The 114,846-nt window shown below is 42.5% G+C and overlaps 7 protein-coding genes across 13 annotated transcripts; 3 read left to right on the top strand and 4 right to left on the bottom strand.

The window, feature by feature from the left end:
• Window positions 1–6,759: 6,759 nt before the first annotated feature.
• On the bottom strand, window positions 6,760–7,878 carry LOC115373710 (uncharacterized). Its single transcript, XM_030072213.1, has 3 exons — window positions 7,834–7,878; window positions 7,413–7,508; window positions 6,760–7,290 (listed from the first exon to the last, which is right to left on the bottom strand). The coding sequence occupies exons 1-3, from the start codon at window positions 7,876–7,878 to the stop codon at window positions 6,760–6,762; spliced, it is 672 nt and encodes a 223-aa protein (XP_029928073.1).
• A 3,877-nt stretch (window positions 7,879–11,755) lies between these two features.
• On the bottom strand, window positions 11,756–15,051 carry LOC115373709 (uncharacterized). The gene is made up of 3 exons (XM_030072212.1): window positions 14,947–15,051; window positions 12,690–12,785; window positions 11,756–12,295 (listed from the first exon to the last, which is right to left on the bottom strand). The coding sequence occupies exons 1-3, from the start codon at window positions 15,049–15,051 to the stop codon at window positions 11,756–11,758; spliced, it is 741 nt and encodes a 246-aa protein (XP_029928072.1).
• A 667-nt stretch (window positions 15,052–15,718) lies between these two features.
• On the bottom strand, window positions 15,719–22,866 carry pbx2 (pre-B-cell leukemia homeobox 2). The gene is made up of 8 exons (XM_030072387.1): window positions 22,592–22,866; window positions 21,797–21,870; window positions 20,670–20,914; window positions 19,591–19,781; window positions 19,146–19,281; window positions 17,891–18,032; window positions 17,014–17,108; window positions 15,719–16,582 (listed from the first exon to the last, which is right to left on the bottom strand). The coding sequence occupies exons 1-8, from the start codon at window positions 22,831–22,833 to the stop codon at window positions 16,502–16,504; spliced, it is 1,206 nt and encodes a 401-aa protein (XP_029928247.1). The 5' UTR covers window positions 22,834–22,866; the 3' UTR covers window positions 15,719–16,501.
• On the top strand, window positions 22,809–28,097 carry gpsm3 (G protein signaling modulator 3). Of its 5 annotated transcripts, none has more exons than XM_030072389.1 (5): window positions 22,809–22,945; window positions 24,265–24,902; window positions 25,211–25,376; window positions 25,654–25,883; window positions 26,986–28,097. In XM_030072389.1, the coding sequence occupies exons 2-5, from the start codon at window positions 24,363–24,365 to the stop codon at window positions 27,124–27,126; spliced, it is 1,077 nt and encodes a 358-aa protein (XP_029928249.1). In that variant the 5' UTR covers window positions 22,809–22,945; window positions 24,265–24,362; the 3' UTR covers window positions 27,127–28,097. The 5 variants fall into 5 exon arrangements, with proteins under 5 accessions (XP_029928249.1, XP_029928252.1, XP_029928250.1 ...); XM_030072392.1 differs by having other exon boundaries at window positions 22,867–22,945; window positions 24,345–24,902; XM_030072390.1 differs by lacking the exon at window positions 22,809–22,945 and adding an exon at window positions 23,009–23,023.
• A 2,112-nt stretch (window positions 28,098–30,209) lies between these two features.
• dnase2 (deoxyribonuclease II, lysosomal) lies at window positions 30,210–38,837 on the top strand. Of its 2 annotated transcripts, none has more exons than XM_030072436.1 (7): window positions 30,210–30,354; window positions 31,094–31,191; window positions 31,456–31,627; window positions 32,330–32,432; window positions 33,651–33,815; window positions 36,865–37,083; window positions 37,342–38,837. In XM_030072436.1, the coding sequence occupies exons 2-7, from the start codon at window positions 31,094–31,096 to the stop codon at window positions 37,767–37,769; spliced, it is 1,185 nt and encodes a 394-aa protein (XP_029928296.1). In that variant the 5' UTR covers window positions 30,210–30,354; the 3' UTR covers window positions 37,770–38,837. The 2 variants fall into 2 exon arrangements, with proteins under 2 accessions (XP_029928296.1, XP_029928297.1); XM_030072437.1 differs by having other exon boundaries at window positions 30,213–30,283.
• A 1,259-nt stretch (window positions 38,838–40,096) lies between these two features.
• Window positions 40,097–72,599, bottom strand: rgl2 (ral guanine nucleotide dissociation stimulator-like 2). Of its 2 annotated transcripts, XM_030072434.1 has the most exons (20): window positions 72,328–72,599; window positions 70,306–70,472; window positions 61,370–61,417; window positions 60,534–60,617; window positions 60,242–60,408; window positions 57,596–57,652; window positions 54,173–54,369; window positions 52,297–52,406; window positions 51,446–51,661; window positions 50,080–50,183; window positions 48,761–48,845; window positions 46,473–46,532; window positions 45,175–45,261; window positions 45,021–45,053; window positions 44,305–44,426; window positions 44,144–44,215; window positions 43,595–43,688; window positions 42,747–42,971; window positions 42,405–42,519; window positions 40,097–41,300 (listed from the first exon to the last, which is right to left on the bottom strand). In XM_030072434.1, the coding sequence occupies exons 2-20, from the start codon at window positions 70,462–70,464 to the stop codon at window positions 41,119–41,121; spliced, it is 2,217 nt and encodes a 738-aa protein (XP_029928294.1). In that variant the 5' UTR covers window positions 70,465–70,472; window positions 72,328–72,599; the 3' UTR covers window positions 40,097–41,118. The 2 variants fall into 2 exon arrangements, with proteins under 2 accessions (XP_029928294.1, XP_029928295.1); XM_030072435.1 differs by lacking the exons at window positions 70,306–70,472; window positions 72,328–72,599 and adding an exon at window positions 63,517–63,791.
• A 3,270-nt stretch (window positions 72,600–75,869) lies between these two features.
• Window positions 75,870–91,758, top strand: phf1 (PHD finger protein 1). Its single transcript, XM_030073278.1, has 16 exons — window positions 75,870–76,267; window positions 76,865–76,943; window positions 77,148–77,229; window positions 77,985–78,071; window positions 78,787–78,881; window positions 79,414–79,562; window positions 80,153–80,248; window positions 81,905–81,973; window positions 82,348–82,471; window positions 83,114–83,181; window positions 83,829–83,960; window positions 85,326–85,404; window positions 86,878–86,993; window positions 87,206–87,292; window positions 88,344–88,591; window positions 88,637–91,758. The coding sequence occupies exons 2-16, from the start codon at window positions 76,866–76,868 to the stop codon at window positions 88,807–88,809; spliced, it is 1,683 nt and encodes a 560-aa protein (XP_029929138.1). The 5' UTR covers window positions 75,870–76,267; window position 76,865; the 3' UTR covers window positions 88,810–91,758.
• The last annotated feature ends 23,088 nt before the right edge of the window (window positions 91,759–114,846 follow it).

Genomic DNA, 114,846 nt, shown 5'->3' with positions numbered 1-114,846 from the left:
AAAGAGACAATAAAGTTTTTTGTCTCGGAGCTTCACGCTCATGTGGCGGAGGTGTGCATTGTTTCCTTCACATGTAAATTAATGTCACACGTGGGAGGTGATGACACCTTTTGTGGCTCGTGCCACTCACTGGGCTCGACTAGGGTCCGACTGCACGTGCCTGCGAATTAGTGAAGAACTGTGCCGCGCGCCACTCAGTCTCCTTTTATCTTAAGATTGTTGAAATACTCGACATTAGTCTTAAAAATGTGTTGCTGTTTTCGGGGAGTCTTTTCTTCCAGCAGATTTGACCTGTTTTGAGACTTTTTTTTAAAACAAGTCACCAAAATTTACAGTATAAAGTATAGTTGATAGTGATCACCAATAAAAAGCTTCTTTGCTTTTCTTGACTCACTAATCTTTCACTGGCCTTTTACTTTATTTATTTATTTTACCATCAGCAATGTTATATTTTGTTACTGTATCATGCTTTTGAGGTCGTTACAGCACACAATACTGATGATCCAAAACAGATAATGCAGAAGAAGCAGGTCGGCCACGCACACACACACACACACACACACACACACACACACACAAAAGTAAAAAAAAAAAAAAAAAAAAAAAAAAAAAAAAATGAAAAATGCTTCAAACAAGTTGTTTTGCTTTGGAAAAGAGCGCTTGCTCTGCTGGAAAATTTCTTAATGTACTGCATTAAGAATTTTTCAGATGCAAGACTAGTGGATAATATTTTATAGTGACTGTTCTTGACTACTAAGCCAGTCACTTTACTTGTTTAGGACCTGTATATACAGCAGAAGAAATAAACTGAAATATTTTTCAACAATAAAACCTTAGGCCTGCTGCCAAAGTGAAATCAACCATTTTGGAAGTACCTCATACCAGCAAGTGTGGCAGGGAGGAGGAGCTTAAAGTCACAGCCCAGCCCACCTATGGCATAAAAGCCCTGCTGCCCAGACTGAGGTCACACTCACAGCCCTCTCTGGCAAGAGGACCAGCAGACACAGCCTGAACCACCCCTGGATGAATTATCTGATTGCAGTTCTTGGACTACAATGAAACTGCCTCAGGAATCAGAGGATGCAAAGATGAGGCGGAAGGTAATTCTATTATTTTTAATCTTTATAAGATTATTTCAGGGGCTCCCAAAGTTTTTTTATGCCATGGTCTTCCACATATACTCATACTATGACAGAAAAATGAAATATTTGGAATATAGATTTTGTTTTAAAGACCCTTATCTGAAAAGATTTGTGTAGATTTGGTTTAGTATAGCATTTTGTAACTGTTTACAATGTTGGTGTGGAGGGGAGAGTGGAATTGAACAATTCCTCATTTTTGTGGATCCACTGGAACCTCTTTGAGGACTCCTCTCCCACTTTGAGAAATATCTGGGTTGTTTAGGAGTTATTATATTAAAAATGTTTGCTTAAATGTGTTGCCTGGCTATGATCCTCTGCTAAAACAAAAGTCTGACCTCCTTCACCTCATAGTCAATTTATACTTTGGCTTGTCTCGTAGCTCCTCAAACCTCAGGTGGAGAGACGGAGGAGGGAGAGAATGAACCGAAGCCTGGAGAACCTGAAGGCCCTTTTGCTGCAGGAGCCACAACAACAGGTAAGAGCCATAGAACTCAGATGGCAAAACCTCCCACTGCACAAGATAACAAGTTCTTACTGAAGGAAGTCATTTGAAAGCTTTGAAAGACTGCCCAATAATTTATTATTTTGTTTTCTAGGAAATGACTCAGCGCAGAGTGGAGAAAGCTGAGATACTGGAGCACACGGTGCTCTTCCTGCAGAAAACAGCCATAGGAGACACAAAGACAGCTGCAGGAGGAGGCCAACAACACTCCTTCCAAGACGGCTTCTCGACCTGCCTACAGAGAGCTGCTCACTTCCTGGGACCTCAAGGAAAAGGACTGCGGCTGGCAGCGACGCTGGATGCAACTTTTGCTGCTCGCTTTCCCCTCTCTGACTCTGGAGGCGTCAAAGCTGCAGCTAAAGTCCACTCCTCCAGCTCTCTGCCTCACACAAACTTCTCCCAGCTCAGTCCTCAGACGATGAAGCAGAAGTCCAAGCTCAGACTGAATGTGCACGCCTTCAGTAGGAACACTTTAGTTTATTCTCAGCAGCTTCCGCTCCATCACTGGTATCCCAGAGTTCCCCAACACTCCCAGAGACCAAATCAGCTTGAGATCAGGGTGGAGAGACGGGCGAGCAAGCAGAGCCCAACCCGGAGCCCCCCAGTCAGCCAGTCTTTGTGGAGGCCCTGGCCCTGATCACAAGACAATCACATGTCAAGCTGAACTTTAATGACTGCAATTTGCTGATAAACATATGCTGTTACCATGTGCACTGTCCCTGAGACTTCCTGCAAGGAAGTTTCTCAGCACAGTGTTGTGAACACTGGCCTCTGATCATTTGTCATGATGCTTTTGGTTTTGAATGATACATTCAAAGTCTGTAAATAATGTAATCATCTTCACATCATTTGTACATGTGCTGTATGTATAACTGAGCTGCTTAGGGTGGTTGTATTTCCTTCTCTTGTCTAATTTAAAAGAATACTTCTGAATGAGTTCAGTCAGTGGAGCTGACAGGCACAGGCACTCAGACTGGGAGAGCTTTGGCCTGAGACGATCACCTCCAACACTGAAGCTGTGCCTGGATCACACGGCTGAGCTGAGCTGTCCGGCTGGGTTTGCCGTTGTGAAGAGTGGAGTGAGTTTAGAGGTAAGTATGAGGGAGCTGAAGAGGCTGCCTCCTCCTTCATGTACTGCCACACTCCTCTGTTACCACATGATTTAACATGACATGATTTAAAACTGTGGATTTGATATGGATAATGATTGAGTGTCCATCCATCACATTTTCAGGCACAGGACCTCGGGGTTCACGGCTGGGAGAAGCCAGACAGCCCCTCACTCTCACCTTTATGCTGCAGTACCTGCTAGATAAATGACATCTGAAGCTCTGTGTACAGTATAACTTGTATAATACTGGAATATTTATCCTGTCTATTTTGCACATTAATTTATTCTGGGTTTCTCCCTATGGGGAGCTGCTTTCTTTTTATACAAAATAAAAAGTACATTCCTTAAAATGCGTGGTGTCAAATGAATTCAGTAGTTCTTTTTGAAGCTAGTTTCAAATTAGCTGTGAGCTGCAGACCTTTTTTCTGCACTGACTTTGACAGCTCTTTTTAGTTTGAGTCATAGGTGTGAAGCCTAGCCTCCTGCAGAGCTACATCCTTCAGGTGTGAAGTCTGGCCAGGAGGTGAAGCACTTCAGTAGCAGTTTGCACCTCGAGGAGATCAAAGAGAGTAGAGCTTCATCCTCTCTGTTTTATAACTTTACTGGCTACAACTCCAGGAGGATGAGCCTTTATATAGCCTACATGACAGCTTTTTCAAAAGTTATCCTCAAAGACTGTTAAATAAGCAATATCAGCCAACAATTAAAGCATATTTCAGTATTGAGACATGATCCTTTTTGTTTCAGTGTACCATTCTTGTCTTTTTTTTTTATTTTAACCTGCAATGAGCTTGAAATCTTCAGTGAGTTCTCAAACAAAATGAGTTTGTGCAGTGTTGCTGTCAGTAAAGAGAGAAAATTAGTTTAAGATTGAGGTGGTAGGCTTCCGTTATATTATTGAGGTAATTTTATAGAGTACATATAGTGTACCTCCTCCTCCTCCTCCTCCTCATCATCATCATCATCAATATTCCTTTCTCTGAAATTTTTTCTTGTCATTTAAACAGTATTGTATATTGTACATGTCAAAGCAAAACCACCACATGATAACGACTACAATATCATGCAGCTACTAAATGTAATTACAGTATCTATAGTATCTAAAAATCCTATTGCAATACCACGGCACATAAGAAAAAACTATTCATTATGGCAAAATAAAATTAATTTCTATATGAGGTACCACAGGCCCGCAACAACCCCCTGCAGAATATTACACCACCGGATTATGTAAGAATACCATAAAATAGGCCTAGTGTATCATGCGGTCACTATAAATTATAATGACTTCAAAGTATAAACCCTAGGCACATTATAAGTCACTATAGCAGACCCCTCGTATCACAGCAATTTATCCACAGGCCTCAGCTGCTGACAGGTCATTATTTTGTGTCCAACTGGTGTCCAGTGTTGGTTCCCACGATGTAAAGCGTGTCTTGACACCTCCACTTTCCTTTGATGTTCAAACGGATCAGCATTTGTCTGGAGGGTGTCAGGCTCTCCAGCCCTGCACTACATTTGTCCCTCACATGTTGGAGTGTGCATGCTGTTTTATTCACTTTGTAAAATCAGTAGTTTACTCAGAAACAGAGAGGAGGTTTTGTTTTGTTCGTTTTAGCCACTGCAGGTCTATTTACTGTCTAAAAGTCACACATCAACAGACTAAAGGCTAAACCGGGAGAGAGTTTCTCATCTCTTTCTCGTGAGAAACTGGAGCGCGGATGCATTTGCACTTTATTACCTGTTAAGATTGGTACGTTTTGAGAGGAGTGTGTGGAGGTGAGAGCGTTCCCACTACTTCGCCTTTCACATAGCACCAGGCTGCGATATTTACAGAGAAAAGTTCATTTTGTTTTAATGTATAACACTGACTATTCATTTACCAAGTCTTCTGCTTCGCCAAGTTCACAGCTGTACGCGCAGATTTTACGCACAAAGACCCTTGTTGTACCTCAGGCCGCTTAAAATCGACCATGAAAAATTTAACATGGAATTTGGGCCCGTGTTGACTTGCCTCCCTGTCTTCCTTTTCTTCCTCCCACTTACATACCGCTGATACTGCCACTGATTTTCTGCTATTAGGCTACTAGCCTTACATTTAAGAATACGGTAGATCTTTTTTTTTTTTAAAGACCTCAAATTCCAGCCCAGCCCCCAAATGCATTGTTGCATGTCGTGCTGTGGTGTGAAATCGGGTGTTATGTGGTTATTTGTATGCAGACTCAGTGGCGCGTGTTTGAATCAGAGGTGTGAAACGGTCTGGTGAGTCTGCACGCGTCAGCTGAAGATCAAAGGCTGAGTTTTGCATCAAATACAGGAGACATGTTGGCGGAATCTGCTCTGAAATTGCTGTCCTGCGTTGGTTAACTGAATAGAGAAAATGGCACATGGCACGCTTCATTCATTGATATTTCAACTGGCTACTCAGATATCCTTGATAAGCATCTGTTCTACCCAACATGTCAAAATAAATAGAATTATTAAGGGGGTGTGCACTGTCCACTCTCATTTTTTAGCAAATGATGAGTAATTGTGTGATATTAACTCTGGTATTATTTCACTGGTAGCTTCATCTTGCTGGAATGTTTGTGTAATATGTTTGTACCTTACCTTAACAGTGTGTGTGTGACAGTGCGTAATAATTGTCTTGCCTGTCAGTACAACCTTCCACTTAAATTCTCAAAACACAAATGAATATTGTCCACTTATGTGTTCAACTATTTAAGTGCAGGTACAAGCCACAGATGCGCATTTATGAAAGAAGCAGATAGATAGCATTGAGGTTAGATGTATAGAAATCAGCGTGGGACAAGATGATGTATTCGCCCCTGCGCGTCCTCAATTTAGTCACTGTGGAGTATCTGGATAACAATAAAAAATAATTACACAAAAGACATCGTGGGCCTATGTTAACTTTAATTTTGACAAACGAAGAAGTGTCGCCACCATTAAATCACGTAGAGCGTTTTGCAGCTCGTTCTCATGGGAAAATCTAAAATGACACCGCATTTACACTTTAATGTTACAACTGATGCATCATTGCAGAGTGCTTGGGGAAGGGCCGGGTACCACATTCCGACGATTGAAATGCAAATTAGCTACAGGTTTTAAGAACCGCTCCATGGTTTGAATTTAGGTTACCAAAGGGGCAGATTCAGTAGCCTACCTGCGTAAAATCTCAGTTTTACGCACAGGCAATTTAACATTTTTCGTGAATTTGATTGGTGGAATTAATACTGATATTGCCCCAGCAACAGTGTGCATTTCATTAATCTACTTCAAGAAAGGCAAGTGTTCGTTTCTCTGTGTCGCTGGCGAGCAGGCCAGTGTGAGTGTGTGGAAATTACGCACCGAAATGGTAACTTTTACGCACAGAATAAAACACGGTTTGGTCTCACAACTTTGCTTTCAAACTGAAATACTACCTGTGCGGTCATGTTGTAAAGTGTAAAACACTGGTAATAATGAACGTTTTTATTACTGATGGTTATGCAAGTGAGTAAAGACATTTTTCCCCGAAAAGCCACTAAAATGAGGCACGTGTTACCTTGTTTTGTTTCAAAGAAAACTGAGGATGTGTGAAACGTCACTGGAGCGTTTCACCTTTTCTGTCCTGCAAGTGCGAACACGAGTCCACACTTAAGCCGTTTAGACACGTGCCAGCTGACAACTAAAGAATAAATACACAGTTTGACAATTTGATTTTATTTAATCTACAAAGGAAAATAAAATAAAATAAATTAAGATTCGAAGAGTCTTCATAAATATGACAAAAGCAACACAGGCATTTGGTCTGTAAAGGCCATGGCAGCATATGTGTTCCTATTATAATAACATTATACTATTTACAGATTTATCATTCAGAATGTATGGACATCAGGAGACCTGAGTTCAAATGGTACATTGAAAATGTCAGTGTTGGAAAAACACACATGATGTCCACGTATGTTTATCAGCAAATTGCAGTCAATAAAAGTTCACTTTCACATGTGATTGTTTTGTGATCAGGGCCAGGGCCTCCACAAAGACTGGCTGACTGGGGGCCTCCGGGACGGGCTCTGCTTGCTCGCCCGTCTCTCCACCCTGATCTCAAGCTGATTTGGTCTCTGGGGCTGTTGGGAAACTCTGGGATACCAGTGATGGAGCGGAAACTGCTGAGAATGAACTACAGTGTTCCTACTGAAGGCGTGCGCATTCAGTCTGAGCTTGGACTTCTGCTTCATCGTCTGAGGACTGAGCTGGGAAAAGTTTGTGTGAGGCAGAGAGCTGGAGGAGTGGACTTTAGCTGCAGCTTTGACGCCTCCAGAGTCAGAGAGGGGAAAGCGAGCAGCAAAAGTTGCATCCAGCGCCGCTGCCAGCCGCAGTCCTTTCTCTTGAGGTCCCAGGAAGTGAGCAGCTCTCTGCAGGCAGGTCGAGAAGCCGTCTTGGAAGGAGTGTTGTTGGCCTCCTCCTGCAGCTGTCTTTGTGTCTCCTTTGGCTGTTTTCTGCAGGAAGAGCACCGTGTGCTCCAGTATCTCAGCTTTCTCCACTCTGCGCTGAGTCATTTCCTAGAAAACAAAATAATAATTTAATGGGCGGTCTTTCAAAGCTTTCAAATGGCTTCCTTCAGTAAGAACTTGTTATCTTGTGCAGTGGGAGGTTTTGCTATGGCTCTTACCTGTTGTTTTGGCCCCTGCAGCAGAAGGGCCTTCAGGCTCTCCAGGCTTCGGTTCATTCTCTCCCTCCTCCGTCTCTCCACCTGAGGTTTGAGGAGCTACGAGAGACAAGCCAAAGTATAAATTGACTATGAGGTGAAGGAGGTCAGACTTTTGTCTAAGTAGAAAAACACAGATAGACGAAGCTGGCTTTGCCAAATGCGATCATAGACAGACAATCCTCTCAGGATTCCAACGACAGAGGTATTTGTTTAAAAAAAAAAAAAAAAAAAATGCGTGGTCTATATCTTATTATATATGCTGATATTATTTCAAACAATAATATATATAGCATTTAATATTTGCAGTATCATATGTAACATTTAATTACAGGAAAATAACGTATAACTTGCAGCCTAAAATATAATTAAATCATACAAGTACCTTCCAGTTGGTCTTTGCATCCTCTGATTCCTGAGGCAGTTTCATTGTAGTCCAAGAACTGCAATCAGATAATTCATCCAGGGGTGGATTCAGTTGTGTCAGCTCGTTCTCCTGCCAGAGGAGGTTGTGTAACCTCAGTCCGGGCAGTGAGGGCTTTTAAACGCCTAGGTGGGCTGTAACCTCAGGCTCCTCCCACCACCACCCGCCCATTCCCCATTCTGATCACAGGAGGTAAGAGTAGCCTACTTAAATAAATAATAATATATAAAAAAAAAAACAATAACAACATGTATTTTGGTCAGTAGACTAAGCTTCACCATGTTTATTATGTATGACAAATATTAAATGTGTATCTCATATTTTGGGTTTCTGTGGAAAGACCTGCACATTATTAGAAACTCGGGGCAGAGGAAAATAATCATCTGTCTAAATCATCAAATTCAGATCAGAGTTAGTTTAATATATTTTAGAATTTTATGTGTTTCTTTTTAATTTCTCAGTTTGTATTTCTTCCTAATCTCGTCTCTTGGAGCATTTACAACATCAAAGTAGACTGAGTGGCGCGCGGTGGGTCCCTTCACTAATCTGCGGGCACGTGTCTCGTCGGGTGTGGGTGGCACGCGCCCATAGAAGGTGCTATCTGCTCCCACTAGTGCCACTTATTTGCATGTGAAGGAAACAATGAACACATCCGCCACAGCGTGACGCTCTGCCATGCGTGACGGTGGGTGTTGTGGCACAAAGCTCCCATGTCATCATTATAACTGACGGCGTGTGCGTAGGCCGCTTTTTAGACCAAAACACAGTGTGGAGTAACGAGTGGAAATCATGAACTATTTCACTACGACCTTCTCAACGGCTCACTTTGACAGTAAATGATTTCAGCTTTATAAACTACAAAAGAACAACAGCGGCGGCGTGCGTAAAATCTCTCCTTTTACGCACGGTTCTGTAAAAATCTGGAAAATCTGTTGGGCAAATTCTTTATGTCGTTCATTTACGTCAATTACAGATAAGGACTCATTTCGGTATGAGGTGTAAAAGTGTGCGTGTGGGAACCTGAGAGCCACCTCCAGTCCTCAACACTCCATGTATCGATTCTCACAGGTAATAAAGTGTGATCAGAGCCTCCCGCTCAGTTTTCCCATGAGAAAGAGCTGGATAAGCCCTCTCTCACACTCAACCAACTTGGTCTGCATGTGTTACACGGCAATACGCTGCAACTAGACAATAAATAAAGGCAATAAATGTTGCCATGCAGTCTGAGAAATATACCACGACTTGCCACACGCCTTTGCCCCCTGGAAACTACCATACTGTGGAGAAAGTCATTTTCAGAAACCGGGTTATCCCCATATCCGACTGCCTGACATGCGTCCCGGAAGCCATGGTTCTACATGGATTTTATTTAAAAAAAAAAAAAAAAAAAAAAAAAATCGAGAGATATTTAATGAGAAAATATGTAGCCTTAATTTTTCTTTCAAAAGAAAAAGTACTATTAAAATTAGTTACATGAAACCCTTAAATAGATGCATTTCTGTTAGGACATTTTTGTTTGAAACTCGGCACAGTCTAAGGGGTGGTTTTACGCATGGGCTCTGCCCTCATTAACTTGGAAAAAACAGTGTGTAAGAAAGTAAAACAAAACGAGGCAACAGGCGTTTGAGAGAGCAACGTGTGTTTGTGGGAACCTGAGAGTCGCCAAACCTCCACACACTTTTCTAATGATGTATCAGTCCTAACAGGTAATAAAGTGCAAATGCGGCCTCGCTTTTCTTTTTTCCCACGAGAAAGAGCAGAGAACACCCCCCGCCCCACCCACCCCCCTTTGTCCACCTGATGTGTAAATTTTGGAGAGCGCACATATACACGCGCTGGAAACCCATATGAACAGAACTGTAGCATACATCACCTGTTCATCCAATAATGCAGTGGTAAACTTTGAACTTCACACCATAAGGCAAACATCAATTACCATAAACAAAACAAAAATAGCCTTTTATTTTCAGAAAATAAGCCTAATTAGTAGTCTACTTTATGGAGACATTTTTACTGAATTTATTAAACAATATGAATTTATGCCAATCATGGCAGCTCACAAACTCATCCGCGGATATGGTGAGGAAAAACAAAAATCAGCCAAGGTGGGTCTACCCTTAAGTGCATGCTTGAATGAACTCAGTGTTTAAAGACTTTGAAAAAATGGCAAAAATAAGGAAGGGATGAATCTCAGAGCCATAACAGGTGAAGGACAAATGCAGTGCAGCAAATGGAGCAGGACTCTCCAGACAGACGCTCAGAGGTTTGAGCATCAAAGAGCAGCGGAGGTGTGGAGACACGCTTTACTTCCTGTGAACCGACTGCGGACACGAGTGGAAAACAGATGGCCTGTCAGCAGCTGGACGCATGCTGGCTGTCAGAGGCTGAAACACCAGAGGAGCATTAACTATCATGAAAACAATGGTGCAAACAGTTAATAGGAACCTCAACATAATTCTTACATGTAGAGGAACTGACACTGACAGAAGCAAGCTCATGGGTCATTGTGATATTATTGTTGAAATGTAATTTAAACTGTAAAAAAGTGAAACTGCAAGCGCCAGACGTGAGAAATGTTGCTTTATAATGTTGCCAATAGACAATGCATGCATTCTCTACTGGCCACAGTTATACAAAAATATTCTGCCTTGTTAGACTTAATTTAACAAGAGAATAAGACTCATTCCATAGAAATAAGATAAGAATGGCGCATGCTGAAATAATGCAGGCTATGTTTGGATTGTTTTAGGATGGATGAAGTTGCTTTTTTTTTTTTTTTACAGTCTTTTAGGTAATTTTTTTCTGGAGATGTATCCACTGAGTTTACAAATGAGAGGGAAGGAGGCTCTGCTCTCTTTGATCTCCTCAAGGTGCAAACTGCTACTGAAGTCTTCACCTCCTGGCCAGACTTCACATCTGAGGGATGTAGCTCTGCAGGAGGCTAGGCTTCACACCTCTGACTCAAACTAAAAAGAGCTGTCAAAGTCAGAACAGACAAACTGCCCACAGTTTACAACTTATGACACTTCATTCATTTGACGCCACACATTTTATTTTATGATTATTTTTTTTTTATTATTATTTTGTATAAAAGAAAGCAGCTCCCCATAGGGAGAAACCCAGAATAAATTAATGTGCAAAATAGACAGGATAAATATTCCAGTATTATACAAGTTATACTGTACACAGAGCTTCAGATGTCATTTATCTAGCAGGTACTGCAGCATAAAGGTGAGAGTGAGGGGCTGTGTGGCTTCTCCCAGCCGTGAACCCCGAAGTCCTGTGCCTGAAAATGTGATGGATGGACACTCAATCATTATTCATGTCAAATCCACGGTTTTAAATCATGTCATGTTAAATCATGTGGTAACAGAGGAGTGTGGCAGTACATGAAGGAGGAGGCAGCCTCTTCAGCTCCCTCATACTTACCTCTAAACTCACTCCACTCTTCACAACGGCAAACCCAGCCGGACAGCTCAGCTCAGCTGTGTGATCCAGGCACAGCTTCAGTGTTGGAGGTGATTGTTTCAGGCCAAAGCTCTCCCAGTCTGAGTGCCTGTGCCTGTCAGCTCCACTGACTGAACTCATTCAGAAGTATTCTTTTAAATTAGACAAGAGAAGGAAATACAACCACCCTAAGCAGCTCAGTTATACATACAGCACATGTACAAATGATGTGAAGATGATTACATTATTTACAGACTTTGAATGTGTCATTCAAAACCAATAGCATGATGGCAAATGATCAGAGGCCAGTGTTCACAACACTGTGCTGGGAAACTTCCTTGCAGGAAGTCTCAGGGACAATGCACATGGTAACAACGTATGTTTATCAGCAAATTGCAGTCATTAAAGTTCAGCTTGACATGTGATTGTCTTGTGATCAGGGCCAGGGCCTCCACAAAGACTGGCTGACTGGGGGGCTCCGGGACGGACTCTGCTTGCTCGCCCGTCTCTCCACCCTGATCTCAAGCTGATTTGGTCTCTGGGGCTGTTGGGGAACTCTGGGATACCAGTGATGGAGCGGAAGCTGCTGAGAATGAACTACAGTGTTCCTACTGAAGGCGTGCACATTCAGTCTGAGCTTGGACTTCTGCTTCATCGTCTGGGGACTGAGCTGGGAAAAGTTTGTGTGAGGCAGAGAGCTGGAGGAGTGGACTTTAGCTGCAGCTTTGATGCCTCCAGAGTCAGAGAGGGGAAAGCGAGCAGCAAAAGTTGCATCCAGCGTTGCTGCCAGCCGCAGTCCTTTCCCTTGAGGTCCCAGGAAGCAAGCAGCTCTCTGCAGGCAGGTTGAGAAGCCGTCTTGGAAGGAGTGTTGTTGGCCTCCTCCTGCAGCTGTCTTTGTGTCTCCTATGGCTGTTTTCTGCAGGAAGAGCACCGTGTGCTCCAGTATCTCAGCTTTCTCCACTCTGTGGGTCACATCCTGCATGAAAGCAGCAGTGAGTTAATGGACAGTGTTTCACAGCTTTCACACTGTGCTGCCTGCAGCAACAAACTGTGTGGTACCTTGTGATCAGGATAATCAATCCCAAAATATTTCTAAGGAATTCCACAAAAATGACAAAAAAAGATAAGAATAATTTTGTCTTATAGTTTGACATCTGTTTGTTATAAGTGAAAGATATAATGTAAACATGTAACTATTTATTTATTTAGTTATTTATTCTTTGCATGTCTATTCTCTTTAGTTCTCACAGTTCATCTTTGAGCACCATTTAATTTCTAATGATTTGTACAGCTCTGTGTGATGAGAATCCTTTCATGCTCTGTGCCTAAGAAATTCGTCTCCCTCTCTCTGTGCAGTTAATGAGTTTTACCGGTTGCTGTGACTCCTGAAGCAACATGGACCTCAGACGCTCCAGACTGCAGTTCATTCTCTCCCGCCGGCGCTTCTCTACCTGGGACTTCAAGAACTGCAAGAGAAACAGGAAAGGTGATGGGCCGGGTGTGATCAGAGCGTTGAAGAAGTACAAAAAATACAGACTATAAAAGGAAGGGTGTATTTTTTGTAAAACTTAAAAATCAACTTTGTGAAACAGTTGATTTATTTTTACTGTATATTTTGAAAAGACAGACGCATCTTTTCTCAGGCATAACTGAAGAACTAACGGCCTAACCCGGGGTAACAGTTTGAAACAAAAAACGATTCCTATGCGCAATCATTTAAATGGCAGAATAATTGTCAGTACTCTATAGCACACATAAAACCATCTAATCATATGCAGTTTGATCTGTTTTACCTTTCTGTTTGTTGCATCATGTGTTTGCGGAGGCAGTTTCATCTTTGCTGTTCAGTTTTGCAGCTTTCCTTATCCAGTGTTGAGGTAAAAGACCAGAGAGAGGAAGTGTTCCCTTCACACCCTGTAAGTGATGAGGCTTTTCTCAAAATGAGGTTCTTGTCCCGGGATGCATCTTTTGCCTTCGTACTGTGGCGGCCTGAGACTCCTCCTCCCTCCCCACCAACTGTTACTCCTCCCCGCGGGCATCAGATACAGAACTGACCACATCTCAGCGGAGGAGTCCTAATATATTGTTGATATCTTTTACATAACTATAAAGGAGAGGGAATTTTAAGAAAGACACACTGAAGTCATAAATGAAAGTAACCACATTAGTGGAGTACCAGGACCAACATTCTGATTAAACTGTGCGAGTGTCTGATGATCCATATGTCTAATAGTTTAGCATGTGTTGACTTAATAATTATCATTATCAATCTTATCCCCAAACATGTACTGTGTTTAGAAAACATTCATTTTGGAGTCTGTCTTATGGTTAAGTGAATTGCCGCCTCTATGAATAATTCCTTTGGATTTCATGCTGTGCTATAGCAAACAGGCAGCTACAGGCCTGTAAAAATAATCTCAGCCCAATGTAATATGAGATCGGGAACCAGAATATGAGCTTTAAAGAAGAACGTGATGCGTAAAAACAAGAAAATCTATAGTGCGTAAAAAGAAACCGTCGTGCGTCAAATGTTAACCAACTTGATTGGAGAACCTGCACCAACTTTTCAACCAACAACTCAGACCGAACATCATCCAACACAAATGTCCAAGATATGAAATCCCAAATTTGACCTGAGAATATAGAAAGGGTGGTGATTGTGGAGAAAAAAAAAAAAAAAAACATTCACCGACCTCTATCCCCTCTCTTTTATTGTAGGGCGCCATATGAGAATTTGTGTTTTGGCGTGTGCAAGTGTCACATATTTTAACCCAAATACCCCAAATGTGGTATTACATCATAATATAACCTACGATTTACAATTTACGATTTATGTCAGTCTGATCAGTCCCATTCTTCTCAATTTGAATGCCAGTGAGACCTTAACGTAAAAATAAATAAATAAATAAATAAATAAAACCAGCGCTGTGCCAAACATACTGCTGCGTGAAGCGCAATTATAAACCATTTGTGCCGCCTACACCTTTTGAGGTGCGACTGACTGAGCTGGCACTTCTTCCCATTTGTGCAGGGACTCTGCACTTCACAATATGCTAATAAACCGTGTGCACCAAGACGTCATAAAACTGCTCACAACAGACGAAATTTCCAGGGGCAAAATATAATATTTAGTCATATTTTGGTCATATTGGTCGCATAGCCTTGATATGATTTTTATCTTTAAATTAGATTTCCAAATAGATTCCTCGCCTTTTCTGCGTGCTTTTCCTCTCCATTATACTGATATACTGATTAAAAAAACACAACAATTGTAGTCTCACGTCAGGCGAGTGCCCACACCTCGCCATTCACGGCTGGCGCCCTTGCATTTGTTAGTCAATACCTTGTGTGTGTGTGTGTGTGTGTGTGTGTGTGTGTGTGTGTGTGTGTGTGTGTGTGTTGGGGGGTGACATTTACATTAACACCTCAGTATATTCCAGCAGACCCACGCGTGCCATTTGGGCTCCGCCGTGCTGTGCAGGCGAGGCTCTTAGCACCACAGTTGTTGGACACATGCTTGTGAAAAACCTTTGATGCTCAGGCTGACAGGAGGCCGTGGGAAAGCTCTGCGACAGTCACGGAGACCAAAGTAAACCCTCCCCCCCACCCCCTATCGGTGGCTCTCACACTGGGGTCCCTGGGCCTGAAGGGGCCCCGGGTGGCGGGAGGTTGGTTTATAAGAGGGTCTCCGACAACATGCGGGTTGCTTTCTCTGTTGACGTTGACTTTCATGAGGCTGAAGACCCCTATTCAAAGAGATTTTGTCCTAGGAACCTGATATAATAAAATGATAGTAAGCCTTATTTATACAGTACCTTTCATCACCAGGTGATCAGAGAGAGATGAGGATATGAATTTTTTTTTTTGGAGTATTGTTTGAATACTCACAAACAGATCCAAAATTGTATGGTTAACACATTTTTTGTGTATTATGACTATTTCTACTGAACTCTATTCTAATGAAAAAAAAGTACTCCTCATTTTGCTGAGGGACCCTGAAGCTGCCCACATCCTGCTTTGAAAACCACCACCTTAAATGATTAATTTCCCTCTAACAACTATTTTTGTATTCTTTAAGTCTCTTATCGGCAGATCACCTTCTTAATGTCATTTTCAGAGGCATTATTTGCAGGCCCTTTAACTCAAAAACCTTTGGTGTCTCATGATGATAGAGCTCCACTGAAGAGTCACATTTCCACCTCGTAAACATCTCACTGCAGATGCCATCTTGGTTTCTGTCCCCGTTTCAGTATCAGTATCTGACTTCTGGAGGACTGGATGGCTCATACACATAAAAAAAAATGTTATAGAGTGGCTCTGGCTTGTAAACCAACATATTGGCTGACAGAAACATGACTTGATATTACGTCCCAGCTTTAAATGGAGTCCAGTCGCCTGCTGGTTGTGAATACAGAGTCTTTATTGTAAAAGAGGTAGAGAGAATACAGGTGTTTCACTGTACAGAAAAAAGACAGCACTGTTGATACTCATTCAAACCATTAATATGGAATCAGGCACACCTCATTCATTATATAGGGACACACAAGCTCAGTAGAAAATAAAACAAAATAATAATAATAAAAAAAAAAAAAAACAAGAGAAACAAACACACAAAGTCTTTGGATTTTTCTCTATTGCCCTCTCATTCACTAAATGCATTCTCTCTATCTGAGCTGTTAAATGAAAACCATAAAATAGTTGAAGCACTAATAATAAAATGGCAATAATAATAATAATATTAATAATATAGTGTGATAAAAACAATGATAACGCAGTTTTCCCGTCCCCCACCCCATGACCCCCCTTTCCCCATTCCCATCCCAGCCCCAAACACAAACACACACTGCAGTAACATGTCCGAAGTAGTGGAAAACAAACCCCACAACCCCAATAATAAAACCACACGCGCATGCACACAACCTCACTCACAAACACACACACACACACACACACACACACTTCACTCGACCATTCCCACACTCCCACATACACACATACTTATGACCAACGTTGAGCAGTAATAAAAGAAAACAAACAAACAAACAAACATTTAAAATAATCAAACCCAACGAACGACATACAAAAACAACTGCAGCCAAGTGGGAAGAGTGATATCATTCTTTCTGTCTTTTCCATCGTTAATCTTTCCGTCGCTGTCGTCCTATGCCAGTAGGTGGGGCCATCAGTCAGAGTTTTCCGAGTGGTCGCTCCGGGGTGAGGTGGCAGACGGGGGCGTGTTTCGACCATGCCAGTTCCCATTAGCCTGGTAAACAGAGAGGGGGTGGAGGGAGGTGTCAGAAAACAGCTCATGACTTTACTTTGTTTTTCGCGACGGCGTTGTGTTCAAGGTCTTCTTGCAAACAAAGTTTCAAATTCGAGACTTTGTAATCTGTTGAAAATGACCTTGAGTCCTTATCCATGATGATCCCACACTCATCGCTATGCTTAAGAATCACTTTTCCACAGCTGAAGTGCGTCTAGAGATGCAATATGACTGTCAGCTGCTCTCAGGGTCACACTGAACATGACACAAAACTGGTATATTTTTTTTACATAGTATATACATGGCCTGGCTGAGTGCATTAATATAGAGCTAGTAAAATAACAAATATTTACATTTCTATAGAATACTCTCACGATTCTCAAATATTCCCTTAATAGGAATGTAACCATTGCAGCAGTGATGGAAAATACCTGTGCTCCCATTTGATAGGCGGCCTGCTCGCCGTTCATTGGTGGAACACCGAGGAACAGGTCAGCTGATCCAGACAGAGAGAAGGACCCTGACCCTGGCAGGAGAAGAGAAGCAGAACATGAATGAATCAACTTTTTCCGGAGTGCAATGCGATGGCATGCTGTGCTGGCGAATCACGTAAGTTGGTGATCAGACCGAACGGGCAGACGGCAGACAGACGGAAGGGGCCATGTAGTGACACACCCAAAACACCACACAACTCTGTGGTAAGGTGCTGGATTACTGGACTCTGTCTGAATGCAGCCTCAGCCATATGTATTATTAGCAATATCACAGTTGTTCCCACAGATACTACGACCCAGGGCCTATAACAAGGACATTTTTTTCTAGTATGCAAGCTGTTGCATTTAGAGCTGATCCAGCTAGCATGGAGCTTTTTAGGCTTTTTTTTTTTCCAATGTCAGAGGCTATAACACTGCACCATGTAAGACACTTTAGCACCAACTGTGGAGAAAATTTAGTTCTATAAAATGGGAGCTAAGGCCAAGGCAGGTGGGGCTAGAAGCTGCAATGCAGGAAAGTTACAACAACAATGGCAGAATGCAATGCAAGCAGAAAGAAAAGAAAAGCTTGCTCAAAAACAAACACTGGCCTTGATTTTTAAATTGAATACTGACTGCATTCACAGGCATTTGCATTCCAGTTACTTCAGCCTCCGGCTAGATGTAATTTCTAGGCAGACAGCTTATCAAGATGAGTGACAAGTGGTGGGGCGGGAACTTGGCAAACACATACGGAGGAGGGTGGGATTAACACCACACTTCACTGCCTCAAGATGGAAAGCTGCATAATGCAGTGTTCAGAGTCTACAGGTACCTGTGGAGTTGGGAGTGTGCGGTGAGTCCTCGTTCTGCGTGGCCCCTAAGGCCGTCTTCATGGCGTAGAGGTTGGCCTCCTCCTGAAACTTGCCAATGTTTTTCTTGTAGCGGATTCTCTTGTTGCCAAACCAGTTGGACACCTGACAGTGGACAATACAAAGCTCAGTCTGCATTTTTCACAAGAGTTAAAAGGTCACATGAAGATTCTTAACCAAGAGAGTGAGATGTAATTAGGCGACGAAGGTTAATTTGCACAATAGTTTCAAACAAAGAGATGGCTGAGTCTGTGGCTCTGGGTGGCCACAGATACAGGCAAAGAGGTACAGTATTTTGAGCTCTGAAAAAACTTCTGCCTCCATTGTGAACCTGGTCGAGCAGTTTCAAATGCAAACTAATGTGTTTTTATCCTTTTGTGGGAACTATATTTTTAACCGATTCATCTCTGAGCATATGCTGAAGTGTAGGTAACCCCCTCTACTTATCTGTTAGGGGGACACAAACAAACTAGGGCTAGAGATTATTATTTTTAAATTGTGCTAATCATAATGTAGCCATTGACTGTTCATGATTAATCACATATTTAACAAGTATAAAATTACTTGTTTGCTTACCCTTCCACTGTTGTATAGTGTATTTTGGAAACAATTCTTGCTCTTCAAGGGTGTTTATATTATGAATTCCTTGATGTAATCTGATATTTTTCAGCTTGTTGTCTTCAGCAACGCTGTTAGGCTGACAGACCATGGAAATCCATTTAGCGCTTAGTTCTGCTGTGTTGACATATTTGTCCCTTACACAAATATGTTTTGACAGCACTGCTGCTAGTAATAACTTACTATGACTACTGGAAGCACTAAGTTAGCAAAAATTGTTTAGCTGATATTTTACACTCATTGTGCTCTGACAAAATGACATTTCACAGTTGCAGAGTGTCCATGTGACTTCATTTCTGTCCAGAGATCCAACAGGAAACTTCTTAAAAGAAAACCTGCCATCCAGCTGGCCGCCAGCTGTCTGGCACGTGTTAAATAGATTTTTTTTTTTTAGAGACGCATTAAGGTCCTCACATTAATCACCTGTGTCAAAACGTTCACTCTAACAGCCGTAAAACAATCCTAAAAGCACACAGCCTCAAAGATTTTCAGAGTTCTTTCAGGATGTGACCAGAGACACACATGAGGTTTTGTGCCCATCAAAACCCAGACCCTGCAACAACCAGAACATTTCCATTCCTTCATGTTTCTTCAGTTCACCTGAGAAACAGTGATTCCACACTGTTTGGCGAGTTCCTCTTTGGCCTCTTCGCTGGGATAGGGGTTGGACAGGTGGGAGTAGAAATACTCATTCAGGACCTCTGTGGCCTGCTTGCTGAAGTTACGCCTCTTGCGCCTGATAAGACACAAACAGGTGATGAATGCTGGAAAATATTGGTATTCTCATGACATAATTTTTTCTTCTCATTATCTCATCGTCATACGTGGGTTACACCAGTACTGCACCACACAGATGCCATTATAGCCCATTGTGGTGGAGCAAAAGGTCAAAGAAGTGGGCTTGTTATCTTTACATCACTGGTTCAATTCCATGGATTTGCTGGAAAAACAATAACTGCTGACATTCTCTTTTCACTGGGTGTTTCTTAATGTAACTGGTGTAACTGAATGAGTGGGAAAGAAAAAAACCCAGCCACACACCCACCTGGCATCGAGGAAGCGGGACCTCAAGATCATTACTGCTTCACAGGTGCTCTGCTTGAGCTGGGTCTGAATGGAGCTGAACTTGCGGTGAATGATGGCCACCATGCGCTCGATCTCACGTGGAGACACGGGACGGGTGCGCGACTGCTCCCTCAGCAGGTTCATCACATGGGTGGTGAACTCGCTACATGCCTGTGGGAGGAGGGGCACAAGAGGAAGAAGGTTGGACGTACTGAAATGTAGCTAAGTGTATTACGTCCTGTTGTTCAGCTAGAGTTGGTAAAGCATCTATTGATGTTCAAAGCATACTGTTTGTGTTTCTCTCTCTTCTTCTACAAAAGAAAATATTATTTCCCATCAGAATACACTGTGAAACTAATTATTTAAATGCTGCTTTGTCTGTAAACAAACATAATCTGAAATGCACCACGTACACCCTGTGCAAATTGTTATAAATGCCAAATTTACCAGCGGACTGTAACACTGTAGCTGTAACAAAGCTGCTTGTAACTTACTTACTCAATAGCACTGTCTGGCTGAGTGTGTGTATTGTAAATTTAACAGTGCACTGTGACAATTTGGAACAGGTCTCATTTCAAGTTGTAGGAGCTATGCACTCGTACTCTGTTGATGAGTCCAGCAGCAATACATTGCCAGAGTTTACAATGGAGTTTAAACGTGTTCTCTTCCATAGAAAGAGAGAAAAATGCACACCGGGTTACACTAAGGTTAGAATATCCAGTTTTGATGGCTTGGTTGCAGACTGATTGAGCTTATATCTAGTGTTTCTACACTGACTAATGTTGCATTATTGCATCTACTGCACATGGATAAAGGTGGCTTCCGAGGCTAGGACAAAAATCAGCCCTTTTTAAGTGGTCAGATAAATGTTACCTTGAATTTTACACAGCAATTACAAAACACAGCAACAGACTAGCGGCTGTTGCCATCTCCAAAATATCCAACAATTCAACAATAACCAAATGTGGCACACTTGGATTAAGCTTGCGGAGAGCAGCGTGAGTCTAGGCAAGCGTGCACAGGCAGAGTCAGTGCTCATCTCCTGTTGCGACACGGTACCTGTTCATATTTCTCCAGCTCAGTGTGGTAGATACTGCGAATCTGGCTCAACTTGCTTTTGTAGTCGGAGTGCTCCAGCGAGCTGTCAGGCGACATCCCTCCTGAGCTGGTGGCGGCTGACACTGCAGCGGCTGCTCCGCCCCCTTTCTCCGGCCCGGCCACGCCCTCCGCCAGCAGCATGTTGTCCAGCCGCACCAGCTGGGGGTCCTGAGGCTCCTCTTCCTGGGTGTTTCTCATTGACAGACCTGGCAGCAATACAAGTGTCAATCTCCACTGGCCTTTAAGGTGAAATGTCAACAGTGAGTCAGTGATTTCTACACAGATACTGTGCGTGGGTGGTAGCTCATCAACTGATATCATTTACATAAACTGACACATGGGGTTAAATCATGTTTGACTCATGCAGGACCTCAACACAGTCCCAAAATTGTTAATTTGAGAGCCCAAATCACAACGTCCCTAATGTGCCTGGTTGATCATATTGTTATCTAGATACAAACATGCATGATGTTATTATCTATACAATCTATACAATAATGTATATACTTCAGTTCCATCTGTATATTGTCATATTCATTCCATATGTATATTTTCACATCTCGTATCTCTTTTCCTTAGGTTAGCCCTTATTGTATATTTTTAGTTTTTAGTCTTCATAGTCTTTATTGTATATATTTAGCCTTATTCTTTTTTTAGTTAACTTTATTGTATGTTTCTACTGTTGCTGCTGGAACACCAGAATTTCCCTGGTTGGGATCAATAAAGTATATCTATCTATCTATTTTTCTATCTATATCTATTATCCCAAAGGGTAATAATATGGACAATATCAAATTTAGGGTTAGGGTTAGCCTAAGACAGTGACTGTTGTGATCAATAAAATCCTTTGTTAAGTAGCAGTACTTACTATATCCAGTTGGTATTATAATGCTGTTTTTTTTTTTTTTTTTTTTTTTTTTTTTAAGAAGAAGAACGTTTAATTTTCACTGTTAATACTCTCATAGTTTAAAATATGCGTGAACCCATAGTATCTCTATTGAGATATTTGGCATGAATATCGAAGTATGAAATTTTGTCCACATCGTGCAGCCCTAATGACAATGACAAAACTCTTAAAACAACTTTACCAGTTTTCTCCTTGATCTCGCATAACACGCTGAACAATGCAGGCTTCATTCGGTGACAGTTCAACGCATGTTTCCTGTGCAAGAAGAACACAACCTGAGTCCTCGCCAACACGGCCAGGCTAACTTTAGCCAGAACCGGAGTGACAAACTTGCAATAGGACCAAAACAAACAATGCGGTGACAGACCAGCTTCCATTATATTAGCACGGCTAATTTAGCAAACGTTAGCTGGTGGCTAGCCTGGAGCTAAGGAGAGCTTACTGTTAACTGGCTAGCTATTCGCTTCAGATAGCCAGTTAACGTTAATGGCATTGTCATTTGGTTACAATGTCGCAGTGTCTCTGGTTTCAATGTGTCCGTAAACAACAGTGGTATATTGTTTACTAAGCCACAAACTTGCTAACTTTATCGTTAACGCTACTTAACGTTGCTTTGCTGTTAAGTGGTAACGTTAACCGCTGCGTTAGCCGACAATTAGCCTAGCCAGCTAACAATAGCAACGTTTTTTTTTCTTCTTCCTCCACTGCTTTAAGAAATTCATGTTTGCGAGTGAGAACAACAAAACAAAAACACTGGCAAACCAAACCACATAACATAATCGATACAAACTGTAATAAGAGCAACTTTATTTTCTCCAACTCGTGTTAATTAGATAGCTAGTGGCTAAATGATCCAAACAATAGAGTGAAGTTCAGGAAACTTTGACTCTGGGGGACCGGAGTCAACGAAACGGCAAAACAAAAACATTGCAGCCTAAATGCAGTTCAATATTTAAAAAATCAAGTTGTCACTAACTTTGCTTGTGCCTCGTCCAAACTTTGGTCGGTGATGGTCATTATTTGTTGCAGTATATCGCCAATATCTCTGCGGGTTTCATGCCCGTTTTCTGTGCCTTCGAGGCCCGGCTCGCCTCCGTCCGACCGGTGCTGGGAGGGTTGATGAGCCGAGTTAAGGGCGTGCATCCCGGGGTGGCCGCTCATGCCAAGTCCCCGGCCATTGGAGGGCCCGTTGCCCGCAAGAGGCTGCTGCTGCAACATCTTCAGCGACGCACAGTGGCGACGACTGCTGCCCAACTGTGCTCACAGACACACAGCAACACACAGGAGGCATCGACCACTGCCAGGCTCCCCTAGCGACTGACAGAAAAAGGTACAAGCTGTGTGAATGCATTAATATTAAAATGTGTGGATGTTGTTCTGTGGCAGCGGAGGAGCGGCGAGCAGCCAGGTAAACGAAGGGAAAACATGGAGTTAAATGGGACATCAGGAGCCAAGCTGCTGCACTCAAACTTTACAGTTAAAAAGGAGAAGCTGTGTGTGTGTGTGTGTGTGTGTGTGTGTGTGTGTGTGTGTGTGTGTGTGTGTGTGTGTGTGTGTGTGTGTGTGTGTGTGTGTGTCAGAGACTCAGAAATGAGATGTAATCTACAAATACATTGAAGATAGGGTCTATAGTCAGCCTACTGTGCTTGTAAACATAATCTAAGTGTAAACCTTTAAGTTAATTATGTTTTATCAGGTCAAAAGTGATCATCTCTCAGTGACAGTTTCTCTGACTTGTCTGAGTCTACTTCTCCATTTAGCTTCACATCAACAGGATGTGTGCCAAAACCACAGCAGTGTCAGAAAAACAGGGCGCCTGTTTCAACATGTTGCAGTCTGGTCTGACATAATCAAAACTGTGCTGAAAGCTGTCGTTGGCTGTCCTCTGAAGACAGTTTTAAATTAATCTCAGATCATAAACCCTTGCTTTCTGAACTTACTGAGGCTATCCAAAGGAATGGGGCTCCTTTAGGTGTTTGACAGTAATACTTCATGATAGCATGACACTGACAGATGTGGGTTAAATAAATAGGGGTGGGATGGGGTAAGAGGAACAGGAAGAGAGAATGCGAGAGAGAAAAGGTAGCAAGGCAGACAGAAAGGGCGAGAGCTTGTCACGTCGGCATGTGAAACCGTGTTCAGAGTACTTTTTTTTTCTTTTCACAAAGATACTTAACAAGTGATAAGTCAAAAATGCTGTACTCCGTCTATGTTGCCTTCAAAATGACATTTTTCAGAGGCTAATTTACAAGAGATAAAGGTAAGAAAGACAAATACTCAACTTTATACATTTATTCTGTGATACACAAGTAATGTTCAGGAAACATGACAGGGCAGTCTCAGCCAACAGAAATTCAACTGATATCGAAGGCAAAATATATAAGTCATCTGAGTGACTAGAAGTTGACATTTCCTCAGACAGTGTTTTCATACAACATACCTTTGTAGTCTTAAGCCTTGTTTCATTTGATAGACAGGGAAATACTACTTAGAGTTCTATTTTCGACTTAAACATCTGTTGGCTACGTGCTAGAACCTGCCAGTCTGGTTTCCTTGGAAGGAATTAGCATAGCTGTTCATTCTACATGTCTTACCATGAGTGTGTGTGTGTGTGTGTGTGTGTGTGTTGAATATGTGCATTCTTCTCAGGAATAGCAACACTGGGACGGCCTGCGCTCAGCTCAAATCTTTGGCACACTGCTTCACTGTAACTGCGTGTCTTCCATCAGATTTTGACAGAAAACTTAATGGACTATACAGAAGCCAAAGTTGAAATGGCTGAAGAGGAGCAGCTGGAACCGCTTGTCATCACCGAGGAGGGAGATGAAACTGAAGGTGTTGCTGAAAGCAGGCCGCTAAGCAGTTTGACTGTCATCGTACAGAGCAACAGTGAAGCGTTAGCACCCGAAAAGGAAGGTGAACAGACTAGAGAGGACGAGACTACAGAGGATACAGCAAGCAAAATGTGTGTAGAAAAACAGAGCCTGGCAACACAAGAAACCACAGCAGAGGAAGGGCACAAAGAAGAGAATGATGGGGATGATGAAGGGGATAAAATTGGGCAAGCAGAGGATACTGAGAATTCAAATGGTGAACAAGACAGAGGTGATAAAGAGGGAAAAGAGGAGACACAGGAGGGGACAAGGATTAAGGAAATACCTGAGAAAACCTGTGACACAGTAGAAGCTGTAGTCACACCAACAGAGCCTCAAATGGACATAAATGGACTTACTTCCTCTGCCCAACCTGCTGAAGGGACACCGAGTCAAAAAGATGACCAAAAACAGGTTTGTGAATTTATACATTAACTTTGGTCTTGCCTTGTGCCCCAGCATCCCCTTTGTAGAAGCCCAGTTAGCAGACCGTGCAGTGTCTATTTTTAAAGTTTTTGACTTTCTAAATTAGCCACTGTGTAGATGAAAAACAATCTGCGGTGAAGGAACGGGGAGTTACGCTGTGTGACAGTTCATGTGGGTGTAGAATAAAGAATACCTCTGCTGTGCCAACAAACACAGGCAGTACCACTCACTGTGAGCCTGAAACCTCGCATCCCTCCCTCACTCTCTCTCTGCCAACCCACTCCTGTCTTTCTCAGGCTCACCGGTTAACCCCTGACTTCCCAGAGGCGCTGTACGAGCTGCTGTGCACCCTTCAGGAGGGAAGGCGGCTTAATGACCAGCGCTGTTCCTTCAGGCTGGAGAGCGGAGTCAGGAGGAGGAGGTGCCACTCAGAGCCCAATACCACCAAACCAGTGAACAGAGGTGAGATCAGCCGAGCAAAGCGCCGCTTTACAGTGGTTAAGTCACAACAACACTGATGCAGCTCCATGCATTTGCTTGCATGCTGTGATGCTGACTCATGTTGGTCAAGTTGAAACAACAAGAAGCAGCCTGTTTCCTGATGTCTTTTGAAACTTGAAACAATAGCGTGTTTCTGCGCTTCATTCACCACAATACGAGAATTATGGCCACTGCAAATCATTTGTCATCGGAATACTACATCTTTTGTCTTTTCTTTCTTCCTCTCCATTCCCCGCAGTCATCTTCTCCTCCATGACTTCGCTGCAGAGAGAGGAGTTCTTTGAGCTGGTAGCCACCGCTCAGGCCCGCCGCCTGGATGACCAGAGGGCATTGCTCGAGAGGTCTCCACCTCCGAAGTCAAAAGCCAGAAGCTTCAGAGGCAGCATAAAGCAACTCTCTATTGTGAAAAAGCCCGCTCCGCTTCCTGTGCCCAAAGAGGATCTGTACAACATGATTCTCACCACACAAGTAAGTAGGCTGAAGTGGCTAGCTCAAATATTTTGATCTGTGATCCGCAGCTGCATTTCTTGGAAAATCTCAGCAAATCAAAATGTAAAGTAATATCACAGAAGCCTAAATCAGAGGTGGAAAGTAAATAAGTACATTTACTCAAGGTACAATTTTGCGGTTTGCCGCCTTGCATGTGTATCTCCAATTTGCAAAACCATATACTGTCACTGCACTACATTTCAGATGGAAGTTTTGCACCTGACGGCTGCAGTTTCTAGCTACTTTGCAGAGTAAGCTTTCAGTTGCAAAACATAAAATCACATGCATTGTTAGAGTGTAAACAAGCCAACAGTGTGGAACAGTATATTTCTCACAGATCACAGTATCAGTAACTTAACTCTGAACGAAAAAATCTTTGCAATAAGTGCATTTGCTTTTCATGCTTCAGTACAGTTACTGTTTATACTTTTGTGCTTTTACTTAAGTAATATTTGAAATGGAGACTTCTGTTTGAGCATTTTTTTTTTTCATTTTGGTATTGCCATGTTTTTTCAGTCAAGAATTTTAGCATTTTTTCCTGGACATGGGTGATAACACCTCTTTTCAGTTTGATAGCAAGTAATACCAAGGGCTAGTATCCCAATATTGATAACTTTACCAATACTGCAATACAGCTGCACCACGAAAGTATTACATAAACTGTGAATATCTAACAGCATTTGTAAAACACCTGTTCAGTTCATCAGTGTACAACAAAATGTTACATGTAATTTTTTTTAGGATTTATTATTTACATTGAGTCAAGCATTATCCAATTGATACAATTTTCAGTGTCATATACACAGTTTTCATAAAAATTACATTTTTACATTATTAGTTAAATAAAAACATTTGGTATGGATATTTTTATGAAGATAGATTCTCAGAAGGAAACTTCAGGGTCATAAATATTGATAGTTAATTATCAATCAACTCATCCTTTCTTTTTCCACCACTGCACTGAAGTTGCAGTGACGTGTCAGTGTTAGTGAAGTGCTGTTTTACTGCAGGCACCATCAGGTATCATTTCATGCATTCGGACACTGGACAATAGTAACTCCAGTCCCCTCTCCCCCTCCAGGCCCAGGGCCGGCTGGAGGACCAGCGCAGTCGGGCTCCCGGCCCCATGGACGACGAGGACTTCTTCTCCCTGCTCCTGAGGGTGCAGGGCGGCCGCATGGAGGAGCAGAGGACGGAGCTGCCGCACATCCTGCAAACCTGAGACAGAAAGCAGCTGTGGAGCTGCCGTGGCTGCAGACAGAGCCGTCATATTAGTTTGGTTGCTTTTTGAAAGGAGATTTTGTTGTTCACCCTACTGATGCTTTCTTGTTGTTAACCCTTTTTATTAGCTTGTTCAGAGCGTATTAGCACATTCCCAGACCAGCTTTGCTTTCTGGTCTGTTGATAGTGTTGTATAGTGATATTGGAATTGTAGCAAAACGCTAATGATTGAGCAACACAGCTTTTAATGTGAACTGAGGGTCATGCCTGATGAGATTGTGTGTCTAAGTGTTAGCTGGGTCACGTCTTTCTGAATGACCAAGATGAGAAGAAATGCTTTTGCATCTTGGCTGGGGTGTGTGGTTCAGAGGCTTTGTGTGTCTTTGTGCTCTGGATGTGTGGGAGGCAGCCTATTGGTCTCTAGTATTACACCTTATTTGTACAGTAGTAGATATGAAAAGGACAGGAGGGGTGGTAGTGAGGAGAATCAGACCCAGCCAAGGCCACTCAGTGTTTAACTGCATTTGGAAAATACTCCTTTGGAGAATAAACAAAAAATATGGACTGTATCTGAGCCGTTTTAATACTTTTGCATTTACCTATTTATTCAACTTTTCCCAAACCTTGTCTTATAAAAAATTGATTGAACATATGCTCAATTATGATATCATTCGAATGATTCTGTCTCTCTTGTTTCTCTTTCTGTCTTTCTTTCCTTCTCTTTTTTAACTTACCATGCACAATTATATTTAACTACTGAGAATGACTGATATATATATATATCTTTAGCAGTTCTGTGGCACCAGAGATGTAGAGTAGACCATCCTTTATTTTCTTTATGACTCATCTCTTGTTTGCAAGGTGAGGTTTCTAGATGATGTGTCATGATATGTGATGGCTAATGTTTCCATTACAATATAGGCACAAATGACTCAAATGCAAAGGTGTTTTTTTTTTTCCTCTCCTTTCCTTTCCTTTCCTTTCCTTTCTTTCTTTCTTTCTTTCTTTTTTTTTTAACAAAATTAGCAGACTGATCCCAGGTGTTATCCATAAATTGCAAAGGTTTAGTTTGACTTACTCTTGACCCCCTTTTTTTGTTATTAAAGGTCACTTGGGAGAGAATAGACACTTGTGCTGTACTTATGGAGCTGTGAAAAAAGTCAGTTATGCAACTCAGGTGAAAATAAATGCTGTGGGTATTTTTTTTGTGGTTAAGAGGAAAAGGAGAGCTGCCATGAAGAAACAAAAGCAAAACAGCATCCGACAACATCAGCGTATCTCTCAGTTCCACTCCTTTAGTGGTCAACGTACAGGAGCTAAAGCTTTCCATGTGGCTCTCGTTAGTTTCTAATAAGCCTGTTGAGGGCCACATCCGGGGCCACTGAGGGGCCTGCTGAGGACCCATGAGCTCCTCGGGTGTCTGCTGTCCCTCCAGCTAAGAGCTTTAGGAGGAAGTTGTGCTGTGTGCGCTGGTGAGGTGAGAGGTGATGCTGTGTTACTTCCTCAAACGAAGCAGAATGATCTGCAGTAAATTCTGCTGGTCACTGTGTGAGCGGTGTGTGGTGGCAACACTCTGACAACAACACAAGGTTTTGAAATCTCCCCAAGGTTGTGAAATAGGACAGATTAATATGATGGATTGAACAAGGTAAACACAGTAGGTGGGATTAGCTGTTAGTCTTGACAAGCTGTTGACTGTAAAGAGAGGACTATAAAGCAATATGATTAGTTTGTACAATAAGGAGGTCAATGAAAAACTGTTGTCATTCTTTTTTTGTTGCTTGAAAGCCTGCTGTAAGGTTGTAGTAATAAGATAAAAACTAATTTGAATGTTTTTTGTATACATGGCAGCTAGTGTAACATCTGTCAAAATTCTAGATTAACTTCACACTTAATCGCTCACAGACCAACTTATTTTGGTTATTCATTTTTTTTTTTTTTTTAAATATAACTTACAGAGAAGAGGAACAGAGGAAAAAGTGAGTGTACAACCAAAAGAAAGAACGCATGCTCAGAAGGTATTAAAGAAGTCAAAAAACTGAATTTCGAAACAGTGAAACACCAGCAGCTGCAGGCCGACTAACCACATTTAAGTTCCACTTCTGAGCTTTTTATACACAAATTATTATATACACTAAGTTTACAATATTGGCCTTTTTCTCAAATATCATATTGGCTTGGTGAACACGTTTTTAATAGATTATTTATTTTATGTGACATTTAGAGAACAAACCTCATGAGTCTCGGTCTGTGTATAGCCAGTTTTATATGGGCCATGAACCCTGCCTGAACCACACACAGTGGAATAGTTTGAAATATAATATATCACATAATCTATTGCATAAACATGTGTTTTCCAAAATGGACTTATTCTTGAGCTATCTATAGGACATGTAACAAAGCATCTGTACCCCTGGGATAAAATAATCATATTCATATAAGTATTCAAGAATATAAAACATAAAGGGAACCATGAATAATCCAGCACGATCACACGAAACCAGTCGATAAAGATGTTTTTTTTTTTTTTAGCATCTTTGATCAAGGGTGCTTGTTAAAGGCTCGAGTCTGATTGGCTGATGAGGTGACATTATCTCGATGATCTGCTCGGTTATTTCCTAGTGACAGACCACTGGTTCACACTGCGGTTTCACACCTGTATCACTCCGCGGAGGAGGAGGAGGAGAAGAGGGAAAGAAGAAGAAGAAGAAGAAGAAGAAGAAGAAGAAGAAGAAGAAGAAGAAGAAGAAGAAGAAGAACAACAACAACAACAACAACAACAACAACAACAACAAATTAATCAAAATCAAGACACCACGTCCTAAAAACATGAATCACGTGCAGATGTACAGTGTTACAATCACAATGTTACTTTGTAACAAAATAAAAAAGTCACTTTTTTCAGAAAACTTGTGGTTCAACTTCACGTCTTTGATCAGCAGCCGTGTGAATGCTGCTTTCTCTTACTTTATATATTTTATTATTGTTTTATTTATTTATTTACTTAGTTTCGTTTACCTCCGACAGTAACCCCGCCCGCCGAGTGACGTCACGAAACCACTTGACCAAAACAAGGATGTGGCTCGTACTTGAGAGTTGGGGAAGAGATGAGTATCTCACATTGAGAAATTAATGAGGGAGACCCCGCTCTGTCCGCGGTGCGCATTCAGCCGGGTTCCTGGAAACTCTGCCTGGTGTAATTTATTCCTCTAATCAACATAATCTGAGGGTAAAGTAGTTAATCCACGCCGTGAGACTCTCAGCACGTAGCCTAGGAGCTACAACACAGCACCTTCTTGTCATTGATAACTCAGCTTTGCTTTCATTTTGATAAAATATGTTATAGTTATGCCAAAATCTGTGTCTGTGTAGGCCTGGTAATGTGTGTTTATGCAGAATGGACCTATTTATGGCATTGCATTGCATTTACTCTCATTTTCATTTTCACACTGGAGTTCTGTTTTGTTAAGTTGGTTTGATTTAGTTATTTTTGTCAGTGCCGGGCTTTGGCGGTTTAAGTTTGCTGTGTGTTATTCCAGAGAAAAAGTTAAGCTTGAAGTGCATATTTTGTTTCACTTCACGTTTTTATTGTAAAGCCTGTGGAAAATATGCTGAGGTGCTCTCTATGAGTCACGAGTTATAAAAGAAAGGCATGACTCGGCTTGTACATAGATTTTATTTATATTATTTTGACATCACATGGTAAGTTACAAGTGGCTTCTTTATTTTAGGATTTTATTTTTAGAATATTCTCCCCTGCCGTCCATTTTATTGAGCAAAAGATTTAAAGCACTGTTTTTTCCCCTTTAGTTATTTCTTTTCACTTTTCTTGAATCAATGATAATAGTTTTTAGTTTTTGTGTTTTTTCTCACATTTTATGTAACAACTTTCAAACACCTTGCAAATGTAGTAACTGTGAGTTGTAACTTGGTGTCTTGCTGTTTTTTGGCTTTTCCCATCCCATCAGATGTTTCCACTCCTTGCCCTGCTGATCCTCTACCAGCCAGTAGGGGGCACCACCTCACCAATTACCTGCTACAATGACCAAGGGGATGCTGTTGATTGGTAATTATTAACAGGCCTGGGCCCAACAAAGTGTGTGCAGATATATTTTGTGGTTTGCTTCCACTCAGTTCAGTGTCATTTGCTTTTGGCAACAGAGAGAGACGCTCATAGGGGAATATTTGAAAAGAAATTTATTACGCTCACTTGTGGTATTCCAAGCATATTATAACAGTTATAAAGAATTAAACAGAGTTGACAGCATAAACTACACAACCAGCTTTCTGTCTCTGCTGGACTGTCTTCGTGTCTCTTTCTCTGTCTTAGGTTTTATCTGTACAAACTGCCTAAACATCATGGCAGTGGAACGCCTTACAACGGTCAGAAGTATTTGCTGATGGAGAGAGGGAGCGAGGGCTGGACCGATGGGAAGGTGATGGTGAACGACAGCTCGGGAGCCCTGGGCAGGACGGTCAGCCAGCTGTACACGCAAGGAAAGGTCTGCTTCCATTTCCCCCCCAAGAGCTGCCTATATCAGAGGTGGAATGAGCGCTAAAATATTAAACTTAAGTAAAATCACCCTTTTGATTTTGTGAGTCTGCAGATGATCTACCTCTGTGTTACTTCCAAACGAGAGGCATTAAAATGGATGATGTTATTTACAGCCTATGCAGCAAAGTCCACAAGGACATAGTTTTGGTGTAAACACTCGATTTCACTGCACCTAACTACTCTCGTGTCTAAAAGTACAGTCAGCTCAAGTGAAAGCAGAAGTAAACGCTTTATAAATTTCCCAAGCTGAAATAGAAGCAAGTTATTCCAAAAATCACCTCAAGTAGAATAGCTAAAGCAGATGTAATTAGCTGCTGCTCACTTCTGCTTTCCTCTGCTCTGATAAGACTTCTCAGTATACAGACACAATTACCAGACTCGGCGTGATAAGAGCTGTGGCTTTCTTTTGAGAAGTGTTTCTATAATGATCGCTTGAAACTTGCTGATCAAAAATGAGAGACTGAGAATGAGAACCGAGAAAAAAAAAAAAAAAAGTCAGTTTACATGCAGTTTGCCTCGTTTCCCTCCCGACAGCTGTTGCAACTTGAATATAAAGAGGTTGTGTGGTTTTTTCTGTACGTGCGCATGTGTTCTCAGTGGTGTGGTGTTTTTTGACTGACGTCCACATTGAAATGCGTGTGTTCTTCAGAGCGGGGAGGTGGCGTACATCCTCTACAACGACCAGAGGCCACCCGTGTACCTTGGTGACAGATGGGTGGACGATAGTGGCAACAGAGGGGGGCACACGAAAGGTGAGGGGATGCACTTTCCTGCCACGGAGCTCACAACGCTGAGGTAGATGAGATGAACAAGTTATGATTCAACACACAAATACTTAGGCCAGCATACTTTGGCATTATGTTCCTTGCAACCTTAATTAGGAGAATAGTCAGAATTTGCATGAGAATCACATAAATCCAACGGTGCGTCCAGGGACATGGCACTGGCCCTCAGAGAAATTTGCTTGGCCCCCCACAAGTGGCCCCTCTCCAAATCCAGCAGTTGATCGGATATGAGATTGTGAAACACATTGTCTAACAGCCAGTGAAGTTTTGTAATAACCCAACATGTCTTCAAGCCAAATGCGGATTTTCAGCCTTTTTGTGTTTTTGTGTAAATCACGAGAGCTTGCCAGGCGAGTTTATCAAATTTTTACACTCTCAACCACAAAGGAGACTCAGACAGGCTCAGTGGTAAAACTAACAAAATTGTATGCAAGTGAGAGGACGAGTGGAAGCCACATTCAGCTTAAAACACCCAGCCCTTCATATAAATTAGTCTGAATATCTTGGATATCTCATGATTTTTAATGCTAGTTTTGTGGTGTCCACTCATTTTTTAATTTTTGCTATTAATAATCTTTTTCAGTTCAAAATCAACCTGCACAAAAAAATAAGTGAATAAATAAAAGCAGTACCTGTTGCATCGCCTATTGGAAGTTAAAGTTAGGTATTCATAGAGGCCCCGTTGTGTGATTTTGTGCCACATCGACCACATCTGATTGCATCAGGAAATGATAACGGGATACTGCGATGAAAAATATAATATAAATTACCGGGTGTATTACTCGCTCCACATGGAGGAACAATATGTACAGAAAAAGTGACAATGTGCAAAGGTGCGTTGACTGTTTTTTTTTATTTTTTTTATTTTCAGCCTTATTATCTGAACACACAGGGAGCATATGCACATGCTAAAACACACGGGGCGAGCACAGGAGTCCACTGGCTGGGCATCACATAGAACAGAGAGCCGACCATACATACATACATTCAACAGCTGTGTGCATTTGAGCAGCTGTGCATACACTACAGAGGGAAGGAGGAAAAAAAAAAACACCTGCTCTCTGGTTGTGCCATTTACAAATAAATGAGTGCAGTTGAGTTTATTTACTGTGTATTTCCTGGTGCTGTGGGTGATATGAATAGGATTTCTGTTCTCTCTGACGGTTTGGTGTTTCTCCTCCTCAGGTGTGGTGCTGCTGGATAAAAATCAGGGCTTCTGGTTGGTCCACAGCACCCCCCACTTCCCCCCCGTGAAGCGAGCAGGACAGTACTCGTACCCCAGCACCGGTGTGACGAACGGGCAAAACTTCATCTGCGTCACCTACCCGCTCGAGCGTTTCCAGACCATCGGTAAGGCTGGAGTCCGGCCATTTGGCCATTTAGCACAGGCCGAGTTGTAATAAAAGCGCAGTTCACACTTTATGAGAATGTTTGGATTGATGATGTTATTAAATTATAGTTATGAGAGCGGTGAGGAGATGGATCAGAACGTGTGGCGAGTAAAGATTCATACGCAGTCTGCTATTAAACTGTAATGACTGGTGTTGTAACCCCTGCTTTTAACATATGAGACATTAGAATCAAAATATTCTCTGCTGGCATTAATAAGTAACTGAACAGTTCATGCGGTCCATTGCTCACAGTTTCAAAAATTCAACTGATTATATCTCCTAAAATGTTGCTGTCGTGTAATCAAAGTTGTAATCAAATTGCTTGCAGATATCATCAGACTGATATAAAAATTAGGCGAAATATCAGGGCAATGTTGATCTGTGATGAAATACAGGATATTGTTGCATTTGTCTTCTGCACAGTTTCCTCCCGGACCAAAGCTACAGGAAAACACTTTAAAAAACTGCACTGAAATTGTATTTTCTTTGCACATTTTATTCATTTAAACCTGCAGTAAGCGATTTCAGAACCTGTTAACAATCTTAAAACTAATCTGTGATTTATAGAGACTTTTGTACCCCTAATTATATAAACCAATACCAAGCTGCAAGGCCCAGCCATTTTGCCGTTTTCCATCTCTTTTATCTCCATGTTTTCAAATTCAGCGGGAATGTAGCTGCACCCACTTCACCTTTTACAGTATAAAACCAGCGCCCTGCTCCACCCACTTCACCCCCTCGCCTCTTCAGCTTCATTCAAATCTTCTCTGAAACATTGCATTGTGCAGATAAACATATCCAAATTTCAGATCAGTAGAGCGAGTGGCTCTGTCGCCTTGTGAGCGTGAAATGTATCCCTCATTTCCATCCAAAAAACACATTTTTTTGCTCTAACTTTCAGCTTTTGAGAGGCGATCTGCCGTGAATCTAGAGGCAGGACTGACTGTCTTTTTGTAAATGGAGTTTGAGCTCTCGACGCCCTCTAGTGGCCAGAAAAATAGGCAGTAATGTAATCCAGAGTTGCCTTACCACAGAATAAGAATTTACAGGATTTTAATGAGTCTTGGTCTCAGTGGCCTTTTAGTGCCACATGATGGTCTAATTAAATGTGGTTTCAGAAGCCTCTGAGAGTAAAATTTTTATCAATCACCAAAATAAAGTATATCACTGTTTTGGCTATTGGTAAGAAATGACAGCTATCGGCAGCTTCAGTACAAAAATATCAGCTGCCAAAAAGACATATCAGCCAAACTCTAATTACCACTTTTAAAAGTATTTAATAGCAGGTTGTATTTTCATGACAGGAACCGTTTTGTCAGAGGAGGTGTTAAAATGTTGTCACATTGTGGCTGTCATTTTGGAAATAAGCCCTTCAAGTTGTCATCGTCTCGTTTTTGTCATGCAACACTTAATAATCCAGTCAGGTACTGACACAACAACAAGCCCGATCCAAGCCGATTAGCATAAACAGGTGTCATTACCATGTAACCGAACCTCCACTTCAATTCCCTGGCAGGCCCAGCAGTTGGCACGGTTGCCATGGCAGTGCCTGGGGTAATGTAATTAGATTGAAGTGTGTAACCATAGAGATGTTGGCCCTCACACTGCGGTGTTGCATTTGCTCCATCGGTTTCATGCCTCTCCAGACGGGATGTTGAGAGCGGAGTGATTGGGCTGAGGTGACACCCGCAGTGCAGAGTGTGAACTCCCTGTCAAACACCCCGAGGAGACCTGATTGGCTCTCGCCGCAGCTTCATTGCGGTTCTCTCGAGGCCACTTGCTCTTTTTATGTCGCGGCGCCGTGGCACATGGGATTCGGGACATCATGTCGCCGCGGTGGCGTCTGTCTGTCTGTGTGTGTGTGAGCATTCTTGTGAACAAAACGGCTCGAGAACAACACAGGCTCGAGATTTCCCACTCTCACCACAGCTTGCCCCTATTATCTGATTAGATTCAGGGCACCTTGCTGCCTAAATTTTCATATTAATGAGAAAAAGCTGATTTTCTTGGAACCAATATACGTGCTAAGAGTATGTTGACACAGAAATATTTGCAAATTAAATCCATTAACTTAATTAATGACTTCATTAGCATAACCGGTTGTTTAATATATCATTTGGGATTATGGCGGGACATTAGGCAGCTCAAGTGCCTGTTGTGAAGTTCCTCTGAGTTTTAGCCTAATCAGCGTGCCAGTTAAGATTGAAATTCAGGCCTCCACACAACAAAGGCTGCAGCTGGGTGATTGATTGGAACCATTTTTGTATAGAATAACTCACTAAATGAAAAAAAATAAATAAAATAAAATACACCCTACATGATCGAACACATTACAAAACATATTAGTTGCCTTACATTTCTGGGTCCATTTTGAAGTATGGTGCTGTATTTTATTTTTAATTCATGTGAACAGCAGCTGCAGTAATCTCGATAGACCATAATGCAGCGCAGCTACAGCCAGCATCATAGTAATGTTTGGAATACAGTGTCATCTTCGACGGCTTTTTTTTTTTTTTTTTTTTTTTTTTTTGTGATTTCAACAAGCGGATGCAACACGCCACAGCGATGTTCTCCCTCCACTCTCGCTTTGTCCTGCCTGGAAAACCGCACTTCACTCTTGCTGCCACTATTGTTCTCTCCTCCTACACATAATGAACACAGAGAAGCCGCTTCTCTCCGGGTTGTCAAAAGTAACTGGAAATTACTGTCTGTACTTTCACAGGTTGAGTGAAAGAGGTGCAGTTCCCCCCAAAAAAAGGAAGTCACTACATTTCATCAAACAGTAAATCCTGAAATGTATCGATCATCAGAAACTTATGATATCTAACAGCGGATCCCTCTGTCAGTAATGTAGCCTACAGTTTGTTTGATGGCCTGTGCTGCCTCCTTGCGCTCTATGTTAATCTCTATTATCACTGGATCATGTGTTGTGCATTGTGTTTCCATTCAGCTTTGGGCTCGCCGTTGACAGTGTGTGCGCCTCAAATCGAATCTATTTCATGCCGCAGGAGAGCAGCTGCAGATCAATCAGCCTAATGTGTACGACTGCGACGTCCCGCAGTCCTTGGCGTCCGTGGTGCCCGCGCTGGCTGCCGTCTGCACGAAGAGCCGCTCGACCAATGACATCTTCCCGCACTCCAAGCCCGTAGCCAATCGCAGCGTGACCCTGACCTCACAACATGGCACCGACTTCATCAGCTTTGCCAAAGGAGCCTCTTTTAATAACGGTGAGAAATTTTTAAAACGTCTTCTGCCAACAGTGAACCTTGTTTTTGGCTTCACCTCTGCAGCTGTACAATTTATTTGCATTCAACAGCGGTTTACATTTTATGTTATTTAAAATGAAACTACATGTAGACAGTTAACAGACGACAGAAGAATAAAAGGCCAGCCAGATAAAACAGTAAAAAGTGCAGGCATGCAGGAACAGATATTACTCAGATATTGCTTATTTTCTCCCATTTCCTCTCCCTGTGCCACATCAGACCTGTACCACTCCTGGGTGGCCCCGACCCTCCAGTCAGACCTCCTGGTCCAGTTCTGGGTTCGCTCCACAGGGGTCCTCCCCTCCGACTGCTCCCTGGGCTGGAAGGTCCTGGACATCACGCTCATCTCACCGGGGCAGACATTCACCTTCAAGACCAGCCAGGATCACTCCAAGTGGGCGGTCAGCGTCAAGCCGGCGAGGGACGGCGCCGGGGGTTGGGTGTGTGTGGGCGATATAAACCGCAACGAGGCGGAGGAGAAGCGGGGGGGCGGCACGGTGTGTCTGCGGGACCCGGTCGTGTGGAAGGCTTACCGGACGGCGGCGCTGGACTGTGAGATGTGCGGAGGAGGAACGGGCAAGTGTGATGTGAGCTGGAGCCAGATGAGTTCATCACAGGGTCAGCAGGACGTGGCTGATATGAGCTGATAAGAGTGAAGTAACAACAGGTCTGTGTGTGTGTGTGTGTGTAAGGGAAGTATTTGAACAAGTCTGACACATACACAATATCAATTTTGTTAAATTAATGGGGAAATCATATGTAAAGGTGCTACATACAGTATTTTAACACCAATAAATCACTACCAGAATGATTTAACTTTTTAATATTCTCAGATAAGTGATAGTTACCCGAATGAAGCAGCGCAAAACAGGAACTGCTTTATTTTGCAAGAAATGCACTAAGTTACCCGAGTTTCTCTGCCTTCACTGCACACCTCAAACTCCATGTTCGGTTACCTCGCTAAGAATGAACACTGGCTCTTTCAAGTCTGTCATCGGCTCTTATTGTCCTTCAAATCAATTGCACACGGAGCAGCAGCGGCCGGGTCAGGTAACAACACCCTCTCTGACATAGGAGGCAACAGGATATGGGTAATATGCTGTGAACTTTGAGAAACACAGAGAGCTGCAGTGCACGTGGCACTTTGAATGCAGCGTTGGTGCAGGGGTTACAACTACCGGGCGCTGGTAAGCACTTTGGGGAGACCGGCTGAGAGCTGCTTCACGAATTTAGAGTTGGACTCAGTCTTTGCAAAGTAAAATGAGCTGGTTTGAGGATGTATTTTTTTTATTGGAGAGCTTAAGTTTTGCTGTTGGCATTGTATGCAGAGGGATTTAATGGATGTTTTCAAATGTGTTGGAGAAGTGGGATTCGTTGCACCTCACATTCACCATGAGCTCCTACTGTAGTCGCTGACAACATCCAATTTTGAGAGATGCTCTAATACTCTGCGTTTCATGGAATGCTTGTGTTATATTATGAATTGACTGGCTTGGTGCGAGGGGGTAGGATATAAATCTCAGGTGTTTTTGTCTGAAAAATCCATAAATTTGACACCTTCTGATGTTTTTGATGTCTTAGTTTTTCTAGCCGTACTTTAATTTTTTTTTTTTAAATGCACTGATCCATTCAGACTTGTCAGCTTTCATGTCATGATTTTGCTTGAAGCTGAAGATGCTGGCTGTCTTGAGTCTGAATAAAGAGACTAAAGCAGAGTTTGGCAAGAGTTTGCAATTTGTGTTCGCCTTGATTTAACATTCTTAAGTCTGTGAGAAAAACAGAAATGTTGGTGCTAGACATGAGACATTTTTAATTCTTTTTATAGAATACTCAAATGCAGCATGGAAAATAGTCTGTATTGAGCAAGTGCAATATGTTTCGGCGTAACAGTAAAAAGCAGTGAGATTCATATAAAAGTAAATTTATTACCACAAAATAGGACATCCTGTATGTAGTGCATAAAATAGCTTTGATGTGAGACTCTACAGGGCTGCCGGTTACATTTCCTCCAATGCACACCCACATGAACTGTGCACATTCCAATGCAAACATGGGAAAAGGTGAGCACCCGATAGAAAAAGGCACTGAAACGATCAGTAGCATAGCACGTGCTAGCACACTTCATCAGTTGTTACCCAGGATCCTCTCCCTGGTCCTGCCGTGCCCGTGCCTCAGCCAATCAGGAGGCTTCACCGGCACCGGGCAGACAGTACGACAACCAGAGGTCACAAGAGTCGGGACTTACTCCTCCAACACAGTCCTCATTCATGTGTGCAAACTGCTCTTTGTTCTCAACTTACATTGCAATCAAGTTGACGCATGACGTTAATTCAGAACATGAAACTGGAAAACTGAGGCTTTGCACAGTGAAGATAGCCTGCACTGCAAAAAAAAAAAAAAAATCTTCATCTGAACTAGTCAAGTAGCCTCATATTTGGTCTTAAAAATGTGTTTTTCTTACAACAAATCCAAAAATATGTCGGTGGGATGAGATAATCCCACCTGTTTTGCAAGGGATTTTCACTTGTTTCACAATTTAAGTATAAATATACTCAAACAAGGCAGATCAGCCCACTTGTGTCAAGAAAATTACACTTGGTTGAAAAAAATTCTGGGGTTATCTCATGCCACCGGCAGAATTTCTCTCACTTATTTTAAGAAATACAGCATTTAAGACTGAAAAACACTAAATTAATTGTTGAGGTGGGGATTTTTTTTTTTTTATAGTGTGCTGAGTGTAGGACCATTCCTCATCAGATAATTCACAAAGGAATGGTTGGAAAATCCTCACAAAGTCAAGGTTATCTTAGACGTTGACAGGTTCAGCACTGGTAAACCCTCAGTGTAACGATGGTGGCACGATATCAACTCGTCGGCCACTCAAACTGTCCTTAGTGTTTTTATCTGAGTGCTTTCGGTGAATGGATTCACTGTGTTTTGCCAGATTGCAAAGTGCGACGTAAAGCTATGATTAAGTTAAGCAAAGCCACAAGCTCTGGAAAGTGCTCCGAGTGGTTTCTAAGTTCCTGCTGGAATGAATATCTGCAAACAGCTGAAATAATCATTCATCTCACTGTCGACATGTGCTGGCCTGTCTCAAATGGTAATTTTGCTGTAATTCAATGCATTCTTCTTCTATTTTTTTTTTCTTTCCAAAATGAATTAGTTACTTTGCAATCCACACATATGGACCTCGCGCTCCGTGCCAATGTAAACACATTTTTGACATCATACAGACATACAAAATATATATAAATATATACAAAACATTTATATTTTTCAATACAACCCATTAGACGAGCTCCAGTGTTTCTGCTACAATGACGTACAGCGCTGCATCTTTCATCTATCTCCATACGCGTCTCTCTCACGCCAGGCCCAGACAGCTTTGCATGCTTAGGATTTTTGCTTCACAGTCCAAAAATCTGAATTGTGTTTTTTTTTTTTTTTTTTTGTGTCATAATCCTGGTTTCCTTAGACAAACATCTCAGGTGATCACAGAGGCACATTTTGACCAATTAAATGGAAATGTCACTTCACTCACGACTGACAGATTTCTTGGTCGTTGTTAACTATGACTCTTTTTATGCATTGAGTTGGAATGGGAAATGATGCGAATGCATGTTCAGCACCAAATGCGCTCACTTAAAGGTTTCTATTGCACTTCCTCTGTGTGTTAATTTGTATACTGCTAGGGAGAGGAAAAAAAATTTGGGGTGTTCTTCAGCGGCGGATGGCTCTGGTGCACACGACTGAGCAGCGGGGTACTGAAATGCATCGGAAAGACCCTGCGATAGAGTTGTTCGTTAAAACACACTGAGGCATGTTAACAAGAGGTGTCTGTTTTGGTATAACAAGCTCAGTGGGAATTCTCCCTCGGGAGAAAGGCAAAGATTCGGGGGGGTTTTGCAGAGACAAGGCCACACTGACGCATTCTTGAGACCAGCGAGACCCGTGGAACGATGAGGAACGTCCGTCACTGTGCAGAGTTTGATATCAAAACAGAGTTCGGACCAGCCGCCTCCCCTTGGCCTTGATCCGAGGGAAAGTGGCGCTGGTCTCTGTGCTGATTGGCTGCAAGCCAAGGGGGGTGTTCCCGCCTTTCCTTCTTAACAGGAAGTCAACGCTGGATGATGTCATGGCATAGAAGACGTTTCCTGTGGCAGGGATCACCAGTTCTGCAGCGGAGAAACGAGAGATAAACAACACAGCAGAGTTCAACTGAGCGTCCCAAATCTGTGATAATGGTGCCATCAGTACTCTAAAGCTTAAAACACACTCAAGATAATTTTAGTATTAAACCAAAAAATCAGGTCCCCTCATGCTATTAGAGACACGCTGATGTGTTGTGCTTAATTTTTTTGGTGTACTCACATCTCCTCCACTTCCCTTATCTACTTCTATTTCAGTAGGTGAAGTACAGATAGGTGCAAACACTCTTTTTTTTTTTAGTTTGTGCAATAAATTCTCTTAAATTGTATTCTCTATAATCCCACATCAGCCCTTTAGTACATTTTTTTCACCTTTTAGAAATGGCCTGCTGTCTGTTTTACTTTGTTGACTGGTGTTTGTGTCTCATTCGCTCCGTGCAACAAGCCACATTTCCCATGTGGGACAATAAAATAACGGACCTGCATTTCCCTGTATGCATATGTGTGGAAAGAGTTTTTCCGGTCTTGAAGAGGTGAGATTAGATGGAGAGAGCAAGGTAGAGGTGTGATATCAGGTTGTTCAAATAACAACAACAAAAAAAAAAACTGCCAAAGAAAGCACTGTATGTCACATGCTATGAATCACAGCTGCACAGATATGCAAAATGTGCCAGCTACAAGCCAGTGTCTCTCTGCCTCTTCTATGCTGGATTTCTCCCTTTGGTGTAAAATTGGAAGTCAAACAAGAAGCCCGCGTTCAACTTCGATCTGAAGGACTGACACCAAAAATTCGACATTTACCGCTGTGATACAAAGCTTATGTTTTAGAAATATTCTGCTGTCAAACTCCATTGCAGCCGTGAAGTATTTGTATTTGGGCGTGACATCACATTGTTGGCGCTTTGCAATTTATCCACAGAAATGAGAAAAATACACCACCGAGCAACAAAATGGACCCATATACACAAGGCACCTCAACAAACAATAGCTGTTTTTTTTTTTTTTTTTTTTGTAATGGAGCTAAAATGTTTTATGGTGAATTTCTCCTTTAGGTTTTTTGGGGGAAAGTTACCTGAAAGTGACAAAGTAAAGAATGTTTTTGCCTCTGTTGTACTGGGAAAATGTCTTTACCTTTTCCCTCAGGCAGAAGTTGAATCAGCTCATATCTGGACGCCTCATTGGGGTCCTGATTGTGCTTTTCTAAGGCAGAGCTGATCACAGTGGGGGTCTTGTCATTGCTTGTCACCTGAGGGGAGAGAGGAGAATAACAATGGCAGCAGACAGCTTGACTTGCACTAATGATATCCTGGGTGCATTGTGTCCTGGGGATATGATTTTGATGACTATCATTATGGGATACTTGCAGATAAGAAGAAAAGCCTTAAGTGGTGCAGCATGTGCCGTATAATTTGAGATGGAACATTTTCCACATTCCCGCTGCCCCCCCTGTAAATTAAACTCAAACTGTTTTACCAGTATGCTGCGGTACAAGTTTCCGTCCTGCAGGTCCATCCGTATCCTGATGATTCGCATGTCCGGTCCCGAGCCCTGGGTGTTGTAGGAGGGGTTGTTGCCGCAGGAGACCGATCGGCGGTGTGATTTTGTGGGAGTGGACGGGGACAGCGAGGTGGAGGAGGAGTCGTTGGTTGGAGGGGAGGTGTCTACATCCAGACAGGACACTGAGGGCGATTTCATATGCTGCAATAAGAATAACAGGAGTGACGATGATGACGACAATCAAGGAGGCGATTTCCCTCCAGTGTGGAAGTGTGAAAACACAAAAATAATGCATAATAATCCAGTTCATCCAGTTCTTTAGTCTCATCCCCTGTCCTAAAATCTTGTTTTTCTTCAAACAAGGTGAAAAATCTGCCAGCTGGGTGAGATAATCCCACTTGTTTCCATTGCTAATCAATTTGTTTCCGGAATTTTCTTGAAGCAAGTGTCATTTTCTCGATCCGAGTGGGCTCATCTGCCTTGTTTCAGCATATTTATATTTATATATGTATACTACTTCTACTACTGAAACAATCAAAACTGCATTTGATACAAGTGGGATTATTTCATCTCACTGGCAGATTTTTTCACTTTTTTAAGAAAACCAAGATTTTGAGACTGAATATGAGGCCTAATTACGTGTTAATGTGCATATTTAATTTTTTTTTTTTTTTTTTTTTTTTTACAAAATCAAAAATAATTTTTAAAGATATCATTTTTAAAGATACAAAGCCTTTTGATAGCTACTCTTACATGTTCCTGTGCAACGAGCTAATAATACAAAGGTTGCAGGTTGCACAGCATCAGAAATAGCCTTAGATTACCTTTGCAAGTTTGGAGAGCAGGTTATTGACAGGGGAAGGGAAGTCAAAGAGGCTGTCGCTGTCACCAGCCAGGCTGGTCCGGGAGGTACTCAAACTGTCAACACATGGAGTCACACACACACACACACACACACTTCACTTATTAAGCCTAGCATGGACGTCAACAGTGTATGACCACCTATTCTGACAACTGAATATCCTGTCTCACATATTGTTGTTGTCATGTGAAAACCCAGGCATATTTTTGTCCCTCTGCGGACAGAGCGAATTCTCCAGCCGCTTCATGAAACCCTTTCAAAGTCCACTGAACAAACTCAAAATGGATTTTCATCTTGCTAGAAAAACAAGTCTGTTTTTCTTGGGGTCCTGAAAAATGGACATTTTGGAGATTCAAGGTTTTCACCCAACAGTGATGATATTTTGAAATGTAAATGTGGCATTTTGATCACGTTCCTGTGCAATATCATTGTGTGTGTATCTGTGTGTGTGTGTATGTGTGTGTGTGTGTGTGTGTGTGTGCACATGTGTGAAGCGCTCAGCGCCACTTACTCTGGGCACTGTGTGATGATCACTGTTGGAGTAAGGCCACTGGGCGCTTCAATTTCATTGGACAGCCTGTAACTGCAATAGACATTATCCAGTAAATATGTCAGCTGGGTCCCACTGTATGAATCAATGTGTTCATGTGAGCCCAGGTTGCAGATTTTTACCTCTGTTCCTCTGTCAGCGTAGGTACGCTCTGATACCACTGCGTGAAGGCCTCGTCGGCTACGAAAACACAGTTTTTGCAGGAAGACTGCAGGAGCCGGATTTGAGCTAAAACCTCAAATTCCTGTTAACAAAGAAACACATCGCCTCGAGTTTCATAAGACCTTCCAGAAAACAAAAGCACGCGTGACGGCTGATCAAGTATTATTGCATTAGGTTTGTGTTTTTATGAAGTCAACCCGCTCACCTCTTCAAGAGGCACCTCACGGCACTCTCTCTCCCCACTTAATCACATCCCCTCTCCTATATTATGCGCCTCTGCACACTCTAATATGCTCTTATCTCAAAGTAAAAAAAAAAAAATCCCTTCTATCTCTCCCCTTGCTTCTTATTTCCCTCAGTTCTTTTCGTAGCACCTCTCTCTCTAGCAGGATCACTCTTAGGTCACAGGGATATTGTTGGGGCACTTTGGCTCTCACTCTTGCACTTTACTCTTGGGTGCTTGTTATGTTTGTGCTCTTGACATGAAGCTTAATCTCCTGCCGCACTCATTGAAAATTACTCAGGGTAAGAGCACGGGCTAAATGACAAAAATCTAACAAAACGCAGCATGCCTCTTATGTTGCAAGTGCCACAATAGATGATCACACAGCTCAACTCTTTAGCTTTTCGCCCTTGAGCTGACGCACACAGGGTTAAAAGCCATTGCAACACTCACCCGTCTCCTTTTGTCAAAGTTGATGTAGCCATTCTGCGAAGGAAGTGACAGGATGCGTTATGGCAATTTGATAATCATTTGCGTAATCTGCTGAGCAACTGCCAGGGGATGTGACTGGGTTTCCCCCCTTGACAGACACACGACGGGAACTTACATCCAGCCTGTCTTTGACGGCCGTGTCCAGCATGGTGAGGTCTGTGAGGAAGATGCCCAGGTAGGGCACGGTGCCCTGGGCGCTGGACTGTGAAGAAAAAAGCAGTGTTTCATCAGCTAGCGAGCGGGCCCTCAGAGACTCCCGTAGACATCTTAAAGGGCCCACACAGCGAGGGATTTCAGAGGAGCCGCCTGCTGCTATTTTTCAAATGATTTTCAGCATTCAGGACATCACATAGACGACAGCCCTCTGTTCCTTTATACTGCTGCATGCTGGTCCATCCACCTTACAGCCCACCATCAAACCAATGAGACGCCCCCCGCTTCGCACTTTAGTATCAATGTCTGAATGTGGCTCTTTGTTCTTAAACACTAGTATGTTTTATTACATTCCCAGCAATTATCATCGCTGGCATGTTCATTTGTAGTTAAGTGGTTATTAAATGGCCCCTAAAGCCTTTTTTATTTGCCAATGACTGATGAAACCCATGAAAGAAAACGAAACCAATGTCATGTCAGTTATCTGCTCAAAAGCACAAACAAGCTCTTGTTTATGACCTTTAAAATAACCCCAAATGCAAATAGATCGCACAAACAACACAATATAATTTCAAGGCATGCGTACGGCAAAGATAATTTCTCCAAAGACATTATATAATATTGTGTGTCCCATAACTTTTACAACAGGAGCGACACACTTGCACCATCTTACATCATTCCTAGGTTATCCAAGGTCCCCTGCAAAGGCCTGTGAGGGTGTACGATCCTTGAGGCTAAAACAATTGGTATTCACACCAGACCTGGGCCCGCTAAGTGTGTGCAAATAATTCTGCTTGAAGTAACAGATGGGTGGGGCTTCGCCTCACAGACCACTACAAAAGTCATTTTAGGTTAATCCTCTGTGACTGACGACTTGCCTAACTTGATCTGAAATGTCCCGATGAAGCAAACCCAGCCGATCTGACACTCCGGTTAGACTGAAACAAATCTTGACAATCAGTTGCAAATACTATACCGTGCAAGTGAACATGGACTAAGCACATTTGTCAGAAACGCCCTGCTTTTGCATTCATACAGTTACACCCGTTCACACTTGGGAGCTGCCCCGTACAACAACAATTTTCATTTGAGCAGATGGGAGGCGCCTCGCTCCAGCAGCAATCGCTGCTGCGAGAACGGGGAACGGTATTCACTGTTCTCACCCAGATTTTCCCTGCTAGTTGTGGCATTCAAACCGCTGACCTTCCTGGAACAAGGATACCCGCAATTTGGTCCAAGTCTATTTTACACTCCACTTACCCCAGTGAGACGCCTGTTGTTCACCCTGTTGTCGAGGCTGGCGAACTTCGACGTGCCCTCCTGCAAGACAAAAACAGGTTTGGTCAAAGAGAAAAGTCTTGATGTTAAACCGCACAAATACTCCAAAATCATGGGCTGCTCCTGCTACCATATTGTAAGTGTGACCAGCCAGATGGATCATTTATCCCAAACCCTGTGTGGCAGCTGTAGTCATTTCTAGACAGGCTGAAAGAGCGAGCGGAGGGAAGCAAGTTACGGCGCTGAAAATCAAAGCCCAACAGAAGGCGGTGATGTTTTTCCAACATCAAAGCTCAGAGTGAAGCTTTCAAAATGAACGCATATGTTTTGATTAATTCCTTTGGGGGGGCCATCGTGGGCAAAATCGCAGCTAATGCAAATGTATTGATGCCCGCAACTGCACCATTATATGGAATCAAAACACAGCTAATCCTGCCAATTTCCTCAACTCCCTGTCACAGTGCATGCTAAATATAATGTAGGTCTGGAGATGGATGTCGTAAACTAAAGTGAAAGTGTTGACAGAATAAGGGCAGCTTTACACAACTAGATTAGGCCTATTTCTGGTCTGTAAAGCATCCTCAGCTCTGCTTCTTTAACACTGAATATGGTTTTCAGTCAGGGATTAGGCGTGACCTTACTCCATGCAACTTCCATTAATAGAAAGAGAGAAATTTAACAAAAGTGGTCCACTAGTGGCACTTGACAGACATGTTATTATATGTCTCATGCTGCTGTTCAAATTATGGGCTGTCAGTCACCGGGATGTGAGATGTCAGCCACAGAGCAGATAAGTCACATGGTTTCCCAGGTTGCAGAAGAATTTTGACCCTTCGCTTGAGGCATGAAGACATCACCACAGGCTGGAAGCATGCACACCGTTTTTCAGTGGTGTCCATGCACGACTCTGCACGCATACTTTACACTATTACCAACCATTTTCCAAAGCATACCATACATATTTAAATTTTTTAAGTGTTTTTCTGACTGTCCGGTCAGCTATCCATTTACACTATTTGAGTTACGGAACAAAATTCACAGGTCTGAAAATTGCTTGAGGTAGGTCATCCTGTCCTCATTTATTTTTTGTCAGAGTTACTTTATGGTTGTGGGGGGGGGGCTGATTTGAAAAGCCAGCAGGTGTGTGCCCTTTAGAAAGTGCTGTAGAGGCACTGACCACGTTGAAAGTACAAGGCAGTCGCACACTCGCTGAGCCACAATGCAAAAGAAATGTATTAACTTAACACCAAACTTTAGCAAAGTGCTCTCTTCTTCAACGTACTGATGCTTTGGAACACACTTTGGAAAATGGTCAGGAGTAAAGTATAGATAAAATTTAGAATTGTCCTTAAAACATGAGCAGAGATACTATTGTCTGTCCTTTATTTGTCCCCTAATGGCTCTCATCTCTCATCTGACAGAAGCCTCTGTATACTCTGATGCAGGGAACTGTAAATATTATGCTGGTGTGCAAGTCAGTTGCACAATAATATAGAAATTGAATACATTTTCTGGCTCTTTGTCTGTACACACAGTTACATCACAGAATTACATCTGTAGAAATGACGTATGCAGACAGCTTTAGTGTAATGGCCACCCTTACAAACCTTTTAACTGTGAGCAGAGCTGGTGAAAAAATAAACAAAGACGGACTGGGTGGAGAAAAGCCTATCTTTGATTTTTTTTTTTTTTTTTTTTTACCTTGATAGAGAGGAAAAAGTCAAGACCCAACAGTGTCAGACAAGACAATTCCACAAGAAAGTGTTTTTGAGGCCAGACTCCAAACTGAGAGCAGACTGAGCCACTACATCCTAAAATTGGCACTAAAATTGGCATCACTCGAGTCACAAGCAATTGCTTCTCTAAAATCCGGGCTGCCAGCAAGTTTCATGATGATCAACTGACACAAATGGTCAGAAGACACTTAATTGCATTTCGAAAGTCTGAGAGCTCTTTCAGTCTTGTACATTAGATTTTTTTTAATCCTTTATGAAAATGGTTTGCATGCGCTTCAACCACCGCACTGCTTGATATTTGCTCTGAATGAGTCAAAGCATGGAGCCACAGAGAAACTAGCCTTAGGTCAAGTCTGTGAGCTGTGTGCTAAAAATCCAAATGTGTACAGAATCAGGAAAAGCATCTGTTCTGTTGTGTATAATGTGAATTACTGTTTGACTCAGTCTCTGATACTCTCTCTAATTTTGGTATTTTTTGACAAATTAAAAAACATGTTTGCATCGTTTGCAAGAAACGTTTCAACCACTCCTTACCTCCTTCAGGAGCTCCCTGCTTTGCGAGTAGTTATCCTTGTCGGAGAATATCTCTGACAGTTCCTCATATCTCCTCATTGCTTCCCTGTTAAGAGTCAAACCAAAACCAAAATGACTGGCGATAAATGTACATTTATGTTCTAGTATTATTCGGGCTGATGAAGGGAAATGAAGATGCATAAAAAAACAGCTTATTCAAAGTCTGTTTTTCTCAACAGCTTATTTCAAGGCTTTTTTCATGCATCCTTGAGCGGGACATGATTCTGTGTCTCAAAATACTCTGTGCAAAAGGAGTTATTTGAAAGTCTGAAAAGTCAAAAGCATGTTAACTTATTCAACAAGTCACGAACACCAAATCGCACGGACACAGAGACACAGAGTCCCTCATAAATAAAATGTCCCAAAAGTAACACCAGTCCCCTGTAATGCTGTTTGAAGCTATGAGGAGACTGTACTGTCCTGTCCCAGAATCTTTATTATCATCAATGAAATATATTCCTGACTTTGGGCTGGGTCTCTTTCCTTAAAGGTTATTTTTTGAATATGTTTAGTTTATAATGTAAGCATCAGTGAATGATTACTACATCATCACGTTTTTCTTCCCAGAACTACATGCGTCAGCTTAAAGTATCCATTCGAGTTAGAATTGAGGCTCCAGGTTCAAAAGACATTTTGTTTGCAGAATAAAAAGAAAGAAAGAAGAAAGAAAGAAAGAAAGAAAAAAGAGAGGAAAAACATCAGTTAGCCTGCTTCCTCAGCTCTGTTATGAAGATGTGCAGTTTCTGGGCCTTAAAGGTCAATGAAAGTTCAATATCTCAAGGACATTTCCCTTGTGTTTTTGAGTTGTGGCCTGTTTTGCTGGTGTCTGCCAGCGGTTTATGTTACCTCCGGTCATTCTTACACGGGTGCTGTATGATGAAATATTTCAACAGTTCCTTGTTTTCCACATTTTAAATACATAAATATTCCATTGCCTGATGTGACTTGAATTTAAGTGCTGGCTCCTCAAAGGCTAGACACAAATAAAAAAAAAATAATAATAATGACAAAACAATAAGATTTTTGACAAAATCATTAAGGCAGAATGTTAACTGTGATGGATTACCATCCTCAGGCATTTTTCAACTATGTGAAAGATTATTTTCATTCCAGCAAATGAAGGTAGAAAAATGAACATCTAAAATTAAACAGACAGTGTGCAGACACCACTGAGAGTTATGTAAATGACAGAGGTAACCTGGGCCATTAGCACAAATGTAAAGAAGAGTGGCATTGCCCTTTAATGGCCCTTTAAAAGAGAGCGTGCTGCAGCCACAGACCTGTCGGTCTCCTGCCAGGACCTGCGCAGGCGGTGGATGGGGTTACTCTGCAGGGCAGACACAATGGCATACAGGGAGGAGAAGTTCTTCCTCGCTCGGCACTCCTGTTGAAAACACACACGCGCGCACACACACACGCGCACACATGCACATACACACTGTAACTGAGAGCACCTGTGGGTGGGGGTCTGCCTGGCATTAAGTTACACAGTCTGTCTGATATGCTGAATAATGTATACTCCAAAAGAGGTTTGTCACAAAAGAAACCTGAGACAAGCTTAGGACAGCACTTTGGCAGCAAACCATGATACCCTGCTATGCCAAAGAGGATGTAAGTGTGTGTGTGGGCGTGTGTGAGTGTGTGTGTGTGTGTGTGTGAGAGAGAGAGAGAGGGAGATAAAATATGTCTTCCAAGAGGAATATTGGAGAGAAGCTGTGTTTCATTCACAGATAAAGAGGTTTGGAAAGGATTCAAACTGCTCATTTGACCATAGCGATTGCATTATGGGTGTGTGTGTGTGTGTGTGTGTGTGTGTGTGTGTGTGTGTGTGAGTGATGGTGGTGGGTCTTGTCCTTGTTGCAAGCTCTTAGTGCTCTAAATTAAAAGAAGCTGAGTGTCTCACACAAAAGGCACAATACACTTATAAAACCATGGAACTCATTTCACCCACATTAATATTTGTGAAATGACAATTCTGGCCAGCAGATATGAGTTTTTTTCTAAAATCATTTTCCATTTTCAGAATATATTTATTTTTTCTGGACTGTTTTCCTGGGGTTGACAGAACTTTTTTCATTTACCACATTACATACACACCTTCTGGAGGTGTGCTGAAACTTTGACTAATTATTTTTTTATGATATACCAAACCTCTCCTGCCCAAACAGGTTAGCTGTTACTGAACACAAAGAGAGAGTGATCTTTTAGTATTTGCTGCTCTGTCCAGAGAAGAAGTATGAACCATTTCGCTGTCAGCCACTGACAAATCTGAAATTGTTTGTGTGGTCATAGTTTAACAGATGTCTCTAAAACCAAGAAAACTGTCAAGCTGTTCTGTTTGTGTCTGTTTGGCCAGTGCCAGGGTAGTTATTAGAGATGGAGATTATTGTGGGAAGCTATATTTATGGTTGGTGCTGACAATTTCCTTGTATCTTTAATCAGAGTGGGCCGTGCACACTCATTAAGTTTTGCATTTTTCAAAGTGGACACAGTGAACCCATCCTGTAACCTTAACAGGGATTCCCACCCATGTTCTTCGTCTTATTTCTAGGCTCAAATCAAGGCTTTCTTGCATAGGTGATATTCACATCAGATCCAATGTATGTCCTAACTATGACCTTTGACCTTTTTGCGTGAGGCACTGACCTCCGCCACGCTGATCCATTTCTCCAGGAGTCGAGCTCTCTGCTGGCTGCGTAGCTTCGTGGGCCAAAGGCAGGAGGCTAGAACTGCGTTGGCCAGCTTGTTGAACTGATGTACGGTGGCCCGGACAGACCAACACACGTCCTCCCTCCCCTTCTTGTCCCGCTGAGACCACAGGGAGCCGAGGCAGTGGTACGGCACCAGGCGGACAAACAGCTCCTGAAAGGGGGAAGAAACTTGTCTTGGCTGATTTTGAGCTGCAAAATCAAACAGCGTGAGCCGCACAGTGACGTTTTTCTCCTCGGATTTTCTCTTGACGGAGTCTGAGTTTCTGTGTCTGTTGTCTTTTTTTTTTTATCATGTCTCATTTTAACTGCTCAGGTCTTCTTTCATTTACACCAAACAATCATCTGCTGCTGCTGCTGCTGCTACCGGAAAAATGAAATCACATCACTTCCTGTGCGCCAGAGGAATTTTCTCAGGAAAGCGCAACCCACCATCAGGTGTTTTCATGAACTGGCAAGAGGCTGAATCACTATTGTGTCATGGAGACTAGCAAAATGGAAAATATGTGTGTGAAAATCTTAGACTACAACTTGCAGAATCACAAAGTTCACAGTGACACGGGCGAACGCAGACAACAGGACATCAAATATAATCCAAAGTGACAGTGAAAGACTCACTGTGTGTAGGCAGTGTCACTCTATACATAAATAAATTCACATCAGATTATATCTAAATACAAGTTTCATGAGGTTGTGTGGTGCAATTTCACTTTTAGTCAGTTTTTCGATTCAGTTTCGGTGTTCGGTGCTTTGCCTTGTGTCTTCATTAATAAACCCGTGCCAGCTCACCGTCTCTATCTTGGTGAGCTGCTCGGCGATCAGCCCGGCGGGGAATCCCAGGATGCACGTGGGGTCAAACCTGGAGGCGTCAGGAGGAGGTTTGGTGACCCTGGTCTGATCTGCAAAGGGTGAAAGCTGTTCAGTAAAACTCTAAGAAAATAAATGGACCACACAAATGGATCATACTTTTCCCTTGTAACAGATATTTCTTTACTTTGCACGTCCTTATAATAGTATTAATAGTAATACGACATCAGTGCTGCAGCTCTGACTCTTTACTATGGGATGCTTGTACTGCTGCTGATTCAGGAATTTAATCTTATCCCGTAGATTCAAAGCCATTCTGGTCGAGTATTACACGTTTAAAATGTAAATCTAAAGAAAACGGCGGATACCGGTGAGAGCACAGCGGCTTATCTGCTCAGGCTTGTTCGTGATGACTCAATGTAATTCCAACTTTGATGTCCAAACTAATAATGATGTTGATTTGCTGCAGGGTAGCGTGGCGACAAAAACAGCTCAACAAGTATCTGTGAGAACATGGGACAAACCCCAGGAAGTGCTCATTCAGAAGAACTTGCAGAGGGGAATATATGCTTTAATTTACTTTTACTCAGTTTCTTACATCAAAGAAGAGACAAAAACACCTTTTTCGCGTCTTATAGGGCTGCAACATTTCATTCTTATCCCAATATTTTGGATACACCTATGGCTGGACAATTTTACAGAAAAGTCAGTATTACTGACGGCATATTATGGCAGCGAGTCCTCGAGGCTGCAATGAAAAGCTCACGGGTCTGATCCCGGCAACAGCCAAGCATCCTGCTGAAGGGCCCATGAGCAAGGCGCTGAACAATACAGCTCACCCACAGTAAGCCACCGCACACGCTAAACTTGTGTGATGATTGGTACCAGCAGCTGCAGGTAATGGATAACTAATGCAACAGCACAAGTCTCGTGGTCTGCACCTCCTTACTCCGCATTATAATAAAGACTTTAAATGTCGGCCCTTATTAAAAAACACTGTGAGGAGGTGAGGCGTTCTTTTCCTTCGCACGGGGCGATGTTTAAAGTCCTTATTAAAAAGCACGGGAAGGTGGCAAAGAGCGTGCAGCTTTCTCTTCCTTTATTAGGGACTTAAATAACCAGAAATTATTCAACATCACATCACTGAACTGCACACGGCACACCAACCTGGCCAATCTGTGATCACTTCATAAAAAAGGACACCAACAAGATAAGAGAGGTAAAAGATTCCAGCTTTTTCTGCTTGCCGAACGTTGTTTATGCTTCCCTCTTACATCTCAACTATTATTATTGTTGTTGTTGTTTACTGTTCATTTGATAAGGGCCGATACGATGCACATAGACAAACTGGAAACGGCTATGTGATGCAAGTGCAATCATAAGTGTTTTTTAGCGGATGCTTATTTGCAACGCCCATCCCTAGAAGGGCTTAGTGAGCAACATAAAAAGAGATAAATAAATAAATAAAATAAAGGAACACAAAGTAAACTGATTACAGTGAGATAGAATACAACACATATTTAACAGTAACATAGCTGCAGAGAATTAGAAAAGGACAGAAGAGAAAAAAAAAAAACTAGACATGAGAACAGGTTTGTTGCTGAATTAACCAGCAGATTTGGTAGCTCTCTTAAAAGTGGGGAAGTTTACAGCAAATCGTTACATCTTATGGGTCCAGAGAAGCAGCCATGCCAGAATTTAATTTGGGAAACTAGTGTGAATCCGTGGCACCTTAATTAGCTGGGATGTGACACTCCTCTCTGCTGCAGCTCCACTTTGTGATTTCGGCTGGTTAGGCAGATGCGGCGTTACACAAAAAGCCTTCCGCCGCTTTAAACGTGTCATGTAAAATAATTACCTGCGTGGGAGTCAGGGAGCAGAGCCTTCTCGCTGAGCTCCTCGGCTATCCTGAGGATGTGAGCGCGGAGGTCAGCCGCCGACGAGGAGTCCTGGGGGAGGAGGGGAGCCAGGCGCAGCAGGCGGGACGGCTCCCCCAGAGCCCTGAAGTCCTCCGGGTACTCCGCCAGCCACGTGCTGAACACCGTGCACACCGCTCTGCACCAGCACAGGTGGGGGAAGAGCGAGAGAGAAAGGTGAGAGAAGATTACAAAGGAATGTTGTGGCATTTCCTTCCTCTTTCCTGTTTCTTCATGCGGTGTTTTCCCGTCTTGCAGCACCACTCCCCAGGCCCCAGAAATATTAGTTAACACCTACTGGCTGCATGACTCCTGTCAAGAGGCTGCTACTGGTGATCTAGGAAGCTTTCTCCTCTCGTCATGTGTAATTATGTTCATTGTCAGTCTCTACTTCCTATTTTTATGAATGGATGAACCATTTTTTTGTTGTTTTCTTGATCCTTGTGGGCTGATCTGCCTTATTCTGCCTTGTTTCAGCATCATTTATACAGTTTCAAATGCGGTTTGTAATAGGAGGTCACCCCGCCTTGTTATGATGTGGTAATGAATGATGAATGTCACTCATTTCTCAAAATAATAAAATTCAGAAATGCCCCAGGAGTTCACGACTGCTCTTTTACCTCATCGTAACACAAAATACCAGAGCATTTTGTTCCATTTTGTTATATTTTTGTGTATGTTTGACATCAAAACATTAGATTCAAGACGGGCGTTTAAACGTGATTCATTAATATGAGTTTCTGGCGCGCACCTGAGGGGTTTTTATCCTTCCTCAGCCTCATCCTTAACATCAGGAAACAAAGTGCTGTGCCCTCCCATTTCAAACTGCATATTTTGCCTTTAGTCTCAATATGAGACTAAATGACTTGTAGAGATGGATATTTTATGTGTTATTTTTGTGTTTCCACACTCGCTCATCGTACTAGAAAGAAACCCATCCTGGCTGTCGTTGTCACTCCTATTATTCTTATTAGTTTATAGCATTCCAATAGCTTTTGCATTCTTTCCTTTTGCATTTTTTCCTGTGTTTCTGTGTGTTTTCAAACATACCAAGAAAATAATTAGATGAACCTATATGTGGTAACATTCAACTACGTTACAAAATTAAAGGTACATTCATTAAAAACAAGGTAAAAAGATGGATAAGAGAACAATTAATTAATTAACAATTAATAGTTGTTTTTAAGATTTTTTATTTTTTATTTTTTTTTAAGTTCAGATTGATTCAGCCTGCCTAAGGATTTGCCACAGGCTTTTCTTAAGTTTAAGAGGCACGACAGTGACGTCGCGATCACCTTTGGGTTTTAGCCTTGATTTTTCGGACAGTTTATGCCTGACCATGTAATGCACTTAAAAGAAGAATTTTAAAATCAGTCTTGAAAGGAGGGAGGCCAAAATCAGCATGATATGGGATCAGGTCCTGGCAAAAAAACCCTCTGATCACTCTGTCGAGCTAGTGAAGACTGATTGAGGCAGGTGAATAATGCAGAACAGACTGGAATTTATCAAAGATATTAATATTTTCCAACACATCTAAAAGTTGCCTAGAAACCGCTCTCTCAAGGGGATTGTGCAGAAAGGAAAGAAAGGAAGCTTGGAGATGTGAGGGAGCAAAGATTCACGACTGTTTTTGTTCAGAGAGGTTTAATGATCTTGAAATCACCGGCGTCACGTTGAAAAATACGCACGCTATTCACAACAGTGAGTAAGCCTGGACCGATGGCACAAAGGCATTTTTAAAGAAACACATTTGAAAGGAGCAGATGACATCCGTGCAGTCACGAGTGAGAAAGAGTTTTCCAAGAAATATTATCTGGTAATGAAACGGGATGTTCAAGACTACCTACCCAACAATAGTCGAGGCTGCAATCTTGGATCTGATAATGTCTGTGTTATCGACGACAAAAATGATACAATGTTCGCAGTCATGGTTACAAAAGATAGGAACATGCGATGAAGTAGGTTTCACTAACTCTGCCCTTCTAGTTGAAGATTGACTCAGAGCAGCAAAAAAAAAAAAAAAAAAAAAAAAAACTATAAAAATTCACCCTAAGTCACTGACTGCTCTTTGATATTACTATATTACTGCCTTCTGTGGTTTCCCATTGATGCGATCAGCAGGTTCCAGTATGCAGAGGACACCCTTTAATGGCATCCCCGGTGTCAGCTCTGCTCTAGCTATTCTACTAGTGTCAAATCTGGACTGGCAGGGAGAGGAGCACTGAAAAAGGAGACAAAACAAACCAACAAAACATCCAGTAATGTTCACCTACTTTTGATTTTTAACCCTGGAAAAGAGAATTGATTTTGCACCAAAGGCAGTTCAGCATGTGCATTTATATGTGGAGGTGACGCTCGGTATTACTGTTTTCCATCTCAAACATCACCCACTGCCTGCATCAGTCAAAACTGTTTAGTTTTACCGTTTCCAAATCGCTTCAAGCAACTACTTTTTAAAAATTGTATTATACTGCAAGGACAGAACACCTTCCATGTGGCATATTCAGTTTTGTATCGCATTATGTAATATGTTACAAGAGCAAAAACAAGTCTCAGTCGTGAAAATGTCCTGATGTTTCGGTATTAAAACCTTCATCAAGTCTGAAACATTTGAGAGAACAAAGGTTTTAAGAGCAGATGCATCCATATGTTTTCACTAGCAAGGCAAGAGTGCAACATGCAGGAGTTTCTTTGCAATTTTGTGTAATTGCAAAGACCTCACTTTCTCCCACTGGCACCTGCACAGGGATAAGAACAGGTGTGCAAAGTCCAGCTCACTGTGTGTGCAAAACTGACTTTGGCTAAAACGAATGCTGATGCTGAATCTTTATTTCAAGTGCCAGCTAAATGCTTCAACTCTAAATGTAAACATAATGGCAGATAGTAATGCAGTGAACCTAAATATACGACAATGCACATTTGTTCTTATGTCTATATATTTATGCATGTTTTATTTCCATTTGTAAATGTGACGGTGTGAATATCTAACAATCCACACTGGCACATTCGCTCTGTAAATCCGTTGGTGTGCATATCATCTTAGACTTTGCTGCTGCAATGACCCAAATTCCCCTCAGGGATCAATAAAGTTTCTTCTTATTGTTAAAAACACACAGAAGACAGAACAGTCGCAGGCAAACACAGTATACACACACACACACACACACACACACAGCCTGGAAATAATGATATTCCCCAAAATAGAAGCAAAAAAAAGGGTACTGGATGAGTAACGATGCACTTTTTTGCGTAGGAATATGCACACACACACACACAGGCACAGAAACCTAAGCAAACACACACACACACACCAAGTCACACTAAAAGTTCCCAAAAGAGGTTGGGTGGCATTTTCAAAGCCTCACTTGTTAAAAGATTGCCTCGTCTGGCTCCGCACGCCGTCCCCAGGTGGGTGCTCCAATCTACGAACAAGAGAGGAAAAGTGCAAAAAGAATTAAAGCGGAGCGGGAAAAAAAAAAAAAAAAAAAACAGGAAAACACTGGCATGAAAGAATCATTCAGCTTCAAATGCACACATCTGCTATGTCACAAATGCTGCTTATACTTTCTGATGAATTTATTTAGAGCTTGTTTTTGCAAAGCGGCATTTTAGAGAAGGTCTTGTCCTAGTGTTTACAGGTACGTCGCGCTTGTTGCCACGACTACAGAGGACATGCAAAACAGTTCACTGAGCTGACGCGATCTCCTTTTGCTTCCTTGGCAAAACTTTCCCAACAGGTGTTTCATATAAATACCATCATTCCTTAAACAGAACTAAAGGCTTTCACATGCACTTAAAACAAGAATTATGTTGGTTAAGAAAAACACCACGTTGGAGTCATAACACATCGGCACACACAGGTGCTTCCTACAGCGTGAAGTGTCGCCAAGCTGAGCAGTTAATCAGGGAAGACTTTCTTAAATGACAAAGCCACAACACCTGTTTATCCAGTGAAAAGGGATTGATTTCAGGCGTGTAGCAAAATGATAACCCTATTTTATCATTTATTTTTAAGTATGCCTTTGCAGCAGATTGTTTTGAGGTAATATAACTGACCGATCCAGCCAGGGACCGACCACTTGGGTCTGTGAAGGGCACAGTGTCATAAAGACCTGTGGTATCTTTCACTGCCTTTTGCCACTCGCTTACAGGCTATAAAACTGTTCAAATGTTACCTGATGAGGGCGATTCAGACGTAACACCTGCTCTGCTTCTCATCCTGACAAAAAAAAAGTTCTTTTTTAAGGAAACTGTGGAGTTTTAATGTAGATAAGACACCAACGTAGATGTTTCAGTCTGCTTTTAATGAATCGGTACTTTCTTTTAATGCCACTTGTTGGTCAGGCTGTTGTTACAATTGGCCGTTTAGTTCAATGTTTCTTGCATTATCCAATGTATTACATAGTTCAGGGTAGCTTGGCTGCTGAGCAGAGGATAGACACAGCAGGAGCCAGATGTACTTTCTCTATCTTGTTAGTTAAGTCTGTTGCATTAGATACACGCCCAGTCAACATTCACACACTAGCATCACACATTCTGGAAACAAGGCATGGACAGTGGTTAGCCTGTCCATGTCCGGGTAAGTGGCCAATTATTCTCGGTTGCGTTTAAGTCCAACCTATGTACGGGGCAGGCCCAAGCCCAAGAACATAAATGTGTATAATTTCCTGATATCAGGGCTCTTTCTGACTGAGATCCTGCGGGAGCTCTGTCACACTGAGACCAGCGCTGCCTTGCTTTATATGTGACCATAATAAATATTGCATCAGAAAATTGAAGACTGACTCCGGTCTGTTCTTGGGCTTTCAACAAAAGAATCGGGAGCTAACACTGTGTTGTAAGATTTCTGGTGTGACTTCAACAGCTGTATGAAGAGAGGCTCATCTCTCTGTCTGGCTCTCTTCACCCTCTGCATGTTGAGGTCCAACTGCTTCCTCCAGGGCAAAGGTTTAGTCTTCCTAAATGCAGCACCGAGACGTATAGACTATTTTTGATCTTTAGATCTACCAGCAAGTGATGTCTGGGTCCTGTGTTGCGTCCTGAATAAGTTATCGTCATGTGTATGTTGTATTTTTCACTACTGGCTGGAACCCAAATTGCCCCAGGGGGACATTAAAGTTTTACCTTACCTTACCTTACACCATGTGTTGTGGTTAAAGGCTGCGTTATTCTTCTGCAGCTGGAGCTACATTGTAGTTGTATAAGGTGGTGAAAGTATTTAAAGTTGTACAATGGTGAGTCTTTATGCTGCTAGACAGCTGCGTCAAGTTTGGATTAATTCATGCAAACAAAGCGCAGATTAAAAACAGAAGCAGTTGTGTAGACACATCTGTGGTTTCCTGATCAACATTCTGGTATGATTTTTGGTATTAATTTAAGGGAGAGCTAGTAATCTAAATAGTGTGAGGATGAGGTGCCCTACAAATGAATGTTTTTGCAACCTCCTTGGCTTGTCTTTACTGCAGTGGAAATCAGCCAAAACAAGGTGGAAGAAGAACAGAGCGATCAATTAAACCAAACACAGCTTTTGTAGTCTTGCGTCGCCCTACATGCAGCGGTATTTTAGGAAAGATGCACGCATGCTACAGGAGATCAATGCAGAATACACAGGAGCCACAGACACACACACAGTGTAGCTATGGAAGTAAAAACCGGCCTCTCTTGATGGACGATCACACACACCGGCCAATTCCATCATTCAAAAACATTTTCACATTGGTCCAGAAAAGATCACATATAAATACAGTTATATATCAACTGCTTTATGGTGGAGAAGCTGCAGGTTTCTATAGGACTTCATTCACTTAATTTGTAAATGCATACTTGTTTAGCTTGATCCAGCCATGTTGCCATTCTCTGTGAGATTTGTGCCTCCAAATAAATTTATACATCAACTTATCAACTTATCAGTGTAGTTGGGAGACTCCTGTTAAAAGTGACTGTTGTAGCTGAACTCCTCTTCCCACACAAATCCAGCCAGACTGGACACTGACAGCCTGACAGCTTCCTACCTGTCAATGAGGATGTCCAGCACTCTCTTGGTGGAGGTGAAGGACCGATACGTGGAGAGGAAGATGGTGATGAAGGAGGAGTCGCCCATGGAAAAGGAGTGGAGGAGGTGGAGCACCAGCTTCTCCTCCGTCCCGGCCTTCACACACTGGGAACGAGTCGTCACCGTCTAGAGGGTGACAGAGAGAGAAAAGATAAAAGTTAACGTCATGGTGAACACACGGCCTTTTCAATCACTCGTTTCAAGCAGTTACGAGTGAATCCAATCACTCACAAGAGACGAGACATTCTTACCATCGGACTGGTGGGGGCGCCATGCTGTTGTTTGACCACCACCGTGTAGATCACGCCATCCTCCTCTTCCTCCACCACGGTGGACTGCAGCGGAGACAAATCAAGGTAAATGAGCATTCATATAGCAAGGCGAGGCAAGTTTTCAGCACAGAAAAGCACATTTCATCCACAAAGGAACTTCAAAGGGCTTTACAGCACAAAAGGCATAAAGGAAAATAAAGAATGAAAAGAATGAAAAGTAAAACGGCAGCAAAAAATAAATAGCTTAAAAATTAATAAAAGGCAGTTGTAGGCGGCACATGTTTTCCAAGGCTGACGACTTGTGCATTTGGAGAATTAGAGGAATGTGTCAGATAGTGAGAAACCTAAACTCTGAGTTTTAAGCATAAGCACCGTTTGTGTCACGTGACGGTTTGGACGGTGGAGATTCAATTAGAGCGTGTCGGCACCATTTTTCACTGCTGATGCTGATTGCAAGGACTAAACTTTGAGTATAGGCCAGTATTTAGCGCTAATCCAATATGCTTTATCCTTTTACTGAACAATATAGACGCAGGCCATTAGTCTGAGCTCATTAGACAAAAAATGAATGAGATATAATCCATAATACAGAGATCTAAAGCCCTTGCATGTGTGACAAAGGCAGAAAATGAAGCTGTTTGAACTGATTTCCCACATGCTGCATCAAGCTCTCAGTATCCAATATTGGCCTTGGGGGAAGTCCCTGACACACTAACCCTGTTTGATACTAGTATTGGCTCGATATCCATCTACGGATGCCAGAATTTGTATTGATTATCTCCAGCCTCTCTAGCCTGTTGGAAAGTCGGCCTTACCAGGTCCAGAGGACAGTACCACGTGGTCTTCATGGGCGAGGGCTCAACCTGAAGAAGAGAAACACAAAAAAAACATGGCATCATCAAGACAAAAATACATATTAAGTGTCACACTGGCATTTGGTCCATCCAGAAAGAAGTTCGATAATGCAACACATCACAACATGGAGTCAGGGCAAAATGTAAATGTTGTTTAATGTCACTTTTTTTTATGCTTCAGTTCATTTTCTTGCACCGAGCTCTGGGTAACAACTTGGCATTCATGTCAGCTAATGGACGGGCTTATTGAATTATAATTACAATTACAGATTTTAGTGTTTTTCCTTGCCTACGTGGTGAGTGGGTTTGCATTTCCCTTGATTCTTGTTCTGTATTCAACTGATGAGCAAGTATTCACATGGTTATTAACCCTTTGATGCATGAATTATGAAAGCCTGAGTCAAGATTTTTTTTTCTTATGTGTTTTTACTCTTCTTAGGGCATGAACACTTTTGTGAGTCTTCTCTTTAAGGATGCAGGACTGGTATTACCATGTCATTATACTGGTATTAATATGTTTTCAGCAACAAGAACTGACAGTCTCTGCATAAACCTCGATGGAGGGGAGCAGCAGAGAGCACTTTAACAGCTGATACCGCCATTGAAACCATTGCATTTAGGAGAAAATGCCTTTAAACAGCTGTCCACTGTAGTGACTGCTATACGCCAAAGGGTTAATTCATTAACCCTCTATAATATTGAAAATCACGATATTTTGACCCAATCAGCAGAGCTTGTGTTGATTCAGGCAACATGACTGGTCTCTCTGGCCAGGGTTGATGTGGCGAGGGGCGCGACTGTAAAGTTTTGAGTGAGTGAACAGCTGCATAGTCCCGTAAATAGCAATATCCTTGCGTTGCCACTGGAAGTAGATGCCCTTTAAGCCCCAAATGTCAGAAGACAGTAGCAGATATTCAACTCTGCCGCTGTGGGCAACCAAAGAGCTCTGCCAGTGGCTTGTAAACATCAGATAGACACACACATGACCTCCACCCCCCCAACACCTCCCCTCCATCACAATCACACATACAAGCAAACATCAGAAAACAGGAGAAGCCAGAGGAAACCAGCAAAAACATCACTTTAATTGCTTTAAGTGCATTGTAAAGTACAAGAGTCTATCTGAGCATCGCTGGTGCCCAGAGTGATCAATAACTTCCAGGACATATGGACACACATGGCAGTGGGACAACAGGATCCCACAGTGCCAGACAGTCTATCAGACAGCGCATCGCTCATATCACTTTAATAGACAGGAGAACCAGAGGAGTGTTGAGACACAACGCTCAAGAGACATTTGAATCCTGCCAAAGCAGCGGCAATAAGAGCCTCGAAAAGCACTTTTGCTAATACATCCTTACAGCAGGGTGTGTCGGAGATGAAGCTAATGGCCAGCCACTTTAATGTGCCTTTAACTAATACACCGATAAATATCACTTTACACTCCTCCTGACATTGAACCCCCTCGCCGCGGTGACTTTCCACGATGAAAAATGCATCAGGGAAAACACAGTGATGTCATCATTAGTGTCTGATGACATAAGCGGCCCAGTTCAGACGGCTTGAGACCCACTCAAAACAAGCAAAAACACAGCCATAACATTGTGTTTAAACTCTATTTTACCTCACACAAGACACTAATTACTTGCTCATTCATTTTCATTTCCCTGATCTCTTTGGTTCCGCCTGCGAGTTCAGAGCTTATCAGCAAAGACGCGCTTCATATCGACTGAGCAGGGCTGTATTGTGCAGCAGACACTGTTGTTTATGCTGTACTATTTTCCCAATGCAACCTATGGTGTAATTAGCCATTGTAAGCATCTGTTAGCCTCTATTAGCCTCATTCAAATTACCTTGACTTGACTTGATGAAAGGTCAGCACTCACAGCCGGCGCCTCTTGCATTCAAAAAAGATCCTTCTGTATTGGATGTCTCTCCCTCTGAGATGGAGTGTGTGTGTGTGTGTGTGTGTGTGGATCAAACCAGTTATTCTACCCACTTGCTTCTGCAAGGTAAATCCTCTGACTCTTAATCTTTCCCACGAAATCGACTCCAACACACACACACACACTCACGCACACACACACACACACACACAACAAAGTTACCTCTCACTCGGCAAGTCCAGACTGGTAGCAATCCCTGAGCTTCCTGAAAATGTTCACAAGAAAGCAGCAAATGCCATTTTTCCCAGTTTCTTGCATCTGTTTTGGCCTCTTGAACGTTCCTCGACCACCAGTGTGTTCGCCGTCTGTTGACCTAGTTTTATGTATTTATGGCTTTGCCCTTTTTTGTTCTCTGGATCCTGTGGCTCTGTATGACAGAAACACACCTGAAGCGGAAGCTAAGTCCAGCCCCTGTGAGCCTGCATCACCTGGGCACACCCATTATACACACACACACACACACACACACACACACACACAAACAGACAGGACAGGTAGATATCGCCTAACACTCATTTGCAGTGTCTCACTTTTACACAGCCACGCACAACGTAAACACACACACATACACACGCACACACACACACAAACTGGCTCACTGTTCACACATATAAAGACCTTCCTCAGTACAGACACTCACTCACTCACTCACACACACACTCACTCACACACACTGACAGAGAGACAAAGCCCCGCAGCTATTTCCAGAACAATAACCCCTCTCTTTCAATCTCTCCTCTCCTCTGTCCCGCTCTCTTTCCCCCCCATGACCTTCCCATGCAGATAAACCAGTTTCTGTTTTATTCCACACAAAAAAAACGCAGCAAAGCAAAGCAGCAATTAGCGAACATCTGATATCAGCTGGCCTGGCCGGACAGCCCTCCCCATTCACTCTGATAAGCCCGGACTATGCCTTAACAGAAATGCGGCGATAAATGTCGAGTCAACTAATAAACCAGGAAGTAAGCTGTGTTTGTTTAAAGAGATGACGGCATTGGCAGAGTGAAGCCATGTTTGCCAGCGTTAGGAAACTTCACAGGTGTGTGTGGAGGGCAGTTCGCTTATTAGCATCTCAGCTAATACAAAGTCCAGGCTGTGAGAAAGCCTTATTAACCTCGGCTTTAAGGACAGCGCTGAAAAGAGAGATGCAAGAATATTTTATTGCTTTATTACTTATTTTAAATCTCGGTCAAGTTAGACTAGGCTACCTAGGCAGAAAATAATAATTCAAATTAATAGGCTCATAGTCAAGTTAAAAATGTAAAATGTGTATTGCAGGAATTTTGTCGAAAGAAAATTTGGTGTGTTCCTCATAAGCTATTGGGCCTTTTTTTTTTTTTTTTTTTTTTTTTTTTTTTAAAAAACTCTGATAAGTCACTCAGTCGAAGGTTTTGGAAATACATGTATATTTTGTATTTATTTATTTACGTCTATAGCTGCAAATATCAGAAAAGATATGCAGAAACTCTGTTTGGAATCACTATAATTATGGATTACATATAAAACTCACTCACTCAGGTAAGTACTTTACTTGAGGAGAAGTAAAAATAAAAAATGTTCAGCAAAGTGATCATGAATGTAATTTCCATAAGAGAGAGGCCCACCCATCCCCCGTCCCCTTTAATTTATAACAGCAACACAGCAAAAACAAGCAAACAAACAAAATTATTTTTACTGTAAGATTTCTATTAATTGCATTTCTGTATATATAAAATCACCGATGATTATTAAACTAAGTGTGGAGATACCATGTCATTTAGAGGTTTTTTTTTTTTTTTTTTTTTTAATGAGTAATTATTGCTCTGACAGCTCAGTGGTTGATTGTTAACACCACCTCAGGTAGGTTAAAGTTGGAGACAGTGGGACGTCACAGGTCTGCTAATCGGCCGTCCCCAGCTTAGAAAACCCAGCTCCGCATACAAAAACCTTTATTTGCCCTGTCAGGAAATTTGCAAGTCTGACATCACCTATAATTAGGCCCTGCTCAACCAGATAAAGTTAGCATGTTAATGTGGCTGTGTTTACCTGCGCTGTCTTTGCTTACGGCTAACACTCTGCAAACGAATGCCGGGACACAATGTGGCAATATGATAGACAGATACAATGATACAATGTTGCAAATAATTCCTAAATATCAAAGAGAGAAGGAAAAAAAAAAAAGATCCTCCAGCCAATAAACTGCTGTGAAACTCCAGGTTGTAGTGGAGGGAGGTTTCAACAGGCTGCACTGTGGACCTTTCAGAAGCAGATTAAGAATCTCTCTCTTTTCAATTCCGCTTTGCTCGTGCTGAAAAATCCACGGCGAACATGGAAAACATGTGAAGGGAATTATTTGTATATTATGTCATCGCTGCGACACACACAGAGCGGGTATTGTGCGGCTTGTGCTCTGCGTTCAGGCAATTAGCAGTGTGACTACAGCAGTGAGGAGCCAGTGATTTTCAAAGAGATACACAGCAAATTGTGAAAGCGGCTCTAAGTATAACTTGTTTACATTTTAGATGCTGTTACTTCCCCCTCGGCCGCAGTCCTGCCTCTTACTTATAAGAGGGCGGAGGTGATAATAGATGCTTGGCTTTCACCTCTCTTACTTGGCCATCCTGTGGGTCTTTCTTACAAAGGGGGAAACCAGCCCTTTAGTCTATTTTCTTACTCCAGATATAGGCTGATATATTGGGAGACTTGTGATTAAAGTATTCAGTGGAGCATTTAATGAAGTTGCCTCCCGAAACTAGACTGAATCTGGGTCAGAGGAACCAGCATTAACTATGGGGAAACTTTTCAAAATGATCCTTTATTTGCATCTCAGTTGCCTCAAAGGCAAGAGGATAAGGATTGTGATTACAGGGCCCTGTACCACAGTGGGTGGTTGAGGTTTCTTCCATGGGAAAAATAAATGGGATAAATAAATGCGACAGAGTCCGCAGCTTTCATTCGTGGTTCTCTCATGATTTTCCCCCATGATTCTCCTGTGATTTAGCCAAAACCCGTATGCTGTTTCCCACTTGTTCCATTGTTTGCTGATTTAACACTTTATTTATATTCTTTGCAAGAGGGGACCCTCTCTCATGACTCCAATGTTCTCCTTTTCTTCAAGCCCCCCTCCTCACCCCTCCTCTCGCATACAGGAAGTCCATAATGACTGGAGACAAACACAGGAAGCAGGACGTGCTGTCGTGTTGCGACGCTATTTTTCTTCCCCTCTCCTTCCATCACAAGTGGAGGCTGTGTCAACCTCTGCCGACCAACTACGTCAGCTGTGGACAGCACCGGAGAACAAGGCAGGAAGCAGTCTCTCCATCTTCACCCCCTAGTCTTTGCACACTTTTAAACTCCACTTCCGTCACTTGTCTGCCGCAAACAACAACCATTCTCAGCCTTTTTCCTTAAATAAGTCCACGCAGTTGTGTTTCCACTGTGTGGCGAGGCTTTGAACAAACACTCGTACCACCAGCGCCCTATATGGCGGTCATAAATATATCTTCTGAAGCTTTATTTAAAGATTACCACTGTTTTTGTTTGAGTGGTCCACAACCTCGACCTCTTCCTTCCTATCGCTCTCTCTGCTCCTCTTCTCACGCTTTCATCTATATATCCCATGGTGCCCGTTATCTCCTCTCTTTCAAGTGAGACTCTGTGGCATTCAGGTCAGAGTTGTTCTATTCACTGTAACAGAAAAATCCATCCTCGGTTACTCTGAAACCTGCCTTTGCACAGAGTATTCAGAGCAGGTTATTGGTGGATCTGACCCGTCTTTGATTTCTGTGTAAAGATGTTAAGCCGAGGAAAAGGGGGATGAAAATAACCTGGATCTGACCCACCTCAAGACTGAACAGAAAAGCAGGAGAAAAGCCAGAGCTGCCTTGGTATTTAGTCAGGGTAAAGTAAAGCCAGAGAAATGCCTGTGCAAATGCCACGATTACCATCTCCCACCACAACAAGTCTTTCATCACCTCTGCGTAAAGTGCACAAGGAAGTTGAACTGTCAGTCGCCTACTTGAGGTAAGGTAGAACCACTAAGAATTAAAGCAAAAAAAAAAAAAAAAGCTTAGAAAAACTTTACCTGGGAAATCTACCTTTGGAAAAACTACATATAATATCAAAAAACATCCTGAATATACTGGACATACAAATTTCCTACTTATAAACAATATCACACATATCATCCATGACATAAGGTTTGCTGCTGCATGAGATATAGTGGCTCTCACAGAGTTAGTTGGAGATTTCTTATTATTTCCCAAAATTCCTTTTGACAACCCCCTGAAGACAGCCTTGAACTTGCTACATTCTGTAGGTGAAACAAGTGAAATGTGTTGACAGAGACGTCATCTAAATGTCGTAAACATGGTAAGCATGACTCCCTCTAAAGGCGGCATAAGTCCTTACCACAGCGCCCTGGGTTCGAATCCGGCCCGGGCCCTTTGCTGCATATCATTACTTCCCTCTCCCCTGTCTCTCCTGCTTCTCTCTACTATCACTATCAGATAAACCCGAAATGCCAAATGTAATGCGTTGCCAAATCCCGTTTATTAACAGTGCTTTTCAAACTACTGTTGCAACTCAAATCAGATTTAGAAGCTTGCCCGTTCCCAGATCCCACCCATCTGCACTGTTATCCCCGTCTCCTTGCCTGCACAGAGCAGTTGATCATAATAATCAGACATAATGGCAAAGATACTACCACGGTTAAAAGAATAAAGATAAGTAAATAGAGAAAACAAACATGGCACGCCCTGTTGGCTCACCTTGTGGAGCGCGTGCCTCATAACACGGCCTCAGCCCTTACCAAGCCCTTTGCTGCATGTCATCCTGTCTCTCTGTCCCCTGCCTTTCCTGTCTCTCTCTACAATCGCTATCCAATAAAACAGAAATACAAAAAAAATCTAAATAAAAAGATAAATGGATAAAATAAAAATAAGTGAAAACACAGGGCACGGTAGAAATCAGACTCTACACAACAAGTGTATCGCCTAGCCTGGCTGACATCGATTGCATGTGACAGCAAAGAGCTGTCACTACTAGTTTGGAAAGGCTCCATTCATTTGGCTGTGTTCACTCAGAGTGTTGGTTTAGATTTGTTCTCATATTTGCATTTGCAATACCCCTCATCTGTCAGTCAGGTGAATGCACATTACCCCTCGGCTTGGTACATTAGCTACCATTGTGATCATTACTTGTTTATTTCATATTGGTGATATCCAGCCAGCATTGAATGCCACTCCTCACTGTCACTTTAATAAACCAACAAGATCTGAAGAGCCATAACAGACTCCCACATGAGTCTGATAGGCTATATATCACCAGGCTATGTATCACCTGCATTAAAGAATTAACTCTAAAATATGGCCCCTTGCTCCTTTGCACTCAACAAATTCTCCCCAAAAGCCATAAATCATGTTTTGGGGGAGATGCTTGGATTAAACATTATTCAGTTAAAGAATTCACATCAAAACAAGTTAACACTGATCTGCTGCAAACGTTGCTGCTCCTCCTACTTTGGCTGATTGTGCAACTGGAGGCAGCCTGCTTCACTCACTGCAGACCCTGACACACACACACACACACACACACACACCCAAGCTGCCCTCATTAATGAATGAGTGAGCGTTCCCATACTGGATTCCAGTTGACAGATTGTCTTTGGGGAAAGCCTGTGATATTGTATACTGTTTGTGCAGCAGCACTGAGAGCAGGTGTACAATGCATCGATCGGTCAACCGCCACATACATTATTTACCAAGAGGTCCAGCATCCACCATGTGACCTGAACAAAAAGGAAGTCAGCTCTGCTGAAGAGCGAGTCAGTGCAACTTCTTTTTATAGCCCTGGGGAGTTTCTTGAGGCTATGTGCGAAGTAAGACCAATGACCCGTGAGCAAGTCATGTGTTGCTGTGTCAAACTACAGCAAGGGCCAAGAGAGTTGGTCAGGGGTTCATGTGCAACTGCCCTGCTCAGTGAAAAGGTTTTGTCACTACTGTGTTTTTAGCGACATCTGAAATATGTGGAAAAGAAAAGGTTTTACTGCACGTGGTAAAGCCAAACACATTTGCCCTATTCTGTTCAGGAAAATAATCCTCAAAACTATGTGTAAAATTCACACAGCGACCATCTGAAAAGTCTGACAAGACTCAGCCCACCTTCCCATCAACTTGTTGAACATTAACAGAGGGGACAGATAGTGGGGAAAAACGACCATGCCATGAATCCATCAACTGTTTCCCTTTAAGTTAAACTGGAGTTCATACCGCAGACTTTTTCCAGGTATTTAGCCACATCAGTGACAAACTGCATACAAGGTGAAAATCTAATTCTGGTATAGTATTTTCCCTAAGACAGAAGACTGCAAAACTGCCTTAAAATAAGTGACATCATGTCAGAAATTCCTGCACTGAAACAAGTGAAATTACCTCATACATTTTTGTAGTGCAACTACAATGTTATTACACTGTTGCGTGTTCACATGTACTAACATTTCTTTGAAAATGAATGTCCCCTGCACACACAAACGCACACACACACACACACGCACACAGACTTCTATGGCATATCTCTCTCCGTGAATCACGACTTCACTCCCTCAGGCTTTTCCTAAAACTAGCCGACCGTATCTGCTGTTTACTCAACAAACTGGTACTTGGATGCCAACTGTATGGTTTTCACAGAGAAACCCTCTAAAGACGGTTACCTGTGTTAGCCCGACGAACAATAACAAGCGAAGGGTTCTCCTGATACCCACTCAGGTCTATCAAATCTCTCCTACAGCACAGATCGTGTGTACACAAGCAGAAGTAATAAAACGAGTGGTACGGTGCCACAAAATAGGTGCTACTAAGAGGTCAGCAAAGAAAAACTGAGAGAAATACACCTGCATCTTGTTCCCTGCTGTGCACATGTTGCAGCTACAAATGATGGATGTGTTTTCGGCGAGGCAAGAGAAAACACTCTCACCTGCGAACTGTCCAGGTCATTGCAGCCACTCCCTCTTCTTGATTGGTTGCTGGGCGTTCCATTATCAGGTGGTAAGGGTCGGTAGCCGATGAGAGGCACATCGCTCGACTCCACCCCTGGCAAATCGAAAGCACCTGTTCGCATACTACGGGGGAGCATGGTGGCAGCTGTCAGAGTGTAAGACAGGACACACTAATGGTTAAAAAGAAGGAATTTATGTGTTTACATGTTCAGTGGTACAATGTTTTTCCCCACATGAAAATAAGATGCAGCAATTATTGACCCTTCTTTTACAATTGATTTCCTTGTAAATCACTCCGGATAAGAGCATTGGCCCAATTCCTAAAATGTAAATGTAAATGTAGGTAGATAAAAAGGACAACCTGTGCTGTAATTACAGGCCCAAATCAGCAGGACCACAGGCACTGTACTGCAGCTTTTATGATGCCATTATGGACTAATTAATGTAACACAGAGGATCTCAAGTCATGACCTGCATAATTGCAGCTTTAATTTTAATATTTGAGTCACCCTTTTTATCTGCCACAACCACAGATTATTTTGGACAGTATATAAGGTAGCACCTTGGATTTCCAAAGGAAGAGTGGAAATGTAAAAGTGTAAAAACACTTTAGCCACCTTTACATGAAAATCCAAGACATTCTGAACAACAGCAGTAATAGTAAATGCACTGTGGACCCAGAGGTCATTTGGTAGTTAATTTGTTTAACATATTTCATTGTGCCCTAACCCAGGTCAGGATTTGAATACCAACCCCTCCTTCCATTTCCCCTTTCCTTCTTTGGTATTTGGATTGCCATGAAGATAGACATCAAGTAAACACTGTTTCAGGAAGAGAAGTGTTACAGGGAGAAAGATAGAGAGGAGGATGTAGATACATAACCACTATGCTATACAGAGTATCAAGAGTCACATTTGATGATGCATGGCTGCATAATAATAATGAAACTGCCACTTCAGCACTATGTTTTTGCAGGTCCTGCACAACATACCACATAAGTGAATGTTGTATGCACTGCAGTTTTCTCAGATTCAGTATAATAATAAATACAGAGCAGACTGCTGAATGGCTTCCAGGTGGCCTGGTGGTTCCAGTAACACCACAGTCCACAGATTCAACCCCTTAACAACTAATGTCCAAATCCATGTCAAAATGCTCATGAGCCCTGGAGCCCTGCTTGCCCACAGATTGTAGGTTGCTCTGGATAAGACCAGGAGCTAAAAAAGCTTGAGTGCAATTTAAAAATAACAATAATAATAATGCTAGCACTGCCAACTTTCCACTGTGCTTTTGTCTTAGACACCTCTGCAGCTCCCTGGCTCTTTTATGTCTGATGCAACACTTATTTACTGATCTCCCTCTCTCTTACAGGAGCATTTAGCATCCCCAGACCTAAAAACAGCATTGCAATTTTGTCCATATATTCTGTCCTTGAGGTGACCGGTCGTCATGCTCAACATTTCCATGCATAATAAACCAAAATGTACAGGCCAACTGGAAAAAGCTGTGCATGAGGCATGTTGAGAGGTGCAGTTTGTGCACTGACCAACTGTTACTCACAGCTCTGACTGAATACGAGCTATTCACTGGCTTTGACCAAAGCAAACAGCCCACATATGACTGAGGTGTACACACAGCTGTAACTAGGTTACAGTTAAGTCACACCCCACAATGCTCTTTTTCAGTTCAACAAATTCAGCCATAGGGTGGTGCTATGTTGACTCTTAATGCACATTCTGTCATAATATAATAAGAATAAACCCTCAATGTATGTAGGCTGCAAAAGTTTCAGTGTAATGCCCCCACTTCATTTTAAAACACAGGAAAGAGAGAGGAATGCTACTTGATGGTTGCTACTGTAAGAGAGCCAATGCTATGAGGGCCCTCACAATTACACAGAAAGGGAAAGAAAAGAAAAGAAAAAGACAGACAGCTAAATGATCACAGCCTGATTCTGAGAGGACCAGAGATGCAGGGAGCTCAGATTCAGCGCAACTTACTGATAGCCGAGTGTCATTCGCTGGATGCTGGGCTTCCAACCGCGGTCAGCTGGATTCAGACAGCATTGGATGGCTGCTGGATCGGTAACCGGCTCAGCTGAGGAGAGTCGCACCCATCTGTAGCCTACCGCCGCCGACGACGAGGGAGTCTCTGTCCTCCGGCTCCCCCCACCACCAACCCCAAACCACCACCACCCACCCCGCTATCTGTGTCCCCACACTGCCCGCCTGCCCAGCCTTTATCAGCTGATAGCGCACTTTGGTGAGGCAGCAAACTCCCTCCTCTCTCTCTCTCTCTCTCTCTCTCTCTCTCTCTCTCTCTCTCTCTCTCTCTCTCTCTCTCTCTCTCTCTCTCTCTCACCGACGACGCAGTTCCTGTATGTTGTGCACAGAGCGCTTTGGCAACAGCCTCCTCTCTCTGGGTGGTAAACCTTCTGTGCAGGCCGGTGTGACTTCAGGAAGGCACAGAGCCTGGATTTACTCCAACACGGACTACAGCAGACGCACGTACGACCAGCCTGCGCACGCACACGTAACCCACACACGCGCGTTACTAGTCTCTCTCATGGCTTTATACATCGGGCTCCAGTGCCTTAAACCCATCACCACTACCTGCCTAACTCTCATAATCACTTAATCTAAATCTAAACTGAATCCAGGTAAAGCTCTTACCCAGCCTAAACCCAATTCTAATTAGGCCTAATTCTAAGGTCCTAACCCTAAACCCTAATCCTGAACTAACCTTTACTTTAACCTGAACCTGTTCAGATCTAATCGGGCTGGGTGATGCAGACAAACAGCGATCAGTAATGTGTATAAGACAAATAACAGAACAGCCTAAACAGTCTAATTAGTTCTGAAAATTGTTTTGCTCTACTGTAATACAGCCTTTAAAACAAGGCCTTACAAAAACAGGAAAAGACACCATTATGGCATATCACAATATTACAATATTCAAATTTGAATTTACATATCACCCAGCCCTAAAACCCAAGTCCTATCCATATAAACTGGCCTTTTGAAGAAGTGAGGACCAAGCAGATCAGTGTTACTTAGTAAAAAAAAAAAAAAATGTCCTGGGATGAAATACGTATAGGGATGGAATTCAAATTTGGCTAACAGGGTCAGGAAAACAAGCATACACACACACACACACACACACACACACACACACACGCACACAGTTCGAGGTGCGTCATCACAGGGTCCTGTGTGGCCTATCTGGTGTGCATCCATGTTGTTCTAGTGAGCTGAATAAAGTGTTTGAAGTACCACAAGTGTTTATGCAACTCTCTGTTTCAGCTCGTGTCAAACACAGTGCTGTTTTGAGAGGCAGCCAACCAGGAACTCATGACCGCATGTCTCTGGATTTCAGTCTCAAGACAGCTCTGGACAGTGGAGCTGCCCTGCAGGGACAGGACAAGTGGACACCCCATTTCAACCCGCTGACCTCAAATTGTGTCATCCTTCATTCCCATATTTGATTACTTAGTTCACATGCATCTCATTTAGAGAGCAACTAGGGGCTTTCTAACTGCCTTGCTCAAGAGCTGTTTGGCACTAAACACTTTACTGTAATGCTGACTGTTGCAGGGATGGGTGGGACGGTCTCTTTAACCAGAAGTCCAACTAAGCCACTGTGATTACTGCAGCTGTCATATCACTTTGATGGCCGAGCCCTAGTGCATTAAAAGCACAGGAATTTTTATTGGTGACACTGATATAGCGGCATAATTGACAACTTGCAGACTCCCACAGCACTGATGCACGGGAGGACATCACTTGCAGAGTAGCAGTACAGTGCATGAGACACAATGCAGAGACACTACATCAGATTTTACATCATAATTTAATCTAATGATAGGCCTGCGCATTTCATCTCATCACATCTCATCTCATTTTATCCCATCTCATCTCATCTCATCGCAATCATATCATAGTAGCTTTCAAGAGAGACACACTTCCCTTGCTGCCAAAGTTCAGCCTAAATGGGTTTTACAACAGCAGCGGCAGCAGCATGCAAAATGCCAACCAGACTGAAATAATGATCGCACAGGAGGTGTGGTGTATGCCCGCCATCTAGCGGCACCACTTGGAAATTGACACTTCATCAGCTTTTATGATGCCAGGGGCCATTTTGAACCTCCCAACAGTGTTACCAACACGCTTGACTGGTGTGAGTACTGCCTAAGATATAAATAAACAAGCAATGACTCAACCGAGAAAATTAAGAAAACAAACCTTTCAGCCGGGCTCTGTCCATGTGTCCAGTCACAACAGTGTAGCTCCTGTCAAACAACCCAACTGTGAAGCTCAGGCCTGTGTGGATGTAACAATTGAAATGCTAATTAGGCTAATGGCGCATTATTACTTGCTTACTTTTTACATTTGATTGATTTATTTCACAGGCGATTCATGCCACTTTATAAATATCACTTCCTCACAAAGCGCAGCATGGTGTTTGTGTGATGTTTAATGTTACCATGAGCGCGATCAAACTAATTTTCTCCTACTCTAATTAATAAAATTAGATTAATTAATTTATAAGTAACTACAACGTGACCCACTGATCATTATGAAGTTATTGCTCCAGGGCTGTCTGAAAGTATTCAGTATATGTTTGGGGGAAATAGCTCTGAATGTATTAACTGCATGTTGACGGAACTGTAATTCACAGTCACTGATGTTAACACATGCCTGCTTGTTTTACACGGACAATATTTTCGTGATAGCTGCCATCAGATATTCTCGACCGCAGGGGCATGTGCGAAGAGGTGACCCTGTGAATGTCACATCTGTCCTGCACATGTGGAAAATGTTGGCCTACTTTGCCGCACGACTTAAGTGTTTTCAGCAAACGGCAGCTGCAACATGTCTAATAACGTTATAGTCTATCGGAATGTGCACAAAAGAAGAGCAATATGGACGTGTATTCGCACCTTGAGAGAAATCATATTTTATGGTGTGGTAAGCGACTCAATGGTGACCTTATCGCACTTCATGGTATATTTTATTTATATCAGGAGTGCTGTTGTGCTCATATAATTTAATATCTAAAGTTTTGCGGTGATGTTTTATATAGGATCCTGATAAAAGTGTACACCCCCCCACCCCGCACCCCTCATTCAAATCAGCATAGGTCAGGAAGAATGTTAAGTGATATTGATAAACGCAGAGTAAAGTGGTTGGCGCTGCCTGCCTGGGCATCTCAGTTTTACAACTTTTCTCCATGGGCTCCCTAACTCGCACGCTGGCCCCTCTTCTGTGGGACCAATTAATGAGGCGAGTAAACTCACTAATTGGCCACTTAATTGGCCTCTGTCGCTGCGCGCGCTGCTTCCGTTGGCTTTTAGCGCACCGCCTTCCCCCTTTTCCCCCCTCAAAGACAACACAATCCCACCTTGTCATAACGATTTAGGGTCAATTCCTCGGACGGGAAGGTGTTCTCGCCCCGTACCCCCCTCTTACCCCCCGCCCCCCGGATCCCCCTCTATCTATATCTCCCTCCCACTCTATCTCGGTGTTTTATGTCTGCGTCACAACAAGTCGGTCGAGAGAGAGGCAGGGATGATGGCGTCTCTGGCGGCTTGATTCTGGTGCTGCTCTGACAAACGCGCCTTAATAGCATCAATAGGTGGTGGTGGAGAGGGGGAAGAGAGCAAAAGCGACGGGAACATGACGAAACGGCATCGCGGAGGACGGACAAACTAGGCTGAGACGGACGGACAGTCGCCTTCCCCCCGCTGACGGCTTGACTGACACAGGCGCTTGGCACAGACAGGGACATACATGCACATCATCCACTTTTTGCAAACACGCAGGCTGCGCATCCGAGCGGGCAGTAATTGGGCACCGGAGATCCACAGCAGATGAGAGCATTTCATGTCCAGCCTGCCCAGGAATCGCTGTGACCCCGACAGAAAGGAGTTCGACTTGACAGGTACCCTTTACCGGCCAGCTTACTGTACATTTTCCTTATTTTCCTCTTGATTCACAAAGGCTACACTGCATATTCTTTTCTTGACTTGAGTGCATGCGCTGGAACAAATGCACAATGAGCAGTGATTATGCCCTGCGCAGTCATCCCATATATCTAATCAAGTTAGTAGTTTTTAGGTGTTTTGGGGAGAGGGAAGAAAACACCCAAAGTGCACGGCAGATGCTTTAAGTAGCTGTACAGTGATGTTTGCTCCTCCAGTCAAACTGTATTGCAGCAGTCATCATGCAGTGGTTTGTGTGTGTGTTTGGTCATGTGTGCGGTAATCATTTGTCTTGCTCTCTGGTTGTGTACTCACTCTCATCTTTCAATCTGGTGGATACAGGCTGTCGCTATGCTCAGGCTGAGGGGGGAATTTAACCCCTTGCATCGAGCCTGGCTGCCTCAGAGCCAGGCGAACACCGGGGCCATAAAACCTCTGTCAGCAATGGCAGCAAAGTATTCAGCGAATAAATCGGATTTCCATTTCACATGAGCCCTCCTCTCCTCTCCTCTCCTGTCCTCTCCTCTCTCTCTCTCTCTCCCTCTCTCTCTTCTCAGGATGGGGGGAGTAAGTGAAGGAGATGATGTGTTAGCTCGATGGAGTGATGGACTACTGTACCTCGGCAATGTGAAAAGAGTAAGTGTGTGTGGATGTGTGTGCACAGGCACTCGTGCATGCCTGAGAGTGTGTGTATGTGTGTGTGAGAGCGGCGTGCGCATGCAGTGTGTGTATGTGTGTGTGTGCACGTCTTTGTGAGTCTCTGAGTGTGTTCACCTGGATTTGAAAAGACTTCCATTTAGTTTTGTCAATCATTCTGCTCACTTGCTATCTCCCTCTCAGGTAGATGGAGTCAAGCAATGTTGTCTGGTGAGATTTGAGGACAACTCGGAGTTCTGGGTCCTAAGAAAGGACATTCACTCTTGTAAGAACTGTTTTTTTTCCCCCCTTCGGCTAGGAAAGTAAATCGTTTCCTGTTGGGTACTTGCTATTCTGCAGTTTTTTTTGAGGACGTGGGTTTAAAATGCTCATAGTTTGTGTGCTGTTGACACACAATGCACAGATGCTCGGCTTTACTCACGCTAAAGGTATTTGTTTTCTTTTTGAAACTTTCCCTGCGGAGTTGAGGGGAAACTGTGAAAGAGTACCTCTCTGTTTCTTTCACTCTGTGAGCTTAAAAGTTTTTCATTTTGGTGCTCTTTGCCCTGATGCCTTTCCTTCCTCTCTCTCTCTCAGCTGTCTGAAATTGCTCTGTCGCCTAAGAAAAGAAAAACACAAAAAGCAATTATGCTTAACAGTTATGTTCAAGGTTATGATGCCGAGCGCTGTGAGTATTCTGATGGGGGCACTTTTAGGTGTAATTGATGTATTAGAGAGCATTTATGACTTTATTAGCCTAATGACTCCTCAGGGAAATGGCGCCCCCACTCTGGCTAGCATCAAGTGAGGGGAAGTGGGACGCTTGTTAGGACCAGCTGAGTATCCGCCCATCAAATGAAGTGAATTTTGAAAGGCTGCAGGAGACACTGAAATCAATGAGGTGGCAAGGATGTGAATCAATATACATAAATTAATGCCGCTCTCCCCCTCTCCATCTCACATTTACTTTCTTTCTCCTTCGCCCCCCTTCTCCTTCCCCCCCGTTTCTCTGTTGTTTCCCCTTCTCTCTTTTTGCTTCAGTCGCTGCCGGAGTGGAAGAAGTTTGCTGTATTTGTGACGCCCCGCCTCTTAAAGAACCACTCATAAATTGTCTTAAATGTCGCCACGGTAAGGAAGCACCACTCATCATACGTAGACTGTCAAGCTGTGGCTCTCAGTGGGGTTTGTGCTGAGATGTAATCCTGACCTTGATGAAGTATGGAAACAATATGTTAAGTAACAGCGTTTCCCTGTAAGGGGCAAACACATCAACCAGGAACCCACATGGTCTAAGTTAATTCCTGGTGGGTATATGAGATGTTGCACAGCACATACTTCCTGATGAGTGAAAATGAAAATCTGTGAGATATTCATAGACTTGGAGCTCTATTCATAGACTTAAAGGCCCCACAACGTCTTTGCTGGGGCCTGTAAGTAATATAAAAGTATGCCAGGGTTTTATGATCAGATGAGATATACTTTATTAATCCCAGAGGGAAACTCAGGTGTCATACCACCGGAAAGAAGTCACAGAAACACACACTCAGCACAAGCAACTTTGACAGTCAATTTCTGGCATGTGTTCACAACCTTGTCAGAACAAGGTTGTGGGGCCCCCCCCTCAGTTGAGAATCACTCCTATAAAGTCAATCCAGACATCTGGTATTGAGAATGAGCAGACGAAGACTCTCATCTCCTTCAATGCAAATGTTATAGTGAAACGGTTTGCACACACAGATAAACAGAAGCACAAAACGTGGAGGTACTCTGCTATTATTGTCACCACGGCTGTCTGTGTCCTGTAAGCGTGAATTAAACGCTCTGTCTCCTCCTCCCATTACAGGTTATCATCCAGAGTGCCACACGCCAACCATCGAACCGGAAGCTGACAGCGATTCGTGGATATGTCGGCAATGTGTCTTTGCAGTCGCAACCAAGGTCAGGCTGCTAATCTCTCCTTCTCACACCCTGGAGAAAAGAACATTCAGCATGTGCTGTGGGAGAAATCCAGTCAAATATATCAGGCTTTTGCTGCCCTTACATTTGTTGTGTAGGGGTAACAGATTTATCCGAGGCAAAAGCGCACTAATTCTTTCAGTATTGACTTCGGTATTAGATGTTCTACATTGTGTCTGAGAAATCATGGCCAATCAATAGTTATGATACTGAAAAACTACGCTGAAGTCGAGAGAAGTCCATTTAAAGTCAATCAATCCCGTGTGCTCCAGTTCTGTAGACTGGAGATGAGAAGGCAGCCCGGTTAATTGTCAATCGGTCAATGTCCGTATCTCATTGTCCAGACTTCCTCTGTCTTAGACGCTATCTCTCACGGCTGACCTACAATAAAATGAGACGAATTGCTTTTTCTGGACTGTTCCCCACAAAATGTAATCTGTCTCCCCCGTTGCTCTGACATGACAGTGATTGGAGGGGTCACCGACCAATCAGGTCTGTCCAAATTGTGTTTCAGAGGGGAGGGGCCCTCAAACGTGGACGCTTCGCCCGGCTCATGCAGTTCATGAAACTCCGGCTCCCCTATCAGCTGTCCTCTCTAGACTGGGACCCGCAGCACCTGACCAATCAGCAGCAGTGTTACTGCTACTGTGCCGGACCTGGAGAGTGAGTGACACTGCCGAGGCCAGTTTGAGTTTGAATGCATACTCTTTGGTAAAAGATGTGCACCACAGATTTCAGAATTAGATATCTTCTATGACTCTGTCAACTTTATGATTTTTTTTGTGAATTGTGTGTAACAATTGTGTGTCAGATGTGTTAAGTAGCATTTACACATTCATTAATCTTAGGGGTAGTTTTAACTTGCTTGGAGTGCTAGATGAGGTGGATTACCTTCATTAGGGAAGTTAGATAGTGGCAGGTAACTTTTCCATCATACAGAAGTATATTAAATTAAATTTTTAATAACTTTCCTGTGACTGGATAAACTTTCTTGCACTTGTCCCATGTGGCAAACCCCATCCATTTGGTGTCAAAGTAACAGTTAACACATATTTCCAAAATCTGTTTGACCATCGACTCTGAAAAACCCTTGTTTGTAGGACCCAGAGAAACATTTCAACCTTTAAAAAGTGAACCGTCAAGTGTAGTCTTCAGGTTTCTTCCCTCAGTTCATACATGAGTATAAACTCTGTCATGGATGTTAGACGTGTCTGTTCATTAGTGCACTTGGTTTCCTGATTGTTCGCCTGCAGGTGGAATCTGAAGATGCTGCAGTGTGGAAGCTGTGGCCAGTGGTTCCATGAAGCCTGCACGCAGTGTCTAACCAAACCATTACTGTATGGGGACAGGTAAGCAACACAGCCTTACAGTGATGCAGTAAATGACTTGGCGTCTTTGGTATAGAGGCAGATTGACAACTTATTCAGTAATACAGAGCTCATTGAGTGTGTTTACATGCACGCCAGTACTTTGACGACAAGGATTAATCTGTTTACAGCACTTTTTGACTTGCAAAATTCACATGGTCGAAGTTGAGCTGAACTGCACAGGGAAAAAAAAAAGTTTTGTGGGTCTGTACCAACACAAACATGTTTTCTTACATGTGGAGAATACGATTTGTAGGTGATCTCTGTAGCACCACTGCAAGTTGGATAATGCACTTGGCTAAATTGCACTGACCAATTAATATTTTGATTAACTGTTCAGCCATAGTTCAAAGTAGCGTGATTTTTTCGAATAGCTTGGTTTCCCTGGATTCATTCCATGATATTTTTTTTGTTTCACTGCTTGCTGCTGCACGGCACAGTTTGCTCTGTAAATACAACATCTGGATTAGTTTGAGCAGAAATCAAAGTGAGTAAACGGTGTCAGTGCTTATTTTGATTATGACCTTACCGATTAACATGATCAGATTGATGCTGCTGTTTACATGACAGCTTAAGTAGCCCGAGAATTGCCTTAATCGGGTTACGACTGAGTTATTAGTGTGCACGTCGATGTACTCATTGACACCTGCGACAAGGACAAGAGCTGCTCACATCCAGTGCAAGGAGACAGTGATCGACAGCAGCCTTTACATGTCAACCTTCAAATTACAGTCGTAGTGTGGATATGAAGCAAGGTGGATGTGCAAGCTGCTGATGGCAGTGCAGTTGATAGGCTGCATCTCATGCGTGTAATAAAATGTATCCATCCATTAAGTTATTATTGTCATTAACCATCTGTGTTAGCCGACCGGGTTTTACGCCCATCCTGACACCGTGTTATTGCTGAACCTGTCGGAGGACAAAAAATAGGAGGGATTAGATTTAGATTGACAGTCAGGTAGAGCGAGGCCGGATTGTTACAACATCTGCCGAGCAGGTGATGGAGGAAGAGTGAAGACTGAGTTCACAGTGGGAATAGTAAGCATGCGCTGCCATCACACTGTTTCTGCGCCTCATCTTTTCCAATGACCTTCAACATACAGGTGCATAGAAAAAGATAGATGCGCGCAGTGTTTTTATGATGGTATGAGCTCAGGTTCAGGGTCACGCAGGATGGCATGTTGCTATAGTGGAATAGATACACCTGTCTGTTCTGTGCATTTCTTGTTCAAATGAATACACACGGACTCATCGCAGGTACGGTAAAGAAAAAAGACTGTAAAGCGTCTCACCTCAAAAGAAGCAAAGCGAAGACATCGAGATCACAGCTGATTTTTAGTATCTGAGATGAACTGAGATGTACGCCGAGGTGAAAAATGCTATTCTCATTTTTTTGACTTAAACAGCTTTCCCCGTCAGTGTGCTATAAAAGAGAAAAATGTACAGATTGTGCAAGCGAGGAAAGGGGCTTGCAAAATATCTCACCTTAAAGGAAGATAAAAGATAAAGATCGCAGCTGATTTGAAAACAAAGCTCACCGAGGACGCTGTCAGTTCACTTTTTGGCTCAAGCGGATTTCGCGGGGTCAGCGTGCTGTTTTCTTTGGCTAAAACGCTTTTCCATGTGTGTCTGTTTTAGGTTTTATCAGTTCCAGTGCTCGGTATGTGCAAACGGACCTGAGACTATCCAAAGACTGCCCATGACCTGGTGATGTGATCCAATTTTACTGATGAGTTTACAGCACTGCCTACAATATTGCAGCAATGTTCAGAGCTTGGTTAAGGGAGAATAGCATTAGAAAGACCATAGATCAATATTTATTTGTGATTTTTCTTCTGTCTTATTTTAAAATGATGCCATTTTCAGCACATTCAAGTGTCTAGTTTGGGATCAAATGTGATTATGTTACTTCACACTGCACATACTGACACCACATATCTGTTGTATCAAAAATAAACCCATAAATGTAGTGGAAAGTATCCTGCAAAATTGCTTTCCAGATGTATTATTTAAAGTCTTATTTTCTTAACTTTAGCTTCTTCTTTTGTCTTACTCTCGTCTTGTTTGAATTTTAAATACAGGGTGGATTTGGCTCATTTGGTGCTCTACCATCTCTCCCTATGCTGCAAGAGGAAATACTTTGATTTTGACCATGAAATCCTGTCCTTCACCAATGAGAATTGGGACTCGTTGCTCCTAGGCGCGGTATTGATATTTCCCCATTTAAGTACCATGATGAAATGATGTGAAATGCTGCCAGCCATTTTGTATTTGCGACTTAAAGCCTATTAACCACTCATAAAAGTAAAACTTAAAATTTGAAAAGTTGAACCACCAAGTAAAAACTTAAAGGGGAACACCGCTCAATTAAAGCAGCGTATATAGCCTCCCTGTGATCTCATGCAGTCTGATTGGTATTTGTAAACACGAGTAAGACCTTCACAGATCCAGAAAACCCACAGTTAAGCCTCAAAGTTGTGAATCCATCTGGTATACAGTCTGGAATCGCTGCATAGAGAATGACTGGGGAAAGATGAAGATGACTGGGGGGAGGGGGGGGGGGGGGGATTTTCTGAGTCTTCACTCAGGTCTAGTTCCCCTTTAAGCTGCTTTTTAAAAGGTGAATTGGAGCGTTTTGTTTGTCTTTGCATGACGTGTGACCGCCAGCAGTCGAGTTTTCAGCCACAGTCGCAGCTGCATCGAGTTATTTTTGCGCATCCAAATTATTTCTGTCACTTAATGTAAAAGGAAATTATTGCTTGCGTTTTTTTTTTTTTTCCCCCCCTCGACTGATGGCCGTTCGCTGTGTAAACACAACTTTGATTTTCATTCCTGTCTGTCCTCCAGCTCTCTGACACACCAAGGCAAGACCGCTGTCACAATCTCCTCAACGCTCTCAACTCCCACAAGGACAGGTAAGTCATTGCATATGATGAGAAGAATAAACACAGGCCACACATGACCGGAGTGATGAATAGCACCCCACGAACAGAGCAGCACCTCTTAGAGCTCGATGGTATGTACCGCTGGACATGCAGGCGAGAACGCGGAGGTGACTCTGTCTTTGAATAAAGAGGCTCGGTCAAACTGCAAATCAGACATGACAGAATTTCTCAGTTTGAAGTGATAATTGCAGCTGAAATAGCCGAGTTTTTGTGGTTTGAACAGCTGTGTGCTGAACAGCTCCTCAATACCTTTTAGTTAAGGACACAAGTCAGTGGTATGTTATCAAAGTAGCCAGTCTAGCGAGATTCCTTTTCAATGAATTTTCATTTTCATAGTATTTTGCATAAAACCTCGGAGTCAAAAAACTGCAGATTTCCGGAGGCGCAGCCTGTTTTAATTATGTATTGCTAATTACAGAGTCGCTACCTTTGAAATGTTCCTGAATGTACTTTGCAATAAGAAGAATGTGTACATTGTGCTACACATTTCCACACCAGCAGTGAGAAGTAATAATAAAAAATAAAAAAAAAAGACACACAATCAAGCCCAGACCAGACTCATTGTATTTGCTGTAAAAAGGAGTAAATGATGTTTGTGTTTCTGTAACATCGCCCAGATTTGTGTCTGGAAAGGAGATCAAGAAGAAGAAGTGTCTTTTCGGGCTCCAGGTCCGAGCCCCGCCTCCGCTCACATCTGATTCATCCCCGCTCATCACTGACCCACCTATCAACATCACGCACCGGAGAAGGTCAGAGTAAGGACAACGTCTCTCTTTTCAACTCTTATCTCAATAAGAGCCCCGGGAGCCCCACAGGGCATATAGTCATTATGCATGAACAATTAACTTAGGAATCAAAGGACTGCAATTTTCATATGCCAGCAAATGTATCAGTGTCTAATATTCTCTTAGAAGAGTAGAAAATCCCGTGTGTGCTTGTGTGTGTGCATGCGTGAGTGTGTGTGCAGCGTGCGCACATGCATATGCACGTGTCCCGCTGTCTGCAGGAGATTTCATAGACACACTTTTCATTTTAAATCATTTGCATTTTTAGCATTTAGCTGCTGGTAGTATCCAGGGTGCATTACAATCAAATGATTTTCACTAGAATAATCTTAAAGGGAACAGGGTGAATTTTCAACACAGCCACACTAGTACGCATTATTAAGTGAGAATAAAATGTAAATATTTTCCATATTTTTTCTTCTAGAATCAGAAAACACAGCAGGTGATGTTGCCAATCCCATATACCAATAGATGTATGAGGTTTTAGTTTTTTGTTGTTATGTTTTTTCCTCTAGTGGCCCTCATCTAAATACCTGTAGGATGTTTTTAGGATATTTTTAGCAGCCAATTCTGATTGGTTGCCAGCACTGTAGAGCCGACCCCTGCCCAGAAATTAAGATGATTGGTCAACTCTAATAAAGTCAGATGCCTGCATCATAAAATGTCTATGTTGACTAGATTGATTTAAAGATACAAAGTTACAAAAAAAAAGGAAGAAATTGTACAGTTTTTACTTTGTTGCTGTGAACACAGAAGATGGAAATATTCAGTTATTCATTTCCAAGTTAAGTTTCTAAGTTGCCATCTTTAAGAAAACAGTAGTAACCAGTCAGCCCAGTCAGTAGATCCAGTCCTGTGTTCCTGTTTTTTTCATGTGTGATGGAGAAGTGAGAGGTAAAGAAATTAATGCAGAAAAGGTTTTTTTTTCTTAAAGGAGAAGGACTTTATTTATGAGGCAGAGGAAGGTTTGGGGGAAAAAGTGTGTGTGTGTGTGTGTGTGTGTGTGTGTGTGTGTGTGTGTGTGTGTGTGTGTGTTGATTTTTTTTGTGATGCTATTCATACTTGTCAACCATACTGGTGATGATGTTTGGTTTCATATATTTCAAATTTGTTACTTCTTTATGAATTCATGATTTGAGTCCTGTCACAAACATATATCAGCTCGCCGCTCTCATCTTGTGGTATTTTACGCCTCTCAGAAAGCTTATACACACACACACACACACACACACACACACTCAGCTGCACTGCAGGTTATTCACTGGAGCTCTTCCTGTGTGCGTGCGCTTGTGTGTTTATTTATGTGTTGTTGTTTTTTGTGCACTTCAGCCCGCTGTCACTGCCCTGCCAGAGGAGAGCGGGGGGGCCAGAGTCGCGTAAATCAAAGCGCCGCATCATGGAGACACAGGTCAGTGCTTCTGTCTGCAGCTCAGGCGGGTGGGAGGGCGGAAGGGGGGGCCACGTTGAGCCCTGCCCCTCTGATTTTTCTTTATTTTCATTTTTTTTTTTCATTTTTTTTATGCAGTCAGGAAAACAGCTCCCTGCTATCCAAATGACCTGCCAGTCAAAATCTGTGATTAAGGTTCATTTCGCAGTCCAGATCTGTTTGTGTTTGGCAGCTCGGCGGCCTCGTGTTTTTGCTCTTCTTTTCTGTTTGCTGTGTGTTCAGCGGCTGCTTACGCCTCGGAGTCTCCGGCCGGCGTAGCATAACATGTCACAGATGGGATGGCATGTGTTTAGCTCGGTTAAGACGCATCGCTCACGCACCTCTGCTCCACGCAAACTTTGTCGTGGAAGAACCTGCTGGTGTGTTTCAGCGCTTATCGTGTTCATCAGGCTCATTTCCCGGCGGCTCGTGCTGAATCAGGCAACATCACAAGTCACGGTTACTATTTTTACACCATATCCTTAGCTGTGAATGCATATTGTGCTGTATCCGCCTCCTCTGATTCACATTTGGGCATAGACAGTAAGCCTGGAACAATACACTTTACAGAGCTGTTGTTTTCACTCCAGCACATCCAGGCCCATTGTGCCTCTCTGATTGATGCTAATCTGCGGCCATCTTGGGGAGCAGGTTGGTTATAGTGGAGAAAGTGAGATGGGAAGGAATGCTGATATGTGTAGCCTGGGAGCGCTTCCAAGTGCACTTTGCAGTCGATTACAGTTTGGCCAGGTGGCGCTGGCACTTTGACAGTGCAGCATTGACAGAGCGCATCCATTTAAAGGCACAGACACTGACTAAGGCCACCGAATAATAACCTGCCATCCTGTCAGTAATGCTAGAAAAGGAAATGATATGGGCTAGCGTGGGGCTATATGTCACAGTCCAGCGATGAGGAATGCTTAAAACTTTAAGGTTGTGTCCCGCCGGCTGACGTTTCCGGTGATCGATGGCTCTGATGATGCCCTGATGTTTTTGCTTGTCACGGGTTGTGAGCCGGTGCGTCATGAACGCTGCCGCACTTACCAGCCAGCTCCATAAGGTGTGTCACCGAGGTGATACATTTAAACAGGACATCCTACCACTTTGCCTGATGAGCCATGGGATATGATGTTACCCACATCCATCACGTCATTTGTGTGGCGTGATGCACATCTGGCCATAGGGGCCCAGAGGCGGTGCGGGACTGAGGTGATGTGCATTAAGTCTGAGACACGGTGATTGTAATTCTTTGCATGTTCTGCTTCAACATATTTAAACTTTCAAATTCAGTATGTGACACCCATATCTCAAGGTATTCATAAGGAAACTGAAAGTACCACGTGCAGAATTAACTTCATGCATGGCTGAGCAGTGAAGTATCGGTGCTTGATTGGCTCCTGCGATGATGTTGGCATCCAAAACACGAGCTGATCAGTGGGTTTCTCCTGTGCCCAGGCTTGTCCACCCCCAGTTGCTGCCAACCCCATTGAGCTGCTGCCATGTTGCCATGGTTACGTGGGAGGGGCCAACGTCTACAACTCCAGGAAGTCAGAGGAGGAGCTTAATCTGGGGTGAGGAGTGTTGTGCCTTGCTGTGGGTTTGTTTATGTCGTGGTTTCTTATTGGTTTGGAAGGGCTTGAATGAACAGCTTTTCATTGACTCGCCAGCTTTTCTACTCATTTGGATCAAGAAGGATTTGGATGGATATGTTATTTTGGTTAATGCCATACTGCTTGCATTACAGTGTTGTCAAACACTCGTGTACTCCTCAACTCCTTCACAGCTCTCCTCCCAAGCGGATGTTTGCCCTGTACCACCCGACATACAACGGAAACTCTGCCCTCTCAAGGACTCTGCACCACTACAACAGGTTCCCGTCACCTTTTCTTCTCCAGCAACACCTGAATGCACCACACTGTAGCTGTTACACATATTTTATCTTGGAGTTGCTCTGTCAACCAAAGTAAACCAAAGGTCCAGTTAATCTCCCTGATTTCATGCTATTCTGCAATTGTCTTTTTTTTTTTTTTTTTTTTTTACATAAAATGAGTCACGTCAACAATCACTGTGCTGCAGAGGAAAAGTCACATAATTATGCAGGAAATCATAAAATTGTTCTGCAGTTCTGCACATTTACCTCTAGATGGCAGTGAAGGAGGCTGAGCCTTCAATCACTCTTTTTTTCTGTTTAATGTCTAATGTATGTGTTTGGAGCTGCATTAAAATACATTGTACAGAGCATCATGCACTTCATACATCATGTCATTTGTCATATTTGAGATATATATTATGTATTAACTATGGCAATAGATTTGATTGGCTGAATTATGAACATTTAAAAATGATCAGAATCAGAGATACTTTATCGATCCCTGAGGGTGCATAACTGGATTACATAAGGTTTGGTTTCAGTAATTTTAGCAGTAATCCTTAGGTTAAAGAGACACCACATTTCACTATGTGCAACTGTTTCCTGTGTCTTTGTGTTGTAGTTGCAGGGCTCTTTTGATTTAATTACATGCACTTCATTTATTAAAGTGAATTAAATTTTTATGACAGCTCATAGGCCTATTTTAGTTTTGCAATTTTTAAAGCTACTTTCCCATGGTAACTCTTTATTACTAATTTATTTGGCAACAAGATGATTGTACCTTAGAAGAGTTTATTTCTGTTGATGGATTTAATGATGCATAACTTAATAGCATGATGGCTGAAATGCCCTGTCTTTGTTGAGAGGGAAGGGGGTGGGATGGCACTATCCACTAATGTCAAATGTTTTTCTTGTTTTTCTTACATACTTTTAAGAGTATTGAGTTATGCAGTATGTTTCTTTATAAATAAAACCCGTTACTTACAGTTAGACCGTGGATTATACTTGGATGAATCAATGAATCCTTTTCCCTCTCTCCTCTCTTTTGTAGTGTGGAGGACACTTGCAGAGTACCGCCGCCCTGCCTCCCGTACTCCATCAACTCCAACGGGAACCACCTCCACCACCACCTCCACCAGCACCACCACAACCACCAACACAACCACCAACACAACCACCAACACAACCACCACCAACACCAACACCAACACCAGCCGGGTCAGAAGCAGCTGGAGCCCTGCACCTCCCTCCTCCTGCGGGAGCTGGCCCCTTACCAGTCTGGCATGGGCGGCGGAGGGGGTGGCGGGGGCGGAGGAGGAGGTGGTGGTGGTGGAGGAGGAGGAGGAGGAGGAGGAGGGGGAGGCGGAGGCGGAGGGGGAATGGGAGTTGGAGGAGGAGATGGGACAGTGGCCAGGAGTTGGGGAGGGGGTGAGGCGGTGAGGATCCTGGCGAGACGCGTCACGCCCGACGGGAAGGTGCAGTACCTTGTGGAGTGGGGGAACGTGAGTTTGTACTGAGAGAGAGAAAGAGAGAGAGAAAGTGAGAGAGGAAGAAGGGGCGCGAGAGACACAATGACTGTTTTGCAGTCGCCTCAACAATGTAACGCGCGGCAGCAGTTCAAATACAAGTGAAGCGAAACAAAAAACAAACAAAAAAAAAATCTTACACGTTGCAAATCCAGGTTGCTCTCATGGTATCACCTCTATTCTGCATCATTATAATCTCACTACTCGTTACTATATCTCCCTCTTTGCTAGTGTTTCTCTGATATTTGTACTGTTAACTTTGGAATATGCCTTTGCATTTATCATGTTACAGTGATGAGGGAAAATATCTGAACCCCCTGCTAATTTGCCATTATTTGGGCCAACTGAAGTCAGGTATTTGATTATATATAAGGCTTAATATGCAGTAGATAATCCATGATGTATCAAAAATTATTTCAAAAAGATTACTGCTTTCTCAACATTTATGAAACAAATAAATTGACCTGCTTAATGAACCCAAATTCATAAAATGTATTTTTCCCCTATTCTTGTCATCAGTTTTGGGATTAGAGAACCTTTTTCATGATAACCAGAACATTTTTCCCATTCTTGTAATAGTACCTAGAATGTTACTCCTTTTTTATTTCTTAATGTTTTTTTTTTTTTTTTTTTTTTTTTTGTGAAATATTTTGAAAAAAAAAAAAAAAAAGTTGACCTTCCTTAGCATTTGTGCAGACAAAATGCTGGTAATTTCCAAGAAAAAAATACCGATCAAAATTAGATTGGGGCACTCTCAAAAATAAAAATAGAGCAGTAGTCTTGTATTTTAAAAGAATGATGGATAACACGCTTAGCAGCACAAGCCATATTGCTTATGGCATGACACAGAACTAATCGTAATAAGTTAATAATTTTTGGAATGGAACTAGCTACTTTTTAAGGAGACTAACAAAGTATAGAAACTAATTATTTTTAAAGCAGCTATGCCCAAGCCTGCCTCTTATAATGAGTCGTAAAAGGCCCGCTCAGTATTGAATTGATAGCCAGCTGATGAACAAGCTAAACAGCCTTTAGCCATCACCCTGCTTCCATCAGCCTTCACATTAATGATTGCTCATTCATCAGCTGTTGGCTAATGTTCCTTTGGAGTTCAGTGGGAAACTTCGCTCAGAAAATTAGCGGTGATGAATGGTCCGCTGGCAGGATGGCAGCTACTGGCTGCTTTGCCTGAAAAAGCAGTAACCTTTAGTCGGCCTGGGGGAGTTGCAGCAGGATGAAGACGGGATAAACACATTTGGAGGTGCTTGTTGAGTGGTTCTACATAGATTGTCCAGCCCTCTGGGGGCCTCAAAATGATGCCAAGCCAGCTTGTTTTAACATCAAGCTGCATTTCCAATTTCTCTAGGTTCATTATGGCCCAAAAGACAACAAATTCTAAGGAGGTTTGTGTATTTTTCCTCATCGCGGTATGTTAATAAGAGATTGTATACATGTTATTACGGGATTACTGATTTGTTATGTTAGATTTTGTCATACATGATTTACATTTAGACTACGGTATGTATTAGAAATAGGAGCCACAAGAGGGCTTTTGTTTTATAGATAGAATTATATATTCACAATATATTATGACCGAATAACTTTATTTTATTTTTTTGATTGTGGTTGCATAGTGCCTATATGGGTTGTGTACCTGCTGATTGGTCCGCTGACCTGAATCGACCAATCAGATGACAGCTGAATGAGGCCATATTGCAAATGGATAATTGGTCAACAGGATGGCTCCTGCTCACTCAAGAGATACGACGACAGGGGCCGACGAGGACCAAGGACAATGTTGCATACGTTTTTAATCAGAGTGCAACTGTAATGTAACTGTACATTCCAAGCAACAAAAAAGAAATATATGTATGTCATTGAAATGTCTATTTGAAGTAATCTTACTGGAAATTATTTTGAGAGTTTGCCAAGTTTTTTGATGAGTGTTTCTGTGAAATGTCACAAGATCAGTAATAGGCCGAGACACGAGAAGGTTCAGCCACTCTGCTGCTGCTGCTCAGTTTCATGCCACTGTGAGTCGACTTCTCTTTCAAGTTATAGTTACAGGCAAAGGTGACACGGCTAGGCCCAACTCCCAACTCGCCTACAAACTCATGACACCTTTCAGGATTTAAAAGCCTGTAATTGTCAAGGTATAAAATGGCATTACATTTGAGTTCAGAAGTCAGGGCCTCGTTGAGAGCATCTGTCATTTTCAGATGTGTTTATAATGGCATGTGCGGCTCTGAAGTTGGGCTTCATATATAGACATCTTTGTGAAAACAGGTTACATAAATCTAGACTACTGTAGTGCAAGTTTCAGAGTTTATATTTTATACAGAGGTTTATTTCAGCACTCTGGTAGATAAAACTTACATGATGCATAGATTTGTTGGTTTTATCTTTCAGGAGCTCAGATATCACAGGTTCAGTTGAAAAACAAGACACAAATGCAGCATTTATACTGTTACACTCATTTCAGTACAAAACTTGATTTTAATGTCAACTACGGAAGTGTGGTAGCTTTCCAAGCTGCAGCCAACATATATTTCAGGCAAGTGAAATGATGTTGCATTTCAAATTTCATCATTCTCAGTGACTTTGACTGTAGTTTATTAGGAAGGGGTGTGTTGAACCTTTCTAGATGATGGTGATGAATGTATTTGTGTGTTTTCTATGGTATGTCTATACCCGTCAAGTGCTTGTTAGATCGTATTCTAGGTGGAACTCAACCTGATTAGTTTAAAACAAACTAGGAGGAAATCAGAGATTAACATCAAGGAACAAATTTTCTGGAGAGATAGTCTTTTTTTCTGATTTGTAGTCAAGTCCAAGTTCAGTTTGATGTATTTTTGGACAAATTACGTTTGTACATGTATATCCTGCGTTGACACACCTGATATGTAACATGAAAAATAAAAGTTTCACCTCACAACATAACATAATGTGTGTTTGCTATATTATCATACATGGTTTATCATAAGTTACACTAATTTGGTTGGAGTCCATATTCCATTTGTCCCAGTTTTGCAACCGACCTAACTACCATCTAGCCCATATATACAACTTCTATATTCTTCTGCACTTGAACCAGATCTTTGCAATCGTGAACCAATCAGGTGGTGGGAGCCATACAGCGCCCACCCCTTATAAAACTCCTGCATACCCTCTGCTCATCTCACTTTTTCACCCTTTTTAACTTCATCAAGACTGGGGCCAGCTGAGCTTTAGTTTAGAGGGCTGTGTACATACTCATAGATCTCGAGTTACATCCAAGGTAACTACTATTTCTATGTTGTATGTGCTCCTCTCTCCAACAGGCTCCGCTATTGGTTCACACCTAAGGTAAAGGCCATTAGGGATGAGTGTACTCCCTGTGGGGCCTGCACTGACACCAGCCAACAAACATTAACACACACACAATAGCAGTCCATTGGTCGAGTACTGAAACCCTGAGGGTCTTATACCGCACTGTAAAAAACAGTCAAATGGGGGACATAACCAGTGCCTCAGTCTGAAGCAGATGAATCCCCCCGTATGTGTACCAAGCACAGAGTGGGAAAACGAGTCAGCAGTCATATCCCTGTCATATCACTGCACAAAAGTTGAAGTAGAGGACCAGGAGGCTGCCAAGCAGATGTCTTCCACTGACACTCCCCTGAAAAGTGCCACAGAGAACACAATGCCCCTGGTAGAGTGCACCCTGAGGCCCCCTGGGGCAGGGTGGCACATAGTGTCATAACTTTGCAGATTGCATCACAGATCCAGTGAGCAACCTGCTGTGCCAACAGAGGGACCCCCTGAGCCCAACCACCATGGCAAACAAACAGGCAGTTGGATTTCCAGAGGGCTGGTGTGCGCTCCACAGCAAAGTGCTTGCACCAGACACCCTTTCACACACCAGAGCCTGACCAGCATGGAAGAGTTGGATGGAGTCTGCCTGCTCTCACACTCCTCCTGGGGGAGAGCGAGGCAGGGCAGGGCAGGTCTCCTGGTGCCACAAGCCCAGGCAGACGAAGGAGGACGTTTGGTTGTCCAGCAATTGCGACACCTGAGGGTGACAAGAAAACTTTCAGGAAGATCTGCAACTCAGGGGAAAAAGGATAGGGACACAGAGGTTTTACCTGATGTGGGCTCCTACCACCTGATTGGATGGTTAGAACAAAAATCTTCCTCAGGTGCTGAGGCAGATCCTTCATGGGGGAAAACCAATAGCAAAGCCTGTTAGAGGTCAGAGCACGTAGGCTACAACATAGATCCTACAAATGGACCAGGCAAACAGCAAATACAGGATTCTTGACTCAAAGAAACTTAACAAATAAGTTGAGGACTGGTAACATTCCTGAGAAAGTAAAGGACATTAATCGGCTGGATCCATACGAGCACAAATAGTGGACTCGACGTGCTACCACAAGTAACATTTCCTGACGTCTTTTCATACCTTGTTTGTGGCATGAGCACATGCACTTTGGAGCAGTTTAGGAATTATAAATGTCCATGTGACGATGAAAACTGACCCGGTGGTTCCACATCGGGTGTGTGGGACCGTCTGATTCTCCCACTGCAAGTGAGGAACTGAGACACTGATCCAAAAGATGTTTTCAGGGTTGTTTGGTGCTTTCTGTTCAACAAACCTACAGCGACGTATCTTAGCAAGAGTTATATTTGCTTTATTTATTGCGTTTTTATTACTTGAACCTGAACTTGAACACCTGACCTGTGACTGTGCAGACTTAAGGAGAAGACAGGGCCTGAACTGAAACACTGAAACCTTGTTTTGGGGCTTTTTGCACAATAAGAGTCTAATGTTGTGTCATACAAATAAAGAGATTCAGAGGGCTTCATTGCACATCATTTATTGTGACAAAATGTGTTACTAAAACGTAAATAACTTTGGTTATGATTATGGTTATGGTTATGGTAGCTGATAAAACAAAGATATTGCCATTTCACTGTGTTTTTAAGTTGGATGAATTCTACACACAACTGCAACATCTACCGTCGACTCAGTCACACAAGATACAACCGGAGAATAATTTTCCTGCAATCCACAATGCATTGATCTTGTTGGTCTATTTAAAGGACTCTCACTCTCATTCACTCTGCATGCTGGCGTAGTTTGATGTTGCCGCTACTCCTCACCCAGCCTCCACCTGCTTTGGTTTGCTCTGTCTGTACGCACCCAGGAGGGCCTTTATTTCTAAACGATTCCCAGTGGGGATTATTGCCATTCGTGCTTGCATTGCTATGCTGTTATGCTGTGTTACCACAGCAGGGAGAATCCCCCAGAGTACAACCATACCGCCGAGCCAAATTGTATTGCCATCTCTGCTTTCTGGGTTAATGGTCTGCTAATGGAGCTGGGTGCCGAACCCTGCCCTACCTTTAAAGTAAAAACTTAATTCCAAACGTACAGGAAACCAGTGTAGGTGATATAATTTTGTCTTGCTGCTGCATTTTTGAACAAGGTCTATCTACAAGTGGGAGGGGAAGCAGGAATAAAGCGAATGATGGTTGTCTAAATGTGTCGAGTAGAATCCTGCTGTGGAGAACTGAACACTTGAACAGAGGGATGAAATAGTAAAGAAGATGTGTTGTTTACCACATCTAACATAAATAACAAAAATAAAAAAGATATCTTAAAACACATAACCAATGCAAAATCATGAAGATGGGGTGTCCTCCCAAGCACCATAAATTTCATTAATTCATTCATTCATTCATCTTCTAAACCGCTTATCCTCAAGGGTCGCGGGGGGTTGCTGGAGCCTATCCCAGCGCACATAGGGTGGAAGGCAGTAAAACACCCTGGACAGGTCGCCAGTCCATTGCAGGGCAGACAGACAAACACTGACACCATAAATTTCTTTTAATGTTTTTTTGTTCCATCTCTAACCACTAATCTTTGTTACTCCAATAATAGATCTATAATATTTGTTGATTTTTTGTTATAGATCACTTTTTCTAACAGCCAGGTCAACATCCCGCTGAATCCTGCACAACTTCAACTGCAAGCTGAGTCAACCACATAACAAAGCATTTGTATATCAGGCTATTTAACTAACTTATTTTGAACCCCGCTTGTTGACAGATTATATCAGCCTCTGACACTTTTTACAGTGTTTAGTGGAGCCTTGTAACAGGTGTTAGCTTCTGGACAGTTTGGGCTGTGTGATTTAGTTTGTTACAGTGACAAGCTGGTGTTAAAATAACAGCCCTGATCATGCTACTGTCAAGAATTAAAGTAAATATGGTGAGTGACAGTGTTAAATTATACTCAGTCACTCAACACTGCTATCTGTTATCTGTGCTATAGTGGCAGTTAATAAAATGAACATATTTAAAAATCAGAGTAAGCAAAATGGTAGTAGTCACGGTGATGTGGTGTAATGATGAATGGTATTACATAGGATATGTTACACAGTCTACACCCTCTGTACACTGCAGAGTCAGGACCCTCTTTAGGTTATGAAGTTGGAGAGGACTCGGAGGAGAGCGAGGAAGAGGAGGAAACGGTGAGAGACAGCAGGAGCGGCTGGGAAGATAAGGAGGGAGCAAGTGAAGCGAGGAGCACAAAGACAAGAGCAGAACAAAGGGGAGAACAAAGACAAAACGAAGGCGTAGACGGCGTGTTATGTGGAAGGCTACCTCCATGTTTGCACTATGTTATGCTGTGTATTCTTTCTACTTTCTCTTTACCTAGAAAGCTGATGCTGATTTAAGTTTTTTGTTGGGATCAGATGATTATGTATGCATTTATGTATTATGTAATGTATTATCAAATGCAGGGGTAAATTTTGTACAACAGTTTGCAGGCATGTATGCATATTAGACATTTTGACATAGCTCATTTTCAGTGAATTTTGGACAATAAGTATTGGGACTACAAGAGAGCTCTATCTAGCTTAGCCACAAAAAACAGTCTGTGTTAAGTTACTTGGCCAGCTGTGGTTGTACAATAGTACTGCGTCGGTGGACTGTGGCGAACATATCATTTAAGCTGATAGGATGGTCATCACTGCCATATTAAAATCTACACTCTTTACATGGTAATTTAGCTGACACTTTACAATGGCTACCCTCGGGATGTTTGATTATGTTGTCACAGGGATCGGTGTTGATTCGGCGCATGAGACTGAGGGACAGCTGATGCGTTACCGTGGCGACGGCAACGTTCCAGTGCCAGCTGTGATAAACATGCGAATGCACTAATGAGTTCCCATGTTCATCCTTCATGTGGAGCGTTGTCCATTTACATGACAGTCAACAATTCTGGTTTTCATTCAAGTTTCTGAACTCCCTTATCCCATTTCTTTAATCTAGGAACAATAAAATAATTAAATAAAACACTTATCAGAAAAAAATGGATAAAAAGTAAATAATAAAATAATAATAATGAAAACCTAAGTTCAACCCCTGTTTGTGGCTTTTTAGTAACTTTATGGGTATTTGGTTGTTGTTGGACAACAAAGACAAGATATTTCCATGACTATGCTATAACATTAATTGAACCTTAAGGTGGGTGCTGACACTCCACTATGTGACAGAACTTCTTAACATTACTGGCCATGGAGAGTACAGCAGAGGCCCTGCCAGTCTTCCCTTCCGGGTTAATTTGGTCATTTGGAAGGCCACACCTCCCAGTGACTGCAGTTTCTGTCTGTGACCGCAAGGTGGCAGCCACACCTCAAGATTCAGACTACAGGTGGGCACTGCAATGTGCTGCCTTCACGTGTCTTCCTAAGATCAAACTTTTAGGAGCACAAATCTGAAGTGGGACTTGTAACATTCACGGGTTTTCTTCGAAATTATAAAGTAACATTTTGGTATGTGTTTATTATCAAAAATCAATTAGTAATCACAGAGATAATCAATTCTGTAATCAAAACAGTGAAGGGGTGGAATTCATCACACCAGCCATGCAAATTATATATCTGCCAAATGTTGTTACAGTTGTATAGGCTGATATTAATCTACATCTTTTGTGAAGGCTGTGCCATTTCCCTTACATTTCCTGAAATAGTTTCAAAGTTAAAACAAATCTACATATTGTATGATTATGTCATATTCTGTATCTGCTGGTTGCAATGCTTCATTTAAGTTTACACCACGTGCACTGAGTGAAATATTCAAACCCAAGATGCCACTGTTTATGGACTGTGTATGGAAAAACCTGGAACTTTCCTAGTTTTATTTGCCACATTACTAGGCCGCTCAGGTGAAGTCAGCTCTTTGGTTGCGACGTGTCCGACAGCACCTGAAGGCAGCGTAACAAGCTCTGCGCGCCATTTTGGCTCCACAGCTTCCTTGATGCAGTTCCTGAGTTTGGTCATGTGCCCACATCAAATTTGCTCAAATGCCCCCTTGCAAATGTGTCGGCGACAGAAACGCGTGGGGAGGCTTGTAGTAAAACAGTCAAACTTTATGTCAGTGTCGGGGAAGCTGCGGGCTGTGGGAGAAAAACCAGGTTAGTGATGAGCTTACTTCAACAGGTTTGCAATTAAAGAGTGAAAAGCAAGATATCATTACCAAAAAAGAAAAAGAAAAAACAAAATTATACTTACCAGTGGGCATATTATGATTCATCTGATAAAACAATACAGTAATACGACCGGAGGGCCACTGTAAACTCAGTTGTGTACCACAGACATGATATAAGCTGTGTCTCACCGTTGCAGCAGGTTGGATATTTTAATTGGGGGAATTATCATAATTGGAATCAGCCGAAATCAGCATTCATTTCCGTTTGTACTCAACAGTCTGGAGATGAGAATAAGAAGTAGCGTAGCCTACACTCCACTCCTCTCACTACAATAAGTAAAATGCGGAGTGTAAGTCATCTTAGCTTTGGGGCGCACACACACACACACACACACACACACACACACACACTCACACTCTGTCATGCACACTCACATGCCGTAGCCAACATACTGTAGCCTGAAGCCATACAGTGAATTTACACTCACTGTATCTTTACCCCCCCCCCCCCCCCCCCCCCCCCTTTTTTTTTTTTTTTTTTTTTTTTTTATTCCAAGAGACGCACGCGCACGGAATGTAAAATGCATAGGCTAAAGATAGGTTATAGGTATCGAGAAGCGCGCGCGCCCACACACTCATACACACGCACACGCACGCACTCAGTCCTCCACCCCCTTCTCTCTCTCTCTCTCTCTCTCTCTCTCTCTCTCTCTCTCTCTCTCTCTCTCTCTCTCTCTCTCTCTCTCTCTCTCTCACACACACACACACACACACACACTCACTCACTCACTCTCGTGTTTCACCCTCACACCTCAACGGCAGCGTGCAAAATATACATATTTCTGCATCCTATGTTTTATGCACGGGAACCGGCATTTATAAGCGGTCGTGGATTATGATGCCAGTTTTTATAACAGCGGAATATTGGCCTCTCCTTCGGCGCCAACTGTGAATAGCAGTATTTCAATTCTACTGACTGGTGTCGTGTTTTATTATTATCACATATTTTTTCCTAATTTAATTTTTTCTCATTACTTGTGAGTGCCGAGAGACTGCCGAGACGCAAAGACCACGTTCAATGCCGTTGGAACATGTCCTATGTTCCCTTTCAAGGTAAGAGAGAGCGCATCATTTATTTTTTTTTATTTTTTTTTTTTTTGTCATCCACTGCATCTTTATTTTGCCCCCCCACACACATACACACCATCCTCTCTCTCTCTCTCTCTCTCTCTCTCTCTCTCTCTCTCTCTCTCTCTCTCTCTCTCTCTCTCCTGCACTGTCATATTATTTGCAGTAGGCATATGTGAAAGCACCGTAGCCGACAGGTGCATAGACATAGAGTGCCTGCCAGATAGATGCGCCCCCCCCCTCCAACACACACAAGCACACACACGCACATGCACACTCCAATCCGGTACCGTGTGAGTCGATACAGACCTGTGCATGCGGCAATTATAGTACCGTAACTAGGTATGCATGCGTGGTGTCACGGTCTACTCGCCTAAGTGCATTCCTCCGTCTGAGAGCCGCCACACAGCCCTAATGGGGGAGAAAAAAAAAAATCCCCATAATATTCAGTAATATTCCTGTGGGGACGTTTAGTATGACTGTGGTCCTCAGTAAGGACTTTATAGTGACCAGCTAGTACTTCAGCTTTTAATCCCTTATGGTATCCTCATAACATTCCTATAATATTCATACAGCTACAGCATTTGCACAGTGTAGTGAAGTATGAGGAGTTTATACAGTCCTTATCTTATGTGGTATCCTTATAACATCCCTATACCCCTACTGTGTAGGTATTTTCAGTGTACTATACTATAGGAATAAGTATAGGCAGTTTATTGTGCACTCATCATAGTATAATTTTTTAAATCTCCTATGATATTCCTATAACATTTCTTGAGTATTACTATAGGTATTACAGTATACTTTAGTGAAGTAAAGAGAGTTTTTTCAATCTCCAATTCTATCCCTAATATTTCTATAATATTCCCATATGTGTGTACAATAGTGTAGTGTAGTAAGTTAGGAGTGTCCTTGTCACTGATTCATAGTGTTCCTTCAAAGTGTTTTTTAATCTCCTATGGAATCCCTATAGTATTCCTGTAAGGGCTTACAGTTTGCTGTGATACCTCTACAGTTATAGTGGGATTATAGGAATAAGATTACTGTTCTTTCTCACAAGGGACCCTCTTCAAAACATGTTAAAGATATGCTCATCAGCCTCAGAGGGTTATACCCTGACTCCTGTCCTGTGTGCAGAAAACTTTGGTTCCCTAAACATGCAGAGGATACTTCATTCTTACTGGTCTTTTATTCAGCCACAGTCGAGTATGAGTGGGTGAAAGGCGCTTTAGTGTACGGTAAAGGCAGATTCCCCTTGGTATCATTGCACTGCAACTGTGACTAATGCTATATGTGAGCAGGCGTGCTGCAGTGAGCTGCCTCCCATCCATCTATTCGAAACGTTCAATTTGCAGTGTATTAGGGGATCTAATTGGGAAAGCGAGGTCCCAGAATATCATGGTTGGAGTCGAGCAGGAGTGAGATGAAACGCCCACCGCAAAGTTTGGAGGAACCTTGAAAGACTGAGGTTGTCGTGGCTTGTGTGAGTACCTGTTACGAAGGAGGATAGATAGGCTACCAGAAACTGCAGGAATGGGGACTGGAAGTATTTCTGTGTGTGTGTGTGTGTGTGTGTGTGTGTGAGAGAGAGAGAGAGAGAGAGAGAGAGAGAGAGAGAGAGAGAGAGGGAGGGAGGGAGAGAGAGGGACAGAGGAAAGTGAGGGGGAGAAATAGAAAAAAAGGTGTGTAGCCAATGTGTGGGTATAAGAGAGAGAGAGGGAGGGAGAGAGAGGGGGTGTGTTGCATTTGAGTGAGAGGTGAGAGAGATAGGGAATGTGAAAGAGGGAGAGAGAGAGTGAGAGAGAGAAAAGAGAGAGAGAGAAAGAGAGAGAGATGGTGTATGTGCACACATTTAAACACACACACACACACACACACACACACACACACCTATAAACCCTTGTAGAACAATATGTGTGTCTCCAAATTGGAGACTAATCTCGACCTGAAAAATCAACTTTCAGCTCCTGGACTTCACCGTGACCCCGGAGTCATCATCTGAGCTGCACATGAAAAGAGAGACCAATTTTAACTCTGGCAGTCCGCTCGGCTCCTTTTCACTCTGCTTTTTTCCTCAGAGCAAGCAAATAATGGCCAAATGCCCTCTTGAGCAAGTGCAGCTATAGAAGTTGGTTGCATAATGTTGGTGAGATGCTCAGCCACTGTGTGCAAGCCCACTCTGGGAATCATTGCCAGGAAATTGTGTGCACAGTATTGCGCCTTTAAAACCTGCCAGCGATGGCAGCGGATACTCTTTTTCTGTGATCGCTCAGCGGTGTTTCTTTTTAGACAATGTTTTTAGGAGCAAAGCAGCGCTTAGTAGCGTCTAATTTGGTACAACTACTTGGGGTTTGGATCCACACTGAGGTTATGCCTTTACAATTCAGTTGCCAGTAGCATTTTTAACTCAAAATTGCAAGAAGTCACAGCATTAGAATATTTAACAAATTACACAGCACAACAGCAAATAAGTTTTCTTAAACACAATTGTTAGCAGTCACAATTGACATATTCCTTTGTATTTTAGAATCATGTAATTTATTTATAATGTGATTTATACTGGAAATACCAAATATTGTCTACTATTGTCAGTCTTTACAATATGATATAATATTCTGGCACTATCAAGCCCCAGTATGACCAGCTTAGTTTAGACTGGTACTCCATCCATCTCCCTCTTCTGCCTATACATTAGAAGCTCCATGGTTACTCAAAGTGATTATGTAACACTGTGTGATATTTATTGCCACACAGTGACTCAACATCCTTAGATTAAGTATGTGGTAAGATGGCAGATATCAGTGTGACATTGATTTATGATAAGATACAGATTCATTCAATGGGGGTAAAAAAAAGGAACACCTCTATTGCAGATGTATTCAGAGCCCACATTGATGAGTGTGTTAAGCTAATGTACCAGGCAAGCCATTTGCAGTCATGCCAAGTCCCTGCTCACATGAACAGGCAGTTAGTGGGAGGCAGGCAGCAGCAGAGATGGGCCTTCCTATCTTGGATAAATCTTTTTTCCTCCCTCCCTCATTCTCTTTAACTCTCTCCCTCTTTCAGTCCATCTCTCTCTCCTCCTCTCTTTCTCTGTCTTTCTCTCCTCCGCTGTGGTCGACCCCCCTCGTGCTCTCACATACACACACAGGCATGCACAACCACCCACTCACACACACATGCTCCCTCTGCCCCCTCACGCTCTCCTCTCTCTCTCCCTCTCCCTCTCTTTTTTTTTTTTTTTTTCCCTCTCCTGGAGCCTTATGCAATGGCTGCATCCATGAGTGCAGATGGACAGCATGGAAGGAACCAGCAAGCCACTGAGCCATCCCTGGTCATGTCGATTTTACAGTAGTTTGATACAGCATCTCCTGTCAAGCATGGCCACGGTTAAAGACACAGCGCACCACCAATGCACTGCAGCACTTCTCCTCTCTCTTTTTCCTTCTCCCTCTCTCCCTTTCTCTCTCTCCCATGTGACATAAGGGACTGTCTTACACCCCTCCACTACTCAGGCTGTGCCAAGAACCATCATCTGTTAGGCTATTACTGTACTGTATGCGTGAGATCCATCTAGCCCTGTGCGCTAGATGATCTGTCAAGAGAGAGAGCCCATTCATTCTCCAGTGGGGCATTGAGTGTATTGGAGTTGCGTTTGCGGCGGCATTTTCAAGTGTTGTGTCGATTTAGCAGCAGAGTTGAGCAGTGATGAGCATTCGGGAGAAGTGATTTGCTTTTAATCACACACGTAGGGCTGAATTCTCCATCCTCAGAGTAATCTCACCTGCTGCCGACAGATCTTCAGTGATCTGATGTTTGACGAATCAAAGTGCCCCCTCCCCGAGTTCTGGGACGTTTTGCATTCACTGGCTATATCCCCCGCCAGACGGGGGAAGTCAGTATTTCTGAGCGTCAAACCAGAACGCACCTCAGACTCTTTTCTAGGATCTGCCAAGCTCTCCGGTGAAAGAAAGTCGATGATGTCAAGGTCTTGTGGAAATATCATTTTCATTATCCCGGCCAAAAGGTGGAAAGTCAATCAAAGTTAAACAGACCCTCATTTGCATGCAATTTGCATATTGTTTTGCATATTCATCAGCGAGTGCAAGGCTCTGATGAATATGCACACAGGATGGTGCGTAGCAGTTGGATACTAAACTTGTCTGAATGCATATTGTCTGGCAAGCACTTCGAGGTCTTTGATATCTCTGGAGGTCAATCAGTAGCTGATCATAATAGCATAAAATATGTCTGCATCTTACCAAGGACTCTCTCCAGGTAGACCGTTGATGATCAAACTAGAGGATGTACTGATGTCTTAGGTATGATTTGAACATGTAACATATTATGCGAGACATGTGCTTGATCAACCCTCAGGGATTTTTCCAATCTGAGGCCCTAAAGTACAGTGTGTCATCTGTATAAAGTCTGAGTGAGGCAGGAAATTTCGCAGACTTGGATACAATTTTCATATCGGTGCAGCAGTTTATACAGAAAATGCCGCCCAGGCTGTTGTCAACCAAAGAAAATCTTGGCTGACTGAAATTTGACCTGTACTCTCCAACCAGCTGATGAATAAACCAGCTGAAAAAAAATGTCCACATCATCTCTAGATCAGTTAAATGAGGCACAGTGTACTCTAGCCTACCTGGTTGCCTAAATGAATCATAAATAAACATAAAAAGCAACTTGTAGTGTATTAAATCATTTTTAACCTGATTATTTCATACTGCCATGATGGTCAATATTTACCCCTGGCTTGCAGCGATACTCGTTCTTACGGCGTGGGCGAAAGCTCCCCGTTTTCCAGTCATCTTGGAATCAGGTCGCCAAAATTCTCCTCCTCCTCCTCCTCCTCCTCCTCCTCCTCCTCCTTGTCCTCCTCAAACATGTCTCTCTCCCACTGAGCCTTGTCTAGCAGGTCAGCAGTCACATCATAATCTCAATCTGGGTCTTCTAATTCATTGTTGTTTTCGTCCTCAGAGTAACTGCTGTACGGCACTTTCTGAGGCGTGACTTTAGAAACTTTTCTGCAGTCTACACAGAGGCTAAGATGGGCGAAGAGCACCGAAAAAAAAAAATCACATAATGTATTTTGGCTTCCTCGCGTGTATTTTAGCAAATCACAATGTATTTCGCGAGTTACGTGTCATGAAAATGACTACATGACGTACTTAAATGACCAATGACAATTTGGATCAGACCAGAGCGCATCAACCAATCAATCAACCAACCAACCAAAAGACTGCAGTCTGACATGTGTGCCTTATGTTTACATGGACTAAATAATCCAACCATTGGCTTTTTTCTAAATAAGACGATATTCCAGTGAAGCTGTTTACATATTTGTTTATTGAAGCAGAGAACAGAGGCCCCATGCGTCCATGTACCATGTAACTGATGACATTCTGCACCACCAACCCTCTTTCTGTAATGTTGCTGCCTGGTTTACCCCACTAGCTGAGTTCCTGCAAATTTTGCAAACCATTGTGCTTCAAGCTGTTCTTTTTACAGCCATACATGAGAGCAGAGCCAACAAGAGCATGCATCATCAAGCACCTGGATCACCATGTGTTGCAGACTTCTGCACAAACTCCACTAGAGAGCCGGTCGATTAAGATTTTCAGACATGCAGGTCATGGCATATCTACAAGTGAGTCAAAGGCAACTGGAGTTTCTGCATTTTCTTGAGGACATTTCACTACTGGTCCAAGATGTGAGGGAGCTGCCTGGATGACTAGAAAAATATCTTCAATATTACGCAGAATGCCTAGCTGAGTTTGTCTTACTACTTGTAGATATACCAAAAGAAAGTCATAGCACAGTTAAGGTGTATAAATGTCTAAAATATCCTCCAATAATCTAACTAAAATTGGAGCACTCCGTGTCGTAATCTGAGTATTGGTTATTCTGTGATTATATTTTGAATAAGGTAATCAGAAAATGCTGATTACATGGGCTTTTCTTGTTTTGAATATAGTCGTAATCAGGTTAATATCAGAATATTGCAGTCCACAATAATGTGAACATTAGCTGCTGTTACCTGCACAATATTCTGTCAAATCTCTCTGACTCAAGATTTCAGTAGAACTGTTTTCTTGGACCCTAAATAAGTCATCTGATGCATTTACATCCCCCAAAGGATTTAAGCTGCATAACTTTCTTTGACATGTCCTCAGTGACTCTGCTGAATTATAGATTTTTCAGATATCGTATGCTGGGAACAATATTTTTTGTGTTTCTGTAATTTCTAATTAAGTGGCAATCTCAGCAGATCATGCTCCTGCAGGAGGATCCTCACTTATCAAGCTTATCAAGAAGGATCAGTTTGATATCCCTTTCTCCTCCAAAGATGAGCCAGTGGCCTCCAACAAAAAAAGTCTCATCAGCCACTGACCAGTTTTAGTTTACATCCAACATGTTAAATATTGTCACAGAGACTTGTCTCATTATGTTACATTTTCCCTACATGAATAAACCTGCACAGAAAGAAAGATCCAACCCGAGGTTATGGTTAGTTTAAGGGGTTTTATGGCTATTAGGTGCTCATATTTTCCTGTTGAACGAGTTATCAAAGGTTTACACCACCACTCTCACCAGTTCAAATTTCCATGTAATTGTGCTGGTCTCCTCCAAGTTGCATGAGGCAATTTTATTCTAATCATGTGCGATTATTTCTATTATAAATGGAGTATTAGGCTCCATATAAACATAGTCATTGTTTCTGTTGAATAGTACGTTCACCTTCAGTCCAGATGTCTCATCTCTCTCTCCCTCTCTTTGTACAGTATGAATAGATTGGCTTCAGTCTTCAACTGATCCTCTTTCCTCTTTCTCCCTATCTGTTGCCCAGCACTAAACTGGCTTTAGTAAAGAATGCCCGGGCCCCTAAGAGCCTTTAGTGCTGATACTGGGGAAAATCTCCATATGGGGGCTGTTGGAAGTGAGTCCCTGGAAGGAGTAGCTCTTTACAGTCAGCTACACTATGGGTGGGGGGCCCATTAATTCACTTCTGCTGCGAAGCCTCAGTGCAATGACTCAATGGGTTTACGCTGAGAGAAATGCCTTGGCTTTTGATTGATCTTGTCAGGATTCACTCACGGCGAAAAGGTCAGGATGAGCTGCCTCCGCTCTCCTAAGCCAATCAGATGGCTGCCAATTCTGGGAAATGATTTCCCTCTGGATATGGTTGGCTCGTAAGGTTTGCAAGCATGATGTCATCCAATCCCACGGATGCTCCTGATGCAGAGTTGTGAGGTTTCATCCAAAGACCCCAAGCAGTTTGAGAAGTTACTGTACATATGTCAGTAGTATGAGTCACACGGTGACCAATGGATTTTTTTAGTGTTTTATACGGATGACTTCATGGCACGAAGGGATGTTGTTTATTTAGTCCTTAAGTAAGGGTTATATGGTCGGTGCTGCACTGAATGTGCCACACTATTCCTATAGATCCCCTCCTATTGAAATGACTTGGTTGTATGATGTTGCTGGTCTCATGTTTTAGTCAAGTTTTGTTGAATGGCTCACTTGTTTGCTATATTTATACAAGTTCCTTCTTAGATAAGATATGAAAACATGAAAACATGTTACACTCTTGTCAAAATGCACTGCTTAAATTTAAGTAGGACGCTGTAGAATAGTAAGTTATTTGCTAAATTAAGACCTGTGCTTGCAAAATTTTAACGAGATGATGTAAAATATATTGAAAATGAACACGCTGAGCGGGTTTTACCATGGATGTTATGGGCAGAAGACCATGTTTTACAGTATGGTGGATTTAAAATATGCGCTGTTATTGTATAACTATGGAGCACTGAAGGGATGTGGTCAGTCGTTTGACATGTGTCCTCAAAGATTTGGATGTCTAATGTCTCTTCAAACTCAGCTGTTTGAAGGCCAGTCAACTCAGTGCTGCTGCCATGGACCGTAAAATAATGGTCCCTGAAAATAATTGAAAAAAAAAAAAAAAAAAAAAAAAAAAATTAAAAAACTTAAATCACTGTGTAGCGACGCCTGAAGCAGGGTTACACACCCCAGAGCCAGGCTCTCAATCTCTGAATGGCTAAGATAGCACTCTCTGCCCAGTCTTGGATTCAGTATGCTACACCACACTGAACTAGACTCTACTGCACTGTTGGGGGGTTTAATCAGACACCTGTTGGGCCATTCACTTCCAGGCATTTATTTATTTTTAGCATTTTGTGCATGTGTGTGTATGTGTGGGTGTCTGTGTTTGCTTGTACGTGGTGTGCATTTTGGTTTGTGTTGGTGTGCATTTACAGTGTGTGTGTGTGTGTGTGTGTGTGTGTGTGTAGTTGTACATTGGCTTGTAAGTTGTGTGTGCTTCACTGAGGCTGAGATGCTGCAGTTCCCTCACAGTGGAGAGGAGCGGTCATATCAGGTCATGGCAGCTATTGTGCCAGCTTAGCTGAATGAAGCCTCAATCCATTTGAGTAATAAATGTAAAACATTTGATCTTCGTATAACAATGGGATGTTTATGATACAGTACATTTTATGCCTCAGTTGTTCAAATGCATTTTTACAGTTTGTCATATTGTGGCAAGTAAAACAACACACTGTTAGAACTGCTACTGGAGCGTGCTGCTAGCAGCCTGCTAACCCACCTCTCCCCTCTTGTGATGCTAATAGGAGCTTCAAGTGCACTGTGCGTTTTTTTGGATAGGGAATTACTGTGTGATTCTCTCCTGCTTCAGATGCAGTGCATTTTAATTTTTCATAATCAAATACATTGATGTGAAGAGTTGTGTTCTAAAATTAAGCAATAAGCCACGAGAGGACGTGCTTAACGGTGATTTTCCAGCAGTGAAGAGGCAGTCGTAATTTTGTTCAAGGGTGACACGTCATCGTGTTAAAAAGCAAATATTTGATAAATCTTTATTTTAATTCAATAATAGCTAAATATGATGACACGTATGGTGGAGTTTCCATGACAAAACATGCATCTGTGCATGCAACAATTGCCCATATAAAGAAATGACAGCACCACCATGGAGAGTGTATCTGTGTATTCCTGCAATGACATTTTTTCAAATGTCATTTTCAAAATCTATTTCAGGCATTATTTATTGAATCAGATAATAAACATACCAGAGGAAATGGCCATCATGGGCAGTATACTTATTTTTGTGTTGAGGGAACATGGGATCATGTATGTTGCCAAAGTTTAATGTTATTTATGTGACTTATGTTTTTAATGACAGTGCTCATGTCGACAATGTCAGCTTGACCATAAACCCATATCCACATATTGTTTACTGAACAGCTACAAGCAGATAATGCATTTTCGCTCATAGAGTTATCAAAGTTCTTCCTCATTTTGTGTTGAGGGAGCACAGGAGTTAGGGAAAATGGGTGTGCTTTTCGGATAGAAAGAATTAAGTTGATGGAGCATAGGCGCTCTGCAGGAGGCCCATGTCACAGCTCGCAAGCACACGTCCATTTTTGAGCGCACACACAACATGGAGGGGAGTAACTCTGAACGCTCTCCATGCCTTTTTTTTTTTTTTTTTTTTTTTTTGTCTGCACAAGTGTAATTTAGTTTCGACAGCGGCAGCCTCAACACTGGACGACTGTGTCCGTAAAATTCCCTGGTTACTGGGCTACTGTGCGCATGATGGTCACGGACATACCAATATAGCTTGCTCAGTGCTGTTCCCTCTTGGTAAAAAAAAAAAAAAAAAGACTCAGGTTTGATCTCTTGCTCTTTCCTGTGTGGAGTTTGCATGTTCGCCTTTCATGAGGATCTGTTTCCTCCCACATTCCCAACACATGCAAGTCAGGTCAGCTGGAGACTCTGTATCGCCTGTAGGCAGGATTGTGAGTGTGTGTCTGCCTGCGTTAGCCTTATGATGGACTGTGGCGACCTGTTCTCCCTCCTGCCTTCTGCCCGCTGCATGCTGGGATTGGCTCTGACCCCGCATGACCCCGAGAAGGATTAAGTGGTTAGGGAAAATGAAGGCCTATCAGATCCAAGGACCACCATGATCTATTTATATAACACTATATATCTATTTTTTTGGGGGAAAAAAAACCCCTATAAGATCATCATTCAGTATTTCTAGCAGATGATCATAATTTTGTCCACCCAGCTATTCAGGAGCCACTGTACCCCGCCGCTTTGTTTTCACGCTGTTAATCATTTTGTTGGAGTAGGTGTCAATGCTTTCAACTGGTGGGCATCTCATTTGGGAGCGAAACTCTTCATACGCTTAAGCTGGACACGAGAGTGAGCGGACCCTGGCATTTCAAAGTGCTGTATTACCATTTGAAGGGTTTTTACAACAAGACAAGGCTTTTTATACATTATGTAGGTTGTGCCTCTCCATTTTAGATGTGCAGATTAGAGCGATTTGTTATCCGTGAGGCTCACAAGAACCTGCGTGCTCGCTGTGTTTGTTGTGCGTGTGTGTGTGTGTGTGTGTGTGTGTGTCTGCGTTCGCACGTGTAAGTGTACATGTCATGGTGCGCGAGTATGTGTGTAGTAGTGATTTACCTTCACTCAGAGGAGCTCATAAAGGTTAGCAGGCTCACTCAATGCCTGATGCTAAATTTAGCCCCGTATTTCAAACAGCCCCACACACAAGTTGAGTAGATTTCTACTGTATCAAACCAAATGCTGGCATGTTACAGTATCGAAGAGATGTGCCCTTTTGTTATTTGAAGGTATTAATTATCGGGATGGGAGGCCATTGTGATGGCAAATGGTTTTGGGAAAGCAATCCAATTTTCAGTGTCAGGTGTGCAAGAAGGAAAATTTCTGTTTTAATGGCTGTCTTGTGCTTGAGGCTCGATTCAGTTTGGTTTCCCAGAGAGGAGATGAGTTATTCCGGATGGGAGTGAAGATAATACAAGAATATTCTGGTCGTTTTTTTTTTTTTTTTAATCGAAGGCTCTGTCAAACAGGTAGAATCGTTTTGGTGAAGAGAAGGGCTTTCGAGATGCCGTAAGCACACTTTTAATTTTGTCTTCTCGCTTCACTCTCACATTTAAATCTGTAAATTGCGAGCCCCACTCGAGAGCATCTGATATTTACTAGTGCCATTTAGGAACTGAAGAAAACTGTAGTGCTTCGAGTTGGAGAGCTCCGCATGAAAGAGGCAATTTTTGGGGGGATGTGCAGGATTTTTTTGTAATCCAAGCGAGAGTGGTTAGTCCACTTTTCCTCCTGTTGAGATGTTGTGAAGTGTTAAAATAACAGAAACAGGCCAACAATGTCGTCTCTTACTGCTCGAAATGTAGCATGTCTCCTGCACCTTAAAATACTTCAGTTCAGCTCTGTAGATATTTTTTCCTTTCAGTGTTTACACAGACTTTTTTTTTTCTTTTTGTTAGATTATTTTTTGGCTTGTCATTTCATTTTGATAGTGACAGAGCAGAGAGAGACGGGAAAGGCAGGGCTCAAACGGGAATCGAACCCGGGCTTCACGCTCTACCAGGTGAGCCACCGTGGCGCTTCATTTGCACAGACTTTTAATGTGCGGACAGCATTCCTGACATTTTCTAACTGCTCTCACGCAGCTCTGGCACACGCTCCAATTATTTGCGGGTGAAAAGTTGCCCTGCAGATGCTGCCACCCAAGTGGTTTGCCACCACATCATGACCTCAGATCCTGCAGCTTGGCTTTGTGTAACACGTGCAGCGGGTTGGAAAAAGAACATATGCCGGGGATACTGTACACTGTGTTTGTTTTCTCTCCTAGGATATGCAGTAACATGGTTGTTGGACTCAAAAGGGTCATTCCACAAGCAAGGGCCAAGTACCAGAGTGAGATCTGTCATATCAAGCACACAGTACATAATCCTGGTGTGTGTATATTTTTTTTAAAGTGTAGTGTGCAAACGGCAGTGTCCTCTAAATGAGCCGCTGCAGTGCAAACATATTGTTTCATTAGGAGTTTACACCTGGTTAAAGACTCACAACTGTGTTTGGGATTTTATAAATTACCTTTTTATTCCAAGGTCCGAGGGAAATGTTACACACGAGACTGGCTTTAAACTAGGCTAAGTGAAATTATGGATGGTTTGACCCAGTAACTGTTTGCTTGTTTCAGCAAATAAACTTAAGAGAAACAACTTAGGGACAAACCGAGGCAAAATACAAATGAATTTGTTGATGTAACTGGCCGCAAACTATAATAAAAAAAATTTTAAAAAAGTTTAAAAAGGTTAATACTTCAGTTGAAATAGTGTTTATGTAACTAAGTGCATTGTATACAAATGGCTATGTTTACATGTATTTCACAGCTTTAGGCAGTTTTGCAGATTTAGATTATTAATACAAATTATAAATCATCTAATAAATAATAATAATATATTTTTAAAGGTTAAGCTACCCAGCTGTATAAATGAATCAAAATTAGCTCCACGTTTACCAGCTGCAACATTACAGTGATGAACACATTGATGCATCAATAATTACAGTCCAATATCAGGATATATATGATTCTGAAATGGGCCATTCTGCATAATGAGTACTTTTACTTTTGCTGCTCTAAATATATTTTGATGTTGCTACTAATGCAGGACTTTTACTTGTGTTTTTACACCGTGGTATTGCTACTTTTACTTAAGCGAAAGATCTGAATATGTCTTCCAGCGCTGTTTATAAGACTGGCATAACACTGACACACCGGTGACATGGTAGCTGTCACTGATTTTAATGGCTGTTGACATTAAGTGACAGTCATTCAGTCAAGAAATATCTCACTTTGGCTGCTCAGGTGAAATTGTCTTGGCCAATATCGAGTTGTCATGATACAGACTAATGTCACCTTTGGAAGGGAAGTGACACACTTAATCGAATGACACCAAACAACAGCATTCATACATATTCCTTAATGTTAATGACAGCTATCATGTCACCATGATGACAGTGTTATGTCAGTCATGTGGACACAGATTCAAATGAAGTGTTAACCAAAAAAAAAAATGACATGGCACGCAGCTGATCTCGGGCACCAGGCGTCCTTGGGGATGTCATTTGGTGTCACCCTCTTGTCGGCCTGCCCATTTGCAGGCCGCTGTCACTCAGCTAGCAAAACATATTAGTAAATGACATCTGATACGAGAGGCAGGAAGTTGTGTAAGATTCCGTAATCCGATTGGCTTGGTCAGGAGAGGGGGGCTGTGTCTAGTTTTTCGGGTGACGTCATTACTGCCCCAGTTGAAAAATCACACAGAGGGGAGACGAGACGTGAAGGGAATGTACAGTGGGGAAATGGGAAGAGCTGACTCGCACAAAACGAATGCCAAGCTGTCCCTCAAAGACAGAGCATGCTTAAGCGTGCACGTCAAGCAAACACAGTAATCTTAGAGCATATGTTCATCGCAGACTGTATTCCTCTGTAATGCAACAGAAAGCAGGAAATCATGCAACAGTGTGAACAGATGACTACATTTAAGGGGTCCCTGACTCCGCTGGGGGTTTGCCTCGATAGTTTATATCGCACAATTGATGTGTGAATTTTTTGTAAACATTTATTTATCCAGGGAAGGTTTTGCTGAGCATGCGTTGCTCTTTTTAAGCGACACCCTGCTTCACGTTCACATAATGACACATTCACAGTTTGGAGCTGCCCGGCACAGCCGTGGTACTCTTCTGGTGACTGTTGAGCAGCCGCTGCAGCTGTTGGGGTTTAACTTTACCCAGTGGCACCTTGATGGTAGATGTTGAGGGACCAGCGGCTGTCCATCACACATTCTCCTCACTCACATTTTTATAGCTGCCCGGCAGCGACCCTCCAGTCACAAGCGCACAGCAAAGCCTCCAGGGAGGGGAGAGTGTTACGCATTCACTTAACTCGCCAAGATTTTAGAGTAAAGATGTGAACTAATAGCATCTGGCAGGAGTGGCTGCTGCGCATTGCTAGCCTGCTGCTTATGTCTTGTTTGTAGGGAAGGCTTGTTGTGCTTCCATGGGAGGTATGTGTCCATTCGTATTAGTGCCAGTGTGGTTTACCGCAGAGAAGCCTGAGGTGAGCTGCTGGGTCGCTGGCAGTGACATCACATCCCAGTGTCTGACATCATCAGTAACAGCAATGGAGATGAGTGAGGGGGTGCACAGTGACACGTGTGCATGTGTACGTATGTGCACAGGCGGCGGATGTGCACGACATATATCTGCTGACATTTTTAAGAGCACATCTCACCGTCCTGCATGCCTGCTTGAACACGTGTGAGCGCGCTGCTGCTCATAAACACACGAATGCACAAATAGATTATTTATATGCAGAGTTCAGGCTCACGATATGCAATATGGAGAGGGATTTTTTTGGAACCTGGAATCAAATGGATTAGGAGCGTACACTGCAGAAAAAAAAAAATCAGCTTCACAAGTCATTTAGTCTGTTCACTAGTTTTTCTCGAAACAAGTAAAAAATCTCGCAGTGAGATAAAATAATCCTGCTTCACTGAATTCAGGATTTTTTTCTGGGATTATAATTATGTTGAAACAAGGCAGAATAAGGCCGATCAGCCTACGATCAAGAAAATGGCCCTTGATTCAAGAAAATTCGGGAAACATGTTCATCAGCATTGGCAACAAGTGAGATTACCTCATCCCAATGGCAGATTTTTTTCCCCTTTTTTTTAAAAAAAAAAAAACTGAATATGAGACTTAATGACTTAGTAAGATGGAGTGTAGTGCTTCCTTCATTGCATTGATGCACTGATAGTATTTTTTTTAAATTCAGCTGCATTTATGCTAAAACAAAAAATAAGTAGAGGGAATAACTCTGAAAACCAATGCTTTGAGTCAAATAACAATTCTTAAAAAAAGACAATGTTGTAATGATCTAACAGAACATCATAAATTGCAACTTGCACGTTTTTTTTTTATTTTTTATTGAATTAATAATGTCTAAGTATAATAATGTTTGATTTCACATTTCAGAGGAATAGTCTTATTGCACCTGACTAGTTTAATGCATCTAAAATTTTGTTTAATAAAAGTGCTCTAAAATGTTCTTAAATCAAATGACCAACTACTGAATCATGAATTGAACTGAATCTCTGTTAAGCCAAATATTCACACCCCTGAAGTGGACACATGCACACTCATGGACACACACACACACGCACATGTTCACACACAAACTCTAGGGATGCACTCAAAAGAGACTTATTGTGCTGCTGAAAGAACAAACAGGAAATAAATAATTTGAGAGCGCAATGAAACAAACACAGAGCTCTTTTTTTTTTTTATCAATATTTTCTTCCGAGACGATACGAATACCTTCGCTGTTTCTCTCATTAAACTGAAAGGTCATGAATTAGAGTACTTACGTAAAGGTGGCTGCGCGGGACCTGGTTCTGTTCGGCTTCAGCATTTGTTTGGACGCTCAGCTCTGACTTCTGGCGGCTGAACAGGAAAAACTGAATGTGCTCTTTAGCCATTCACTTCAAAGTTAAACGCGTGTGTATGTCCGTCTGCATGCTGAGGTCAGCGTGTGTACCGGTGTGTTTGTGCATGCGATTGCATGGCAGTGTGTGTCAGTGAATGTAATGTTACATTAAGGGTAGAAAATAGCAACACCTGCTCTCTCCATCCAGCGCACCTAGCAGGTGAATCCACTCTGAAAGCTTTGATCCCTGATTAATTTCACCTACTACAACAAATCCACTTCAACCATGAAGGAGAGATGCAAAAACAGACAGGTGAAAGACAGATTTCTAATCCTTGATAGAAGTGAGTCATGGATCGTGCAAGATTCAATATCATGAAGGTGTTTCCTAATATTATGCACACCCAGTGTATGTGTGTGTGCATCCACATGTGTCTGTGTGTTTCACGCACCGTGCCTTTGCTGAAAAGTGAGCTGTGAAAAATGAGTGAATGTGTAACCCCCTCTGGCAGATGTATGCGCGAAAACATATTTTCGTCTCATACACCAATGGGTCCGAAGGCCCCGTAGTTAATGGAGTTTGCAGGAATGTGCACCGATGAACCCTTATAGGAAGTGACAGTGCAGTGATGATATGCCATGTAGTCATGAATATCTAAGAACCTCTGAGTGGAAGCCGTCCAAGCAGCCTGGTTAATGTCTCCGAGGACGCGAGAAGTTCTCCACGTCTCACTACATGTGGATACCTGTTGTGGTGCCTGAGATCTGCTGTGCACTTCCCCGCTGATCCACCAGCTTATGGGGAAGCGGTCCGATCGGCACACCATAAAAAAAAAAAAACACCTTAGAATTGCTTTAGAAACAGCTCCTCTACTCTTGTGGTATCTCCATGAACGTCTTAATATTTGGGCGTTCATCGAGGATCCGTTAAGCAACATATTTTCAATGGGCGTTTTTCACATACATGGTCTTAAAAAAGTCTTCCAAGGTCCACCTGTCAATAAAGGCGCATTTCACCTTGTCATAATTGCAAGGGAAGCCTTTGAGAATTA

This window comes from Myripristis murdjan, chromosome 16 (genome assembly GCF_902150065.1).
Source record: "Myripristis murdjan chromosome 16, fMyrMur1.1, whole genome shotgun sequence".
In the NCBI taxonomy this organism is placed as follows: Eukaryota; Metazoa; Chordata; class Actinopteri; order Holocentriformes; family Holocentridae; genus Myripristis; species Myripristis murdjan.
The sequence above is the reverse complement of the archived record's forward strand: the minus strand, read 5'-3'. Positions and strand labels throughout refer to the sequence as shown.

Excerpts from the sequence above, each read along its gene's own strand:
- phf1 (XM_030073278.1), top strand. The coding sequence starts at position 76,866 with ATGGGGGGAGTAAGTGAAGGAGATGATGTGTTAGCTCGATGGAGTGAT. Across the intron at positions 76,944-77,147 it reads ACCTCGGCAATGTGAAAAGA|GTAGATGGAGTCAAGCAATG; the intron begins GTAAGTGTGTGT and ends TCTCCCTCTCAG. Across the intron at positions 88,592-88,636 it reads TGGCATGGGCGGCGGAGGGG|GAGGAGGAGGAGGGGGAGGC; the intron begins GTGGCGGGGGCG and ends GAGGAGGAGGAG.
- gpsm3 (XM_030072389.1), top strand. The coding sequence starts at position 24,363 with ATGGACTATACAGAAGCCAAAGTTGAAATGGCTGAAGAGGAGCAGCTG. Across the intron at positions 25,377-25,653 it reads CACCAAACCAGTGAACAGAG|TCATCTTCTCCTCCATGACT; the intron begins GTGAGATCAGCC and ends CATTCCCCGCAG. Across the intron at positions 25,884-26,985 it reads ACATGATTCTCACCACACAA|GCCCAGGGCCGGCTGGAGGA; the intron begins GTAAGTAGGCTG and ends CTCCCCCTCCAG.
- LOC115373709 (XM_030072212.1), bottom strand. The coding sequence starts at position 15,051 with ATGAAAGTCAACGTCAACAGAGAAAGCAACCCGCATGTTGTCGGAGAC. Across the intron at positions 12,786-14,946 it reads TCAGGCCCAGGGACCCCAGT|TTCTTGAAGTCCCAGGTAGA; the intron begins GTGAGAGCCACC and ends TTTCTCTTGCAG. Across the intron at positions 12,296-12,689 it reads TTCAGGAGTCACAGCAACCG|GATGTGACCCACAGAGTGGA; the intron begins GTAAAACTCATT and ends GCTTTCATGCAG.
- LOC115373710 (XM_030072213.1), bottom strand. The coding sequence starts at position 7,878 with ATGAAACTGCCTCAGGAATCAGAGGATGCAAAGACCAACTGGAAG. Across the intron at positions 7,509-7,833 it reads ATGCAAAGACCAACTGGAAG|CTCCTCAAACCTCAGGTGGA; the intron begins GTACTTGTATGA and ends TGTCTCTCGTAG. Across the intron at positions 7,291-7,412 it reads TGCAGGGGCCAAAACAACAG|CGCAGAGTGGAGAAAGCTGA; the intron begins GTAAGAGCCATA and ends GAAATGACTCAG.
- pbx2 (XM_030072387.1), bottom strand. The coding sequence starts at position 22,833 with ATGTTGCAGCAGCAGCCTCTTGCGGGCAACGGGCCCTCCAATGGCCGG. Across the intron at positions 19,282-19,590 it reads TCCCGCTTCCTCGATGCCAG|GCGCAAGAGGCGTAACTTCA; the intron begins GTGGGTGTGTGG and ends GTGTCTTATCAG. Across the intron at positions 17,109-17,890 it reads GCACACTCCCAACTCCACAG|GGTCAGGGTCCTTCTCTCTG; the intron begins GTACCTGTAGAC and ends TTCTCCTGCCAG.
- dnase2 (XM_030072436.1), top strand. The coding sequence starts at position 31,094 with ATGTTTCCACTCCTTGCCCTGCTGATCCTCTACCAGCCAGTAGGGGGC. Across the intron at positions 31,628-32,329 it reads AGCTGTACACGCAAGGAAAG|AGCGGGGAGGTGGCGTACAT; the intron begins GTCTGCTTCCAT and ends TGTGTTCTTCAG. Across the intron at positions 33,816-36,864 it reads CGAGCGTTTCCAGACCATCG|GAGAGCAGCTGCAGATCAAT; the intron begins GTAAGGCTGGAG and ends TTCATGCCGCAG.
- rgl2 (XM_030072434.1), bottom strand. The coding sequence starts at position 70,464 with ATGCTCCCCCGTAGTATGCGAACAGGTGCTTTCGATTTGCCAGGGGTG. Across the intron at positions 48,846-50,079 it reads TCCTGGCAGGAGACCGACAG|GGAAGCAATGAGGAGATATG; the intron begins GTCTGTGGCTGC and ends GACTCTTAACAG. Across the intron at positions 43,689-44,143 it reads ATCATCACACAGTGCCCAGA|TTTGAGTACCTCCCGGACCA; the intron begins GTAAGTGGCGCT and ends ATGTGTTGACAG.